Genomic DNA, 144,179 nt, shown 5'->3' on the forward strand with positions numbered 1-144,179 from the left:
ACCGTGTCAGACTTTATTTTTGGGGGCTCCAAAATCACTGCAGATGGTGACTGCAGCCATGATATTAAAAGATGCTTACTCCTTGAATGGAAAGTTATGACCAACCTAGGTAGCATATTGAAAAGCAGAGACATTACTTTGCCAACAAAGGTCCGTCTAGTCAAGGCTATGGTTTTTCTTGTGGTCATGTATGGATGTGAGAGTTGGACCGTGAAGAAAGCTGAGTGCCAAAGAATTGATGCTTTTGAACTGTGGTGTTGGAGAAGACTCTTGAGAATCCCTTGGACTGCAAGGAGATCCAACCAGTCCATTCTGAAGGAGATCAGCCCTGGGATTTCTTTGGAAGGAATGATGCTAAAGCTGAAACTCCAGTACTTTGGCCACCTGATGTGAAGAGTTGACACAATGCAAAAGACTCTGATGCTGGGAGGGATTGGGGGCAGGAGGAGAAGGGGACAACAGAGGATGAGATGGCTGGATGGCATCACTGACTCGATGGACGTGAGTCTCAGTGAACTCCAGGAATTGGTGATGGACAGGGAGGCCTGGCGTGCTGTAATTCATGGGGTCGCAAAGAGTCGGACACGACTGAGTGACTGAACTTAACTCTACTGAATGGTTAGTGAAGCTGAACATATTTTCATGTGCTTATTAGTCATATATGTATCTTTGGAGAAATATCTACTGGAGTTCTTTGCTTATTTTTGAATTGGGTTGTTTGTTTTTTATTGTGGAGTTTAGGAGTTCTCTGTTTATCCTGGACTTGACCTTTATCAGATATATGATGTAAAAATATCTTCTCTGATTTTCTGAGCTGCCTCTTTACTTTGTTGATGATGTCTTGTGATACACACAGTTAAAAAATTTTCATCGAGTTCAGTTTGTCTCTTTTTTTCTTTGTTTGCCTGTGCCTTTGGTGTCATATCCAGGAAAGTGAAAGTGAAAGTGAAGTCTCTCGGTCATGTCTGACTCTTTGCAACACTGAGGGCTGTAGGCCACCAGGCTCCTCCGTCCATGGGATTTCCCAGGCAAGAATACTGGAGTGGGTTTCCATTTCCTTCTCCAGGGGATCTTCCATGGGATCACCCAGGCAAGAATACTGGAGTGGGTTTCCATTAACATCTTCAGGGGATCTTCCCGACCCAGGGATCGAACCTGGATCTCCCACATTGCAGGCAGATGCTTTAACCTCTGAGCCACCGGGGAAGCCCACCAAATCCAGGAAATCACTGCCAAATCCAATGCTATGAATTTTTTGCCCTGGATTTACTTCTAAGAATTCTGTAGTTTGAAGTCTTAAGTTTAAGTAAGTATTCTGAGTTTTGTTTTGATTTGTGGTTTTAGGTGAAGGTTTTACTTCATTCTCTTGCTTGTGAATATCTAGTTCCTCTTCTACTTGTTGAAGATATCTACTGTCTTTTTCCCCTTGAATAGTCTTGGCTACTCTGGTTGAAAATCATTTGACTGTAGAGGCAAGGGTTTATTTCTGGGATTTCTGTTTTTCACTGGTCTATGCATCTGTCTTTATGCCAGTACCACACTCTTTTGATTATGATAGACTTTTCATAAGTTCTGAAATCAGGAAATGTGAATCCTCCAGCTTTATGTGTCTTACACATTTTTGTGACACCCTTTCCCATGGAAGCACTTAATAGATACTTCAAACACATGTACATTAAAGATGGAACTGCGACTATTATGTAATGTGGGACATGCTGAGAGACTTGCTCTCACCTTGCAAACCTAGAATACTTTTCACAGAACTATTTTCAACAGGAAGATATCAAACATATTTTTCATAATATAAAATTGCCAAATACTGCTTACTGGAAGTTACTATTCTGGTGAAGAATAAATTGATTTATTCTCACAATGTTTTGCCCTCTTTTATATTCATTAAAATTCAGGTGATTGTTATTACAAAAAGAAAATCTTTTTCAGTTTAGTCATGGATTCTGAGCATAAAGTTTTTCCAGTGCTGAAAAATTGATCTGACACAATTTTTTATCCATAGCAAAATAGCATGATCTCTTATTACAGTTTTGACCCAACATTATGGTATGGATTAAAAGTCTAAGGAAGTATTATAGAGGATGTTAACATTGTATTTGGCAATGCCATGATATAAAGATATGAAGACAAAATGATTAGAATCCAGGGAAGTTAATATCATAAGTGATTGTACATTATAAATCATCTTAGTAAAAGAAGTCTAGGCATTGTAGTTTTATTAAACAAAAAATTATGTTTGTTTTAAAATTTATGAGCATATCATTCATCATCTTTTCAATTTTTCTTAAAGTAAGAGTTTCAAAATTTAAGGCATCTGAAAATTCATTGTGTTAGTTAAGGTAAGGCTTATGTGCTGTTATTAATAGAACTAACAAAATAATTCAGTGGCTTAGAAAACAAGTTGCCTTTTTTCTTTGTACTATATAGTCTGTGGTGAGCATTCTAGGTTAGCCTATAGCTATGCTCTGGGCAATCTTTCAGAGTACCAGCTTCCTTCTCTTTTGTTTTTGATGATTCCCTGAGGTATTGTCTTCTCCAGCTTGAGTGAAGCTGGTTTCAGGCACTTCCTTATTCTAGTTTGTGAGAAGAGAACCGGAACACAGGAGCTTAGTGCCAGGTTTTATAGGTCAGGCTGGGAAGGGGTAAGTGTCATTTCTGCTGGTGTTCCTTCGGTGACAGCTCAGTCACTAATTTACATGTGGCTACAAGTTGTTGTTGTTCAGTCACTCAGTTGTTTTCAGTTCTTTGCAACCCCATGGACTGCGGCACTCCAGGCCTCCCTGTCCTTCACCATCTCCCAGAGGTTGCTCGAACTCATGTCCACTGACTTGGTGATACTATCCAACCATCTCATCCTATTATCCCCTTCTCCTCCTTCCTTCAATCTTTCCCATTGGAAATGGTCATTTCCAGTGAGTCGGCTCTTTGCATCAGGAGCCAAAGTATTGGACCTGTAGGACCTTCAGCTCAGTCCTTCCAATAAATATTTAGGGTTGATTTACTTTAAGATAGACTGGTTTGATCTTCTTGCTGTCCAAGGGACTCTGAAGAGATTTTTTCAGCACCACAGTTCAAAGGCATCAATTCTTCGGCACTCAGACTTTTTTTTTCTTGTCCAGCTCTCACATATGTATATGACTAATGGAAAAACCATAGCTTTGACTAGACGGACTTTTGTTGGCAAAGTAATGTCTCTGGTTTTTAATACAGTATCGTGGTTTGTCATTGGTTTCTTCCAAGGAGCAAGCATCTTTTAATTTCATGGCTACAGTTACAATCTGCAGTGATTTTGGAGCCCCCCAAAATAAAGTCTGTCACTGTTTCCACTGTTTCCCCATCTATTTGCCATGAAGTGATGGGACCAGATGCTATGATCTTCATTTTTGAATGTTGAGTTTTAAGCCAGTTTGTTCACTCTCCTCTATCATCTTCATCAAGGGACTCTTTAATTCCTCTTCATTTTCTGCCATACGGGTGGTGTCATCTGCAGATCCAAGATTTTTGATATTTCTCCCCACAATCTTGATTCCAGCTCATACTTCATCCAGTCTGGCATTTCTTATGATGTACTCTGCATATAAGTTAAATAAATGGGTGAAAATATACATCCTTGACATACTCCTTTCCTAATTTTGAACCAGTCCGTTGTTCCATGTCTGGTTCTAACTGTTGCTTCATGACCTGCATACAGGTTTCTCAGGAGGCAGATAAGGTGGTCTAGTATTCCCATCTCTTTAAGAATTTTCCACAGTTTATTGTGATCTACATAGTCAAAGGCTTTAGCATAGTCTTTGAAGCAGAAGTAGATGTTTTTCTGGAATTCTCTAGCTTTTTCTATGATCCAACAGATGTCGGCAATTTCATTTCTGGTTCTTCTGCCTTTTCTAAATCCAGCTTACACATCTGGAAGTTCTTGGTTTATGTACTGTTGAAATCTAGCTTGAAATATTTTAAGCATTACTTTGCTAGCATGTGAAATGAGTGCAATTGTGTGGTAGTTGGATATATTCAGATGGATATATCTTTCCTTTTCTCCTTTGTCTTTTGCTTCTCTTCTTTTCTCAGCTATTTGTAAGGCTTCCTCAAATAGCTGGGAACTGGGAAATAAGGTCCTAGGTAGGCAGTCATGTCAGCTCTAGCTCTCTTACTATGTACAAAAGGGAAAATCAACTTTGGATAACAGGCAGTGTCCTCCTCAGTCACTGAGACCAAAGCTTTCAGTTTCCTAATGGGAGAAAGGAGACTGGAAAGCCATTGTCACTTACCGCCTATGTGATCTTGGCCTTAAAGCCTTTACCACTCATTTGACCTTGAATACTTCACCTTTACCACTTACCATTATGCGAACTTGAGCACATAATTTCTGCTACTCATCACCCAACTGACCTTTAACAATTAAGCTCTGTCATTTATGTCCTATGGACTTTGGACACATAGTCTCTACCACTTACCATTTATGTGACTTGGACTTGTGACCTCTATGATCTAACACCTTTGTGACCATCTTCTTGTAATTTCTACCACTTTAGCACCTATGTGACCATGGCCTATAACCTTGATAAGCATCTTTTTCTCATCTTTACTTCATAGGATTGTGTTAGACAAGGTAATTAATATAAAGACATTAGAAAAATGATGAATACGTAGTGTTCGATAAATATATGCTACTGTTTGCTGCCATTACCACCACTGCTAACTCGTTACTACTATTTTGTATTATCTAGTTAACAGAAAGCTAATAAACATGATAATTCATTTTATACTGATCACATGGAAGAATGTTTTGGGACCTCTAGGTTATTAATGTGGATTTTGGTTATTGCGAAGCATAGAAATGCTTCTGAGTTAAAACGTTATAGTCAGTATAATGATACCTTTACAAGCATTTAATGTATACTCTTATGGTATATAGTATAGTCTCAGATGAAATGGGAGAGTAACACATTTGCATATTATGGTTTTATTTGGTAGTCATAAGATCCAGTGACTCATTTATTGGATATGGGCCTTGTAGGGGAAATTAAAACATCAAAAGTGGGATAATTTATTCAAATATAATAGAGTTAAATCAACTGTCAGTGTATTTTATTCATCCTTTCATTATGCTAACCTCCCAGGGAAACTAAGTGATCCTGATGATTATTAGCTCAAGGCATAAACCATTTAGTTGGAAACAGAAGTCCAAGAACTAAAAACTCAAATAGCAGTTTACCAGATTTTCCAAAATGAAATTCAGTTAATTTGTAAATAGGTCCTTAAATGCAAATGATTTATCCCTTTCCAAATGGAGTCAAATAACTTGGACAGTTGAAAAGTCCTTATGAACTAAAGAGAGAAAACAAATTAATGTCAAAGTCACAGTGCATTTTCCTGTATTTTACAGACGTCACAGAAAAAATGTCAAACATTCAGCTTCAAATGACACCATAGCTTTCTTTGTCCTTTCTTTATATTACCTATAGTTTCCTTAGAGAGTGTGCTGATACCTCAGTTACCCATACTTGTTGGTTGCATGTACGATGTGATTTTCAGAGAGACTGCTTGTAAATGTGCAAGTTTTGATGTATATTTTAAATCCGAGCAATAATTCAAAGAAATTATCATAGAATGCAGAAGATTTTTGATATTTGTAAATTATGCACACACACACAAATTTAATGAATTTATACTCTGTTGAAAATGGACCTGAGAACAAATGAAGTGTTATTGCTGGGGATGGAAATAATCAGAAAACACAAGGTGACTTCTTAGAAAATAGGAGCTTGGACTATATTAAGACTAAGCAGCCAGATCAATGGTGGCTTGGCAGATGTCAAGAACAAACCCACCACATGTTTTATATAGAAATGTGAAAATAAGAATGCTGAAGTCATTTCAGTAAGTACTCCTGGAAGATTTAAGCTTTATAGCTTTATTAGTGGAGACATTTAGAGCTGTTTTGCAAAATCAATAGAGGTGTGAAAAGAGACTGAATTTTTACATTTAGTTATGATATATTATGAAGTAAATTAAGTAATATGAAGTAATATTAAGCATTATAATATTTAAGAATTTGAGGAATCTTCATGGCCTCAGCTTATGTTCTCTGAGATGGCAATATTTATTTTGTCAAATAATAATTATTTCACTCACAACTGACCTCTTATTCACTAAACACATACTATCAATCTGTAAGCCTAGACATTGGATTCTGTTCTATATGGATTTTGCTGAAGTAGTACTAGCATGAAAATGTAGTTTAAGGTCAGTTATTTAAAAAAAAATTCTACCTTATGTTTATGTTTATGGCTTTAAATCAGTTTTCAAGTTAATTTTCAGAATATAGTGAAACTGAAAAAAGTCATTATAATTGAATTGAACAACAGTACTTAATAGTCCACAGTAACTTTCCACTTTTCATGAGGGATAGTTCGTGGAAATGCAGGAGAGAATCATGCAGTTTCTTTAATTTTATTTTAGTAAAGGTATGTTTCCTTGACACTAATATTGTACTGTTAGTCAAAACGTTGTCCTGAGCAGCATCTTATTTTATTTCTTCAGTTTGCAGATAATAAAAAGTTTTGCCACTGGGGGGCACTATTTATCAATATTTTGAAAAACCAATTTCCTTGATGATAAAGTGATGTCACTGGATAACTAGTGTGCAGCTTACAGTTTAAAGAAACATTGCTGCAGGAAAAGTCTAAATTTAGATGGAGTTTCCTAGGGACTAAAATAGCATCTTTCATAAATTAAGTGATTCCACAGAGCCAATGATTTCTCTAGAGATTTTATTCAGAGATAACTAAATAGTAATACGTTTGAACGTAATACGTTCAAAATAGCTATGTATGTATTTTAGGAGACTTAAAAATGCTTTATCAATTTGAGGCAGTTATGGGCTGTATGCTTTCACAGTCCCCAGGGAATGATAGAGGAAACACAGAGCAGGGAAATGGATGGAGTGTGCCCAAGGAATCAGGCAGGAGAGCTAGGTTCTTCTCTGGCTCCATTATTGTCTGGCCAAGGCCCTCATTCAGACTTTATGCCCAGCCTTTTCCCCCTTTGTAAAATGAAGATGGAAGGTGCTCCGTGATTTCAATACTCTCTCCTAGTCCTGTCTTTCTAAGAGTCCTTGTCAATATCTGTCAGGTTTTAAAGTTTTCAGATAAAAAGGAATGAACCTATTTTTACTCTTTCATCTCCATGGTAGAGAAATATCAAGACAACAAAACAAAAGTGCTATTTTTTTGTATATTGTGACAGCAGAATGAAGTGACTATCACTAGAAGATTTCCTTTTTCAGTGATATAAAGGGGAAACTGACACCCTGGAAAGTCTATAACATTTTAGCTCAGGTTAATGTGCTTTTCATCAGTTTTGCTTAAAGAATTATTATTTTTATGAATGCCTTTTTTTTTCAATTATTTATTTGCTGCTGACTGATCCAAAAGAGTAAAGATTCCTGTCCCAAGAGTGGCGGAATTCTTTTTCTTTCCCAACTTGCAGCTGAGAAAGCTGTACTCTCACTGAACGCTGTATCCTCCATTTTTAGGCTTGCAGCTGTTTCAATCTCCAGGACTAGCTCAGTGTCAGATGTCCCCTGATCCTGTGCCTCTCATCTATCAATGATAAAAAGTAACTAGTCTTACAGCACATTCTTAAAAAGAATTCTACACATTAAATTTTCTTTATTATAACAATCCTGCAAAATAAAGAAAGTTCTGTTACCTACCCCATTTTGGATTTCTGGAAATTAAGATCCAGAAGGAGTAAGTGATTTATCCAAGTGATTTGTACAGTTGAATCCAGATTTTCAGTCTCCAAATGTTTTCTTTCTGAAGACCCGGGTTCTCTTTTATACTGAGGTCAGTTCACAGAATTCTGCTCTGGCATATTTTCCTGTGTTTGAAGCTCTGGACTAGTAGATTGTCTTACTATGCCATCTACTGTGGACTGAATTGTGCCTCCACAAAATTCTTACGTTGAAATGTTACCCCCCAGTAACTCATAATGAAACTGTATTTAGACAGGGGCTTTAATGAGATGGGCTTCCTGGGTGGCGCTAGTGGTAAAGAACGCACCAGCCAATGCAGGAGACATAAGCAATGTGGGTTCATTCCCTGGGTCAGAAAAATCCCCTGGAGAAGTAAATGGCAGACTTCTCCAGTATCCCAGCCTGGAAAATCCCATGGACAGAGGAACCTAGTGGGTTACAGTCCATGGGGTCCAAAAGAGACAGTCATGACTGAAGTGGCTTAGCACACATGCACTCCTCTCCTTTAAAGGGATGATTAAGTTAAATGAGGCCATTAGTTTGGACTCTAACCCAATTTGACTGGTGTGTTTATAGGAAGAGAAATTTGGACACATGTAGAGATACCAGGGAAGTTCGTGCACGGAGGAAATACTGTGTTAAGACAAAGCAAAGAAGTTGACCATTTACAAACCAAGAAGAGAGGCCTAGGAAGAAAACAAACCTACTGACACCTTGATCTTTGACTTCTAGCCTCCATAACCATAAGAAGGTTAAGTTCTGTTGTTAAAGGTACCCAGTCTTCTGTGCTGTTATGTTTTTGGAGCCTTATCTGAATAAGACACTGTCCATTCATTCACTCATCCTTTTGAATATTATGACCTAGTAGCTTACATGCCAAGCACTGTGTTGCTCTCTGGGATACAGAGATAAAAGATATAGTCCATGTCTTCAAAGCCCTCATAATCTAGTGTAATGTGTACTTATAGGAGTGATCTGGAAGGAGGCGGAAGCAAACAGTTAATACTATAAAGTATTGCTGACAGAGACATCAAAGAGAATCATGGAAATTCAGAGGATACTTTGTCTCAGCCTGAGTTAAAGTGGGATAGACACAGAAGCAGGGAGCCCAGAGAAGGTATCTTGAAGAACAGTGAAAGTTAAATATCCCTTCCCCCTACAAGCCATTTCATAGGATCTAGTCATGGTCCTGAACTCCACGGGGCTGAGGGCCAGTTATCTGCTAAGATATTCTTGATTTCAAATATATGCATAGGTTTTCAGGATTGTTTGGCTCTGGATTTTCTTTTCTGCTACTCTGTCAACAAACCCAGTATAGGTCGGATACCTACCATTTGCTTGAAGTACCTACACCTTCCTTTCTGTCAAAATCTCTTTGGAAGCCATGTCTCAGCACATGTAACTGGTTCTTACTGTATCTTGTGAAAACTTGTAGTTCTGTGTTCTAGATATGTGACAGTTTCTCCTGTCCAGCAGAAGTTAACCAGGTCATTGTAGACTTTGTTCTAAGATCTAACAGTATCTGTATAGAATAATGCAGAAATTTTATATGTATATACATGCATTGTGGTTGAAGCCAGACTATAGGCTTCCTACCAAATAGCTATTTATGGAGTCATCATCTTTCTGTCTTTATAAAATTAGAGATAAATGTGACATCATTAGTGTGACTACCACTGGTGAATAATGAGAAAATATTGTCTATTGTGATATAAGTTTACAGTGTTTATAGTAATGTAAGGCTTGAGAGAGGATTTTATCATGGAACTTGTGGCTATTCATATGGAAAAAATTTTGATATTCATATGGAAAAAATTGAATATAACCCCTTCTTTACACCATATGCAAAATTAATTCTAGGTATCTTTTAGATTTAAGTTTGCATGGTAAAATAACAAAACTTTTAGCTCACTTGGAAGAATTCTGAGCATCTTTGAGACTAGACTTCACAATGTTATCCTATTTGTCTGCTTTCGTGACCATGCATTGAGTAATGGTGACAAGGTGTCCTGCAGAGATGCCTGAACACGTTAAGAGGAACGGAGGTTCTTTTCAGAAAGAGAAGAAAAGAGCTAGAGTTTCAGACTTCATCACAAGCTTCTGCTTAGTTACATCCACTGAATTTATTGACATGGCTGCCAAGTTCCAACAAAAGGCTAGTGACAGTATCTTAGGCATAGCTAGTATGACTATGGGCATTGAGAGTGATGGCATTTCTCTGGTCAGGCAGGAGGCCGAGGAAATGAGCCATATCACCACACATGATGCCCACCAGCAACACCTGCTTCGTGCTCAGGGAGTTCAGGGGAGTCACTTCCTTACAGACTTGGGTATTTTATCCTGCAGGGAGGTTGGCTCAATGAGGGCCTGGGAATCTATAGAGGAGGGACAGCAAATTCTTAGGGAGGTAGGAAGGAGACAGGTCATCCACACCGTCTTTGAAGGCCCTGATCGGAGCACATTCACTGTAGTCCTCCACAGCACCTGGTATGGGACCTGATAGCCATGCTGGCCAAGATATGGGACAAGACATTTATGATGTTGGACAGTCCATTGTTGATCTGGGGGAACAAATAAATCCTAGAAACAAGAATATACCCTGGGAAAGACTGAAGACAGGGAGCTTGAGAAAGCAAAAGCCTATCTCAGCTGGCTGTAAAGTGTCTGGTAAAGGTAACTGGAAGGAAATGTGGTTTGACCTCATTGCTGCAGGACCCCCGCCTGAAAAGACAGACCAGCAACACAATGCTGTGTTGTTGGCCTGTTGAATGCCTTAAAATGTGAACAGTAGTTCAGATCTGCCCCATTTACCCCTACTTCTCCACATGCTCCTTCAGAGGTGTCAGGGCACTGTTTTATTTGGGATGAATGACTGCCATGTACTGGTTATAGGATGCAGGCTGTAATTGCCTCCAGTGAGAGCTATTAGGAATGACTGGTCCCCATGTTGAGCTCACTCTTCAGTGTCCCCCAGAAACAAACAAAAGGCTCTAGTTGATAATGGAGCCAAATGTACTCTAATCCATATAATCCTCGGAACTTTCCAGGCCCGCCTCAGTGGTTCAGTTCAGTTCAGTTCAGCCTGTCAGTCGTGTCTGACTCTTTGTGACCCCATGGACTGCAGCACGCCAGGCCTCCTTGTCCATCATCAATTCTCGGAGTTTACTCAAACTCGTGTCCATTGAGTTGGTGATGCCATCCAACCATCTCATCCTCTGTCATCCCCATCTCATTCCCTGCCTTCAATCTTTCCCAACATCAGGGTCTTCTCAAATGAGTCAGCTCTTCGCATCAAGTGGCCAAAGATTTGGGAGTTTCAGCTTCAACGTCAATCCTTCCAATGAACACTCAGGACTGCTTTCCGTTAGGATGGACTGGTTGGATCTTGCAGTCCAGGGGACTCTCAAGAGTCTTCTCCATCACCACAGTTCAAAAGCATCAATTCTTTGGTGCTCAGCTTTCTTTATAGTCCAACTTTCACCTCCATACATAACTACTGGAAAAACCATAGCCTTGACTAGATGGACCTTTGTTGGCAAAGTAGTATCTCTGCTTTTTAATATGCTGTCTAGATTGGTCATAACTTTCCTGCCAAGGAGTAGGCATCTTTTAAGTTCATAGCAGCAGTCACCACCTGCAGTGATTTTGGAGCCCCCCACCCCCACCCCAAATAAAGTCTGCCACTGTTTTGACTGTTCCTCCATCTATTTGCCATGAAGTGATGGAACCAGATGCAATGATCCTATTTTTTTGAATGTTGAGCTTTAAGCCAACTTTTTCACTCTCCTCTTTCACTTTCATCAAGAGGTTCTTTACTTCTTCCTCACTTTTTGCCATAAGGGTGGTATCACCTGCATATCTGAGGTTATTGATATTTCTCCCGGGCAATCTTGATTCTAGTTGTGCTCCTTCCAGCCCAGCGTTTCTCATGATGTACTCTGCATATAGGTTAAATAAGCAGGGTGACAATATACAGCCTTGACGTACTCCTTTTCATATTTGGAAATAGTCTGTTGTTCCATGTCCAGTTCTAACTGTTGCTTCCTGACCTGAATACAGATTTCTCAAGAGGCAGCTCAGGTGGTCTGGTATTCCCATCTCTTTCAGAATTTTCCACAGTTTATTTTGATCCACACAGTCAAAGACTTTGGCATAGTCAATAAAACATAAATAGATGTTTTTTTGGAACTCTTGCTTTTTCAATGATCCAGAGGATGTTGGCAATTTGATCTCTGGTTCCTCTGCCTTTTCTAAAATCAGCTTGAACATCTGGAGGTTCATGGTTCACATACTGTTGAAGCCTGGTTTGGAGAATTTTGAGCATTACTTTGCTAGCATGTGAGATGAGTGCAATTGTGTGGTAGTCTGAGCATTCTTTGGCATTGCCTTTCTCAGGGATTGGAATGAAAACTGACCTTTTCCAGTCCTGTGGCCACTGCTGAGTTTTCCAGATTTTTGGCATATTGAGCACAGCACTTTCACAATATCATCTTTCAGAATTTGAAATAGCTCAACTGGAATTCCATCACCTCCACTAGCTTTGTTCATAGTGATGCTTTCTAAGGCCTACTTGACTTCACATTCCAGGATGTCTGGCTCTAGGTGAGTGATCACACCATCATGATTATCTGGGTCATGAAGATCTTTTTTGTACAGTTCTTCTGTGTATTCTTGCCACCTCTTCTTAGTATCTTCTGCTTCTGTTACTTCCATACCATTTCTGTCCTTTATTGTGCCTATCTTTGCATGACGTATTCCCTTGGTATCTCTAATTTTCTTGAAGAGATCTCTAGTCTTTTCCATTCTATTGTTTTCCTCTATTTCTTTGCATTGATCACTGAGGAAGGCTTTCTTATCTCTCCTTGCTAGTCTTTGGAACTCTTCATTCAAATGGGTAGATCTTCGTTTTCTCCTTTGCTTTTCACTTCCCTTCTTTTCACCGCTATTTGTAAGGCCTCCTCAGACAGCCATTTTGCTTTTTTGTATTTCTTTTTCTTGGGGATGGTCTAGATCCCTGTCTCCTGTACTATGTCACGAACCTCATTCCATAGTTCATCAGGCACTCTATCAGATCTAGTCTCTTAAATCTATTTCGCACTTCCACTGTATAATCATAATGATTTGATTTAGGTCATACCTGAATGGTCTAGTGGTTTTCCCTACTTCAATTTAAGTCTGAATTTGGCAATAAGACGTTCATGATCTGAGCCACAGTCATTTCCCAGCTATTTAGATAGATAGATAGTGAAGTCGCACAGTCATGTCTGACTCTTTTCAACCCCAAGGACTGTAGCCCAGCAGGCTCCTCTGTCCATGGGATTCTCCAGGCAAGAATACCCTTGGGTTGCCATTTCCTTCTCCAGGAGATCTTCCTGACCCAGGGTTTGAACCCGGGTCTCCGGCATTGTAGGCAGACGCTTTACCGTCTGAGCCACTAGGGAAGTCCCTGCTATTTACCTGGGGCCAAAGTATGGTGGAGGTAATGAAGATAACAGTGACCTCCCTCAAAAGATCCCATGCATGTACTACTATAGTCCATGCCCCCAACCCTGCACCAGGCCACTACTGACCCACACCTACACTGGAGACTCCCAGACACCCACAGGCAAGTCTCTTGTGGGGTCACTGTTCCTTTCTCCTTGGTCGTAGTGCAGAAGGTGCTGTTGTGCCCTCTGAGAGTCTATTTCCCAGTCCTGTGTAAGTTCTGGCAGATCTATAGTGAGGTTAATGGTGACCTTCTCCAGGAGGACTTATGCCATACCGACACCCAGAGCCCCTGTCCCTGCAGCAGACCACTGCCAACACGTACCTCCACAGGAGGTGCTCAAACACAGTTCTGTCTCAGTTTCTGTGGGGCCCTAGGTTCTGGTGCGCACAAGGTTTATTTGAGCCATCTGAGCATCTCTTTGGGAATGGGGTTTGATTCTAAACATGAATTCGCCCCTTCTACCATCTGCTGGTGCTTCTCCTTTGCCCTTGGGTATGGGATATCTCCTCACAGCTGCTCCAGTTCCTACTGTGTTACTGGGGTATCTCCTCATGGCCTCAGCTCCTGACCTTGGACATGGGGTATGGAAGACAAATGGTTAGGGTCAGTAAGGTCTCTTTGATATTGCAAGCTGGGTGTTTCCCCCCATGAGAATATAAGGTTTTTATCACTCCAGTATCAGGTAACATAGTAGGCACTGACATTCCTCAATGTCAAACTCTGCCAACCTCTATTGGTAAATTCTACCTCTGGATTAAAGTAATCAAACCAGTGCTGAGGGAAACACCAACTGGGAACCAGTAGGTCTACCACACCAAGGAAGAGTGTTAACTGTCAAACAATATAAATTTCCTGGAGGGGATAAGGTAATAGAAGATATCCTGTAACTGCACTGAACAGGTATTGTACACCCTGACCATATGTATGATGAACAATTTTAAAGACAACAGCATAAAGATGAATGTGTTTGTGTGTGAAAGTCAGTCATGTCCGACTCTTTGCAACCTCATGGACTGTAGCCTGCCAGGCTCCTCTGTCCATGAAATATTCTAGGCTAGAGTACTGGAGTGGGTAGCCATTCCCTTCTCCAGGGGATCTTCCCAACCAAGGGATCAAACACAGGTCTCCCACGTTGCAGGTGGATTCTTTACCATCTGAGCCACCAGGGAAGCCCATAAAGATGAATAGGGAAAGGGAAAGACAGAGTGACTGGTGGAGATGATGGGTTAGGTGGTGTTGTTTTGTTGATGGTTGTCAAAAAGTTGATATTTGATCAATATCTGAAGGTAACTAAGGAATGAGCCATGTAGATACCAGGAAAAAGAGTATTCTAAGAAGAATGTAGCAAGTGCAAGTGGCCTGAGATGGAATTTACTTGGTGTGTTAAAGCAACAGAGTCCAGTAAACCTGGAGGAGAGTGAGAACCAATAGTGGTGGCCATAAGGCCCATGAGTTGTCATGGATTATAGGTAAGAGAGTTGGAATTTACTCTAAACTTTTAAGTCAAAGGAAGATTTTATTATATGCAGAAAAATATTTAAGATAGATTTTTGCTAAACTATCTGAAATTCCTAAAATTGATTAACGGTTTGAGTTCTAATTCTGCTGGGCTTTATAGTCAAAAGTGGAGAGAATTAAACTTTTATGTAGGAAACAAATATAGATAAACAATATTCTGGGGAGAAATGTGTTTCCCAGAAGTCAATGATAATAGCATTCTAAATTGATGAATAATAATAATATAACTCTATTCCAGTTGTTCTCAACTGTGTGTGGAAGCATTTGAGCACTTTTAATTACTTCAAGGAGTTAGGGTAAACTTGAAAATTATTTCTTAATATTGCTTCTTATAATAAGCATTGTATATTTAAGCACTACTAAACATGGTCAAAATAAATGTATTTTCCATTCTGAACTTATACGACCAGGCTTAGTTTGAATCTTTGCTCTTTCACATACTTACTCTTTCACCTTGAGCAAATGCCCATAGCATCTTTGAGTCTCTGTTTTTTTATTCCAAAAATGGGCATCAGTCAGTTCAGTTCAGTCGCTCAGTCATGTCCGACTCTTTTCGACCCCATGAATCGCAGCATGCCAGGCCTCCCTGTCCATCACCAACTCCTGGAGTTCACTCAAACCCACATCCATAGAGTCAGTGATGCCATCCAGCCATCTCATCCTCTGTCGTCCTCTTCTCTTCCTGCCCCCAATCCCTCCCAGCATCAGAGTCTTGTCCAATGAGTCAGCTCTTCACATGAGGTGGCCAAAGTACTGGAGTTTCAGCTTTAACATCATTCCTTCCAAAGAAATTTCAGGGATGATCTACTTCAGAATGGACTGGTTGGATCTACTTGCAGTCCAAGGGACTCTCAAGAGTCTTCAACACCACAGTTCAAAAGCATCAATTCTTCGGTGCTCAGCTTTCTTCACAGTCCAACTCTCACATCCATACATGACCACTGGAAAAATCATAGCCTTGACTAGACTGACCTTTGTTGGCAAAGTAATGTCTCTGCTTTTGAATATGCTATCTAGGTTGGTCTTACCTTTCCTTCCAAGGAGTAAGCATCTTTTAATTTCATGGCTGCAGTCACCATCTGCAGCGATTTTGGAGCCCCAAAAATGGGCATAATAGTCTCTAATTTGTAGTTGATTTCTGATAAGCAATTACCCCAGTTTTTATCATATAGTAAGCATTTAAATGGTGACCGCAGCCATGAAATCAAAAGACTCCTACTCCTTGGAAGGAAAGTTATGACCAACCTCGATAGCATATTCAAAAGCAGAGACATTACTTTGCCAACAAAGGTCTGTCTAGTCAAGGCTATGGTTTTTCCTGTGGTCATGTATGGATGTGAGAGTTGGACTGTGAAGAAGGCTGAGCGCCGAAGAATTGATGCTTTTGAACTGTGGTGTTGGAGAAGACTCTTGAGAATCCTTTGGACTGCAAGAAGATCCAACCAGTCCATTCTGAAGGATATCAGCCCTGGGATTTCTTTGGAAGGAATGATGCTAAAGCTGAAACTCCAGTACTTTGGCCACCTCATGCGAAGAGTTGACTCATTGGACAAGACTCTGATGCTGGGAGGGATTGGGGGCAGGAGGAGAGGGGGACGACAGAGGATGAGATGGCTGGATGGCATCACTGACTCGATGGACGTGAGTCTGAGTGAACTCTGGGAGTTGGTGATGGACAGGGAGGCCTGGCATGCTGCGATTCATGGGGTCATGAAGAGTCGGACACGACTGAGCAACTGAACTGAACTGAGCATTTAAAAATAGTTGTAGTTATAATAACTATATTGGTTTTGTCTCTCCTAGTTTTGTTACATATTATAACTAAATAGGTTACAATATTTGTATTATGTTCACTAAAGCATACTTATTAATGTTTATTGATACTCTTTTCAATTTTAATAAATCATGAAGATCTGAAAATAATATGTACAAGAAAAAAACAAAGAAATCCTATAAATGCAAATAATTTATAAAAGAATATTCTTTTATACAAATCAATTAACATGAAATTTTAATTTCAGAATAACCAGCCTTTGCTTAGTATTATGAGGACGTTTTGTTGTTGTTCAAAGAATGTTTGACAGTGCCTATTTTTTCTTGACTCACCTGGCATTTGTAAATAATGTATGTTCAGTGAATGCTTGACAAAGAGATTGCATGTGTGTGTGTGTGTGTGTGTGTGCATGTGCAAGAGAGAAAGAGATTTTTTTTAATGAAGTACCAGTGGACTGGTGTGCGTTGCAGATAGGGTGGTAAACCAGTGCAGCCACTATGGGAAACAAAATGGCTGTTCCTCAAAAGAACTGTTACATGATTCAGCGATTCCACTTCTATGTATATACCCCCAAAATTGAAAGCAGGAACCAAAACAGATATATTTAGAGCAATGTTCATAGCAAGCATTCACAATAGCCAAAAAGTGAAAACAACCCAGATATCCATCATCAAATGAATGGATAAAGCAAATGTTGTATATATATACAATACAATATGATTTGGCCTAAAAAGAAATGGAATTCTGATACATGCTACAACATGGACAAACCTGGGAAACACTATGCAATTTGAAATTAGCCAGATTTTTAAAACCATTGTATTATTCTACTTATATAAAGTGCATAGCATAGGCAAATTCAGAGCAGAAAGTCTAACAAGGCTACCAGAGGCTGGGGGAAGGTGAAAATGGGAAGTCTCTGTTTCATGGGTACAAAACAAAGTTACGAAAATGGATAGTGGTGATGGTTGTAAAACATTGTGAATATACTGAATCCCAGGGAATTGTATGCTTGAAATACTTAAAATGGTAAATTTTTTGTTTATATATTTTACCTCAGTTAAAAAGAAAAAAATAGTTTAGAATTTTAAAGCATAAAGTGTCTTCAAAATAAATTGACTTTTAAATGCCCAGGTAAACACAGTTATTGATTTTAGTAATTCATGTTGGATTATGCATTCAATTATTGAAAATGTATGACATGTTAGGGTTGTTTTCCCAGCTTGTTTCCTAGAACGTTATGTACCAGCCATGCAGTTAGGGGAGAGGGGTACCAGGTGTTCATATTTTTACACTCTCCAGAGTTGTTTTACCTTATTATGGTAATATGGTTCTTCTAGTCACAGGCATTGCTTCAGAGATGGGTAGTTGCCCAGGCATCAGTTCAGTTCAGTCGCTCAGTCGTGTCCAACTCTTTGCGACCCCATGAATTGCAGCACGCCAGGCCTCCCTGTCCATCACCAACTCCCAGAGTTCACTTAAACCCACGTCCATAGAGTGAGTGATGCCATCCAGCCATCTCATCCTCCGTCGTCCCCTTCTCCTCCTGCCCCCAATCCCTCCCAGCATCAGAGTCTTTTCCAATGAGTCAACTCTTTGCACGAGGTGGCCAAAGTACTGGAGTTTCAGCTTTAGCATCATTCCTTCCAAAGAAATCTCAGGGCTGATCTCCTTCAGAATGGACTGGTTGGATCTCCTTGCAGTCCAAGGGACTCTCAAGAGTCTTCTCCAATACCACAGATCAAAAGCATCAATTCTTCAGCACTCAGCCTTCTTCACAGTCCAACTCTCACATCCATACATGACCACAGGAAAAACCATAGCCTTGACCAGACGGACCTTGGTTGGCAAAGTAATGTCTCTGCTTTTGAATATGCTATCGAGGTTGATTTTAACTTTCCTTCCAAGGAGTAAGCATCTTTTAATTTCATGGCATAATAAGAGTTACAGTATTAATATCTACAAAAGGAGCATATCTGTAAACTAACTACTACAACTACCAAAGACTTCCTTTCTCCAAGAAGTGGAGAGTTGACTGTGTCACGGACACTTTTTTACTTTTTAAAAAATTAAAGCATAATTGGCTTAAAATATTTTAGGTCTATAGCAAAATGATTCATTTATACATATATACATAAACATATGTGTATATGTGTATTTTTCTGATTATTTTCCTTTATGGATTATTGTAAGATATCACCGGATACTGAATATAGTTCCCTGTGCTGTACAGTAAGTTCTTGTTTATTTTATTATCTATTTTATTTTAATTTTATAATCCCAAATTCCTAATTTATGCCTTGTCCCTCCCCATTTTGGTAACCATATGTTTGTTTTCTGTCTATGAGTCTATTTCTGTTTTGTAAATAAATTCACTTGTACTATTATTTTAGATTCCACATATAATGGTATTATATGATACTTGTCTTTCTCTGTTTGACGTTCTTCCCTCAGTATGATAATCTCTAGGTTCATCCATGTTGCTGCAAATAGCATTATTTCATTCTTTTATATGGCTGAATAATATTCTATTGTGTATATATGTGTGTGTATAATATTTTCTTAAAATATATCACAACTTTATAATAACTGCAGTTATATAATTTTCTCTGGCTATTAAATACTACTGTCTTAAAAATTCTTATTGGGGTGCTGTTTCAAGATGATGTTACCCCATATTTTCCAGATATGAATAAACAATTTAACATAAAATCTGTCTAATTTTATTGGTGCACTTAATAAGTTGTTCAAGTTTGTCCAACAAAGATAAAGGTCTTTTTATTAATGATTCATAAAATTGTTTGAACTTTAAATTTTCTCTTTTAATAGATGGATGTGCACTCATCTGTTAGAATTTCAGTTTTTAAATTTTAGGTACTGTATAATTACTTTTGTAGGTTATTTTTTGTGTGTGTGTTTGTTTTCTTACTGAAGTATAGTTGATTTATAATGTTGTATAAGTTTCAGGTATACAGAAAAATGATTTAAATATATACATTTTTTTTTCAGGTTCTTTACCCTTATAGGTTAATTCAAAATACTTAGTATAGTTTCCTGTGCTACAGAGTAGTTGGTTCTTTTTTATTATCTATTTTATATATCGTAGTGTGTATATGTTAATCCCAAACTCCTAATTTATCCCTACCCTTCCTTTTATATTTGGTAGCCATAAGTTTGTTTTCTATGTCTGTGAGTCTATTTCTGTTTTGTATATGAGTTCAGTTGTGTCACTTTTTAAGATTCCACATCTGAGTGATATCATATATTTGTCTTTCTCTGGCTTCACTTAGTATAGTATACTTCACTTAGTATAGTATACTTCACTTAGTATAGTAATCTCTAGGTCCATCAGTGTTTCTGCAAATGGCATTATTTCATTCTTTTTTATGGGTGAGTAATATTCCACTGTGTGTGTGTATGTGTGTGCTTGTATGTATCTATATATATCTATATCTTATATATATATCCAAGTCATGGCTTTTGTAAATAATGCTGCTATGAATGTTGTGGTGCATGTATCTTTTTGATTATGGTTTTCTCTATATATATTCCCAGGAGTGGGATTGCTGGATTGTATGGTAGCTCTATATTTAATTTTTTTAAAAACCTCCTTATATTCTCTGAAATGGCTGTACCAATTTACATTCCCAATGGCATCGGGTGGTTCCCTTTTCTCTATACCCTCTCCATCATTTATTATTGGTAGACTTTTTGATGATGGCTCTTCTGATCAATGTGAAGGTGATAACCTCACAGTAGTTTTAATTTGCATTTTTCTACCACATATTCTTTATTCATTCATTTGATAGGCATTTGGGTTGCTTCCCGTCATGGCAATTGTAAGTATTGCTGCTGTGAACATTGGGATGGATGCATCTTTTTAAATTAGTTTTTCCATAGATATTTTTATGACCTAGCATCACAGAACAGAACCAGCCATTACTAAACACTATGTTCCAAGTAAATTCACTGGCATGGTATGAAAAATTAGAGGCTCACCTATCTTCTCAAAAGGTGTCAGATACTTTAGTATTTTTTTGGAGTATAAAAATAACTTGAGAGCTACTAGAAAAACCACTGGCGAACAGAAGGAGAAGCATGAGAAGCTATAAAACATTACCTGTGTTTTCATTTTCTTTGTTTAATATGCTAAATGCAAAATAGTGCTGGGTGTATACCTAGGTTCATTTAACCTAAACTCTGAATTTTGCCCAAGAACAATCAGAACAATGTCCACCTTCCCCCGCAGCACTCTTTACACACAGCAAGAGAATCTTCTAAAGCAAATGGAGACAAATTGTTCTCAGCCTGGAACTAAATCACCTTTGGTGGAGGTGGAAAAGGCCTCTGACTACAAAGAATACAATAGCTGAAGTTATTTTGGTTCTGTTTCTCTGCTCAGAAAGTGAAGGTTTGTATCCTTTCTCCTCCCTTCCTGTCTTTCCCCATTATGTTTCAAAAGAGGAACAGCAAATTCAAGATAAAGATAAAATAAAATAAAGATGATGGGGACAATTGAATCAGATATAAAGAGACAGTGTTTAAATTCTAGTTTTTATGTTTTAGTTTTCCAAGTTTATATAAAGTTCAGTTTAATTTAGCTTTTGTAAAGGTACAGTATAGGCTTTCATATACAAGGAGAGGTATTAAATGGAGTTTAGGAGGTGAAATTACTTTCTATAAATACATAGAAAGGAGATTATATTGTAAGTGCAAGAATCTTAATATTCTGTATCTGAAGATTTCAATCACTTGACCACTATCAGTCTAAATGTCTAATTATGGGGAATAAATTGCCAAAATTGTTATGTATTTTTCTAAATAGTGCTTTGGTAAGTCAGGGAAGGCATTCAAGGGGACACAAATGGTTGGAGGTTTTAAAATAATAAACACATAGAAGTAACTGGAAGCAAAATCTAGCCAAAATGTTGAGCAGATGTGGAAACGACCATTTGATAAGGATTTTGTGCTTTTTGTTTTACATCATGTACATGACTTCAAATTTCCTGTAGACAAGGAAAATCCAGGATTCTATGTTTAGAAACTTAATGGCATGTCTAGAGGAATTATTTCTCTAGAATTAGAGAGAAAAGGGAGATGTGTGGGCAATGAGGAGAAAAGTTTCATTTCCTTCAGAAAATGATCTAAATTTCTTAATGAAAAAACTCCTTGAAGCACTCCAGCAAAGGTGTGGGGTGTGTGTGGGAGGGGTCATGGTAGGAGACTTAATGCTTCACTGAGGATCTTCCAGTCCAAGCGATCCGGGGTGACTAAAAGCTCTGTGTACAAGACTTAGTCTACCTTGCTTGTAACTCCTTTTCCACCATTTTTTTTTTCATTTGACTGTATTTGTTATGTAAATAAAATGATAATAAGAGCAACAATTCTGAAAGAAATGTATTCACTCAAAAATCTATCTCTTAAATCATTTTTATTTGGCTTTTATTGTTTGTTTTTTCCTGTTCCTTCACAATATTTTTTGTTCATATGCACCTATGTCATTTAAAAGTAGTTGTAATCACTTCAAAGATACTGTTTTGAATTCACCACAGCATTTCACCCTAGAATCTGTTTAAAAGAATTATTTCATCTTCTTGTTAGCTTTAAAATCATCTCATTAATGGCCATGACTGCCTCGGTGTGCTAGTGCTAAGTTGCTTCAGTTGTGTCCAACTTTGTGCCAGGCTCATCTGTCCAGGGGATTCTCCAGGCAAAAATACTGGAGTGGGTTGCCATTTCCTCCTCCAGGGGATATCTGACAACTAAGTTTTATCAGTCTTTTGTAGCCACAAATAATATTAAGAACAATTAATAAAAATTCATTTTTTAGAGAGTAAATATTTTTGTAAAAATATATCAAAAGCCAGAGGTACAGGGTGGGACATTAGAGCTAAGACCAACACTTCTGAGAAAGGGCAGAAGTATGTAAAAGAGACATAGAGGAGAAATTATCGAGGCTCCTTGTGAAACAATGGAAAATGAGTGTGCAAAGGAGCCAATAATACTGATATGGTCAGCACAATTTAGCTTTTTTGCCCATTTATTATTTCTTATTTTAAACTTTTTCTATTTTTTTCTTATTTTCTTATTCTTTCATTTTCTTATTTTTTCTTTATAAAGATTTAAAGAGGAAGCATAATCCTGATAATAATTGTTCTTGATAAATTGTGCCAAATTATTTCTCAAAGAGTTTCTCATTGATTTTGCCATTAACATAAGAGTAATCAATTCTTCCAAATGTTATTAGCAGCTTCCATATATTACACAGCATTTAAATGAACTCAACAGAGTTTTTCATGGTGAGAACAGAGTGAGAAAAAAGGATTGCCTGAATTGTTTTGGAGGTAAAGAGAGTGGATATATCCGAGTATAATTATGCTTGCTAGTTTTATTGTATCCTTCATTACCGAACTATTGTGTTATTGGTTAAAAAAATCTCTTCTCTAGGAACCTCTTCCTGTCCATTCATGGTTGTAATGAAAGTTGCCATATTATTGCTACACAATTTTATTATTTTCCATTATCATCATTGGTTGGGCCAGAGATGAGACCGTGACCCATTTGGGCTATTGAGTCTTTCCTGGAGAATATAGGTGGACATTGGAATCAACTTATCCTTGGTTCCAAGACTGTAATATGGGAGGCCCATGGGCTGTTGGTTGTTTGTTTCATCATATGGATTGTGAAGGAGGAGAAGCTTGTGTAGGGGAATATCCTATAAGAGGAATATCTAGAGAAAGAAGCAGACACTGGTTGGAGAAATAAGCTGATGGCACTGGGTCTCATTCCAATTCTTTCATGCTGTTTAAATCTTGAATTCTGCCTTCTTATTTACTCTTTAGGCCTTCTGGATAGACACACAATACTCTTGTGCACTTTTCTACCTGTGGTGACCTGCTGTGGAATCTTACCTTAGAATTTCATGCTTCTCAGAGATGAACTTTGCTCTTGGTTAAGCCTCCATTAACTATCAGTTAATTCTATTATCCCTATATTTTTGAAAAAATAATTATCTTATAAACCAGTAAGTTGCAAATATAGGTTAATAGTTTAATACATGTTCCCAAATCTGGTAAATCAGAACTTTCCAGAAAGATACTATAGTTTTTTATTTCTTTGTTATGCCAGTAATTTCAGAGAACTTAGGGAGAATCACTCAGCAAAACTTGAGACACTGGAATAGTCTGATTGGCCTCTCTCTATTTTCTGACTTTCCTCTCTGCCTGCCTCTCTCTGTCTCTGGACTGACTACTTCTCTTTTCTGTGCTGCATATTTCTGCTTTTCCTCAGCTGCTGTATGTGGTCCATTTCAGATGCGGGGAGAGGGGAATCTATACAAAAGCTGACAAGTGATTTCCATATTTGGTCAGAACTAAACAATATAACTCCAGTTGGACTTCATGATCACTTGGTAAAAAGTGAAGTCCCATGACCTCCTGCTAATACCAGTCTTCACTCGTCATCTACTTACAGCTTGCTACATCTGGACACAGTCACGTGATATGTTTATTTCACTTTTAGATCTACTGCTAACCAACAAAGTCTCTCAATATTCCCTGTTCCACTGGATGAGGGAAATGTTTCCCCGACCCCTGGCCATGAGTCACGTACAAACAGACTGGCTAACATGGCATCAGGTGCTCACTCCTGATCCAGTTCCAATGACAGAAAGTGTGGATTTGCAAAGAGTGAGCTGTGGTCACATAGGCATAACAGAAATCCTCTTAGCAGAGGGACTGGGCAGACATGATATTAAATGATTCAGTTTCTTAAGTGAAATCTCAATTGATCTTTAAAAAAATTTTTTTTTTAAATTTTTGGTTTTTTAGCTTCACTGCACAGCTTGTGGGATTTTAGTTCCCAGATCAAGGATTGAATCTAGCCCCATGGCAGTGAAAACTGAGTCCTAACCACTGGACTGCCAGGGAATTCCCTGAAATCTCAATTCTCAGTTGATCTTAACCACAGAATGAGCTAAGAAGAGATAACTTTTTTTTTAATTTAAAAGATGACTTAATTCCTTTGTTTCTTCCTTCCTTGTTTTATACAAATGTTCACACACACACACACACACATGCAAGGACACACACATATGCACAATAGTTAGCTAATGATCCTAATTTTTCAGAATTAACCATGTAGTAACTCCAGTTGTGGTCTCGGGTGTTTACTCAGCTCTTTGGCGTCATTATTAGTCTTAATTTTCTTTCTTTTTTTGTCTTCCCCTTCTCCATCAGGAAATAATATAGGATAGAAGAATAGAAAGAGCACTTAGAGATCAGCAACTTAGATTCCCTGACAATAACCAACTAGATAAATGTCTTTGAGAACCCATCTAGGCTTATATAACTCCCTATCTCTCTCTCTCTCTCTCTATATATATATATGTGTGTGTGTGTGTGTATACATATATATATATACACACATATATACATATATATTTACAAATGTATATTTATAAATGCATTTTATGTATAAATATACATAAATATTTATAAATACATAATAATATAGTAGTTTATAAATATATTTAACATATGCAAAAGGAAAATGACTCTACTCAACACATGTATTTATAAAATTGTCAATTTCCCAAATATAAATTACTATGGGTCCAAAGTTTTAAGTAGCAATACCAAAATGAATAAATTATCATCTATAAAATTTACAATGTCTAGAAATTTTGGAAGGATGTCTGGACCCAAAGGAGAATAACATTTCTTTTTACTGAGATGAAGAAGCTATTTCTTCCATGAGTCCTCATCGAGAGGGCACCATATAAAAGTAATAAACAATATTTTTAATTATCTCCTGAAAACAATTACAGGAGTTTCTGTCATGATTAAGAGAATGGTCTCTGAAAATTTGGCTCAAGTTTTCATATCACCATTTTCAAACTGAGTGACCTTGAGCAAATTACTCACTCTCTCTGTGGCTCTGCTTCCTCATTGTTAAAACAGGGAAAATAATCATTAACTCAAATGTGTTGTGAGGATTAAATGAAATCTCATACGTGTGACTCTTAAAGTAGTGACTGACACATAGTCAACACTTATAATAAACTATCAGTATTTCTGAAATACAGTTCATTATATTTTTAAATCTCAAAATAGATAATAGTCTAACACCAAATTGCATTTCTGTCACAATAAGGTTTTGAACAAGCCAAAAGTTTCAGAGTTCTGTGACAATCAGACTCAATCCAGGGAGATGTTTTAAAATAGACAAATAAATGGACCACCTGTTCTTCAGACAAGCATCTGTAAATAGTTTTGTTCAACTTAGTTTTTTTTTTAACTTAGTTTTTGATAGCTATTGATCAGCAGTGATTGTGTGATTATACTCTTTGACAGGTATGTGGAGTGCAGCTTGTTTGAGTTGTTGATTAAGTGCAAAACTCATGTTTTGAAAGGGCTACAAGATTTAAAGTTGAGAAGCTCGATAAAAGCATGTCTTAATAGAAACCCTCTATCTCTCCAGGGAGATGGGCAGAGGTTACCTGTGGAAAATAGCAACATTCTAGTTAAAATATAACTTGGGATTTGACCCAGCATCTAGATGGAGGTGTGATTGAGGCTCACACATTTTAATCAGAAAGCAGAGGTACAATGATTTCACCTGAAAATGTTTTGAAAGCAGATATAAACAAATGCTCACCTCAGCTGTAAATAAAAACTCAGTGACATCCTCATTTAATGTTTAACCTTGAGCAATATCCCTTTCTTGTATGTGCATCAAATGTATGCCAAAGTAACTGAATGAATTTAACATACTGCATAAGTTTATTGATTAAGAGCCACTTAAGAGTTATAGGACATGAACTCAAAATAACCATTTTGTTTATAGAATGTGTCATGGTACAGTTTATATTTGAAATTGCTCTGGTGGCTAACTGTAGCCTCGGGTGTTGGAAGGCAGTTGTGAAATCAGGAAGGTGTATTAGGATACTAAAGCAGGAAAATAGGTGAGATGTTTATGGCTCATGATGAGTCAGTTCGGAGATATGTGAAAGCTCCTGCTAGGGAGCCCATGAGTTTCATCCCCAATCCCGATGTTCATATCCTCAGTTTCAGAAGACTCCTTCAAGGAATATGAGAAATAAAAGTTAAAATATCATAAAATGATCTTTTAAACATTTGAGGTGCTTTTTAAAGCAAGCCATACACAGCTTTGAATGGGGCAATGTACTTTTTAAAGCAAACCATACACAGCTTGCCAGGGATTTGAACTGGTATCAGAAATTAGAGTTTTCAGTAGTAGGAATTAAGTGACAGTCCCTTTGCAGAAGACATAGATAAGGATGACCAAAATACCCTTCTTTTTTTTTTTTTTTTTTTGCCACTTCTTTTCTCTGAATTCTGGAGACTTTAAAGTTCACAAAACTATCAAAGTGAACATATAGTTATACGGAACCTCCAAGTCTCTTACTGAAAAGTGATATCAGAGAAAAATTCTATCAGGGTTCTTATTTTTGGCTGTTTAACTAGCCATGTTTCAGAAAACAAGATCATAACCTTTGAAGCCTGCATTCCAGGGAATCTACTACACTAAGATTAGAAAACCTGTAAAGCAATATATTTATATTGCCCACCTGGCAATATTAAGAAGTATAACCAATATAGAGCACTTTTTAAAGGAAGATAAAGTCATATTGCCAAAATATTAGTATTAAATTCAGGACTTTATTGAGAACTTGGAAGAATCTGAAACTTTATCCTGTTTGGAAGCTAACATATCAGCCTGCTACAGTTTTATGTATACTGGTTTGTTGTTCAGTCTCTAAGTCATGTCTGACTCTCTGCGACCCCATGGACCACAGCACACAAAGCTTCCCTGTCATCCACTATCTCCAAGAGTTTGCTCAAATTCATATCCATTGAGTCGGTGATGCTACCCAACCTCATCCTCCGCCACCTTCTTCTCCTTCTGCCTTCAATCTTTCCCAGCATTAGGGTCTTTTCCAATGAATCAGCTCTTTGGATCAGGTGGCCAAAGTATTTGAGCTTCAGCTTTAGCATCAGCCCTTCCTATGTATATTCAGGGTTGACCTCCCTTAGGATTGACTGCTTTGATCTCCTTGCAGTTCAAGGGACTCTTTAGTCTTCTCTAGCACCACAATATGAAAGCATAAATTCTTCAGCTCTCAGCCTTCTTTATGGTCCAACTCTCATATACTTACATGACTACTGAAAAACCCATAACTTTGACTATATGGACCTTTGTGGCAAAGTGATTTCCTTGCTTTGTAATACACTGTCTTGTCGTAGCTTTTCTTCCAGGAAGCAAGTGTATTCTAATTTCATGATTGAACTCACCACCTAGTGATTTTGGAGCGCAAGAAAAGAATATCTGTTACTGCTTTCACATTTCCCCCTTCTATTTGCTAAGAAGTGATGGGACTGGATGTCATGATCTTAGTTTTTTGAATGTTGTGCTTAAGCCAGCTTTTTCACTCTCCTGTTTTACCCTCATCAAGAGGCTCTTTAGTTCCTTTTTGCTTTCTGTCATTAGAGTGGTATCATCTGCATGTCTGAGGTTGTTGATATTTCCCCTGGCAAGCTTGATTCCAGCTTGTGAATCACCCAGCCTGGAATTTTGCATGATGTACTCTGCATGTAAGTTAAATAAACAGGGTGACAATATACAGCCTTGATGTACTCCTTTCCCAATTTTGAACCAGTTCATTGTTCCATGTAAGGTTCTAACTCTTCTTGACCCACATATAGGCTTCTTAGGAAACAGGTAAGGTGATCTGGTATTCCCATCTCTTTAAGGATTTTCCATGCCATGTTGTGATTCTCATAGCCAATGAATTAGAAGTAGATGTATTTTTGGAATTTCCTTGCTTTCTCTTTGAGTCAATGACTCTTGGCAATTTGATCTCTTGTTCCTCTGACTTTTCTAAATCCAGCTTGAACATCTGGAATTTCTCAGTACACATACTGCTGAAGCCTAGATTGAAGGATTTTAAGCATAATATTACTAGCATGGGAAATTTGTGCAGTTGTCTGACAGTTTGAACATTCTTTGGCATTGCCCTTCTTTGGGACTAGAATGAAAACTGACCTTTTCCAGTCCTGTGGCCACTGAGTTTTCCAAATTTGTTGATATATTGCATGCAGCACTTTAACAGCATCATCTTTTAGGATTTTGAATAGCTCAGCTGGAATTTCATCATCACCACTAGCTTTGTTTGCATAATGCTTCCTAAGGCCCACTTGACTTCATACATCAGGATGTCTGGCTCTAGGTGAGTGATCACACTCTCATGGTTATCCCAGTCATTAAGACCTTTTTTTGTAGTTCCTCTGGGTAGTCTTGCCACATCTTCTTAATCTCTTCTGCTTCGTTAGGGCCATACCATTTCTGTCCTTTATCATGCCCATCCGGCATGAAATGTTCCCTTCATATCTCCAATTTTCTTGAGATTTCTAGTCTTTCTGTGTACTTTTTTCCTCTATATCTTTGCACTGTTCACTTAAGAAGGCCTTCTTCTCTTCTTGCTGTTCTCTGGAACTCTGCATTCAGTTGGGTATATCTCACCCCTTTTCCCTTGCTTTTTGCTTCTTCTTTCCTCAGCTATTTGTAATGCCTCCTGAGACAGCCACTTTGCCTTCTTGCATTTCTTTTCCTTTGGGATGGTTTTGGTAACTGCCTCCTGTACAATGTTATAAATCTCCATCCATATTTCTTCAGGCACTTTATCTACCAGACCTAATAGTTTGAATTTGTTTGTCATGTCCACTGTAGAGTCACAAGTGATTTGACTTAAGTCATGCCTGAATGGCCTAGTGGTTTTACCTACTTTCTTCAATTTAAGCCTGCATTTTGCAGTAAGGAGTTCATAATCTGAGTCACACTCAGCTCCAGTTCTTTCTTTCTTTTTTTTTCCCTGACTGTATATAGCTTTTCCATTTTCAACTACAAAGATTATAATCAATCTGATTTCAGTATTGACCATTTGATGATGTCCATGTGTAGAGTCATCTCCCATGTTATTGAAAAAGGGTATTTGCTAAGACCAGTGCATTGTCTTGGCAAAATTCTGTTAGCCTTTGCCCTGCTTCATTTTGTACTCCAATGCCAAAGTTGCCTGTTATTCCAGGTGTCTCTTGACTTCCTACTTTTACATTCCAATCTCCTATGATGAAAAGGCCATCTTTTTTTTTTTTTTTCAATGTTAGTTCTAGAAGGTCTTGTAAGTCTTTATAGATCCGTTCGACTTCAGCTTCTCTGACATTAGTTTTCTGGGCATAGACTTGAATTACTGTTATGTTGAATGATTTGCCCTGGAAACGAACTGAGATCATTCTGTAATTTTTGAGATTGCACCCAAGTATTGCATTTCAGACTCTTGTTGACTAGGAGGGCTACTCCATTCTTGCCCACAGTAGTAGATATAATGGTCATCTGAATTAAACTTACCCATTCCTATCCATTTTAGTTCACTGATTTCTAAGATGTTGATGTTCACTCTAGCCATCTCCTGCTTGACCATGTCCAATTTACCTTGATTTATGGGCCTAACATTACAGGTTCTTATGCAATATTGTTCTTAGCATCATCAGACTTTACTTTTACCACCAGACACATCCAGAACTGAGTGTCGTTTCCACTTTGGCCCAGCAGCTTCTTTCTGTCTGGAGCTATTAGTAATTGCCCTCCACTCTTCCCCAGTAGTATGTTAGATACCACCTGACTTGGGGAACTTATCTTTCAATTTCATATCTTTTGCCTTTTTGTACTGTTCCTGGGTTCTTATGGCAAGAATACTGGAGTGGTTTGCCATTCCCTTCCCCAGTGAACCACGTTTTGTTAGCTTGCTATCTGCCTGCTACATTTTCATGGATATTGGTAGGAGACATGAAAGTCTTGAGTCAGAGACAAAGGATTTTATTAACTGTAGGCAGGGCATACAGCATGAGTCTTAATTTGTAATGACCCCTTACCGCACCTTCCCCACCCCACCAAGTTCCACAGGAGCAATTTTGAAGTGAGCCCTGGTGGATGCTTTTCAGTTGGCACATTTGCACCACAGCTGAGGAAACTTGAGCTTAGTGAACCTCAATCTTTTGTAATATGGATTCAAGCAAACCTGCCCAATCCGTGCTCTGAAGGGAGATATTATCTTTATTATACTGGATATTTAATTCTGCCATCTGCTTCAGAGACCGTATATCTATCTCCTATAGCTCTTTGCTATCCAAAACATACTTCAAAAGATAGCTCAGACAGTTTTTGTATGTCTGCTCATAAGACATACACAAAAATGACAGACAGATGGAAAATTTTGTCCCAAGAATGGTTATGAAAAAAGCCACAAATAAATATTAAAATGCAGTTTTAAGTATAAATTTAGATGTATAGTTCATTTGCATGATGCATTGTAAATGATACAAGATACATTTATCTTCATTGTAAAAAAAATTATAAAAAAATTATAGCTGTGTCTGTCAGACTTTTATCTCATTTAAGCACCTAGTTTGAGAAGCTATTCTGTATATGATTCAGTTCAGTTCAGTCGCTCAGTTGTGTCCGACTCTTTGCAACCCCATGAATCGCAGCACGCCAGGCCTCCCTGTCCATCACCAACTCCCAGTATTCACCCAGACTCACGTCCATCGAGTCAGTGATGCCATCCAGCCATCTCATCCTCTGTCGTCCCCTTTTCCTCCTGCCCCCAATCCCTCCCAGCATCACAGTCTTTTCCAATGAGTCAACTTTTCCCATGAGGTGGCCAAAGTCGTGGACTTTCAGCTTTAGCATCATTCCTTCCAAAGAAATCCCAGGGCTGATCTCCTTCAGAATGGACTGGTTGGATCTCCTTGCAGTCCAAGGGACTCTCAAGAGTCTTCTCCAACACCACAGTTCAGAAGCATCAATTCTTCAGTGTTCAGCCTTCTTCACAGGTCAACTCTCACATCCATACATGACCACAGGAAAAACCATAGCCTTGACTAGCCGGACCTTTGTTGGCAACATAATGTCTCTGCTTTTCAATATGCTATCTAGGTTGGTCATAACTTTCCTTCCAAAGAGTAAGCTTCTTTTAATTTCATGGCTGCAGTCACCATCTGCAGTGATTTTGGAGCCCCCCAAAATAAAGTCTGACACTGTTTCCACTGTGTCCCCATCCATTTCCCATAAAGTGATGGGACCAGATGCCATGATCTTCATTTTCTGAATGTTGAGCTTTAAGCCAACTTTTTCACTGTCCACTTTCACTTTCATCAAGAGGCCTTTGAGTTCCTCTTCACTTTCTGCCATAATGGTGGTGTCATCTGCATATCTGAGGTTATTGATATTTCTCCTGGCAATCTTGATTCCAGCTTGTGCTTCTTCCAGTCCAGCGTTTCTCATGATGTACTCTGCATAGAAGTTAAATAAGCAGGGTGACAATATACAGCCTTGACGTACTCCTTTTCCTAATTGGAACCAGTCTGTTGTTCCATGTCCAGTTCTAACTGCTGCTTCCTGACCTGCATACAGATTTCTCAAGAGGCAGATCAGATGGTCTGGTATTCCCATCTCTTTCAGAATTTTCCACAGTTTATTGTGATCCACACTGTCAAAGGCTTTGGCATGGTCAATAAAGCAGAAATAGATGTTTTTCTGGAACTCTCTTGCTTTTTCGATGATCCAGCAGATGTTGGCAATTTGATCTCTGGTTCCTCTGCCTTTTCTAAAACCAGCTTGATTATCTGGAAGTTCACAGTTCACGTATTTCTGAAGCCTGGCTTGGAGAATTTTGAGCATTACTTTACTAGCATGTGAGATGAGTGCAATTGTGCGGTAGTCTGAGCAGTCTTTGGCATTGCCTTTCTTTGGGATTGGAATGAAAACTGACCTTTTCCAGTCCTGTGGCCACTGCTGAGTTTTCCAGATTTGCTGGCATATTGAGTGCAACACTTTCACAGAATCATCTTTCAGGATTTGAAATAGCTCACCTGGAATCCATCACCTCCACTAGCTTTGTTCGCAATGATGCTTTCAAAGGCCCACTTGACTTCACATTCCAGGATGTCTGGCTCTAGGTCAGTGATCACATCATCATGATTATCTGGGTTGTGAAGATCTTTTTTGTACAGTTCTTCCGTGTATTCTTGCCATCTCTTCTTAATATCTTCTGCTTCTGTTAGGTCCATACCATTTCTGTCCTTTATCGAGCCCATCTTTGCATGAAATGTTCCCTTGGTATCTCTAATTTTCTTGAAGAGATCTCTAGTCTTTCCCATTCTGTTGTTTTCCTCTATTTCTTTGCATTGATCACTGAGGAAGGCTTTCTTATCTCTTCTTGCTATTCTTTAGAACTCTGCATTCAGATGCTTATATCTTTCCTTTTCTCCTTGCTTTTCGCTTCTCTTCTTTTCACAGCTATTTGTAAGGCCTCCCCAGACAGCCATTTTGCTTTTTTGCATTTCTTTTCCATGGGAATGGTCTTGATCCCTGTCTTCTGTACAATTCACGAACCTCAGTCCATAGTTCATCAGGCACTCTTATCTATCAGATCTAGGCCCTTAAATCTATTTCTTACTTCCACTGTATAATCATAAGGGATTTGATTTAGGTCATACCTGAATGGTCTAGTGGTTTTCCCTACTTTCTTCAATTTAAGTCTGAATTTGACAATAAGGAGTTAATGATCTGAGCCACAGTCAGCTCCCGGTCTTGTTTTTGTTGACTGTATAGAGCTTCTCCATCTTTGGCTGCAAAGAATATAATCAATCTGATTTCGGTGTTGACCATCTGGTGATGTCCATGTGTAGAGTCTTCTCTTGTGTTATTGGAAGAGGGTGTTTGCTATGACCAGTGCATTTTCTTGGCAAAACCCTATTAGCCTTTGCCCTGCTTCATTCCGTATTCCAAGGCCAAATTTGCCTGTTACTCTAGGTGTTTCTTGACTTCCTACTTTTGCATTTCAGTCCCCTATAATGAAAAGGACATCTTTTTTGGCTGTTAGTTCCAAAAGGTCTCGTCAGTCTTCATAGACCCGTTCAACTTCAGCTTCTTCAGTTTAATTGGGCTCTTCCATTTTGATACCAAGAACAGATAAGTGTTCTTTTGGGGGCCTTCAAAGCAGTAGACAAAGTTCAACCAGACTTCTTTCTGACAGTTCTATTTTGTCCCCTCCACCTGCTTCTGTTCTCCTCTACTTGGCTTTTCATTACATGGTATACAGCTAGTTTAAAGGTCCTGTAGCCTGTAGGGAACAGAAAGGGTGTGTTTTGTTTTGTTTTGTTTTTGCCATGCTGTTCTATGAGGTCTTATTGCCACATGGGGGATTTTAGTTTCTTGGCCAGGAATCGAACCTGCATCCCCCTCCATTGGAAGTGTGGATTCTTAACTACTAGACCACCAGAGAAGTCCTAGAACTTGGTGTTTTTTAAATTCCCTCTGCATATGATATTGAGAAAAATTATGACCATATTGGAAATTATATGCAGAACCCAAAACAGCATATTCTAAAAAGTAGCAATTTCCCTGAATTATATCCCTTATGTTGTCTTGCTGTTCTTTCTCCCAACTGTTTAAAACTGTATTAAATGAATTGTAATTATACTTTCCTCTTATTTCATTTTCCTATCCATTGACCTGACCATTAAGCTCAAACCACACATTTTAGATTTTTTGGTATATAATAACTCACATTAAAATTAAATTTCTTTAAATAAATGGAACATAAATAAAATGTTAATTACTATATTTTTAAAAGCTAAAAATACATGTTACATGACAATGGAAATCATTAAAAAGAAACTGCTATCAAATTAGGGTTGGATGAGGCAAATGTAAATTTTTAGAAAACAAAGGGATGGGAAACACTTAAAAAGTTGTTGTATGTAATACAACTTACAACTGACTCTAAGTTGTCTTCTAGTTTTAAAGAAACCTGTAGCTGGAAACCATAGGGCTTTTATTTTTTATGTGGTTTATTCATAAAGAAGGCATCAAATTGCAATTTGCAGGCTTCTATATAAAGATGAGGTTTTGGTCATATATCGAAAGATTGGTGAAAGCTGTCTGTCAGTCTGTTCCTCTATCTGTCTCCTCTTCTGAATTCTCCATTTTAACCAGCATATTCAACTAAGTGACAAATCATGGTGATAGAAGTTATAGGGGTTCCTTCTCCCCTGATGGCTATGGTGGCATGGGCACACTTCTGCTCCTCCAGTGGCTTTTGCATTTGAATATTCTGATCCAGTTTGTGCTAATGTAAAACATAATCTTTTGAGGGCAATTTCTTTCTACCTGTATTACTCAGGAAAGAAAGAGACTTCTTACACGAAACTAGTCAAAACTATGTATGTAGCTTTGTGTTTTGTTTTGTTTTGTTCTTTGCTTTTTTCACTTAAAATTGAACTATGAGCATTCACTCATATCAAAATGTGATTTTTGGATTGCATGGCATTGTGTCCAATACAGTGGATACTGTATATTTAAATTTACTTAACTATATTTAAATTTGCTTAAGTACTGAAATTTTGGCCATTTAGGTTGCTACAAATTTTAAATTTTAACAGTTTACAACTGTCAGATATCTTCTGTGATTACTCTTGTGCTTATGGGCCAATTATTCCTTTGGATAAATTATAGAGTTTGAATTGCCCATCAAATGGTATGAAAAATTCAAAGGTTCTTGATAAATATAGCCAAAGTCCTCTAAAGAGCTTGTTCTAATTTAAATTTCTTCTAGGCAGCTTATTGCATCCTATTGAACAATAAATATTAACATTTTATAATCTTTGTCAAATTGTTAGGCCAAAATGGTGTTATTCTATTTTATGTTACATTTGGATATAAGAGGAACATTCCCCAACATGTTTATTGATCATTTGTCATTATTCTCCTGTGAATTGCATGAATTCTACATTTTTCAAGAATATATGATTGTAATTTATCATGTTTACTGCAAATATTTTCCATACTTTATGCTTTTTAATTTTATCATGTTTGAAAATGCACAACACTCTAACAAAGCTAGAAATATAGAAATTTCAATGTTACTATTTAAGCACCAGACTTTTTTAAAAAATCAGGAAAGATTTAAATTATTAAAGGGCTTGCTTGTAATTCAGCTCAGTTCAGTTCGGTTCAGTCGCGCAGTCATGTCCAACTCTTTGCTTGTTATTAACTAAATCAAGCAATCCTTAAATTACTTGATTGAACTTTATGAGTTTTAAGGACCATCATAAAAAGTTGAAGAAAATGATGACTGATTATGACTTTGTTGTAGGAAGATACTACTTTTATAATATGGAATATGATTACTCTCTTGAAAAAGAAAATCAGAGTAGTAAGTTTATTTTTCTTTGTCATTTAGCCATCCAAGCAGAGAAGGCAGTGGCACCCCACTCCAGTACTCTTGCCTGGAGAATCCCATGGATGGAGGAGCCTGGTGGGCTGCAGTCCATGGGGTCGCTAAGAGTCAAACACGACTGAGCGACTTCACTTTCACTTTTCCCTTTCATGCATTGGAGAAGGCAATGGCAACCCACTCCAGTGTTCTTGCCTGGAGAATCCCAGGGAAGGGGGAGCCTGTTGGGCTGCCGTCTATGGGGTTGCACAGAGTCGGACACGACTGAAGCGACTTAGCAGCAGCAGCAGCAGCCATCCAAGAAAACTTCAAACATCCACAGTGCAGTTATATTATTGACATTGGGTTGTTATGTTTTTTAGTTGTCTGTGTGATTTTATGAAAGATAAGGTCTCTTTAAGTCTGGGCATACTGCAGACAATTCTCCAAATAAAAGTAAAAGAAAGCAAACAAGCAAAAAAGGCCTGTTACATTTCATAAAAGAAGCATGATACATATTTTCCAACTAGATGTACACACTGCTGTATTTAAAATGGATAACCAGCAAGGACCTAAGGTATAGCACAAGGAACTCTGCTCAATATTATATAACAACCTAAATGGCAAACAAATTTGAAAAAAGGTTAAATACATGTATATGTATAACTAAATCGCTTTGCTGTACACCTGAAACTATCAAGCATTGTTAATCAGCCATATTCCAATATAAAATACAAAGTTTTAAAAAAAAGTAAATCTCAGCAGAAATGTAATCACTTTCATCACAAGAAAAAGAAGTGAGGCATAAATAGATATATGGCCTGTGTTGCACAGAGTAAATCATACATATTACATTATGCAATCAAGGTTTGGGATGTTTTGGAAGCACCAGCCATGCAAATTTACCTGGTTAAAAAAAAAAGAGGAATCTAGGAAAGGAACTTTGAAAAATCACTGTGAGTTACTGAAATTTTAATATAGTAGAAAGATTTTGGGGGAAGATTTTTTTTTTTTATTGACATGGAGGTACAGAAACTTTTCTAACACTCTGTGGAAGGTTTGCTTTGCTTCTTATGGGGTCTGGGCCCATCCTCTGCTGCCACACTGCCCTTGTGCAGATGTTTTCTATGCAAATGCATGAGCTTTCACTTAAGGCAGGTTTACTGTCATCTCTTATCTCATGTCCTTGTGTCTTGCTCTGCCTTTACTCCTTTTCCTGTAGTTTGGAATGAAACAGCTGCCACAAACTTGTTTGAAACCTGCTTTAAGGTTTCAGAGCTTCTGAGGCCAGTACAGAACATACGAGTGAAAAAAGAGGGGCAGCTACTTGTTTCCAATGGAAGTTCACTCATTTGAATTTGAAATAGCAAAGTCAGATTCAGGCAAGGAGGAAAGAAAAAAGCTATCTGACAAGTAAAGAATTGGCATTCAGAAAATCCATCATTGGATGAACTGGATTTGTAACACTTTTAAAAAATTGAGGTAGAATTGACATAAGGTGAAATTCCCAGATCTTAAATAGACAGATTGATAAGTTTTGATAAATATTAACACACAGCAGAATCCTTAACATAAAATTGGATAAAGAAGAATTTATGGATTTGAGTGGGGATGATGAGAACTTGCCATTAGCATTGTTCCTAGAAGTATAGAAAAAGTGGTGGTCTGTGCTAAATGAAGTTGAAATGCTGAAATTGCCATGCAAATGTGGAGAAAGAGACTAAAGGCTCAGAGGAGTAAGAATAGTGGAATGGATATACCATGTGTGGCCAAAAAACCTTCCAGATGATTATGTTCCATAGGCAAGCTCAGAAGACATGCCATTCCCTAAGGCCATGAGGAATGTCCTGGTGAGTGCATTAGCTTCCCTAAAAATGTTCACTGGTAACTCCCCTGTAGCCAGGACTTGGTGTAGGTTAAGACTTTAACAACTAAGCTCCCTCAGGACCGTGGTGAGAGGATTCTGAAACAATGAAAGGTAGATGGTGGTGCTTAACCATTAGAAGTTAGAGTATCAGTTATTGTAGTCACTACAGTGACAGCCTAGAGAGCTTGACACAAAGAATTGGGAAAAGGTTACTTGAATACAGCATCACAAAGGGAAAAACATGTGGGCATCCAGTAAGAGTACTGGTAAAACATATATAAAGAAAATGAGAATGGACAAGCAGGAGGCTGAGACAGTCACCTAACACAAATTCTCTATTTTCAGACCAGGAATCCACTGAAGAAGGCATCAAGCCTCTAGGGGGAAGTATGCTGAAACACAATTCAAATACTTACTATACTTACTCTTCTAGTCCTTCAATATTACCTATGGTCATCTACTCACACAGTGACACACAAGGTAAAGGCATACGCAGGCACTTGAGAACTCTCGGATATTATAGGGTCTCAGTTGACCTTGATACTCTGTCACCATGGCCCCCTGTTAGAGACATGTAAGACCAGGTGAAAAATGAAATGCTGACCAAGGTCCAGCTTATGATGGGACCAAACTCACCTCATGGTCACTCCCTGGATATATATTGGAATTGACATATGTGGCAGTTGACATCGTCATATACTGGGTCTATGGTATGTGAGTTAATAGCCAAATGAAATGCCCCCTCCCCAGCCACAATAGTAAATCAAAAACAATAGAATATCATAGGAGATGGAGTATGGATGGAGGAGGTTAGAAGTTCTATTTAGGACTAAAAAATGAAGGGGTGGCAATACTCCTGTTAATCAGTTTGTCTGCATGCTAAGTTGCTTCAGTCATGTCTGACTCTTTTTGACACTATGGACTGTAGCCCTCCAGGCTCCTCTGTCCAAACAATAATACTGCAGTAGGTTGCCATGCTCTACTCCAGGGGATCTTCCTGACCCAGGGATCGAACCCATGTCTCTTATGTCTCCTGCATTGGCAGGTGAGTTTTAGCCACTGCAGAAACTAGATGAATACTGTGCATCACTAAAAGTTCAAGTAAATTGTGGTTTCCATATGTATGACACACTACTGCCCACTTAGTGCTGCAGAAAATTCATTCTGGATTTCTAGAAATGAGAAGTCTTATTTAATAAAAAAATTTACAAATAAAGGTATGGTCCTGATTGTGTTAATGACTTGTTTTGATGGTTGACAAATTCCTTTTGTATGCTCAAAAAGATGCCATTCACCTCGTTCCTACTTTCTAAAACACCTTACACTACTTTCTTGGCAGGTATTTAGAACACGTGCACATAAACCATATGTGAAAAATGGAATAGTGTGCTCTGTATTAATTTTCTAGGCAGCAATTAATTGAGGTTGTATTTGTTCTCATAAAACTGTTGAACTACTGCTCAGGGTTGGCTCAGTTTGATGGAACTGATTGATTTCCTGGCAATATTTTCCGTTTTTCTACCCCATGGTGATAGCACCTGAGTCAGAAATATGCTCAGCCTTGCTTTCGTTCTTGACATTTAGTAGTTGTGACCATGTTAATTACTATGCTGTCGAATTGCGCAATGGGGACACTCTAGTACTGAGAGTGATTACAGCCTTGCCTTCTTCAGGAAGACTTTATTGGAAACTATGTGCAATTTGTAATTAAAGTTCTAGTCATCCTTGATAAATGTATCTTTTTCTAAGTATAAAAGTCTATTGCACTTTCATCTTGGTTAAATATTTTGCAAGTTAGGTGTATCTGGGGATAGGATCCTAAGAATCTCATGTTCTATGGTTTGTGACAGGAATTAAAAATAACAACATTGAAACTGTTCCTTATCCTTATAAAACCTTTAAATACATGAAATAAAATGCATTCAATATAAAAATAATTTGTATCTTTGTATTTAAAATATATTTTGTTCAAGACTACACAAAACAAAGGGCTTCACCAGTGACTCAGATGGTAAAGAGTATGCCTGCAATACAGGAGACCCGGGTTCAATCCCTGGGTCAGGAAGATCCCTTGGAGAAGGAAATGGCAACCCACTCCAGTATTCTTGCCTGGAGAATTCCGTGGATGGAGGAGCCTGGCGGGCTACAGTCCATGATGTCACAAAGAGTCTGACATGACAAAACAAAATTATACAGTTAAGTGGATTATTATAAAATGCAAAATGAACCACCAGGAAATCATGTCCATCATCAGTGACTAAACCCTGCATCACCATCACTGCCCCCAAAGTAAGGCCTCTTTGACTTTCATGACATAGACTTTCTTTTCTTTGTATTTTTTTTTTCATTGAAGCACAAATCTGTAAACATTATATTATAGTTTTACCTGTTGTGGAACTTCATGTAAATCAAACCATACAATAAATCTTTAATTTTTTATGACTTTTCTTGCTCAGTGTTCTGTTTGTGAGACTCACCTCTGCTTGTTGATATATTTAGATTTAGTTAGTTCATTTTTATTGATGTACTCAATAGTACTCAAGTACTATTGCTTGAGTACTCCACAATTTGCTATCCACTCTATGTTGATAGATATTTGGGCTTTTCCCAGTGTGAGGTGTTTGTAAACAGTATGTATATTTGTTGATGTCTTTTGCTGCATATGTGTACACATTTTTTAAGTATATACTTTGCAGTGGAATTCTTATTATAGTGTGTACATGTATACAAGTTAGCACCTGACTCCAAACTGTTTTCAGAGTGGTTGTCCCATTTTATTGTCTCATCAGCAATGTATGGCAGTTCCCGTTGGTTTGCACTCTTGCTAACATGTGGCTGTAAACCTTAATTTTAGCCATTTGTGTGTTTTTAATATCTCTTTGTGATTTTAATTTGCATTTTCCTGATTCTTCTAAGAGAACATATTTTCATATATTTATTAGTGACTAATATGTCTTTGTGAGGCACCTTTTGCACTCTTATTTTCTCTTTGGATTAACTAGCTTTCCCTTTCTGATTTATTGTAAGAGTTCTTTGGTATTCAGATGTGTGTTTGTGCGTGTGTCACATCTTCTGTACATTGGTTTGCCTTTCAGTCTCTTGATGGTATCTTTTGAGGAATATGAGTTCTTAATTTTTATGTAGTTCAATTTTTAAATCTTTTTCTTTATGTTTACTACTTTTTGTGTTCTATTTAAAAAACTTTTTCTTACAGTAAGGTAAGGAAGATATTCTTTTATATTATTGGTATATTCTGAAAATTTATAATTCCTTTATGTTTGTATCTACATAGCCCTAAGTTTTCATATTTATATATGATGTGAGATAAAGGTATATTTTACTTTTTTTCTCAAATTGTATCCAGTTGTTTTAAGGTTGTTTATTGAAAAGTCTGCCTTTCCCACATTGTTCTACTTGGCTATCATTATTTTGAATTAAATGTTCATATGTGTATGAATTCCTTACTGGGCTCTTTTAAAATCATTAAAGTTATCTGTTTGTATGTGTGTGTGTGAAAGTCACTCAGTCATGTCCGACTCTTTGCAACCCCATGGACTGTAGCCTGCCAGGATCCTCTGTCCATGGAATTCTTCAGGCCAGAATACTGGAGTCGGGAGCCTTTTCATTCTCCAGGGATTTTCCTGACCCAGGGATTCGAACTGGGTCTCCTGCATTGCAGGTGGATTCTTTACCAACTGAACTATGATATCCTGACATTAATATCACACTTTTAATTAAATGTTGTTTTAAAGTAAGTGTTCACATCATGTATTAAAGCAAATCTTTCCCCATTTTGAATAGTATCTTGACCTTTCTAAATTTATTGCAGCAAATTTAAATTTTAGAATAATTTATAAAGTTACACTCACAAATACCTACTCCATTGTAATTGTATTGATTCTGTGGAAGTTTGAGGAGAGTTGAAATTCTCATAATATCAGGTCTTCCCATAAATAAGCATGCTAATCCCTACATTTATCTAGGTCTTCTTTAATTTTTCTCAATAATGTTTTATTGTTTTATATGTAGAGGTCTTACACACCTACCATTAGATTTGCTACATTTTATGATTTTGATGTTCTGTGTTGTGCTCATTAACATTTTTATTTTCTAATTAATTGTTGTAGGAATCTATGAAATTACAGTAGATCATTCCATGTTGAATTTATAATCATTAACTTTTCTAAAAATAAAAATGTTTATGTGTGGATTGTTTTATATTTTCTCTGTATACTGTCACATTATAGAATAGTATGGACTAATGGTTAAGGTGATAAATTCTAAAAGTTGACTGAGTTCCGATTCCAGCTCTGCCACTTTGTGGGCAGGTCTTTGGTAAGCTATTTAAACTTTTCCAGTTTTGTTATCTTATCTGTTAAAAATGTTATAATGATAGAATCTAGTTCATGAGGATTTTGTGAGGTTTATTTAGGTGCTGACCTGGGAGATCTTCCTGAGGAAGCTGCTGCTGCTGCTAAGTTGCATCAGTCATGTCCGACTCTGTGCGACCCCATAGACAGCAACCCACCAGGCTCCCCCGTCCCTGGGATTCTCCAGGCAAGAACACTGGAGTGGGTTGCCATTTCCTTCTTCAATGCATGAAAGTGAAAAGTGAAAGTGAGGTCGCTTAGTAGTGCCCGACTCTTAGGGACCCCATGGACTGTAGCCCACCAGGCTCCTCCATCCATGGGATTTTCCAGGCAAGAGTACTGGAGTGGGGTGCCATTGCCTTCTCCGCCTGAGGAAGCTAGTTAGTAATAATTAGGAGACTAGGAATGGAAACTAAGAATTTATCTGTAAATATTTAAATAAAAAAATTTAGAGTAGTTTTCAATTTATAAAAAAATTGCAGAAGTAATACATAAAGTTCCCATATACCACACATCTCGTTTTCTCTGTTACTTGTATCTTAATGTTAATATGTATTTCTGTGCCAGGATTCCATGTAAGATACACATAATATTTTGTTGTTATGTCTCTTTAGGCTTCTCTAGACTGTGACAGCTTCTCAGATTCTTTTTGCTTTTGATGACCTTGACAGTTTTGAAGGTACTGGTCAGGTATTTTGTAGGATGTCCCTCGATTAGAGTTAGGCTGATCTTTTCCCCATGCTTAGACTAGAATTATGCATTTTGGGGAGGAAAACCACAGAGGTAAAATATCACTCTCATCATATCATATCTAGGGTGAAAATGTTGGTTGCTAAGTCATGCCTGACACTTTGCGACCCCATGGACTGTGGCCCGCCAGGCTCCTCTGTCCATGGAATTCTCCAGACAAGAATATTTGCTATAGTTAGTGTTAACTTTGTCTAGATACTGTTTGTCAGGTTTCTTCACTACTAAGTTACTTTTCTTCCTCTTTTCATACTGTGTTTGTTGAAAGGAAGTCACAATTGCTGTCTATACTCCGGGAGTGGGGAGTTATACTCCACCCTCATGAAGACACGGGATCTACATAAATTATTTGAAATTCTTCCACATGGAAGATTTGTCTTTTCTTCCCCATTTATTTATTCAATCATTTCTTTATATATATATATGAACTCAGAAGTATTTATTTTATATTTTGGGCTATCAGATCAGATCAGATCAGTCGCTCAGTCCTGTCTGACTCCTTGCGACCCCATGAATCGCAGCATGCCAGGCCTCCCTGTCCATCACCAACTCCCAGAGTTCACTCAGACTCACGTCCATCGAGTCAGTGATGCCATCCAGCCATCTCATCCTCTGTCATCCCCTTCTCCTCCTGCCCCCAATCCCTCCCAGCATCAGGGTCTTTTCCAATGAATCAACTCTTCGCATAAGGTGGCCAAAGTACTGGAGTTTCAGCTTTAGCATCATTCCTTCCAAAGAAATCCCAGGGCTGATCTCCTTCAGAATGGACTGGTTGGATCTCCTTGCAGTCCAAGGGACTCTCTAGAGTCTTCTCCAACACCACAGTTCAAAAGCATCAATTCTTTGGCGCTCAGCCTTCTTCACAGTCCAACTCTCACATCCATACATGACCACAGGAAAAACCATAGCCTTGACTAGACGAATCCAATACTATTTTATTTATTTTGTTCAAATTGTTCTAGCTTTGGCCATTGGGAGGTCCTTTAATCCAGTCTTGTGTCTCTTTGATTGATATACCATCAGTGAAGGTTTCCTTTTTCTTTTTGAAACTTTTAATGTGAAAATTTTTAAATGCCTCTAGTAGAGAATAAGAACAACAATAAAACAATAAGCCCTGAAGGAATTCTAAAGGGGTGAGGCTTTATTTTCTGCAGAAAGGTAAAGTGAGGGAACATTTAATTGCCTTATAATAGATGATGTACTATATCTTAATTGTTAGAATTAGTGCCACTAATCACAATTCAAAGGGAAATGGACAAGAGCTTAGGAATTTTTTTTGAATATGTAGTTGTGAGAGTTTAGAATTTGCCTAGGCAATCTTCCTCTGTTACACTAAAAAAAAAAAAAAGTTTTAAGGTAACTGTAGGAGGAACTAATTTTTAGCGCATACTTACACAATGTTTCTGGCATTTCAATTGTGTTATATCATTCGCACAATAGCCATCATCCTAGATTTTTTCTGCTCAAAAGCTGGGAATAAACTCAACAGTCTGTTGTCCTCATACTACACTGAGATTCTATGAATCATCAAAAGCCAACTGAAGAATTTCAGGAAGCAAGAAACATTAGTTATTGTTATAGAAAGAAGTCAAGTCATATCCAAATTCTATAGTAATGACTTTCTTGCTACTTTGCTACTCCTGTTTGTAAATTTCTAATAATAAACAGTGAATTACAAAGAATATGGTATAGAACACAGCTTGTTCCAAGTATATCGATTGTGAAGTGTCCTTTTCTGTCTAGTTACCAGGAGCACACCTCTAACTTCTGTAGTCTAACCCACTGCTGCTGATAAACATGATTCACCAGTGAAAAGAGTGGTTCTGTGGACCTTTGACCCATGTGATGCATGATGCTCGGTGACTCTGACTGGGGTCAACCTGTTCTTTCTGCTATGCTTCTGACCTTAGATTATCACCTGTATTTGGTTCAAGTAATGAGATTCTCAGGTAGAATCATACAGTTATTTTCCCCTAGAATTTAAGATATCTCATGGACTAGTTATATTATTATCAGTCAAGGCAGGGAACCTCGGTTTCCAAGTCTCCTTTCTGTCCTGACAATAATGCCAGTCTCTCGCTTCTGACTTGGATCTCAGAATAACAGAGGTTCTGGAGCTCCTGAAATATTTTCAAACCCCCCCAAACATGCATATTTTCCCTAGGAAAGGTTTTTTTGACCCACATTTAGAGACGTGTGTACCCACCTGCATTTTAATGAGTGTTTTTAACACAATTTCTATAATGTTGGTATATTCATTTCCTATGACAGCCTTCATAAATTACCACTTGATTTGACGACTTAAAACAGCAGACATTTATCCTCTCAGTCTGGAGTCTGAAAGTCTGAAATCATGGTGTTGGTGGCGCTGTGCTTCAGGGAAGAATCCTCTCTTGCCTCTGTCTAGTGTCTGGCGGCTCCTGGGGTCTCTGGCACTCTTTGGTTTATAGCTGTGCTCCTCCTGTCTTTGCCTCTGTCTTTGCATGGCCTTCTTCTCTGTGTGTCTCTTCATGTATCTCTGTGTTTTCTCTTCTTGTAAGGTCCTCAATCCAACGTGACCTCATTTTATACCTTAACTGCGAAGAGTTTATTTCCAAATAAGCATACATTCCAAAGTTCTGGGAAGACATGAATTTTTGAGTACGCTATTCAACCTTTTGTGCTTGATTTTTTCTTTTCTTAGTGGAAAGCAAATTAGGAGAACAGTCAGGAGTTGGTTAAAGAAACTTATGAGAGTGTACATGGAAAACAATGAGAAATGCTGCTGACAACCTAACGGTGAGGGAAAGGTTGAAACTGTAAAGTACACTGAGGATATTGTGTGTGCATTACATCCGAGTCCCACGATGTATGTACATAAAGAATATGTTTATGTGGAGCATTGTCCCATTACTAGTTCTTAGAGAACACTTTATAAATACTAACTTAACTTTCCTTAATGAAACACTTTACTTTTCTGTAAAGCAAAATATTCCTAACAAAGTTTTGATTTTCTGTTAATCTCATTTACTCATCTAAAATATACCTCCTTAGGAAAAAAATATGATGCATATATTATTTCCAACATCAACTAGCATGATTTATCAATAACATCAAGTATTTATGAAACATATCCTAATTAATTAGAGGATTCTATATTGTGATAGTTAAGAGGGCAAGCTCTGGTAACAAACTGTCTGGATTTAAAGAGTGGCTTTACAGTATTAGCTGTGCTGTAGTTTCTTCATCTGTAAAATGACAAATATAATAGTACCTATTTTATAAAGTTGTTCTCAGGTGTAAAATATATAGATATATACCAGTGCCTGTATAGGTATGTGTGTGTATATATAAATACATATATATATGTGTGTGTATGTATTTTATAATAAATACATATTATACAAGTAATTATATGCTTGCTACTCAAAGTTCTAAGTGTTTTGTTGAATCGTGTCATATAATATTCACAACTAACCCTTGAGTTAGTATCATTTTTATATCTCTGTTCTGTAAATGAGAGAAAATGGTATTATCTCCCAAAGAGGTAAATAATTCACCGAAACTCTCACAGTAGAGTAGTTAAAATACTAATCTCAGCAGTCTAGTTTGAAAGCCCATGCCATTAATTATTACAGAATATTGCCTTACTATTTAATAGATAATTTTAAAAAAATTTCTAGGTAATTAAAGATCATTCATGATTTAGTAATTCTTTGCTCTGATTCCTAATAGTTTGACTTGTTCATACAACTGTCAAATTTGTGTTGTTCCTTAATATAGGTTGGGCTTCCCTTGTGGCTCAGCTGGTAAAAAATCCACCTGCAATGCAGGAGACCTGCATTTGATCCCTGGATTGGGAAGATCCCCTGGAGAAGGCAAAGGCTACCCATTCCAGTATTCTGGCCTGGAGAATTCCATGGACAGAGGATCCTGGCAGGCTACAGTCCATGGGGTCACAAAGAGTTGGACACAACTGAATGACTTTCACTTTCACTTTCACTTTGATATAGGTCACTGTATTAGTTATCTTGTTGTTTAGTCTAAGTCATGTCTGACTCTTTACTGCTGAGCCACCAGGGAAGCCTCATTCTATTGCTGCCTAACAAATTACCCCAAATCCCAGTGGCTTAAAAGAACAATAATTGTTGACTATTGCTGACCATTTACATGAATCAGGAATTTGGAACAATTTGGCTCAGCAGGTTCTGGTTTAGGCCCTCTTATTAGATAGCAGTCAGATGTGAACTGGGGTGAAGGTCGTCTGAAACCTGGACTAGACCTGGAGGGTCTGTTTCCATGGTGGTTCAGTCTGGTGGCTGGCAAGTCAGTACTCACTGTTGAAGGGAGAAGGGCTCAGTCCCTCTTCATGTTGGGCTCTGCACAGGGCTACTCGAGTGTCCTCAGCATGGAGCTGGATTATTCCAGAGTAAATAATCAAAGAGGCCAGTGAAAAAGTTCCAATGACTTTTATGGCCATGGCTTGGAAGTCAAAAGTCTTCTTTAGTTTTGCTGTATTCTTCTGATCTCAGAGATCACCTCTGATCAACATGGAGTGACTGTACAAAGGCATGAGGTTTAAGGGGGGCCCTTTTGGAGGCTGGATACCACAGTCACTTATGCGTAGCATGTTTCCTCCTCCAGCCTCTCTGTTTTAGTAAGTCTCCTCCTTTCCTCTGGGACAATGGCTGTTCTGGATTCCATAGTAACCTGCCTCCCCTTAGGTTTACCAAAGTGAGAAGGCAGCTTACCCAAGAATTACCAGCTATCACTTCCAGCTATTTTATTCTTGCATGGGAATACATGGTTTCAAAAGATCATCTGTGTAAGTCATCTAGTGAATCCATGGGAAGATTGTTTAGAAATTTCTATTGCTTCCCTGATTTCTGCTCCTTTCACAGCCTGGGTGTTCAGTTCTTTGAAAACTTTATTCTTAGGTAAATCAGGGTTGATGTTTTAGAGGGATGGTATGGAGAGGGAGGTGGGAGGGGGGTTCAGGATGGGGAACACGTGTACACCTGTGGCAGATGCATGTTGATGTATGGCAAAACCAATACAATATTGTAAAGTAAAAATAAATAAAAGAAAAAAAAAGAAATTTCTAATTGATATAGCTACTTTCAACAAGTATCCACCCCCAAGAAAAAAGTACATAGTGTGTGTTATGCAGATAACCCAATCAGGAAGCTTTTGTTGTTGTAGTTTCTTGGTCTCCCAGACAAGTAGATCTTGTTCCTCTGGAGACCTGCACTAGAAGCACCTTCTACCTCTCTTGTCAGGTCCTGCCATCACAGACTCAATACTGAAAGACTTCATTCCTTCCAAATCTGGGCTTATTGTTCATAGGAGTCCTGTTCATAGAGAATTTGTTACTTTAAATCACATTTTAAACTTGATTTAGTCCTGTCGGTATAAAAGTCGAAATATGCCTCAATCTTATATACTATTAATATTTCATTAAGTATCCCCCCAAAACCAAAGTGTTTGGTAAATGTATGACTGTTTCATATGCTGAAAGATTCCTACATACTAATATGTACAAGAATTTTCCTTTGTAAAAAAGAATTTCTTTCATGTATATAGATTTCAAATGATTCAGTCTCCTCGATTTCATTATTATAAACAATGAACACTAGCTTCTAAAATACACTTTCTTAGCTGGAAGTATACCTTATTAGTTTAGTCTTCAAAGCTAATCGAAATAGACATTGTGTTCTAATATCTTTACAACCTGAAAAAAAAAACAAGCTTAGGGTAAGAAGGGATACAATTATGTGTGGGAAGGTAAAAATAAGGATAATAGTTTCTGGCACATTGTTAACTAAAAGGTGGGTGTTCAAGAAACCATCAGCTGAGATGCAAGGATATGAATATTCACATAAGGTGAATAATATTACCATAAGGTGAATATCACATAATATTCACATAAGGTGCTTCCTAAATACTTTCCCACTACATTAATGTGTTGAGGTCTTCCCTGAAATGATTAATTGATATCTAAACCTGATATTCCATGTAAATGAGTCACATGTAACACGATGAATCAGGGACTAACAAGACAAAGGCTATTGGACCATATTTGATTTGGATATGGGATTTTAGTATATTCTAAGTAGACAAAACACTGAAGATGTCTCCTGTCATTTGCTCATGTTCTGAGTTTGGCTGTGGGTATTGAAAGTTGCCTGAAACACCCTTGCACACACAGATCCACATGTGAACATTTGAATACCAGCTTTCTTTTGCATCCAGCTAGGTTCTTGGCTGTTTCATGTGTGTGATGAGTGTGTTCAGACTGTTGTAGATTCAGTATATGTGCGGATTTGTGTAAATATCTGTGGCCATACATACATGTGCATACTTGTTGACATGTTTTATTGTCTGTATGAGCCTTACATCTATTTTTGTGTATCTTCTTACATGTCCTTCTTAACTTTGTTTTCTATTTCAGTCCATGCTCACTAGTTATTACTTCCTCATGCCTCTAGTATTTTATTTCTTTTTCCCACCTCTTCACTCTAATACAAGAGTTTATGGAACCGTTTTCAATTACATAATCCCTTCGTAGATTAACTATTTGAGATTTGAGTCCCTTTGTTCTCCTTCCTTTCTTCCTGAATCCTTCCTGTTTATTTTACAGAAATCTCTTTGCTATTGTTGGTTGATAATATCCAAGACACATTTTCCCTATTTGGGAGAGGAGGGGAGCAAAGAGAAATTACTGATAGTTCATGGAAGGCAAATATACATCAAAGAGATATATGTTTTTGTTTAGTTGCTAAGTCATACCTGACTTTTTGTGACCCAGTGGGCTATAGCACATGACACTCCTCTCTCCTCCACTGTCTCCCAGAGTTTGCTCAAATTCATGTCCATTGAGTCCATGATGCTATCTAAACATCTCATCCTCTGCTACCCCTTCTCCATGTGCCCTCCATTTTTCCTAGCATCAGAGTCTTTTCCACTGGGTTGGCATTCCTCATTAGGTGGCCAAGGTATTGGGACTTTAGGTTCAGCATCAGTCCTTCCAATGAATATTCAGGGTTGATTTCCTTTAGGATTGACTGGTTTGACCTCCTTGCCATCCAAGGGACTCTCACGTGTCTTTTCCAGCACCACAACTCAAAAGCATCAATTCTTTGGCACTCAGCCTTTTTTATGTCCAACTCTCACATCCATACATGACTACTGGAAAAACCATAGTTTGATTATATGGACCTTTGTTGGCAAAGTGACGTCTCTGCTTTTTAATATGCTGTCTAGTTTTGCCATAGCTTTCCTTCCAAGTAGCAAGCATCTTTAACTTCATGACTGCAGTCATTATTCACAGTGAATTTGAGGCCAAGAAAAGAAAATCTGTCACTGTTTCCACATTTTCACCTTGTATTTGCCAAGAAGTGAGGGGACTGGATGCTGTGATCTTTATTTTTTTAATGTTAAGTTTCAAACCAGCTTTTTCACTCTCATCTTTTACCTCATCAAGAGGCTCTTTAGTTTCTCTTCAATTTCTTCCATTAGAGCGATATCATCTACATATTTGAGGTTGTTGATATTTCTCCCAGCAGTCTTGATTGCAGCTTGCGAGTCACTCAGCCCTGCATTTCACATCATATACTCTTGTTGAACCTCTTTCCCAATTTTGAACCAGTCTGTTATTCCATGTCTGGTTCTAGACCTGCATATAGATTTCTCAGGAGGCAGGTAAGTTGGTCTGGTATTCCCATCTAAGAATTTTCCATTTTGTTTTGATCCACAAAATCAGAGGCTTTAGCGTGGTCAATGAAGCAGAAGTAGATGTTTTCCTGAAACTCCTTTGCCTTCTCCATGATCCATTGAATATTGGCAATTTGATCCCTAATTCCTCTACCTCTTCAGAACCCAGATTGTACATCTGGAAGTTCTCAGTTCACGTACTGCTGAAGCGTAGCTTGAAGGATTTTGAAAGTAACTTTGCTAACATGTGAAATGAACAAAATTGTATGGTAATTTGAACATTCTTTGACATCATCCTTCTTTGTGATTGTAATGAAAGCTGACCTTTTCCAGTCCTGTGGCCACTGCTTCAGTCAGTTCAGTTCAGTTCAGTTGCTCAGTCATGTCCTACTCTTTGTGACCCTGTGGAGACTGAAGAATGCCAGGCCTCCCTGTCCATCACCAACTCCCAGAGTCCACTCAAACTCATGTCCACTGAGTCAGTGATGCCATCCAACCTTCTCATCCTCTGTCATCCCCTTCTCCTCCTACCTTCAATCTTTTCCAGCATCAGGGTCTTTTCAAATGAGTCAGCTCTTTGCAGTGGCCAAAGTATTGAAGTTTCAGCTTCAACATCAGTCCTTCCAATGAATATTCAGGACTGATTTCCTTTAGGTTGGATTGGTTACTTTTCCAAATTTGCTGGCATACTGAGTGCAGCACTTTAACAGCAGCATCTTTTAGGAGGCCCTGCAAGGCATGGCTCATGATGTTATTGAGTTATGCAAGCCCCTTCACCACCACAAGTCTGTGGTGGGGCAAAGAGATAAATGGGGGTGCATCTTTTGGCATAGTGATTTTAAAAGTTACATAGAAGCAATATATTCCTTTTTTTTCACCCAGCATTTATTGATTTTCTTCTGTGTTCAAGGTAATATTATGGACAATATTTACCAATGATAATGGTATTCAGTTCTTCAAATTTTTCTGATAGTTGTACTAAAAGAAAAATATTCCAATAAGAGATTTATTTGTTCAGTAGGAAGATATCTCTTAAAAGATCATTCTAGTGGAAAGAGCAGTGGACTTGGAGACTGTATCTGCACAGAAACCACAGCCCTCCAGATACTGACTTCTCTACACTGTAGCCAGAATCTTTATTTTAGGATGCAAATCTGATTCTATTATATCTCCTTATTCTTTAATGGCTTCTTATTTTTCTGAGCATAATGTCAGTCTTTAGTGTGGTGTACAGATCCTGCAGAGTCTGGTTCCACCTACCTCGAAACTCATCTGCCAGTCTTTCAACACCACCCCCCACCCCACCCGTCCCGGCCCCATGCTGTTTGCTCCAGCCATTGCTGCTGTTTAGTTACTAACTCTTTGCCATCCCATGGACTGTTAGCCTGCTAGGCTCTTCTGTTGATGGGATTTCACACAAGAATATTGGAGTGGTTTGCCATTTCCTTCTCTAGGGGATCTTCCCAATCCAGGGATTGAACCTACATCTTCTGCTTGGCAGGCAGATTCTTTAATACCAGTGAGTCACCTGGGAACCTCCAACTACTGCAGCAGTAGTTTATTTAGTAGACAGCACTCATCTCTCAGAACCATTGCCCAAGCTATTTTTTCTGTTAGACACCTCTCCTTTCTTGTCCTTTTAAACTTCCACTTATCCCACTTAAAGCAGATTAAGTGGAGTAATGGAACATATTCATGAGACCATGTTGCTTTCCTTTGGATCACTTATCTGTATTCTTAATTGTATATTTATTTGTGTGATTAATGTTGGCCACTCCAGCTTGGCTATTTGTATTTGTGACAGTTGCAACCCTTGTGCCTATCAGGTTCTGACACAGGAATTTTTTTGAAAAGTTGAATAATTGGGGGAAATTATTTGAAAGATATGAAACAAAGTTTCACCAATTATAGGATAAGGATAATAGTTAAGAATAGAAAGGGCATGTTAATGGAGAGAATGCATAAAAGATTTTCAGGATATAATTAGATAAAGACTAGGATAATATAATAACAGCCAAGAGGAATTGCTATTCTAACTAATTTGGACTGTAGAGAAGTGGTGATGTGGGTGTGAAGGTAAGTTTAAGAGAAACATTGTCTTCTTGCAGAAAGAAAACAGAACTTCTATGTCTATATTCCTCCATCTCTCTATCTCTGTCTGTATCTCTATGCTGCTGCTGCTGCTAAGTCGCTTCAGTCGTGTCCGACTCTGTGCAGTCCCATAGACGGCAGCCCACCAGGCTCCCCTGTCCCTGGGATTCTCCAGGCAAGAACACTGGAGGGGATTGCCATTTCCTTCTCCAATGCATGAAAGTGAAAAGTGAAAGTGAAGTCGCTCAGTCGTGTCCGACTCTTTGCAACCCCATGGACTGCAGCGTACCAGGCTCCTCTATCCATGGGATTTTCCAGGCAAGAGTACTGGACTGGGGTGCCATTGCCTTCTCCATCTCTATATCTAAAGATAATTTAAAAGGAAGTTTTCAAAATATAAGTTTCTTTCTTCCTCTGTCCTCACTTCTAGCTGCAATCTGCAGTTGTAACCAACTTAAAGAATTTTTGTTTTCAGCTTGTCTGTGGTTATTGCTGGCTCTATAACTATATGTTATTTCTGTTTCTCCAATTACCAACTTTTGATAGTATCTATTGAATTTAGACCATCATACTAACTCCCACTTTTCCCCTTTCTGCTCCCCAGTTATTGTTTATATTACTCTAGTATTAGATTTATGACCTGAAATAATATTCCTCAACAAAATTTCCTTCATTCGTGTAATTTCTGAGCACATATTGGCCTCACTTTATAGAAGATTAAAAAATAGTACACTTACACTTTTCTTTAATTGTCCTTGCCCTTTCCATTTCTGAATTCTGTCAAGTGAAAGTGAAAGTCTCCCAGTTGTGTCTGACTCTTTGTGACCCCGTGGACTATATAACCTGCCAGGCTCCTCTGTCCATGGAATTCTCCAGGCCAGAATAGTGGAATGGGTAGCTGTTTCCTTCTCCAGGGGATCTTCCCAACCGAGGGACTGAACCCAGGTCTCCTGCATTGCAGGTGGATTCTTTACGATCTGAGCCACCAGAAAGCTGAAGAGTACTGGAGTGCCTAGCTTATCCCTTTTCCAGAGGATTTTCTTGACCCAGGAATTGAGCTGGGGTCTTCTGCACTGCAGGAAGATTCTTTACCAACTGAGCTACCAGGGAAGCCCAAATTCTGTCAACAGTTATTTGATTTTTGCCAACTTATATTCTATTTCATTTTTAAAATTTTTATGTTATTGCCTGTGTTTTGTGTGTGTTTTCACTAATGGTTCATTAAAAAATTGAATACAAATCAACCTCATAAAACAGTAACATTATGTAAATGTGATGAGTATTATGCATAAACAATATTAAAAACAAATAAATTCTATTTCAGTCAAAGTACTATAATGGGACCCATTGAAAAGCAGATGTAATCCTATATAATTGAAACTGCCACACAAAAGACAATATTCCAAGTTCTTAGCACTCAAAATCATATTATATTTTAGTGTTCAATATATAGCCTATGAGGTTCTTATTCAGCTTTTTGTTCTCTGAAGAGTTTCTAATTGTGTTTCTTATTACAGGCAGCAAAACATCCCCGTAAGTTCAATCACATTGATAAAATCTTTCAAGATCTTAATACAGATTATTGCATGGAATCTATCTTCTTAAGGAAATTTTTTACAGAATCCTCTTCCTGTTTTCATTTGAACTGATTACATAGAGATTGTGTTGTGTGTGTGTGTGTTCATTTGCTAAATTGGGTCTGACTCTTTGCGACCCCATGGACTACAGTAAGCCAGGCTTCACTATCCTTTACTATCTCTCAGAGTTTGCTCAAATTCATGTCCATTGAGTTGGTGATGTTATCTAACCATCTCATATTGTGCCACCTCTTTCTCCTTTTGCCTTCAGTCTTTCCCAGTATCAGGGTCTTTTCCAATGAGTCAGGTCTTTGCATCAGGTGGCCAAAGTATTGGAGCTTCAGCTTCAGTGCAAATCTTCATCTCTGTTTATATTATACTTTTCCTCTGTTAAAAATTTAAATGTCAGTTATATTTCTAACATATAATATTTTTTCTTTATCTACTTGAATATATCCAATATTGCTAATCTTCCATCTCTCTATTTATCTATGTATCCATTTCTATTACAAAGGCACCATATCATTTCCAGGGTGTTATGCATGATGAAGATGGAGTTATAAGAACATGAAATTGGGTTACAGCTATAGGGTCTAGGAAAATGGAGAATATGAATTTGGACTTCTTGCCTTATTGAACCGACTTTCTCTAAGTAGGAGGTAAACCCAGAATGTTTCTCCAACATAGACATGGAAAACCAAGATTTGTTTTTGAAGAATTCTGAAGTTACTGGCCAACTTGTGAATTCTGTCCAAGATTTAAGTCAGTGATTTCCCTGCCAATGGTGCAGTGCCCTTGAGCATAGTTACTGGCAGAATTTTCCTTGCTAGGTATGTGCCACACAGGGTGGAAGAGCCATTGGTATAAATGTCATTGCAAACGTGGTTTCAGCTCTACAGACACTACAGTTGACCCCCCTCCAAGAAAAACTACAGATTTGTTTTTGTGGTTTCAGTTACCAATGGTCAACTGTGATCTGAAAATATTATATGGAAAATTCCAGAAATAACAATTTGTAAGTGTGCCATTCTTGGTAGTGTGATGAAATCTCATGCTGTCCTGCACCATCCTACCTGGGATGTGAATTATCCCTTTTTCCCATATATCCTGCCTGTTGGCATCAGTTACTTACCCATCTTGGTTATCAAATTGTCTGTCATGACATTGCAGTGCTTGTGTTCAAATAACCCTTACTTTGCTTAGTAATATCCCCAAAGCAGGAGAGTACTGATGCTGGTACTCTCCTACTCTCCATACTGAAATTCAAGTATGCCAAAAATAAGGTGTAGGGTGCTTCCTTTAAGTGAAAACGTTCTTGAATTAATGAGGAAAGAAAAAATTCCTATGCTGAGTTTGCTATGATGTACAGTAAGAACGAATCTTCTACTTGTTAAATTGTGAAGAAAGAGAAAGAAATTTTTGCTGGTTTTGCTGTTGTAACTCAAACCCTCAAACTACAAAAGTTATAGCCACAGTGCCTGTCAGAAAGAGAGAGAGAGAGAGAAAGATTCACGTAACTTTTATTAAAGTGGACTTGGTCCTTGAACAACACTGGGGTTGGGCACCAAACCCCTTGCACTTGAAAATCTGCATATAACTTTACAGTCAGCCCTCCATATCTGTGGTTCTGCATCTGAGGATTCAGCCAACCTTGGAATATTAGTACCGTGGTGCGTATCACTGAAAAAGCTCCATGTGTAAGTGGCCCCGCACAGTACAAACTGTTGTTGTTCAAGGGACCACTGCATAGTGTTATAAGTATTGTATTATTATTGTTTTTCATCTCTTACTGTGCCCAATTTATAAACTTTATCCTAAGTATGTATGCCTAGGGGAAATACAGTATATATAGGTGTACTAAGTCACTTCAGTCATGTTTGACTCTTTGGAACCCCATGGACTGTAGCCCACCAGGCTCCTCTGTCCATGGGATCCTCCAGGCTAGAATGCTGTAGTGGGTTGCCATTTCCTTCTCCAAGAATATATAGGGCTTGGTATAACAAGCCTTGTTACTTGGCTCCATGATTTGTTCCAGGCAGTAGAGTGCCCAGCAGTAATTTCCTGTCTAGGCACAATAGGTTGCTATTGTGGTGGAGATGAAAATATACATGTAGCTATGGGTTAGGAGATGAAGCTAGCTGGAATAGTCACAGTGTCCTGGTTACCATACCAACCAGCTAAGGTTTGAGGTAAGTTATTCATTCAGAATATTTTTGGAAGTTTGTTTTATCCTCCAGATGATTTCTTTTAATTTAGAGTGTGTTACTGTGTTTGCTCACATTGGGATTTCTTTTTCCATATAAAGAGGTCCCTGAATCATCTCTATTGATACTTAGTTCTTTGCTTGTGTTTACTGAATGGTGATTAGATTGATCAGCATACATAGCTAGTATACGGTTTTCTTTTCACTTAATTTAAATAGGTTCAGGAAGAAAATGGGGGAGTTGTTGTTGTTGTTCAGTCGCTCAGTTGTGTCCGACTCTTTGTGCCCTCATGACCTACAGCATACCAGGCCTCCCTGTCCTTCACTATCTCCCTGAGTTTGTTCAAACTTATGCCCACTGAGTCAATGACATCATCCAAATATCTCTTCCTGTGTTGCCCCCTTCTCCTCCTGCCCTCAATCTTTCCCAGCATCAGAGTCTTTTGCAATGAACAGGCTCTTCACATCAGATAGCCAAAGTATTGGAACTTCAGCTTCAGCATTAGTTCCTCCAATGAATATCCAGGGTTGATTTCCTTTAGGATTGACTGGTTTGATCTTCTTGCTATCCATGAGTTTCTCAAGAGTCTTCTTCAGTACCACAGTTTAAAAGCATCAGTTCTTCAGCACTCAGCTTTATTATGGTCTAACCTCACATCTGTACATGACTACTGGGAAAACCATAGGTTTGACAATATGAACCTTTGTCAGCAAAGTGATGTCTCTGCTTTTTAATATGCTGTCTAGGTTTGTCATAACTTTTCTTCCAAAGAGCAAATATCTTTTAATTTCATGGCTACAGTCACTGTCCTTAGTGATTTTGGAGCCCAAGAAAATAAAGTCTGTCACTGTTTCCATGGTTTCCCCATCTATTTGCCATGAAGTGATTGAGCCAGATGACATGATCTTAGTTTTTTGAATGTTGAGTTTTAAGCCAGCTTTTTCACTCTCCTTTTCACCTTCATCAAGAGGTTCTTTGGTTTCTCTTCACATTCTGCTGTTAGGAAGGTGTCATCTGCATATCTGAGGTTATTGATATTTCTCCCAATAATCTTGATTCCAGCTTGTGCTTCATCCAGCCCAAGCTTTTGCATGATGTACTCTGCATATAAATAAGCAAGGTGACAATCTACAACCTTGATGTACTCCTTTCTCAATTTTGAAATAGTTCATTGTTCCATGTTTGGTTCTAACTGTTGCTTCTTGACCTGCACACAAATTTCTCAGGAGGCTGGTGAGGTGGATTGATAGTCCCTTCTCTTTAAGAATTGTCCACAGTTTGTTGTGATCCACACAGTCAAAGGCTTTAGCATAGTCAGTGAAGCAGAAGTTTTTCTGCAATTCCCTTGCTTTTTCCATAATCCAGTGGATGTTGGCAATTTGATCTCTGGTTCCTCTGCCTTTTCTAAATCCAGCTTATATATCTGGAAGTTCTTGGATCATGTACTGTTGAAGCCTTGCTTAAAGGATTTTGAGCATTACCTTGCTAGCATGTGAAATGAATGCAATTGTGTGGTAGTTTGAACATTCTTTGGTATTGCCCTTCTTTAGACAATACACCAAATGACATAGAATATCTTAAATATATAGCCTTAATTAGAAAAGTAGCTAAATATAAATAAAAGTGCCTACTATTTCTGAGTAACACTGTTGTCACTATCATTATGACTGACCCCAAATTCCTTCTCTATAAACATTTGAGTTCACTATATGTTGATAAACTCTAATAGAAAGAAGGATATATTGGTTTAAATATTGGTTGAGATTAGGTAGAATCTCCGTCATAGGAAGATTTACAGCATAGTGGATCTAATTGTCTTTCAGTAAGTTTAGAAAATGTATCAACTTGTCACACCTATCATCAACTTAGCACCAAGAGCAAATATTAAATAATGAAGATGGTTTATTAACAAAAATCCTAGGGCTAATCATTTTAATTTCATTTACAAAAATTTTTGGACCTACTTAGGACAGAAAAGCAGCAAAGTAAATGTGAACCATTTTATGGCAATTCTTTCCCTTTTGCCACAAGAGATATGCTGCATTTGTAGCCCTTTAAGTGCTGGCTTTAAAATAATGTGTTACCATATTTTATTTTCTCCTTCATATGCTCAGAGATAAAATTGCAGAATCAAAGCAGTAAATACTACACAAGATATTGATGGAAACAGTAGCATAATAGAAAATATAACTCACTTTTTCTATTTATATGGGAATATTGGAAAACAAATCAAACAAAAGGGGAGGTCTGTGAGAAGGGATACATTCTTAAATATTGCCAATTAAATTTTCTCTTTTAGTTCCTCTTTTAAAAGACTATATTTTCTTTGTATTTCTTCACTCATCTCTATCAAGATGACTCCTGTGGACTCTGGAACTAGTCCTTAGAGGTCACAAAAGGCGATTGTCCAGTCACTGTTCCTCATTTTGTTCAATATGCAAATAGCTCCCATGATTTTGTTCTCTCTTAACTTCTCTTCAGTGCTTTCCAGAATTCTTTTGAGGCACACATCATTATCAAAGAACAGTACAAAAAAAAAAAAAAAGGTTTCAGTTGTTCTTGCTAGAGGATTTAATTACATATCTATTTTATACTGTAGCCTGTTAATGTCTTTTTTTCTCAGTTGTTAAATTGATATTTTATATTTTTGTCTTCCAACCTGATTTAAAGTTAAAGAATATGCTTTGTGTAATTTATCTTAAACATTTTCTTTCCATTTGATATTGATAGGTAAATATAACTGATTTTGATAAGTTATCTATTTTGTTATTGTAGAATTCTCAAAGTGAAAGTGAATATCACTCAGTCGTGTCCTACTCTTTGCAATCCCATGGACTGTACACAGTCCATTCAATTCTCCCGGCAAGAATACTGGAGTGGGTAGCTTATCCCTTCTCCAGCAGATCTTCCCAACCCGGGAATCGAACTGGGGTCTCCTGCATTGCAGGTGGATTCTTTACCAGCTGAGCAATTAGGGTAGAATTCTGGGCCTTCATTAAATTTCCAGAAGTTCAAATCATCTTTGCCTAAATACACACTGTTGTTGTTTAGTTGCTAAGTTGTGTCTGGCTCTTTTGCTACCCCATAGGCTGTAGCCCTTCAGACTCCTCTTTCTATGGGATTTCCCAGGCAAGAATACTGGAGTGGCTTGCCATTTCCTCCTACAAGGGATCTTCCTGACTCAGGGATCGAGTCTGTGTCTTCTACTTGGCAAGCTGATTCTTTGCCACTGAGCCACCAGGAAAGCTTAGATGTATAGTCATTGCTTAAATGACTCCAAATAATCAGATATGGAGAAATTATGTGACTCTTGGTGCTACTCGTGGTATATATGATAAAAATGTTTATTTTTTTTTATGTTTGTTCATGGTTATAAACTATGGAATGACTCAGTAACATTGCAAACACTGCTGTATCTTCTTACATGTACACTTCATGATAGAACATGATTGTCAGAATTCATATGCCAAGGACACCGTAGTTCTGTCTCAGAGAACAACTTACTCACTTGTGATGTGGGCGCTGGTAGGAAGGAGACAGAGCCTCATTCTTGGAAGCTAGAACTATTGCTTTTCCAGAGTCCAGTCCAACGTCCATCAGATATTTTGATTCACGAAAGAAATCCAAAATAGACATGTGGATTTCTCTATAAGTAAGTAAGTGAGTAAGTGAAGTCACTCAGTCATGTCCGACTCTGCGGCCCCATGGACTGTAGCCTACCGGGCTCCTCCATCCATGGGATTTTCCAGGCAAGAGTACTGGAAGTTGCCAATACTTCTCCAGGATTTCTCTATAGACCTATGCCAAATACTCCAGGTGGGAGAAGAGGAGTATTTCTATTTACTAGGAGTGGAATGTTTTACTTAAAGTAATTAAAATGTATTCAAAAAGTAATTATAATGCATTCAAAGTGCATTCAAAATGTTTTTTTTTTATGGATGCATTAAATATCTAGTATGAGAATCCATCTGTCTGTCTCACTTTTTCTGCTTGTTCTTAAGAAGGTGAGTTGATATTTCTATAAAAGCAGTAACTTCTTTGAAGCTCTCCTTAATACTAAAAACCAATCCTCATTTCCTGAAAACTTTGGACATTTAAATGTTCAGCTCTATGTCTTGTCTCTCTGTACTCTATTGTTGTGGCTAAAATCAATATAGTCACTTCATTTTTTACTAATAACCCCAAAGTCGGCTTAGTGTTGTCTTGTTTTGTGAATTTGTGTAACTGGATTCTACTGAAATTTTTATTGCTCTCATAATTGGCTATGGTGATTGGTATATCTGCTCATTTCAGGGCCACTCTTAGTTTGTTCTATCCCTGCCAGAGTTTGCTATATGTAGCAGTAAATCAAAGATTGTATATATAAAACTTCTTGTAACAAGTTCATTAATTAAAATCTATTGAGAAAAAAATGATTCTCAGGGGCAGCAAGTGTTTCATAACACAACATATCATCAGTTTTTCACATATTAAGATCTCTGAAATTGGTTTTCATGTTATAGTCAAGGCAGATTTGATTAAAAATGGTTTCTTCTTATGTCCTTAAGCACTCTATCAAATGTGCAGAGACTGAATTGGGCTAGATATTTTAGGAAATGAATTATATGAAGAGTGTTCATTTCTGAAATGAAGCATCACATCTCTATGGGAATACCACAGATGTTGTGGAAATCCCAAGATCAGTCATACTCTAATCAGTAGGATATAAATCAGACCCTGGGTTATAACAATGTCTATTTTTTAAGATCCTACCAGGCAGAGATAATTGGAATGGAATTGACAAAATTAAAATAAAACACACAAAATCACACCTGGCACAGTATTACAATGCACTGACAGATGTTTAGAAAAGTAGAAACTCTCATTCAAATGGGAAAAATTCAAAGTAGAGTGTTCTGAACAAAAATAAATAAATAATAAAGAAAGGGAAATAATAACCAAAACAATCTAACTTTTCGACCCATATAAACCCTTAATACAGGAAGAGATCTAACCATTCTGTTAAACTGACATACAAACCCATTTTATGTTGAAACCACTCGATCAAAAATCTTAGTTTAAAAGGCCACTAAAAAGATACTATTCAAGCCCTCTGGCTCTTTTCAGTGGGTGACCTTCCAGTCTGCTGTTGGTTGCACAGTTACTGAAGCCAGTGAGCACAGATTCTTTGCATTCTGCCAGCTTTTGAAGTGGATAAGCTCCACCGAGGAACTCTCAGTACACAGTGTCCTTCAGTGTCAGCATCAACAATGACCACAGCTGATGACGTTTCCCCATAAACTGTGCTCTACACATCATTCCAGACAGAGCCATTTTTGAAAAGAGAAATACATCTTTGACTTGACAGGCCTGATAAATCAAATCTAGGTTTCAAAGCCAAGAGTAGATCCAGTGAAACCCAAGAGCTGATATTAGAGAAGCTATCTAGTAAAATTAAACTTATTTTTAAATGTCAAAGTTATGCTTGGAAGTCCCATTTGATTGGACAGTTATTTTAATTAATTTGTGTACTCAAATTATAAGGGTAATAACAGAAAATTGAAACAGTTCATAGTCATTGAGATTAGATGTCCTTTTTTATTACTTGAGATCAAACTAGATAAATGATTCTGAAGTTGAAGGTAGAAAATACCTAGAAGTGTCTCTCGCTGAATTCTCATATCTGTTGAACAACATCAGTGATTAATACATGCAAAAGACTGTGGTGACATGGAAATGCACTGGCCAGATCTCCCTCAAGGTGGGACTTGTTCTCAGTCATCAGACAGTCTCCAGCTGTTAGCCCCCTCAGTGTTTGCCTCAAATGGGGAGTGGTGCCCCCCTCAAGGATCAGACTGTTTGAGGTGGTCCACGGTGGGTTCTAAAGGCCTGGCCATCTTATTCACCAAGGGATGGGAGGTCTGTGCTTCCGAGCTCTGCAGGGGGTTAGCTGAGGCTTTTCCAGGGACTGTGTTGCTATTCAACTGCTCTCTCTGCTCCGTCCTGCATCCTTTCCCTCCACATACTGTCACAGTCATCCTGCACACCAAGTTCCTCCTCTGTATCTGCTTCTGGAAAACCAGCCTGCGACAAAGAGCATACAGAAATGATCTGCAAGTGATAATGTCAAGCCCTAGCTTTTCTCTGAATACATCACAACAAATAGTTCAGCCTGCAGAGAGCTCTGGTGGAGTAAACAATGGCAAGCATGATATCTATCTATCCCCCTGCTTGCTTCCAGGATCCACTTTCTCACTACGCTGTCGGAAAGGATTGTGTGTTTTTTCCTTCTTTACCAGTTACTTATGAAATGATGATTATTGCAGATTTTCTTTATTTTGTGTACTATTTTAAAAACCTGGATAAAAAGAAATTTACCTTTTTAGGGGAGACAACTCCAGAGGAGAGAAATGTAATGTTACAGAGTGACTCCTGGGCTGATTTGCTTTTAACAGCTATTTAACAGTTCAGTACTCTCAGATCCACGTACTTATTTCCACTGAATTAAGCAATCCTAAAATCAAGCACCAGAAAAGTAAGAGAGTCCCATTTATTTAAACAAAAATGGAAGCATGAGGGTACTATTACTCCAACCCTGTATCTCCTGCTCTTGGCTTTAAGGGAGGTGATTCTCACTATGGGAAGCTTCTCCATCAGGGCACATGCTGGTGGCAATGAATGGCATGTGACTTGTTTGCATAGGGCCCTGCTTTGTTCACACTCTTTTGAGGAAGGTTAAAAGAGGGTTGGAGAAGGAAATGGCACCCCACTCCAGTACTCTTGCCTGGAGAATCCCATGGATGGAGGAGCCTGGTGGGCTACAGTCCATGGAGTTGCAAAGAGTCGGACATGACTGAGCGACTTCCCTTCCCTTTAAGAGGGTTGAAGGTGTGTCTCAAGGCATTATCCAAATGTGCATCATAGCAACCTAATCTCTGATACAGACTTTTTCAACTAAAAGCATTTTCCCTTTCCCTTGTGTTTCCATCCCCCAACACCTGTCTATGAAATACAAAACTTCTTGTAAATAGCTCCTCTTCTCCAAGGCTAATTATCAGAAATGGAAATCAAGACTCATCTCTGATAGCTTCAATTACCTGTAAGTCCCAATCAGAGGGACTGGAAATCTAATTTGTTCAGTGCCTTCAGTTTTTTAGTTATATAAAGCATCAATTACTAGGAATATAATACATTCCTCCTGCCAGATATATTTGAATGAGAAAATATATTTATTACTGAACCCTGAATACATCAATAGAATTTCTCTATTTTCCTTGGAAAAAAAAAAAAAAAAAAAAAACACCACAAAGAAGTTACTATAGTTGCTCTACTATTTTCTCCTAAACCTGAAGAATATCTATATAGTCATAAAAGGAAATTTAATGGAGTAGCCAGTGAGACACACCTTCCTACCCTACATCATACACAGCTTCTCAACTATCCATCTGTGCTTTCCAAAAAGCATTAGAAAGAGACCACTGAGATGAACAGCCATGAAATTCTAAGGAGAAAGTTGACTTTGATTTTGATGAAAGCAAATGACCCATACTTGAACCAGAGCAAGAGTAGTCCTCAGTTCAGTTCAGTTCAGTTCAGTCGCTTAGTCATGTCCAACTCTTTGTGACCCCATGGACTACACCACACCAGGCCTCCCTGTCCATCACCAACTCCTGGACTTTACCCAAACTGAAGTCCATTGAGTTGGTGATGCCATCCAACCATCTCATCCTCTGGCATCTCCTTCTTTTCCCACCTTCAATCTTTCCCAGCATCAGGGTCTTTTCCAATGAGTCAGCTCTTCACATCAAGTGGCCAAAGTATTGGAGTTTCAGCTTCAGCATCAGTCCTTCCAATGAATATTCAGGACTGATTTCCTTTAGGATGGACTGTTTGGATCTCCTTGCAGTCCCAGGGACTCTCAAGAGTCTTCTCCAACACCACAGTTCAAAAGCACCAGTTCTTCGGTGCTCAGCTTTCTTTATAGTCCAACTCTCAAATCTGTACATGACTACTGAAAAAACCATAGCCTTGACTAGATGGACCTTTGTTGGCAAAGTAATGTCTGTGCTTTTTAACATGCTGCCTAGGTTGGTCATAACTTTCCTTCCAAGGAGTAAGTGTCTTTTAATTTCATGGCTGCAGTCACCATCTGCAGTGATCTCCAGTAGCATATTGGGCACCTACCAACCTGGGGAGTTCATCTTTCAGTTTCCTATCTTTTTGCCTTTTCATACTGTTCATAGGGTTCTCAAGGCAAGAATATTGAAGTGGTTTGCCATTCCCTTCTCCAATGAACCACATTTTGTCAGAACTCTCCACCATGACCATCCGTCTTGGGTGGCCCTACGTGGTATGGCTCATAGTTTCATTGAGTTAGACAGGGCTGTGGTCCATGTGATCAGATTGGTTAGTTTTCTGTGATTGTGGTTTTCAGTCTGTCTGCCCTCTGATGGAGAAGGATAAGAGGCTTATGGAAGCTTCCTGATGGGAGAGACTGACTGAGGGGGAAACTGGGTCTTGTTCTGATGGGCAAGGCCATGCTCAGTAAATCATTAATTCAATTTTCTGTTGATGGGTGGAGCTGTGTTCCCTCCCTGCTATTTACCTGGCACCAAACTATGATGGAGGTAATGAAGATAATGGTGAACTCCTTCAAAAGATCCCATGCATGTACTGCTATAGTCCATGCCCCCAACCCTGCAGCAGGCCACCACCAACCCACACCTCCGCTGGAGACTCCTGGACACACAGGCGAGTCTGTATCAGTGCACAAGGTTCTGTTTGTGCTCTCTAAGAGTCTATTTCCCAGTCCTGTGTAAGTTCTGGAAGCTCTATGGTGGGGTTAATGGTGGCCTCTTCCAAGAGGGCTTATGCCATACCCAAGTCTGCTGCACCCGGAGCCCCTGCCCCTGTGGCAGTCCACTGCTGACCTGTACCTCCACAGAAGACACTCAAACACAGTTCTGTCTCAGTCTCTGTGGGGTCCCTGGGCCCTGGTGTGCACAAGGTTTGTTTGAGCCCTCTTAGCATCTCTGGTGGGAATGGAGTTTGATTTTAAACATGAATTCACCCCTCCTACCATCTTGCTAAGGCTTCTCCTTTGCCCATGGGTGTGGGGTATCTCCCCACAGCTGCTCCAGCACCTGCTCTCTCTGACCATGGATGTGGGATATCTTCTTAAAGCTGGTCCAGCAAAACACAGCCACCACCCCTGACGTTGGAGTGGGGTTATCTCCTCATGGCCACTCACTGCTCCAGTGCTGCACAGCCGCCCAAAGAGTAGTTCTAGAGAACAAATTTCTCTTGGCCAGCGATTGCTTTTGTAGTCTTTTTGAGATCTCTCTGTTTCAATTTTGCCTGAGAATTAATGATTTTTGCATTCTCTTCTTCACTATTAATCTTTGATGGTCAATCTACTTGTAGGGAGTGTGTGGCAGTTAACTGCTCTTTCTTCTTTGTTCCACTTTTCCTCTGAATCAGTCCTTTTCACTCCTACCATGTTATGGGACAGAGGTATACTGTTTTAGTACATAGAACTTATACTATATACATAAATATATATAGTGTATAGTATTATATATACCTTTAGTATATGAAAATGTTAGTCGCTCAGTCATCTCCTGCTCTTTGTGACCTCATGGACTGTTGCCTGCCAGGCTCCTCTGTCTATGGGGTTCTCCAGGCAAGAATACTGGAGTGGGCTGCAATTTCCTTCTCCAGGGGATCTTCCCAACTCAGGGATGGAATCTGGGTCTCCTAAATTGCAGGCAGATTCTTTACCGTCTGAGCCACCAGGCAAAGGACCTTTAGTATATAGTATTAGTAATTATGTTTTATAGAATAAGAGTTTGACTAGCTGTGTGATGAGAGGAAAGATATCTCATCCCTCTCAAAATTTTGGTCAGAAAAATAAACTATGTATTTGGAAAAGGAGGATTTGAATACCGGGAGGAACTACTTTAAAATTATTGGAAAACTGGAGGAGTAAATGTCAGGGAGACCCATCATTCTAACATTCTCTGTAGTTTCTGTGAATACACATGTTACTCTTGTTATCTGACTCAGGAAATCCAGAAAACCAATCCATGAAGGGCACAGCAGTATTTAATACCAAGATGGGTGATTTAAGGGAGAACATCGGGCGTTTTAGGAAAACTTCCTATGGCAAAGCCCCCATGTCTGACCATGCAGAAGAAGGACATTGGCATATTTCTTTCTAACAAGTACCTCTCTTTGCTGAAATCTAAATAGGAACCACACTAAAAGGTTTCTAGTACACATAGCTTTCAGGGTTCTTTGGTTCCTAAAGCTTTTGTCTCTCAATAAATGCAGTGACTTGTGTATTCCTGCCTGGTGTTAGCTAAGAAAAATAAACTTACTTCATATTACTAATATGATGACCAGATCACAGCCAGTGGGAGTAACCTCAACTAATGACAGTGACTTGTGATGAAATCCCCAAATGCTAGGGATACAAGTGCCTTTGTTCAAAGACATCCTTGGATCAATAAAGGGGATGGTTTCCATGGAACTGCTCATGGTTTGACTACTGTAATTTGAGAGGGAATAGTTTTACTCTAGTTCCTCAAACATAATATTTTAGTAAGATTTTTATGCTCTTTTTTGGAAAAAGTTAAATTTAGTGTCTCTCACCATCTTTAACTCTTTTTTTCTTGAATCTTCTATGATTTATAAGCTATTTGAAGAATAAAAATATGATCTGGAGTTAGAAGTTGATGCCAGATTCTGAATAATCCCTCCAGGCTCTATCTGCATCTCCTTCTCTCTTCCTACTATTTTTTTTTTTTTCCTTTTTCACTATCAAATCCCACCTAAGTGATTAGCAAGGCCTCCTGCTCTAGGAGGTTCCTGACCACAAGCAGTTGATATTTAAGCAGCTAAAGCTCGATATTTAGGAGCTTAATATTGTTTTTTCTGCTGGACTATCTATGATATTGCTCACTATTTTCATAAATGGGGTTCAGGAGGGTTCCCTGTGCCTGATTTTGTTGGTTTGAGTTTTATTCTGAGAGAGACAGGGAGAAGGGTATCCTGCCTCTTCCTTTAATCTCCTCAGGACTCCAACCCAGTGAATCCAGACAGACTTGTCTCTTTACTTTGAGTTACTAATCTGCTTGAATGTGTGACTTTGGCCCTCTGTGTTCAACCACTAGGATAACAATTAAAAATAAGAATATTATTGGCATGATGAAGTTTAGAGAAATTGCTAAATGGGCACAGCCAGGAAGACTAGGATGGTTAGATGGTGATACAGAGATTGAAGTAATGAATTCTCAAATTGGATTTGGAAGGAAGTATAGCTAATAGGATTTATAGATTTGGAAAAGATGTGTGTTGTGGTCAGATTCTAGTAAAAAATAGAAAATAATATTTCTAAAAGAGGTAAGTGTTTATATCTGAATATTTGAAGAATTACTAGAGCATGGTAAAGCTCCCAATGTCTATTAACAGCAGGGACATGTTTTGTACCCTATGTGTGAAAGGCAACAGAAGAAGGGAGTGGAGAGAGAGAGAGGATGAAACACACAAAGGTGTGGACGAGAGGGCAGAGGCAGAGAGAAAGAGAGGCTAATGAGAGAGTTTAATTACTAGAGAATGTGGCCTTTGATAGTGGAAAGAGACAGGAAAATAAATTCCTCATCTTATTCTCCTCCTACCCTCTGATATCATGTCTGAGACTCATTGATTGAATTCATCCAAAAACCAGAGTTGCAAGAGACGCTGACTGGTTGTGACAGTGCATCAGTGATTCCTGCTACAGAGTCCAGGTGGCAGAAAAGCAGACTACAGATTTGTGTGGGGTACAGAAAAGTACCTGGTAAAAGGAAGGAGTAAATAGATATGAGATTTTTTTAGAATAAAGAAGTGTGAAAGTTATGATATTTTTTAAAATGCTGGTGGAGACAAGGATTTTTAAGCATTCAGTGCTGTAGCAGTTTTGGAGAGTAATATGTTCTAGTCTGCATTCAAGTGAGTGGGTGATGAAATATGGAAGGTATGAGGATCATTAGGTTTGGTCTTGAAGGTAGAGTCAACTATACTAGTTTGCTTGCGATGAAGAGTTTTCTAGGGATTTAGGACTTTCAGTGCTAAAACCAGGAGAGTCCTGGACAAACTGGGACAGTTGCAGGCAAATTGTAACAGTTGGTCAAATTTCTTGAAGGTTAAGTGAATATTGACAGAATTTACATGCAGTGGGAAAATGTTAGCCAAGGTACAGAAATAGTAGTAGGGAATATTTGCAAGAACAATGACATGCATTTTGGTTGGAATCTAGGGTAGATTTAATAGGAAAGGTAAACAAAGTGAAAAGCAGCATCACTAATTTACGCAAGAACAAGAAACTTGAACTTTCTGCTATGTAATCAGTATTCGGGTTTTCTAGGATTGGTGTTGAATCTAGTGGACCAGTTTATGCATGACAGAAACAATATACATGACAGAGATAATCCATATAGCAGTATATAATTTTTTCCTCTCCTTTTGATTGTCTGATTTTTGTCATTCTTGTCGATCATTCAAACTACCTGAAGTCTTTAGATAAAATCTGTTAGTCTATGTTTTTATATTTCTATGGGTATAATTATCTGAGAAGCTTGAGTTTTCAAATCTAGCTTTCATTTCAATCAGATGCTCTAGTAAACAGTCAGAGAAGGCAATGGCAACCCACTCCTGTACTCTTGCCAGGAAGAGCCTATGGACAGAGGAGCCTGGTAGGCTGCAGTCCATGGGGTCCCTAAGAGTTGGACATGACTGAGCGACTTCACTTTCACTTTTCACTTTCATGCATTGGAGAAGGAAATGGCAACCCACTCCAGTGTTCTTGCCTGGAGAATCCCAGGGACGGCGGAGCCTGGTAGGCTGCCATCTATGGGGTTGCACAGAGTCGGACATGACTAAAGCAACTTAGCAGTAGCAGCAGCAGTAATCAGTAGGATTGAAAGAAATAAAATTCAATTTCTCTCCTAATACAGTATTCAAGTTTTAAAATCCCAATTAGGAAATTAGTGCCCGATAATGCCAGATGTTTTCTTAAATTTGGATAAAACATAACAATTGAAAAAATCTGTCATTTGAAACAATCAAAGCAAGTTAAAAATGGAAATGGCTGTTACAGTTAAAATAAGTTTGTTTTCCTATTTTAAATATGATTTAAAATTATAAACTGTGATTTCACATCATCTAAGATGCTTCATTATGAACCACTTATTAAAATGTCTATATCATATTAATATTGATATTGAATAATAGTTTTGTTCTTGAGATTAGTCTGTTAGCTAAAGTGTTTCTTTAAATACTTCCCAGTCACAGCAGAAATAACTAGTTTTGTGAAGGCAGTGTTGAAAGAGGAGATAATTTTGGGAAGTAGATGAGGGTGTTCTGCAGTTATGATGAGAAGTCCATATGACTTTAAAGTCCTTACACATCAGCAAGCATAACTCTGTTAAAATGGCGGCTTATGCCTAGGAATGTAACCAAAGTTGCCTTGCTGAAAGCAACTCTGAGGCTACTTTTCAGACTTAGTTGTCTTTGAAACTCAAAAAAGGAGAAGATGTCATGTCTAATTAAATAAAACATCATCGAATTCCAATGTTACTATGAAATTGATATAATTTGGTTTGTTGGAAAGGTGTACATTAAATAAATTCTATCTGGAATTTTTTTCTAAAATGTAGTCTGGAGGAGAATGCTTGTTAATCATATAATACCTTGTACATCATGAGCTCTTAATCAATGTATTTTTAAAATGCTATCTTTGTCTGTTTGCTGTCTTTATGTTCCACACTTCAGCCAATTCGTCACTGTGGCAGAATTACCTGAGCAACATAATGCAATATTGATCAGTCCTAGATTTAAATTACACAGGATCTATCCTGTTTTCAGAGGTGATTTTAAAACACTTTTTTGATTAAAATAGTATAATAGGTCATTAGGAAATCATCTATGTTTTAAAATACTTGAAAATTTAGTGATAAGTTCAAAAAATGGTGCTATAGTGTTGATTTATCAGTTGTTTCTTATGTTAATATTTTCTTCATGTGTTACTATAGGCACATTAAACTTTAGTGGCTCAGATGGTGAAGAATCTGCCTGCAACGTGGGACACCTGGGTTTGATCCCTGGGTCAGGACTGGAGAAGGAAATGACTACCCACTCCGGTATTCTTGCCTGGAAAACCCCAGGAACAGAGGAGCCTGGCAGGCTACAGTCCATGGGGCCGCATAGAGTCAGACATGACAGAGCAACTTTGACAAACATTATAGAATAGAAGAACTAGAGAATGTTTCTATATTTATTGTTGGGGGTAATTTCCTAGGTTTTTGTGACCACTGTACAATAAAGAACTCTGAGCACTAAATAAGAATCAATGAGCAAGAGCTACAGGGAGTTCTCATTCTGGTGGAATCCTTATAAAACCATTATACCATGTATATTCCTGTCGAAGTATCTAAACCACTTCCAAGTATATATTAATAATTTTTTGTAGGATTAAATGTCCTGTCGACCAAAAAGGGCATACAACTGGACAGTTGTGAGTTAAGTTTTATTTGGACAAAATGAGGACTGCAGCCCAGGAGGCAGCATCTCAGATAGCTTTGAGAGACTGCTCCAAAGCAGCAGTGGTGGAAAGTCAATATAAGGTTTTGTTGAAGGGGGAGTTCAATACCATTAAGCATTCATTTTACAAAAATTTGTTGCTAGTCAGAGGACCTGATGTCAACATGAAGAGATTTAGTGCTTTTCTAGATATGAGGAGATACAAGGATTCAGTTCAGTTCAGTTCAGTCGCTCAGTCGTGTCCGACTCTTTGCAACCCCATGAATCACAGCGTGCCAGGCCTCCCTGTCCATCACCAACTCCCGGAGTTCACTCAGACTCATGTCCATAGAGTCGGTGATGCCATTCAGCCATCTCATCCTCTGTCGTCCCCTTCTCCTCTGGCCCCCAATCCCTCCCAGCATCAGAGTCTTGTCCAATGAGTCAACTCTTTGCATGAGGTGGCCAAAGTACTGGAGTTTCAGCTTTAGCATCATTCCTTCCAAAGAAATCCCAGGGCTGATCTCCTTCAGAATGGACTGGTTGGATCTCCTTGCAGTCCAAGGGATTCTCAAGAGTCTTCTCTAACACCACAGTTCAAAAGCATCAATTCTTTGGCGCTCAGCTTTCTTCACGGTCCAACTCTCACATCCATACATGACCACTGGGAAAACAATAGCTTTGACTAGACGGACTTTGTTGGCAAAGTAATGTCTCTGCTTTTGAATATGCTATCTAGGTTGGTCATAACTTTCCTTCCAAGGAGTAAGTGTCTTTTAATTTCATGGCTGCAGTCACCATCTGCAGTGATTTTGGAGCCCAAAAAATAAAGTCTGACACTGTTTCCACTGTTTCCCCATCTATTTCCCATAAAGTTATGGGACCAGATGCCATGATCTTTGTTTTCTGAATGTTGAGCTTTAAGCCAACGTTTTCACTTTCCTCTTTCACTTTCATCAGGAGGCTTGTTAGTTCCTCTTCACTTTTTGCCATAAAGGTGGTGTCATCTGCATATCTGAGGTTATTGATATTTCTCCCAGCAGTCTTGATTCCTACTTGTGCTTCTTCCAGACCAGTGTTTCTCATAATGTACTCTGCATATAAGTTAAATAAGCAGGGTGACAATATAAAGCCTTGACGTACTCCTTTTCCTATTTGGAACCAATCTGGTGTTCCATGTCCAGTTCTAACTGTTGCTTCCTGACCTGCATACAGGTTTCTCAAGTGGCAGGTCAGGTGGTCTGGTTTTCCCATCTCTTTCAGAATTTTCCACAGTTTATTATGAGAGTTGGACTGTGAAGAAGGCTGAGCACCAAAGAATTGATGCTTTTGAACTGTGGTGTTGGAGAAGATTCTTGAGAGTCCCTTGGACTGCAAGGAGATCCAACCAGTCCATTCTGAAGGAGATCAGCCCTGGGATTTCTTTGGAGGGAATGATGCTGAAGCTGAAACTCCAGTACTTTGGCCACCTCATATGAAGAGTTGACTCATTGGACAAGACTCTGATGCTGGGAGGGATTGGGGGCCAGAGGAGAAGGGGACGACAGAGGATGAGATGGCTGGATGACATCACTGACTCGATGGACGTGAGTCTGAGTGAACTCCGGGAGTTGGTGATGGACAGTGGGGACTGGCTGCTGCGATTCATGGGGTCGCAAAGAGTCGGACATGACTGAGCGACTGAACTGAACTGAACACAGTCAAAGGCTTTGGAATAGTCAGTAAAGCAGAAATAGATGTTTTTCTGGAACTCTCTTGCTTTTTTGATGATCCAGTGGATGTTGGCAATTTGATCTCTAGTTCATCTGCTTTTTCTAAAACCAGCTTGAACATCTGGAAGTTTACGGTTCACGTATTGCTGAAGCCTGGCTTGGAGAATTTTGAGCATTACTTTACTAGCATGTGAGATGAGTGCAATTGTGCAGTAGTTTGAGTATTCTTTGACATTGCCTTTCTTTGGGATTGGAATGAAAACTGACCTTTTCCAGTCCTGTGGCCACTGCTGAGGTTTCCAAATTTGCTGGCATATTGAGTGCAGCACTTTCACAACATCATCTTTCAGGATTTGAAATAGCTCAACTGGAATTCCATCACCTCCACTAGCTTTGTTCGTAGTGATGCTTTCTAAGGCTCACTTGAATTCACATTCCAGGATGTCTGGCTGTAGGTGAGTAATCATACCATCATTATTATCTTGGTCGTGAAGATCTTTTTTGTACAGTTCTTCTGTATTCTTGCCACCTCTTCTTAATATCTTCTGCTTCTGTTAGGTCCATACCATTTCTGTCCTTTATCGAGCCCATCTTTGCATGAAATGTTCCCTTGGTATCTCTAATTTTCTTGAAGAGATCTCTAGTCTTTCCCATTCTGTTGTTTTCCTCTATTTCTTTGCATTGGTTGCTGAGGAAGGCTTTCTTATCTCTCCTTGCTATTCTTTGGAACTCTGCATTCAGATGCTTATATCTTTCCTTTTCTCCTTAGCTTTTCACTTCTCCTCTTTTCACAGCTATTTGTAAGGCCTCCTCCGACAGCCATTTTGCTTTTTGCGTTTCTTTTCCATGGGGATGGTCTTGATCCCTGTCTCCTGTACTATGTCACGAACCTCATTCCATAGTTCATCAGACACTCTATCTATTAGATTTAGTCCCTTAACTCTATTTCTCACTTCCATTGTATAATGATAAGGGATTTGATTTAGGTCATACCTGAATGGTCTAGTGGTTTTCCCTACTTTCTTCAATTTCAGTCTGAATTTGGCAGTAAGGAGTTCATGATCTGAAGCACAGTCAACTCCTGGTCTTGTTTTTGTTCACTGTCTAGAGCTTCTGTATCTTTGGCTGCAAAGAATATAATCAACCTGATTTTGGTGTTGACTTTCTGGTGATGTCCATGTGTAGAGTCTTCTCTTGTGTTGTTGGAAGAGGGTGTTTGCTGTGACCAGTGCATTTTCTTGGCAAAACTCTATTAGCCTTTGCCCTGCTGCATTCTGTATTCCTAGGCCAAATTTGCCTGTTACTCCAGGTGTTTCTTGACTTCCTCATTTAGCATTCCAGTCCCCTATAATGAAAAGGAAATCTTTTTTGGTTGTTAGTTCTAAAAGGTCTTGTAGGTCTTCATAGAACCGTTCAACTTCAGCTTCTTCAGCATTACTGGTTGGGGCATAGACTTGGATTAGTGTGATGTTGAATGGTTTGCCTTGGAAACGAACAGAGATCATTCTGTCGTTTTTGGACTTTTTTGTTGACCATGATGGCTACTCCATTTCTTCTAAGGGATTCCTGCCCGCAGTAGTAGATATAATGGTCGTCTGAGTTAAATTCACCCATTCCAGTACATTTTAGTTCCCTGATTCCTAGAATGTCGACATTCACTCTGGCCATCTCCTGCTTGACCACTTCCAATTTGCCTTGATTCATGGACCTGACATTCCAGGTTCCTATGCAATATTGCTCTTTACAGCATCGGACCTTGCTACTATCACCAGTCACATCCACAACTGGATATTGTTTTTGCTTTGGCTCCATCCCTTCATTCTTTCTGGAGTTATTTATCCACTGATCTCCAGTAGTGTATTGGGCACCTACTCACCTGGGGAGTTCCTCTTTCAGTATCCTATAATTTTGCCTTTTCATACTGTTCATGGGGTTCTCAAGGCAAGAATACTGAAGTGGTTTGCCATTCTCTTCTCCAGTGGACCACATTCTGTCAGATCTCTTCACCGTGATCTGCCCATCTTGGGTGGCCCCACAGGGCATGGCTTAGTTTCATACAAGCATTGGGATCATAAAATCTGTTCCTAAAACATCTATTTAACGATCTGTCCCACCAGATTGCCTGGAGCGCAGAGTGCCTTACTCCACCCTGAACTCCCTCAGGGGGTGTTGAAGGTCAACAGCTTCCACAGTGTAGGGTTTAGTCTCCGCAGAGGCAGATGGAGAATTCCCTTGTTGTTCAGTCGTTGGCAACCATCTTGGCACGTGCCAATTTGTAGTTGACAGTTCTTTAAGTTCTATAGTGCTTTATATTTTTCAGAAGTTTCACACACATAATTTCATATGATCCCAAAACATTCCCCCCTTCTCCCATAGTGCTTAAGAATGCACTGACAAAAGCACACCCAGGCCAACCTGGACTAAGAGAGACTGTACTGAGATCCCAGGATGGAGGAGACAGTTGGGGAAGCTGCTCAGCATGCAAGGAGAACATAATTTCCAAGGCCCGCCTCTAATGTGGCTAAGATGAATATATATATATAAAAGAGTAACCCAGAGGGTATCTAGGAGCTTTTGGCAAATAGAGTCCATCCCCTTGTTCCAGCCCATCTCTGCACTTGAAAGGACTATGCAAGGTCAACGTTTGCTGAGCTGTAGGAGGAAAGTGTTCTGTTATATACTCTGCTCTGGGCATTGATTATATTGCTCCTCCTCCTACTTTGATTATATTGACATTTTCATAACTAAGAGAGATTTACATTTTTTTTCCATAGTAACAAAAATCTGCTCACAAAAGACTTGCCTTTTTACCTATTATTACAGAGGTACTTCAGCTGGCAACTCTCCCTGTGGCAAGGTCAAGGTGGAAATCAAATTCTTCTTTGCTCGGTTGGAAAATAAAAATCTTTTCCTTTCTTCTTTTTTTTTTGGTTAGAATTTCTCCAACACTAGCAGTTTCACATTGCATCTAATATTACACAAGACATGTCTCTTATTAATAGGTGTGAACCAGTGTTTACTTAGAATTTTCCAACTCCTTGATCCTTTTTATCTCTCACAGAATGTAGCAAATTCTTAAAGTTATAGAATTGAATGAGTTGGAGAGTTGAATCTCACTCCCTAAAATCATCTTTCTGCATTGTTTTGAACATTATACCATAGCTATCAGAAATATTCTTTACTGATTTCTTTCCCTAGGAAATTTAAAGGATTTGTCAAGATTGGCTTCAGATAAAGGAGTTTTTGTTATTTTGCTCAAAAATATTCTGAAGCTTATATATCCAAATGTATGAAAAGTGAAAGTGTTAGTTGCTCAGTCCTGTCTGACCCTTTGCGAACCCATGAACTGTAGCCCAGTTTGCTAGGCTCCTCTGTTCATGGAATTCTCCAGGCAAGAATACTGGAGTGTGTGACCATTCCCTTCTTCATGGGTCAGGGGACCATGAAGGGGATCTTCCTGACCCATGGATCTAATCCAGGTTTCCTCTATTGCAGGCAGATTCTTCACTGTCTGAGCCACCAGAGAAGCCCATCCAAATGTATAGGGGAGTTAACTGCAAAGAGTGTAGTGGTACTGCACAATTGCACTCACCTCACACACTAGCAAAGTAATGCTCAAAGTTCTCCAAGCAAGTCATAAACAGTATGTGAACCAAGAACTTCCAGATGTTCAAGCTGGATTTAAAAAAGGCAGAGGAACCAGGGATCAAATTGCCAACATTCACTGGATCATGGAAAAAGCAAGAGAGTTCCAGAAAAACATCTACTGCTTTATTGACTACACCAAAGCCTTTGACTGTGTGGATGACAACAAATTGTGGAAAATTCTTAGAGATTGGAATACCAGACCATCTGACCTGCCTCCTGAGAAATATGTATGCAGGTCAAGAAGCAACAGTTACAACTGGACATGGAACAACAGACTGGTTCCAAATTGGGAAAGGAGTACATCAAAGCCTGTATATTGTCACCCTGCTTATTTAACATGCAAATGCTGGGCTGATTAAAGCACAAGCTGGAATCAAGATTGCCGGGAGAAATATCCATAACTCAGATATGCAGATGACACCACCCTTATGGCAGAAAGCGAAGAAGAACTAAAGAACCTCTTGATGAAAGTGATGGAGGAGAGTGAAAAAGTTGGCTTAAAACTCAACACTCAAAACATGAAGATCATGGCATCCGGTCCCATCAGTTCATGGCAAATAAATGGGGAAACAGTAACAGACTTTATTTTCTTGGGTTCCAAAATTCCTGCAATGGTGACTGAAGCCATTAAATTAAAAGACACTTGCTCCTTGGAAGGAAAGCTATGACAAGCCTAGACAGCATGTTAAAAAGCAGAGACATTACTTCGCTAACAAAGGCCATCTAGTTAAAGCTATGGTTTTTCCAGTAGTCATTTATGGATGTAAGAGTTGGACCATAAAGAAAGCTGATTGTTGAAGAATTGATGCTTTTGAACTGTGGTGTTGGAGAAGACTCTTGAGAGTCCCTTGGACTGCAAGGAGATCCAGCCAGTCCATCCTAAAGGAAATTGGTCCTGAATATTCATTGGAAGGACCGATGCTGAAGCTGAAACTTCAGTACTTTGGCCACCTGATTCGAAGATCTGACTCAATGGAAAAGACCTGGATGCTAGGAAAGATTGAGGGCTGGAGGAGAAGGGGACCATAGAGGATGAGGTGGTTGGATGGCATCACCAACTCAATGGACATGGGTTTGTGCAAGCTTTGGAAGTTGGTGATGGACAGGGAAGCCTGGCGTGCTGCAGTCCATGGGATTGAAAAGAGTTGGACACAACTGAGTGACTGAACTAACTAGTAAAAAAATTATGATTGCCTCAAATCATTTGAACTGACAATATATGGAGGAGGAATTAGGTTTATTCTTTTAGCTTCAGATGTCAGAACTAAGGAAAACTTGTGGATATCTTTGAGAAGCAAATCCAATAGAATCAACCACAGACTTAAGTAGACTCTGAATGACCATAGGTTGCAAATGTTACAGATTCTTGCACTGAATGGGAGAGTGGACAATATGTATATTCAGATATTCTCCAACTTAAGAACTCTAAATTCTTTACACATTTCATAATTTAGGGATGATAAAAGCTTTAATCCAGAAACATGGACATTAATCAGATCTTTCTGGAAAATCTCTTTTTATTGAAATAGACTTCAGAGCCCATTTCTTTCTACCATGCTAAAAATGTTGTTATAAAATTTTCTGTCTTGATTTTCATTCTTTTCTTCCTCTATGAAAAAAGTGAAAGTGTTAGTGACTCAGTCGTGTCCCACTCTTTGCGACCCCATGGACTGTAGCCCACCAAGCTCCTCTCTCCATGGATTCTCCAGAAAAGAATACTGGAGTTGGTAGCCATCACCTGCTCCAGGGGATCCTCCAGACCCAGGGATCCAACCTTTGTTTCCTGCATTGCAGGCAGGTTCTTTATTGTCTAAGCCACCAAGGAAGTCTGCTTCTTCCTCTATGCATACCTTTAAACTTCTTTTCATCTTACTTACCTCTCCATCTCTGATGCACATGAATTCATAGTACTCAGCAGGTTTTTGAGCCAACAATTTGGATGATCAGACAGTCTGTATGCTGTCTTTCTTTAGAAAGAATCTTTGGGGAGCAGAGGCTGTGATATAGACCCAGACTAGAATGGAGAGCTTTCAAGATATGCATTAGAATATATCCAAGGTTGGATGGCATCACTGACTCAAAGGCATGAGTTTGAGTAAACTTCAGGAATTGATGATGGACAGGGAAGCCTGGCATGCTGCAGTCCACAGAGTCACAAAGAGTCAAACACGACTGAGCAACTGAACTGAAACCCACCTAAAATCCTGCTCCTCTCACGCACTCCAAGGGAATCCTCTACTTCCCCTCATAGAAGGGATCATGAATGTGAAAGTGAAAGTCGCTCAGTCATGTCTGACTCTTTGTGACCCCATGGTACAGCCTGCCAGGCTTCTCTGTCCATGGAATTCTCTAGGCCAGAAATGAGTGGGTAGCCCAACCCTTCCCAACCAAGGGATCGAACCCATGTCTCCTGCATTGCAGGCGAAATCTTTACTGTCTGGGCCACCTCCTGATTCAAATGCCCTAATTTCTAGCAAAACCATGTGTCCAAAATAATAGTCTCTAGTCTTACACTTGATTCTTCTATAACTTCTAAACGTGCTTGCTTCTATGAGTGTTGTGCATGTGCTCAGGCACTCAGTTGTGGCCGATTCTTTGTGATCCCATGGACTGTAGCCCGCCAGGCTCCTATGTCCATGGAATGTTCCAGGCAAGAATACTGGAGTGGGTTGCCATTTTCTACTCCAAGGGATCTTCCCCATCCAGGGATCAAACCAGCATCTTTTTCATCTCCTGTATTTGCAGGCACATTCTTTACCACTGTGCCACCTGGGAAGCCCCTGTGAGTGTCAGAACTACAAAAAATGGCAGTGCTATTTGGGCTTCCCTGGTGGCTCAGATGGGAAAGTAGTATCCTTTTGTCTTTGTATCCATTTCAATGACTGAAAAAGTCAAACAACAACAACAACAACAAAAAACCCATCAGGAAGTCCATGTTCTACAAAGCTCTTTTCTTGTCAAGACATGTTGTCTTATGTATTGATACTAATAATATTAAATTACAAAGTGCATTTTTTCCATCTTAAACTAGAGAGCTTTCCTCTTGCATTTCTGTAAAAATTATAAGACACTCTTAAAAAGTAGATTTATGTGTGGGTTGAAAATTGCTTAGTTGTTTGGAAGTGCATGTTATTTTCAATACATGAATAGTAGTTTTCAAAAAAATTGCTGAGAATCAATCGCCTCTCCTGTGTCCTCGCTATATGTGACACTTTGAAATATCTACCTAATTAGAGAAATTCTTATCTTCAAGAGACAAACTGACCTGCCCTGTTATCTGCAGGATAATTTTCCCCATCATTGATGTTTTCATTTCCAGTGCATGTTTAAGAGCTAGGGCTCTGAATCAGGAGTGCATGGGTTTGAGTCCAACTCTGCTGTTTACTGAGTCAGTGCTCAGAGGTGACACATTAGGATGATTCTCTGTTCTGATGATAATGTCCATGTTGCCATTATATACTCCGAATATTACCTCTGACCAGCTGTATGACCTTGGGTAAATTACTTAATTCATCTGTGCTTCAGTTTCCTCAGTGGATAAAATTAATCTCTATCTCACTGAAATGTTATGAGGATTAAATACATAAATATCTGTCCCATGTTCACAAAGTTCCTGTCACAGAGTAAATACTTAATATATGCTATGCATCATCTTTTGTTTCCCTCTGGCATCTTCTGATCTGTGTCTCTCTCACTTTTTTTGTGTTCTTCCTGAACTTATGCTCTTATAGGATGTAAATGTGAAGGAAAAAAGGGAAGGGGGAGAAAAATTTAAGGTAAGGATATTTCAGGTTATTTCAACTGTCTGTTTATGAGGTACCAAAGAAGAGCTTATCAAAGGGAGTAGCTGTGGAATGGAAATCAAGAACTAATGATAATAGTTGACGTATATTGAGCATTTATAATGGATGGGGCACTGTGATTTCTTAAATTTATTCTGCCACAGATTTGGTTCTAGGTACACCAATCAACAATTTAAAGACACTAGAATTTGCCGAGGTTAAACAATTTGACGTTCAATCAGTGACAGACTCAAAATTGCAATTTAGATGTTTGAGAATTCCAAGCATATATCTTAACTACTGCATGTCACTTCATCTTGGGGAAAATATGTATCCAGGCATTGGACCTAAAGGACTCAAGGAAGTCTGGTTGATATGGCTGGAGTTATTTGAAACGCTGTCAGAAGATGATATTTTAATTTTTTGGCTTCTTGTTTCAGTAGCCAAAATGAAGACTTTCATCAGAAGCAGCTTCCTTTTTGATCTCTAAAAGCTGTAGGAGTCTTATCACCAACAAAACACCCGACATAATAAAGGTGGATTCATTAGCCTTATCTCTGTAGACAGGCTTGAACACTAGCTACCTAGAGTTGACCCATACTATTTTACCTGGGCACAAGATGATAAATGGCAAAACTGCCCTTTAAAAATAACCTTCCCTCACCCTCCCCATAATTCTTCATCTTTTCTGTTTCCTGGTCACTAGTATCTGAAAAAATTAAATAAAGCCTGCCAGCTTTTCCTCTGAAGGAGACCCAAAGACAGATCCCTTTTATAAATAATCCCCTTCTTTGCACAAAAGAAATGTCACTTCTTAATATAATTTGTACCAACTCTTACTATTTGATGGATTCACACATTAGTTAAATCAGTCATGGAATCCACACACAAGAAGCAAAACATAAACTTGAATTTTGGTTGATCTAATTTTTCTTGATTATAAATATTGAAAAGGGAAATTTTGGGAAATAAATACCTCTAAATATAGATTTTTGTTTTATATGCACCATATAACACACTATACTCAAAGATTTAAGATGAAAACCAAAGACATACTTTCATCATAGACATTATACATGTGTTAGAATACAGATGCTCATGTATATAGTTTTGTTAAATTGTATTATTGAGTTTTGGTTAAATTCAATGATCTGTAACATTACATAAGATGTCAAGATCTTATAAGGGAATTTTCTTTTTCATTATCAACTCCTGTGAACACAGTGCATGTTTTGTCTTTTTCTTATAGATTTGGTAAATTTCACCCCCCCCCCAAGCTAAATATAAAAGACTTACTTTTAAGAATGTCCATAGTTCAGTAATATCTGATAAAGAAATAATGTTTTATAACTTTTATTTCATAGATATGTATCAAGGGCTGATTATGTTCACTCTCCTAGTCACTGTAAAGAAAGCAATGAGAAAAACAGTGTTTTTGTCTATGAATGTTACAGTCAAGCAAAGAAAGACAGTAAACAAACAAGTCGTATGTCACAGTAATAAGGGCTATGACAAACAGTGGAGTTGGGCAAGTGTGATGCTCTCAATGTGCTAGTTATATATCAGGGATCTGTGGTTAAGCCTTCCCTGAGAAAATCCTTTGCTTACACATGGATGAACAAGACTCATTATTTAAGACATTGCTCTTCTCAAAAGAAGACATTTCTGAAAGGAGGCAGCAGAAAGGAAACCAACACCTAAATACTGGAGCTTGAACACAAATCTCATGTTTACCTAGATCACTTAGAGGTATATATATATATATATATATATATATATTCATAAGTGGACTTGCTACAGTTTAAAAGAAAATATATAGACTCTGAGATGGGCCTGTGGCATGCAAAACAATACAACAAAATAAGCAAACACAGTCATAACAAAATGTTTTCAGGAAGCATTCAAATATAAGAAGATTTTATTATTAGAATATGGAAGTATTTATATAATATTTTCTGCACCAGTGCCTTATAGTTTAGAGAAACAAGAGGATCTCATGATTACAACAGGCAATTTTGAAAAGTGCATGTTGGAGTAGAATAAATGTCCTTAATTCACATGCATCTGGTTATTAGCAAACAGAAACAAATAGCTGAAGTATGAAAGAATGTATATTAGAGATGACCTAAATTGTCCTTTAGGCATTCTGCCAACACTAACAAGATAAAGAACTTGTCTAGTAGGGCAATCAGCATGGTCCATAGAGCACTTTGGTGCACAGAAAGACAGAAATGAAGCATTAGTACCATGAGGCAAGAAGATCAATTAAGACAAAGTAATTATATTGATATGTTTATGTTTCAGTTTATTCTGAATTGATACCCCTGGTTGCTTTTACAAGCCTGAATGAGTTTAGTATTGATAATTGATAATTGTAAATATCTTTTTTTCAATAATAGCTTTATTGACTTATTCACATACCATAAAATTCACTTTCGTAAATTGTGCTATTTATTGCTTTCTAGTGTACTCACAGAGTTGTGAGACATTTCCAGTTCTCTAATTTTTAAATCATCAACTAAAATCATACATCCAAATGAAAACTCATGCCCGTTAGCAGTGACTCCCCACTCCAACTCATCCTACCCCTACTCCTCCAGCCTGACAGCCAATAGTCTATTCTCTGTCTCTACAAGTTTGCCTGTGCAGTATATTTTATATAATAAGTGGTCTTTTGTAACTGGCTTCTTTCACTTAGCATAATGTTTTCAAAGTTAATCTGGGTTGCACATGTATCAGTATTCCATTACTTTTAATTGCCTAATAATATTACATTGTATAGATAAACCACATTATGTGTATCCAGTCTTCAAATGATGGACATTTGGTTTGCGTTCACATTTTGGTTAATAGGAATAATTCTGCTCTGAACATTCACATACAAATTTTGTATGGGCATATGTTTTCAATTTTCTTGGAGAGATAGATAGACAAATATAGGCACATTAGATATAAATATTGAAATTGCTATGAAGTGAAGTGAAGTGAAGTGAAGTCATTCAGTCGTGTCTGACTCTTTGCGACCCTGTGGACTGTAGCCTGCCAGGCTCCTCTGTCCATGGGATTCTCCAGGCAAGAATACTGGAGTGGGTTGCCATTTCCTTCTCCAGGGGATCTTCCCAACCCAAGTATCGAACTTGGGTCTCCTGCATTGTAGGCAGACACTTTATCCTCTAAGCCCCCAGAACTATAAATTGCTATATTACAAGATAATTGTGTGTTTGAGTAACTGACGAACTTTCCAAATAGCTGAAACAGAATGAATCTCACCAGCAGTGAATGAGGGTACCAATTTCTCCATATCCTTGCCAATACTTGTTTTCATTTGTCTTTCAATCACTCTAGAGAATGTGAAGAAAAATTTGGATTTGATGTGCATTTATCTAAGAACTAATGATATTGAGCTTCTTTTCATTTCCTTATTAGCCATCTGTATGTTTTATTTGGGTACATGACTATTCAAAACCCACTGTCCATATGTTAATTGAGTTGTCTTTTTATTGCTGAGTTTTAAAAAATATTATCTAGATACATGTCCTTATCAGTATATAGTTTGAAAGTATTTCCCCCATTCTGTGAGTTGTCTTTTCAATTTTTGATGGTGCTCTTTGAAAGACATTTTTTTTTTTTTACTTTGATGAAGCCCATTTTATCTATATTTTCTTTAAGTGCTTGTATTTTTGGTCTCATAGCTAAAAAAACAATTGCCAAACCAAAATCATAAAGATTTACTCCTATTTTTCTTCCAAGATTTTTAGTTTTGCTTTTACATTTAATTATATGATTGATTTTTAGTTAATATTTGTATATACTGTGAGATAGAGGTCACATTTATTCTTTTGCATGTGGATATCTCAATATTCTTTCAAAATTCTCGCTTTAGTTTTGACTTTCTACAGTTTGGTTACAATTTAGTGTGTTTCTCTTTGAGTCTGTTCTACTTAGAATTCAGTGAGCTTCTTGGGTATATAGATAAATATTTTTCATCACGTTTAGGAAACTTCAACCATTACGTCTTCAAATATTTCTTCTATCTCCTTTTCTCTCTCCTCTCCTTCTAGAACAACAGTAATGTATATATTGATGTGCCAGATGTTGTCTCAGAGGTCACCAAAACTCTTCTCAATTTTCTTCATTCTCCTTTTTTTCATGTTGATTCTCAGCCTAAATAATCTCAATTGACCTCATATTGGATGATTCTTTCTTATACCTAATGACTTATTTTGATTCCTCTAGAGAAATTTTTACTTCTATTGTTATACTTTTCAGGATTGCTGTTTTGTTCTTTTAAAATTTCTTTCATTATTTGATATCTCTTTTTAATGATATTATGTTCATGCTTTAATTTTTAGACATGATTCCCTTTCTCCTTTTTAAATAAATATTATTGCTGATTTAAAGTCTTTGTCTAGTAAGTCTAACATCTGGGTTACCTCTGGGAAACTTGGCATTTACTGCTTTCATTTTTCCCCCCTGTGTATTGACCATACTTTCCTTTTTTTCTGTGCACCTCTATAAATTTTGTTGAAAACTGGACCTTTTAAGTAGTACAATGTGGGATCTTAGGAAATTTGACTTCCCCTCCTGCCCAGGTTTTTTTTGTTACTGCTCTTTGTTGTTATTGTTGTAGTTGTTGCTACTGCTGTCTCTTTGTTTGTATGGTGACTTCCCTGTACTAATTTTGTCCAGTCTGTATTCTTTGTTGTATGTGGCCACTGAAGTTGCTGCTTAGTTTGCTTAATGGTCTGCTAATGATTGAGAGGGATTTCTTTAAATGCCTCAAATCAACAAGTCTCTCAGTCTTTGCTCTCCGGCTCTGTATTTTAGGTTATGCTTTTAACCTTCCAGTATTTTACAACTCCACCTTAATCTTTACTTCCTGCTTGCACAGAGTTTCAAGGTGAGCTAGAGATATGAGATTTAAGCCAAATCAAATATTTCGTAGGCCTCCACACAGCCTTGTATATGAAGACAGTGTACTGTATCTCTCAGAATTATGTCAAAGCTTTTTAAAGCCTCAAGTTAGTGTGTTAAATCATTTCAGTTGTGTCCGACTCTTTGCGACCCTATGGACTATAGCTTGCCAGGCTCCTCTGTCTGTGGGATTTTCCAGGCAAGAATACTGGAGTGGGTTGCTATTTCCTTCTCCAGGGGATCTTCCTGACCCAAGGATCAAACCCACGTGTCTTATGTCTCCTGCATTGGCAGGTGAGTTTTCACTACTAGTGCCACCTGGGAAGCCCTCTGAAATCAGAGCTGTTGTACTTAGTCACTCAGTCGTGTCTGACTCTTTGCGACCCCATGGACTGTAGTCCACCAAGCTCCTCTGTCCATAGGGATTCTCCAAGCAAGAATACTGGAGTGGGTTACCAGGCCCTCTTCAGGGTGTCTTCCCAACCCAGGAATTGGACCCAGGTCTCCCACATTGCAGGTGGATTCTTTACTGTCTGAGCCACCCAGGGGTGCCCAAGAATACTGGAGGGGGCCAGTATTCTTTTAATACTGGCACCAGGGGCACTTTTAAAGCCTCATATGGACATACATGTAATTTCCCAGATTTGTCTTTTGAGATTTTTTTCTGTTTTTCAGTCAATCTCTTGTTATATCTAACTAGTCTCAGAGCTCAGGCAGTTGCCATGTTAAATATTACCACTGACTGTTTTTAACAAACCCTTTTTAGGACAGAATTTTTATAGTAAATGTTTGTTGCTGCTGCTGCTAAGTCGCTTCAGTCGTGTCCGACTCTGTGCGACCCCATAGATGGCAGCCCACCAGGCTCCCTCATCCCTGGGCTTCTCCAGGCAAGAACACTGGAGTGGGTTGCTATATTGGGTCAAATAAAGGCAAGCCCTGTGAATGATGTTTTCCCAGGGTGCTGCCAGATAAACCAAATAATACATCTCTGGTAATGGGACTTTGGGAGCTCCAAAATGTCTGCCTTCTCCTGTCTGCCCCCTCCTGGAGGCTGCTAGGCTCCTAGCATTCACAGTTACTGTGGTTGTGAGATTGCTGTTTTCAAGGTCTCTGTGGATCTGGTAGAAAAGAATGTGAATAGAGCAAATTAAAATGCTACAAAGCTCACCATTAACCAAGATTTATTTAGTCATTTTTCTTAATGCTTCCTCAGATTGTTACAAGTCTTTGCTTAATTGCCAAAGAGAATTGTGAAATACTTGATATATATGGAGATTTGTTATAACAATTGGCTCACACAGTTATGAAGGCTAAGGAGTCCCACAGTCTGCCTTCTGCAAGCTGGAGAACCAGGAAACCCAGCATACAGTTCAGTCTGAGTCTGAAGGGCCACTAGTGTAAGTCTTAGAGTCCAAAAACCAGAGAACAGGAGCTCTGATATCTGAGGGCAGGAGAACATGAACATCCCAGCTCAAGAAGATAAGAAGAGAGAGGGAATTCTCCCTTTCTCTGTCTTTTTGTTCAATTCAAGCCCTCAGCAGATTGGATAATTGCCCACTTTGGTGAGAATGAATCTTCTTTACTCAGTCTACTGATTCAAATGCTAATTTCATCTAGAAATACTTTCCTGGGTGCACCCAGAAATAACAGTTTAACAGCTATCTGGATATCTGTTAGCCTAGTCAAGTTGACATGTAATAGTAACCATCATAATAGGTAATTGTTCCGTAAAATGGACAAAATACACTATATCCCTAATGTAGAACTGAAGCAGAGAATTTGCTCCTGGGAATGCCCTGGAGTCATACTCTTTGTACAAGTGGCTAGGTAGGCAAGAAGATGTATGTTCTCTACTTTGTATCTCATAGTATGTCATTATTAGAATTTTTTTCCCCTTCTTAGTTATTTTCTATTGAATTAGAGGGCATGGGCCAACATTGTAAATGACACAAGGTTTGCTCAAAGAAACATATAGATGTAGGACTGATAACACACATTTCTCTCTTGGGCAAAGTGGGGCTATATGCTCGTAGGTTTTGCTCCAGAAGAAAACCTGTTTTCCTTGCTGCTCTCATATTAGAGATTTGAATGAGGGCAGGATCATCCTAATTGGAACATTTTGAGTTAATAACCTGGGGTTCAGTCTTGCTGGCCTGAAAATTTACTTTCTCCGGTTCCTCTCTACATATTAGCATTTGGTGTAACTAGAGGTCTTATTGTTCACAAACTCCCAGGTTGGAGACCTGACTACTGGGCTACCTGAGGAATTGCTGCAATGGTTATCCAGAGAACCAACTATTTTGTTTTGTTTCTTCATTATCTTCCATACTATGTTGAAACTTATCTAAAGTCTTCTCCCCAAATTCATCAGTATTTTGTGTAAATGTAGTCTCCAAATTATTTCTCAAATATTTTATCCCATTAGTGAAGTTACTAATGAAATGAGTGTTGAAATACGTGAGTTATATAAAACTGGCTCTTCCTGAATTCCAGAGCTTGAGAGTAAAGCAATTTCTATAGATTCATTTCATCACTCTCATGATGAGGAAGCAACAGAAGATGATCTCTCATCTCTTACAAATCTATGATTCTGTAATGATATACAGTATGGATAAATTTACTAAAGGAAATAACTCAATTTCTATATGTCTACACAGATTACCACTTTTTCATTGAGAATGTCTCTTTTTACTCCAGATTTCACTTTACCTTGTTATCCCTGTTTCTTAGAAACTGTACAGTAGCCAAGCAAGAGATTGGTATATCTTGCTTGGAAGATAATGTGTTAAATTTATCTTGCTATATTTTAAATTCACTGAATCCAAACAACTTTACCATAATTGCATCTCAAACGTTCACAACACTCCTGTCACATAGACTTTTCTCTCTTAATAGTTATAAAATTGGCTAAAAGAAAAGAAACTTTATAATACTTTAGAATACAAAGGTCAAGTCAGATGTCATTTGTGTAGCTATCGCTAGTAAAATAATCATGTACTGTAATTAGCACTGTATTGTGTTAATTCTGCCCATTCTTAGAAACACAGACTTCTTTTTGTTGCTAATGAACAGCTAGAAAATGAACTCATTTTAGATGACAACAGTAAAATGGTCATGTCTACTTTTTTCTTTTCCCATTCAGTTCAGTTCAGTTGCTCAGTCGTGTCTGACTCTTTGGGACCCCATGGACTGCAGCATGCCAGGCCTCCCTGTCCATCACCAACTCCCAGAGTTTACTCAAGTTCATGTCCATTGAGTCAGTGATGCCATCCAGCAATCTCATCCTCTGTTGTCCCCTTCTCCTCCCTCCTTCAGTCTTTCCCAGCATCAGGGTCTTTTCAAATGAGTCAGTAATTTGCATCAGGGGGCCAAAGTTTATTGAGCTTGAGTGAATGACTGAGTAGCATAATATGATATTTATTATTTATCAATAAACTTATAGTAAGATGAACTGGACAGTAGAAGTGTGTCCTAAATAGGAATTAGTTTATACCACGGAAACAATTCTTTTCAGAATGAGTATAAAGTACTGATTTGTTATTGTTTAGTTGCTGAGTCGTGTCCAATTCTCGTGACCCATGAACTGTATATAGCCTTTCAGGCTCCTCTGTCCACAAGATTTCCCAAGCAAGAGTACTGCAGTGGGTTGCCATTTCCTTCTCCAGGGAATCTTCCAGATCCAGGGATCAAACATGCATCTCCTTCATTGGAAGGCAGATTCTTTAGTACTGAGACACCAGGGAAGTCCAGGAAATGCTGATTTCAGTAAAAACTTCTCAAGATATTTTTTCAATCATAATATGCTTTTAAATGTACATAATGAATTGTATTTATTTCAAAGGCTTTACCATTATTTTGACTTAAGAAAAATACAAATCGTTGTAAAACAGATTTCTGAATCTGAGTTTGACTGTATGTGAAATTCTACTTAGAAAGAAGTGGTGTTTGACAGCACCCTTGTAAAGTGGCTTACAGTGGGGCCCTTAGAACTGAAGTTTTCTTTTTATCAGACAAGTAAGAGTAGAAATGTCTTTATACAGGGTTTCTGTTGGGAAATATCTATAAAGTGTTACAAATATATTACATGAAAAATTTTCAAAATAAGCTATAATTCTAAATGGATAACCATAGATTTTTCTGGGCCAAGGTCTCTCAACTTTGGCACTACTGACATTTCATCCCTGTAATTCTTTGTTGTAGGGGGCTGTCATGTGCACTGTAGAATGTTTAGGAGCATCTTTGCCCTCTGCCCATTAGATGGCTGCCCTCTTTTAGTTGTGACAATCAAAAGTGTCTCCAGACAAGATCAAACGTGTCCTAAGGGGGCAAAACCACCCTTACCTCCCCTACTTCATTTAAAGCCACTGTTCTAGACAATGCAACGATGTAACGTGTTTTCTCTGATTCGGATGCTGACGCGTGGTTCTGATAGGAGATCCATTGTGGTAGGAAATACTTGGGATGAGTTGTATGAATTCTTTATATATTTTGGATATTAACTCCTTTTCAGGTATATGATTTGCAAGTATTGTCTCCTGGGGATGACCAACAGTCTCGTGTGTATGGCAAAATGTTCAGGTTCATTGTTATTTCTGTACAGGTACCAAGGAGCTGGGATTGCTCCCTGATAGCTATATGGCATTCTGCAGGCTCTTTGTTCAGGTTTCTGAAGAACACAGTATCGTTTATAGAAAGCTGTATTGTAGTTTTCCCCAATTAAAAGTTTCTGAAAATACCATTAGATTTCTATTATCTACCTCTTGAAAGCTCTATAGACATTGCTAACACTCCCCTTAAAGTCCTTTCAACTTCTCACTTCCTATTTTTTCATTTTTATCATGGGTGGACTGTACTACAAAACACCAAAATCTGTTTTTCATTGCTACCTAGTAAGTTACTCCAAAACTTAATGGTTTGAGAAAATAATACATTTTTAATGTTGCACACAGTAATATTGGTCAGGAATTCAGGAGCTGCTTAGCTGACAGAGTCTCATTTGATATCTGTTGTGAGTTTGCAGTCAAGATAACATCTGGGTCTAAAGTCAACGAAAGCTTTAACTGGAACTAGAGGATCCATTTCCAAGGTGGCTCTCTCACATAGCAGTAAGTAGGACTCTTTAGTCTCTTGCTGGCTGTCAGCAAGAGGCTTTGTATGGCTTCCCACAGGGCCGCTTCAGAATCCTCATGACATGGCAGCGGGCTTCCCACAGAGCAAATGACCCAAGAGGTAGCAAGTTAGAAGGTAGAAAGTGTTTTGTGACTTAATCTTGGAAGTCACACTTGTTGTTTCTGTCATATTCTTTTGATTGCAAAGTCAGCCCTATTCAGTGTAGGAGGGAACCACGCAAGGGAGAAATACCAGGAGGCAGGTGTCACAGGGAACCAAGCATCTTGGTGGCTGACTGCCAAATCTCTTGAGTTCATTTCTGTTGTTTGGTTTTCTTTGGACAATCAGTCACATTTTCTGTCTCTCTGCATGTCAAGTTTCAGTTGTATGGTGGACTTTGTGCTGATGCTCCAAATGACACTATCTTTTGTTGTTGTTGTTTTTAACCTGGAGGTTTACCTTTCCTCTATTAAGCAGGTAGGAGTAAGGGGCTCATTACCTCAATTTAGCTGGGCTGGATCAGTACTGGATTGCAGGCCGGCTGAGATTCTCTCTAATTTTGATTTTCTTTCCTCTGATGTGTCCTGTCTAGGCTTTTTACCAAGAGCCTGGTGAGTCACTGTCTCATTTCTGAAAGATAATACATGTATCATGGAGAAAATTGAGTTGCATATTTAGGATTCATGGAATTTCCAAATTATTACACCAGTGCTTTGATTTTCAAAACCTTTTCCAGTAGCATACCTCTTTATGGGCTAAGCCATCCTCAGCTCGCACCCAGAATTGGCAAATATCCCCAAAGGGATAGGTTTCTGGCAACCCTGCAGAAAAGAATATGACTAGTAACAGATTGCTCACTCACAGAAGCTCTCCCTGTTTAAGTATTCTTATGTTGCAGTTCATTGTTCCTCTTTCCTATAGCTCTCTCTAATGCTTTGAGATATATATATATATATAGTTGCTAAGTTGTGTCTGACTCTTTTGCAACCCCATGGACTGGACAGGCTCCTCCGTCCATGGGGTTTCTCAAGCAAGAATACTGGAGTGGGTTGCCATTTCCTTCACCAGGGGATCTTCCCAACCCAGGGATCGAGTCTGCATCTCCTGTATTGACAGATGGGTTCTTTACCACTGAGCCACCTGGAAAGCTCATATATAGATACATATCACTGAGAGTATGATATCTATAGCATCCAGAGTATAGTCTGCCATAGAACCTATTATTTTTATATCCTTAAATCCTCCTTGGAACTAAAAGTGTCTCCAGTTCATTGTCTGAGAAAAGAAGTGAAAGTGGGCTGTAGCCTTTATAATTCTATAGAACAGTTTCTGGTTTTCAATATGAATAGTCTGAGGAGCAGAGGTTTTGAGCATGTGTGTTGTGCTGGGGTTGTGTACGCATATTTGTTTTGTTCATCGTTTCCCACTTTGGGGAACAAAACCTTAGATTTCTATGCTGATGTTGATTACAACCCTTATCAGGAACTTTAAGGCCTGACATTCTGTAATGGAGCAGGACTCTATGGGGCCTTCCCCCATATCCTCCACTTTATCTTGGTAGCTTATGGTGAACGATGCCACTGGATTTGTGGTCTCCAAAGGAGAAGATTTAACTCCAGGACCAAAGATGGGTCCCAGTCACTCAGGGCTTTGTGTGCAAAATTTCATTTAAAGTAACAGGACAGAGAAAGCTTCTGACATAGACATCAGAAGCGGGTAGAAAGAGTACCTGCCTCACTAGTTTCAGTGGACCCTTATAAACTTCTTAACTGGTTGCTGAGAATAGATTAAAAAAAAAAAAAAATACCTCAAGGTTGTAAGAGTTCCACCAGATCCTTTCCCAAGCTATAAATCCTGAGATAACTTTGGCACAAGATTAGTCAGGGAGAACATGTTCGGGGCAAGGTCTCTGGGCAAGATATACTGCTGCTGTGTAACCAGGGGTACAAGTCTGGAGAAAGGGGTCCCCAGGCAAAATTTGTTACAATTATAATCATTAAGGTAGAGCCTAAGAAAAGCATTTCTATGAGTAGACATTGTGCTGTGTGATCATTAGTTCTTGACCTAAAGAAAGGCCAGTTCTTGCACAAGATACATTGTTGCGCAAGGCTTAAGGAAAGCATGTTCACATCCTCAAGGGGCCTTGGACTGCCTGCCTCAGCTTTAACTCTTGCATTCCCTACCTTTTCTTTTAGGAGAATATGGTTGACAGGGAAAGGGGTGGAGAAATCATTCTGTAACTTCTTCCTGATGGTAAGGGGCACAGACCCTAAATTGTTGAGGTAACATATTCTCCTTATCCTCATATTGAGGGTCTCTTATCCAGGGCCTCTGGGTAATAGCTAGAGGAGGCAGTAGAAACTGTAGGAGCATGAATAATCATTTGTAACTTAAATGCCTCAAGCCACTTAGATACAAAGTTCATTATACAGTTTTAGATAAAAGAATCAAACAGCAGGAATAAGATGATTACAATTATTACAGTCAAGATAGTTTTCCACCAAGGAGGGCTTGTAAACCAGGGTTGTATCTGTGACCAGAACAGATATCTGTATCTGGAACATCAGGGGAGTCCATGTAAAGAGTGACCAGAATCTTTGCGTCACCACTACTTTGTACGGGAAGCCATTGTATCCTTTAGAAAGAACAAACTGCTGCTGCTGCTGCTGCTAAGTCGCTTCAGTCATGTCCAACTCTGTGTGACCCCATAGACAGTAGCCCACCAGGCTCCCCCGTCCCTGGGATTCTCCAGGCAAGAACACTGGAATGGGTTGCTATTTCCTTCTCCAATGCATGAAAGTGAAAAGTGAAAGGGAAGTCTCTCAGTCATGTCCGACTCTTAGTGACCCCATGGACTGTAGCCCACCAGACTTCTCCATCCATGGGATTTTCCAGGCAAGCGTACTGGAGTGTGGTGCCATTGCCTTCTTAAAAGACAGAGACCAAAAATCAGTAAATGAATTATTGTAATCAGCAGTTCTAGCAAGAGTTAGAATCAGGTTACATTTGGTAGTAACTTTGATACTGGTCTAGATAAGGTCAGTATTTGGGTTGCCCTGTTTATAGGAATGGAGCCATTCGGTGTGTTCTTAAACATTTTGAATGTAGGTATAACAAATCCAGTTAGAAGGCATTGAAAGAATGACAACTTGAAGCTTAATATATGAAATAAATATTACCATTTCTTTTTAGAAGAATGAGTCTGAACCCCAATGTAGACAGCTGTTTTAGGACTTATAGCTAGGTAGCCAGTTGTCTAAGTTTGTCCAAGTAGGCTTTAGTCTCTTATTGTGGTATTAACATGTAAGCCAAAATAGTTTTCACCATTAGCAATTTTAGTGTTTTTCTAGGTATGAGAAGAAGCAAGAATTTGGGCTTAAGAAAATCTTTACCTGAAAATATCTAACTATCCGAAGGCCTGTTTTGTCCATTTTTCAGAGCACAGAGTGAGTGCCTAATTTCAGATATCCACCCTGAATTCTATTCAGGGGATGTTGAAGGTCAGCAGCTGTAGTGTCCGTGATTTAATCTTTGTAGAGGCAGATGGCAAGTGCCGGTTTCCAGTCACAGGGCCCCTTAATGGTCATGATTTGACCTTGGTTTGGGGGCATTTCATGACCATCCTGTCCCACGGTGCTGGGAAGTCTCATTCCCACGTCTGTCGAAGATTTCACTGATAGGCCACTCAATGTGCTGTTATTGGACAGGCCTTGTGAGTAGCAAGTCTCTGGACCACACCTGTCTCACTAGTCTCTTGGTCCAGGAAAATATTCCCTGTTGTTGCTTCTTCTTATATACAGAGTCATACCATTATAACTATGAATTTCATATGAAACTGTATACCATCATCATATCAGTGGCTCAGTCACACACTTGATAATGTAAGGGACAACACTTCTTGAAACAGAAAACAATATAGTTAACAGTAGTACTAAAATCACAAGTAAGAACTTAAGTCAAGAACTTCCATTAGGTATAGCCCAGTGACATCTCCAGGTCATCTGATTTAATTTGTTAAGTGACTGTAGCCTGTTGTTCATCTCCAGGATCTTTATTCAAAGACTGGTTACTGAGATAAGCTTTAAAAACAAACTCAGAGTGTCCTTTTTAAAAACTTAATTAAACCTCTTAGCAATGTAACATAACCACAAGGAACTATCTCAGAAGTAAGTCTTAGTAAATACAAACTTTAATTAACAAAACTAGAACTTAATATTTGGTGAAACATAATAGATGCCATAGACCTGACATCAGTTGGGTGGATTTTTCTTTTAGAGACACCAGTATACTTTTGAGATTTCTGTATATGTTGGGACACAGTCTTTTTTACCTTAATGGGGCTGTTCAGATCCCAAGTATCTCCAATTTCTGTAGGGATGAGGCAGAGAGAAAAGAAAAATATTTTTAATTTACCCATAGGTGTAAATCACTAAATTGTTTTAAACCATCAGTAACTTGAGGAGAAGAGCTTCTTTATATCTGAAAACAAAGATTAGAGGCCAGTAATATGTCAGACAAAAAGTCTTGAAACTTGTAATCATATTTAGCAGTGTATTTAATCTCATGCAACCAATCCCTTTGTTCTGCCCGACAACCAAGTAATCCAATGAAAGTGATTAGTCTCCAAGAACTCACAAAGTTCTTTGCCAATGTCTGTACCACCTATCCTGCAAAATGGGTGCCCCAATCACTAGAGATTGTAGAAAACAAATTTTAACCATTTTTTCTCCATTGTGAGATATTAACCCTGCAGCCAGGAAAAGCTTTATCTTATCAAATAAAAATGAGGTTTGTCAGGGAGCTGGGGAAAGCCAAGTGGCCATCTTGGATTTCCCATAGCCCAAACTGTTTGGTTTATAGCCATTGTTTATCCATTTTAAATTCCTTGATAAGCAGTTAGTTTTCGTAGAAGCAGAATGAGCTTTGTCTATATGCGCCATAGACACATAGCCACATTCCAAGAAAATTTTGTTCTTTTAACAGGAAGAGAGAGAAAACCAAATTCCAGATTGGTACCAGCTTATATTCACTGTGAATCTATAATTATTCACTGAGTCAAAATAACAATAAAAGATTTCAAAGGCAGTTTAATGTTTTAAGAAACTTGTATCATGCACAAAACTCTCTTCCACTTGCTGCAAACCTTTTTGGACTTTCGGTGTTTATCACTTCATTTGCCCATTTAGAGAACAGCCACCTGTAAGTTTAGACTTACTTTCTTTTTCTTTAATAGAATGTAATTCCATTCCTTATACCTTTTTATTAAAAACACACATCTTACTTTCTGTTAGCAACCATGAACTGTACTTTATATCATCATTTTGTAGATTGGTAAGCATAAATCACCCAAAGCTGTGTCATTTGTAAAAGTATCTTCAAAATGTCTATGTTAATTAGATCAATAAACAAACATCAATACCAGGCATCAATTCAATAGTGAATATTTCTCAGTTCACATCAGCCTGAAATTCAGTTTTAATTTTCTTGAATTTAGAATTGTTTGATTCATAAGCACTTACTTCTCTTTGCTCCTGCTGCTGCTGCTGCTGCGTTGCTTCAGTCATGTCTGACTCTGTGCGACCCCATAGATGGCAGCCCACCAGGGTCCCCGGTCCCTGGGATTCTCCAGGCAAGAGTACTGGAGTGGGTTGCCATTTCCTTCTCCAATGCATGAAAGTGAAAAGTGAAAGTGAAGTCGTTCAGTCGTGTCTGACTCTTCGTGACCCCATGGACTGCAGCCCACCAGGCTCCTCCATCCATGGGATATTCTAGGCCAGAGTACTGGAGTGGGGTGCCATCACCTTCTCTGTACTTCTCTTTAGGCCAATTAAATAGAGTTCATTGACCAGTTAACCTTCAGCAATGTTGTCCAAGGACAGAGACACACATAAATCTGGACAGACAGAAACCTCACAGCTTTCCACTTGAAATTTAAAATATCTCTTTGCCTTTTTTTCCCTTGGCCTGAAGTTCTACCAGTTTGGTCACAGCTGGAGTTCCAGATAGAGTAGGATATGTATTTCAAGGATATGATACACTTAAATTCAGGTTTTTTTCCCAGGTCTGTTTTTGTTTCTCAGGCAGGATCAGAGCTCCAAAATAGTATTTCAACAAGCCAACTTTTTCCTAATTGCACGTGCAAAAAGAACCAGTTTTGTAATTTCAAAAAGATTTCATTTTAACAGGTTTTCTCTAGAGTCTAAAGGATATCATGGCCATTCAGTATCAAAAATGTCATCTTTCCTTTTTGTAGTCATAGTTCCATAGCTAGAATTTTTAAACCAGAGAGTGTTCAAGTTGGCTCTGATGAAAGGGGTAGACTGATTGATAAGATGTTGTCCCAGCAGTGATTGTCTCTCTGGGGAGGTGAGGTCTTCTCTTACAGCAGAGAAAGCCAGTATACAAGGGGTTTTTAGGCTCTGAGGATCAAATTTATGCCAGTTTTTCAAGATACAATTTAAAGGGGGTGGTTCTGGAACTGCTAGCTCCCATCTATAAGAGAGAAAAAAGCAGGGCCCAGTGATGTGGCTTTTTTCTACTGAAGGCATCCCTCCCTGCTCTAGATGGGGGTGGAGACAGGTCTTCCACCTAAGCTTCCTTCCCTGGCCAGAGTTAACCTGTCTGTTACTGACACAGATGTCTCACTATTGTCCCTCCTGATTCTACCACCAAGATGGGGTGGAGATGCACCAGGGGTAGACATGATGGCATCCCAGATTGATGTCCAGTTACATACCATTAAAACCTTGGCTTGAGTTCCCCTTTTTCTCTGGTGCCACCCGGGGTGGAGCAGAGTAGCCTTCTGGATTGTCTCCCAACCTAAGACCTGTAGGGGAAACATTCATATTTTGTATGCCTGTGCACATTCTTGAGCATATTACTGACCACAGTAGAAGCAATAAGTCATAAAGGGGTGATCAGAAATCCCAAGATGTCCCTTCTGAGAGTTGCCACCTGAGTCTATGTGATAACAAAGGAGGTTATGGAGGGCCAGCCTGTGAGGATAAAATCTTTCATGGAGTATCAAGTTCAACCTTTCTATTCTTGTCCAGCAGATTGTACAAAAAGAGTATCTAAGGAGTTGAAACAAGAGCTACTGGAGGGCTTTCTCTGGTCCACTAAGAGCTAGCGCTACCAAGGGAAGAAGCCTGCTGCATTTCCAGTCTGCGCAAATCTGGAATTCCATGATCTGTGTCCTCAGGAATCTCATGCTCACCAGCAATGCCTCCATCCATATAGTCTGGAGGCATAGCCGTGACAAGAACTTGCCTCTGGGTCTCTGGGGATTTCCAGTCTGAGAGATGTCCCTAAAACTAGAGCTCCAGCTAACTCCCTAACGTGTTCTTGCATGCAGTGTCCTGTAAAATTTGGAATGGGGGGGGCGTCTTGCTAGAAAAATACAATACCATCATGCATTGCAAGTCCCCTGAAAGTCTACAATCTGGCACACTAGGTTAGTAGTTTTAATTCCCCAAGCAGTTGTGAAATGGTTAGAGAGACCAGGAAAAGCTGACCGGGAAAAGAAGTTTGGTCCATATACTTCAGAGTTAGTAGAGACTTTACAGTAAAAGAGCAAGAGTCCCAGCTCAGAGTATTCTTACCTTGTCTTGAAGATCCCGGATGAGCCCCCAAGATGAAAGTTTATGGTGAATGGTGCCACCAGATTCTGAAGGTGAAGGTTTAACTCCAGGACCAAAGACAGGTCCCAGTCACTCAGGGCTTTGTGTGCAAAATTTTATTTAAAGTGACAGGACAGAGAAAGCTTCTGACATAGACATCAGAAGCGGGTAGAAAGAGTACCCCCCTCACTAGTTTAGGCAGGACCTTATATACTTCTCAACTAGCTGCTGAGAATAGATAAAAAGAATACCTCAAGGTTGTAAGAGTTCCACCAGATCCTTTCCCAAGGCATACAACCCGAGATAACTTTGGCACAAAATTAGCCAGGGGGAGCTGGTTCTGGCAAAGTATCTGAGCAATATATACTGTGGTTGTGTAATCAGGGGCACAGGTCTTGAGAAACAAGTTCCCAGGCAAGATCTGTTACAATTATAATCATTATAATCATTGAGGTAGAGTCTAAGAAAAGCATTTCCATGAGTAAGACCTTGTGCTGTGTGTGATTATTAGTGCCAGACCTAAACAAAGGCCAGTTCTTGGGCTAGATACATTTTTGCACAAGACTTAAAGAAACCATGAGGGAGAATGTTCACCTCCTCCTTAAAGGGCCTTGGACTGCCTGCCTAAGTAAGCTTTAACTCTTTCATCCTCCTCTCTCAAGTACCTTGTTATTCAGTAGCTCAGTCATGTCTGACACTTTGCGACCCCATGGACTGCAGCAACCCTGTCCTTCACCATCTCCCAGAGCTTGCTCAAACTCATGATCTCTGAAGTATCTAGATAAAAGTATTGGATTTCCTCAGTAATTTTAGAAATGTATTATTGGAAGGACTAATGCTGAAGCTGAAGCTCCAATACTTTGTCCACCTGATGCAAAGAGCTGACTCATTAGAAAAGACCCTGATGCTGGGAAAGATAGAAGGCAGGAGAAGTGGATGAGATGGTTGGATAGCATCATTGACTCAATGGACCTGAGTTTGAGCAAGCTGCGGGAGATGGTGAAGGACAGGGAAGCCTGGTGTGCTGTAGTCCATGGGGTTGCAAAGAGTCAGACAGGACTGAGCAATTGAAAAACAAAATATCTCCTTCCCCCCATCACCCCAAACGGAAGGTGTTAACTACTTGATGGCCGTGAGCACATAGCCCCAGGCCCTTGGAGCCTAAAGACTGATAATGTTAACTCCTATGACACCACCCTATAACCTCACCATCAGTCAATCAGAGAATTGTGCACCGGCTGATCACATACCCTGGGGTCTCCCCCTTTTACTTGGTTTTTAAAAATTTTGCTGAAACCCTTTGGAGACCTTGGAATTTTAGGGGCATGAGCCCTGCAGTGAATGTTTCTTTGCTCCAAACTCCATTTCAGTTTGTTTGGCCTCACTGTGCTTGGGCACAGGAACTTGCATTAACATGTACGCATCTTCTTCAGTCCTTGAAGAATTTCCCTTCATGGAGCTTGTACATCATAAGGAACATATGGCCCTGTGACATGAGATTGATTTGCTCTGCTCCTAGTGTAGTTCTGATGATGGCAAGTGCAAAATTATGATGCCTGATCATAACGAGACCAACTTGACTGGGAATGCAGCAAATGTTGAACAGCTTTTCCGATATGGAGATGCTGGGAGCTATGCAGCATCACAAACAATATATTTTATTATTGTCCTGTCTACATAAGTTTTTAGGACGTATTTATAAACATTTGATTGTCTTACTAAATTTATTCTTCAAAACTAAATTTACTTGCCAGGGCTCAAATTATGATATTAGACTTGGAAATTAGTGGCATATTCTTGTCATAACTTCCAACAATTCCCAGCAGTTATGCTAATTAGAAGTTTCCTGAGGCTCTTGGTTTGACAACTGAGATCAAGCAACTGTGTTTAATTACAGAAAACAGAAACTTACGAATGCAAATGGGTCACGAAGGCCACACCTTAAGAATAGAATGTTGCTCATTAATCACACACATCGAAACACAAGGTGTCCATTCTAAGATATGCAATTGCTATTATTCTTTTGAGAGAATCTCAGAATCAAAAAGCTGGAACAGATTTCAAGTATTATCTAAGAGAATTCTATTGGGTTGTAGCCATTCACTTGTCTGCCATCTCTACACACATTCTTCAGAATTCTTTCTACTGCTATAGCATCAGGAAAGTACAGGCTATTAGTTTTATCATTAATAAACTTTACTTGATGTGAACTTATTGACAAATCTTTTATGTGTTAGAGTTCAATACACCTTTCTTTTTCAATTTTAATTTTAATTCTGTGTCTCTCAGTTAAGATTTGGTTTCTTGTTGCAGCTCTGTCACTAATCAGTTGAGTGACTGAATAAGCCTATACCTTTCTAAATTTAATGTAAGTGTGCAAACTAGATTAAAATAAAATTTGAATTTATTCCAGCTGAAATTCTTATTATTTTTTAAATTCTGCAGTCATAGCAACATAACATTGATTCCTTAATGGAATCATTCATTTAATGAACATTTAATGCCTATTATGTGCAAGAGATTGTAGGCCATCTCCAAAGATGGGAAGAGAGAGAAGAAAATTAACATATGCTTTTGTATTATCAGGCTGCATGCTTTTCATGGAATATCCCTTGAAAAAAAAATAAAGCTGATTGGCTTTTCTGAAGCCCCATGGGCTTTAGATATTTACAACTTTATTTTTCCAAATAGATTCATCCCTTTGTACAATTCAACTATTTTCTCTGATAAGAATCATTTCAGTTTTTGTTCTATACACAGTTGTCTTAATAACATATCTCATTTGGTGAGTAATCTAGATAATTATATAGCTTTATATTTTAAAATGAGCTTCAGGTATTATAGGGAAAGGAGCCCAGTTGTAAGGAGTGGGCCCAAAGCCTGTTGTCTGCAGAGCTGGGGCATCTGGAGTGCCACAAGCTCCAGTCATTGCCCTTACAGTGCTGGCTCTTCTCTCTGTTCTGTTTCCACAGATGGGCATGCTAGGTGACTCAGCCATGTTTCAGAGCAACAACTTTATAATTTGCCGACTCTTGAAATCTAATTTCAACACATTGCATTCTTAATTTAGGCCTTACTATTACTATTGCATAGGAATATTAACTGCTGTTTATTAAATATATAACTGTATGCCAGATGGTGTTCTAAGTACTTCATAAATATTACTGCATTTATTTCTGACAAATCTGTGAGGTGGATTTTATTATCATTCTGGTTTTTCTTATGAAGAATGTTAAGCAGCTTGCCTAAGTTCATACAGTTTGTAGCAGAAAAGAATTTCTATCCCAGTCTAACTAGTTTTGATCTGTTATTAGTCTTTATTTTAACTACCAAGTATCATTTTAACTTTTAAATATGTACCACTCCCTTGTTTTCTCCATATACATCATGTTTTCTGTCACTGACTAATGTTAAGTCTCTATTTAAACCAGTTTATGAATCTCCATTCCACTTATTTTTTTAAAGTTAAATGAAGTCGCTCAGTCGTGTCCGACTCTTTGCAACCCCATGGACTGTAGCCTGCCAGGCTCCTCCTCCGTCCATGGGATTTTCCAGGCAAGAATACTGGAGTGGGTTGCCATTTCCTTCTCCAGGAGATCTTCCTGACCCAGGGATTGAACCCAGGTCTCCTGCATTGTAGGCAGACGTTTTGCCATCTGAGCCATAAAGATATGTATAATTTTGTACAAGAAATCTAAAAGTTTTAAAAGATATGAAAATATAGATTTCAAAATCAATGTTATTTCATTCCAAATTTTAACTTGGATGTCTCAGTATGTATATATTGGAAATGCTGCCATTTTGCAAAATCGTTTTGAAACTAATTTTCCTGTGGGAACACTTTTTCAGTATGCATTTTCCTGTTTAGGCATAGAAAGAGAAAATGCTCTCATTTATGCACAGATAATTACAGTATTCACATAACCTTTAAAAGTCTTTATTATTATTTTCTTTCCCTTCAAAGTTTCTGTATTTACTGAATTTTATATCAGCCTAAGCACAGGGAATTCTTCCAGCTTGCACTTGAACTAATTTTTGAGAAAAGCAGCATAATTTATACCTTATATTGCATAGTATTTATGAAACTGCATTTATTAAGGCTTTGCAGACAAATGTGTTTAGGACTTGCTGGCATTTTTTTCCCGGCTTGGTTTGATTATTCAGTGCTGATTTATGGCCATCGTCCCCCTGCACATCTTTGAATGTTTCTGTACTAGTAACAGGGAAAATCCTATAACTACAACTTTTGCTGTAGAAATATGATTTCTTGGCCTCTCTTTGTTATAACAAGTTTAGGGGTCTGTTACTCTCTTTTTACATAGTGTCTTTTAGAATAATTTGTAGCTTCTTATTTATCTTCTCTCTGTGTACTGTCAATTAACATGCAAAACAGAACAATTTTTCTTCATTACCTAGTTCAGGCCATTCAAAGAGAGACAGTATGGAACAGGGCATAGATATGAGTGATGAAGTCAAAGTCAGTTCAGTTCAGTTCAGTTCAGTCGCTCAGTTGTGTCTGACTCTGCGACACCATGAATCGCAGCACGCCAGGCCTCCCTGTCCATCACCAACTCCTGAAGTTTACCCAAATTCGTGTCCATCAAGTCAGTGATGCCATCCAGCCATCTCATCCTCTGTGGTCCCCTTCTCCTCCTGCCCACAATCCCTCCCAGCATCAGGGTCTTTTCCATTGAGTCAACTCTTCGCATGAGGTGGCCAAAGTATTGGAGTTTCAGCTTCAGCGTCAGTCCTTCCAATGAACAATACTTGGGTTCAAATTCTACTTCTACTATTTTCACACTGTATGACCTCAGTGTGTGTGCTGTGTGCTTGGTCACTCAGTCAGGTCCGACTCTGCAACTCCATGGACTGTAGTCTGCCAGGCTCTTCTGTCCATGGGGATTCTTCAAGCAAGAATACTGGAGTGGGTAGACTTTCCCTTCTCAGGGGTTCTTCTCAACCCAGGGATCCAACCGAGGTCTCCCACATTGCAGGTGGATTCTTCACCATCTGAGCCACCAGGAAAGCCCCTGGTGGTGTATGACCTTCGGGCATGTTAATTCATATACCTCAGTTTTCTCATCTTAAAATGGGGTTAACACAAATCAACTGATATTAATTAAACACAGTATATGTGAAGCATTACTTTTAAAACTTTTGTGTTCATGAATACATTCAATCCTCACAATAACCCCATGTGGAGGTGTAAATATCACCTCCATTTTACTGGTAAATAAGCTAAGGCACGGGCTTCCCTGGTTGCTCAGCTGGTAGTGTTTTGCATGCAGCTAGAAAAGAGCTCTTGGTTACATACTTGTGTACCTTTAATAACAAATGAAAGGAGTGGGGGCTGTTCTTTTTTCTCTACAGAAGTATTTGGGTTAAAGTTTCTGGAAACTTGATAGAGATCAGTCACCTTCTTTTATATATGAAGAAATAGACACCTTGCCGGGTTATATGACTTGGCTAAGATTTGGATAGTTCAAAGATTAGAACCCAGATCTTCTATCCCAAGCAACCCTGAGTTTTTCTCTCTCCCATAAGTCCAATGTGAAAGCTCTTCACCTTGCTATCAACTTAGTGTTGGAAATTCATTTTTTAGTTAGAAAGAAATAGAGGAAACAATAGAATGGGAAAGATTAGAGATGGCTTCAAGAAAATTAAAGATACCAAGGGAACATTCATGAAAGGATGGGCATGATAAAGGACAGAATTGGTAAAGACCTAACAGAAGCAGAAGAGATTAAGAAGAAGTGGCAAGAATATTCAGAACTATACAAAAAAAAGGTCTTAATGACCCAGATAAACACAATGGTTTGGTCACTCATCTAGAGCCAGACATCCTGGAGTGTGAAGTCAAGTGGGCCTTAGGGAGCATTACTATGAACAAACCTAATGGAGGTGATGGAATTCCAGCTGAGCTATTTCAAATCCTAAAAGATGATGCTGTTAAAATGCTGCACTCAAATATGTCAGCAAATTTAGAAAACTCAGCAGTGGTCACAGGACCAGAAAATGTCAGTTTTCATTCCAATCCCAAAGAAGGACAATGGCAAAGAATGTTCAGACAACGATACGATTACACTTAAGTCATATGCTAGCAAGGATAGGCTGCAAATGTTCAAGCTAGGCTTCAGCAGTACATGAACCAAGAATTTCCATATGTCTAAGCTGGATTTCAGATAGGCAGAGGAGCCAGGGAGCAAATTGCCAACATTCACTGGATTGAGGAGAAAACAAGGGATTCCAGAAAAATATCTACTTTTGTTTCACAGACTGAACTAAACCCTTTGACTGAGTGGATTACAACAAACTGTGGAAAGTTCTTAAAGAGATGCAAGTACCAGACCACCAAACCCATCTTCTGAGAAATCTGTATGCAGGTAAAGAAGCAACAGTTAGAACTGGGCATGGAAAAAATGACTGGTTCAAAATTGAGAAAGAAGTATGATATGGCTGTATATTGTCACCCTGCTTCTTTAACATATATGCAGAGTACATCATGCGAAATGCCAGGCTGGATGAATAAGAAACTGGAATCAGAATTGCAGGGAGAAATATCAACAATATCAGATATTCAGAGGACACCACCCTAATGGCAGAAAGTGAAGAGGAACTAAAGAGCCTCTTGAGGGTGAAAAAGGAGAGTGAAAAAGCTGGCTTGAAACTCAACCTGCCTGACTTCAGGCTCTACTACAAAGCCGCAGTCATCAAGACAGTATGGTACTGGCACAAAGACAGAAATATAGATCAATGGAACAAAATAGAAAGCCCAGAGATAAATCCATGCACCTATGGATACCTTACCTTTGACAAAGGAGGCAAGAATATACAATGGATTAAAGACAATCTCTTTAACAAGTGGTGCTGGGAAAACTGGTCAACCACTTGTAAAAGAATGAAACTAGAACACTTTCTAACACCATACACAAAAATAAACTCAAAATGGATTAAAGACCTAAAAGTAAGACCAGAAACTATAAAACTCCTCCTAGAGGAGAACATAGGCAAAACACTCTCCGACATAAATCACAGCAGGATCCTCTATGACCCATCTCCCAGAATATTGGAAATAAAAGCAAAAATAAACAAATGGGACCTAATTAAACTTAAAAGCTTCTGCACAACAAAGGAAACTATAAGCAAGGTGAAAAGACATCCTTCAGAATGGGATAAAATAATAGCAAGTGAAGCAGCTGACAAACAGTTAATCTCAAAAGTATACAAGCAACTTCTACAGCTCAATTCCAGAAAAATAAATGACCCAATCAAAAAATGGGCCAAAGAACTAAATAGACATTTCTCCAAAGAAGACATATAGATGGCTAACAAACACATGAAAAGATGCTCAACATCACTCATTATCAGAGAAATGCAAATCAAAACCACTATGAGGTACCATTTCACACCAGTTAGAATGGCTGCGATCCAAAAGTCTACAAGCAGTAAATGCTGGAGAGGGTGTGGATAAAAAGGAACCCTCTTACACTGTTGGTGGGGATGCCAACTAGTACAGCCACTTTGGAGAACAGTGTGGAGATTCCTTAAAAAACTGGAAATAGAACTGCCTTATGACCCAGCAATCCCACTGCTGGGCATGCACACTGAGGAATCCAGAAGGGAAAGAGACACGTGTACCCCAATATTCATCGCAGCACTGTTTATAATAGCCAGGACATGGAAGCAACCTAGATGTCCATCAGCAGATGAATGGATAAGAAAGCAGTGGTACATATACACAATGGAGTATTACTCAGCCATTAAAAAGAATACATTTGAATCAGTTCTAATGAGGTGGAAGAAACTGGAACCTATTATACAGAGTGAACTAAGCCAAAAAGAAAAACACCAGTACAGTATACTAATGCATATGTATGGAATTTAGGAAGATGGTAACAATAACCTTGTATGCGAGACAGCAAAAGAGACACTGATGTATAGAACAGTCTTTTGGACTCTGTGGGAGAGGGAGAGGGTGGGATGATTTGGGAGAATGACATTGAAACATATATAATATCATATATGAAATGAGTCGCCAGTTCAGGTTTGATGCACGATACTGGATGCTTGGGGCTGGTGCACTGGGACGACCCAGAGGGATGGTATGGGGAGGGAGGAGGGAGGAGGGTTCAGGATGGGGAACACATGTATACCTGTGGCGGATTCATTTTGATATATGGCAAAACCAATACAATATTGTAAAGTGAAAAAATAAAATAAAATATTTATATATATAAAAAGAAACTCAACATTAAAAAAACTAAGATTGTGGCATTGGTTATACCACTTCATATCAGTAGGAGGGGAAAAGGTAGAATCACTGACAGATTTTATTTTCTTGAGCTCAATGACTGCAGCCATGAAATTAAAAGACGGTTGTTCTTTGGAAGAAAAACTAAGACAAACTTAGACAGCGCATTAAAAAGCAGAGACATCACTTTGCCAACAAAAATCTATATAGTCAAAACTATGGTTTTTTCCAGTAGTCATGTATGGATGTGAGAGTTGGACTATAAAGAAGGCTGAGCACCAAAGAATTGATGCCTTCGAATTGTGGGGCTGAAGATGACTCTTGAGAGTCTCTTGGATAACAAGGAGATCAAACCAGTCAGGCCTAAAGGAAATCAACCCTGAATATTCATTGGAAGGACTGATGCTGAAGCTGCAGCTCCAACACTTTGGCTACCTGATATGAAGTGCTGACACATTGGGAAAGATCCTGATGCTGGAAAAAATTGAGGACAGATGGAGAAGGGGGCGACAGAGGATGAGATAATTGGATGGCATCACTGACTCAACGGTTATGAGTTTGAGCAAACTCTGGGAAAGAGTGGAGGTCAGAGGAGCCTGGCATGCTGCAGTCCATGGGGTTGCAAAGAGTTGAACACAATTTAGTGATTGAACAACAATAATTTTATCAAATATTAAAAACATGAATTTATTTTTCTCTGCATATCATAATTGATTAGATATCAAATATGTGGTTGTTGTTTAGTCGCTAAGTCATGTCCAACTATTTTGCAACCCCATGGACTGTAGTCCTCCAAGTTCCTCTGTCCGTAGGATTTTCTAGGCAAGAATATTGCAGTGGGTTGCCATTTACTTCTTCAGGAGATCTTCTCGAACCAGGTCCGAGTGAACCTGAGTCCCGTGCTTGTCTCCTGCACTACAGACAGATTCTCTACCACTAAACCACTGGGGAAACACTCAAATATGTGGGGAAAATAGCATAATATTGGTTGTCAAGTCTTTGTGTATTTGGTGTCTTGCTCTGGAGGAAGACTACCTAGTTTAACATGCCAGCTTTGTCTTCTATCACAAGATGTTGTGCAAATTACTTGTCTTTTCTTCATCACAGTTCCCTCATCCATAAAAAGAGAGTAGTATGCGTGCACTGCAAAAATTCATTGTGATAATTCGATGAGTCCATATGTATTAAGCACTTCGTATTAGTACCTGGCATAGGCTTCCCCGATGGCTTGGTGAGTAAATAATCCACCTGCAATGCCAGAGACACAGGAGATGTGGGTTCAATCCCTGGGTTGGGAAGATACTCTGGAGGAAGAATTGGCAACCCACTCCAGTATTTTTGCCAGAAAAAAACCCATGGACAGAGGAGCCTGGTGGGCTATAGTCCACAGGGTTGCAAAGAGTTAGACAAGACTAAGCACACGATTTGACATTTTGATATACTGGGGGAGGTTTGCTATTATTATTGCTTTAAATGAATTACCATTGAGGTTTAAAATTTTTTTTAACCATTTATATTTATTCTATAATTTTTCATTCATATCCCTTGTTTATTTTTATTGCCATGTTCACCTTTTTTCTTACTGATTTTCAAAATGTGTATCATTTTTGGCATACTGCTTTGAATATCATTAAATGTCATAAGTATGCATAATAATTAATAAGGAAGTACTAACTGGGCATGTAAATATCTGAGACACTGTGCTAGGTGCTGTTCAGAACAGAAAAAAATGAATGATAAGGTCCCTTTCCTCTATGTGACTTTTAACATAGTAGGGTGAAAAGGAAACATCCAAAATAATGCAGTGTGTCATAATAGAGCTTTCTGGATCTGTACTTTTGGTACACTGATGTGGAAGACATTAATTCAGATTTAAATCTTCTCACAAGGTTTTTGGAAGATATAACATTTAAGGTTGAGTTGAATAATGGGCAAAATTTTGAGAAGTATGGATGGCTGGACAAAGACATTCTAGTGAGTTAAAATAATGAGAGAGAAGACCGAGTGGCAAGATATACTTATTTAAAGAACTTATTTAAAATTTTTTTTACTATGAACTTTCCCCTTAGCACTGCTTTTACAGTGTCCCATAGGTTTTGGGTTGTTGTGTTTTCATTTTCATTCGTTTCTATGCATATTTTGATTTCTTCTGTGATTTGTTGGTTATTCAGCAGCGTGTTGTTCAGCCTCCGTATGTTGGAATTTTTAATAGTTTTTCTCCTGTAATTAAGATCTAATCTTACTGCATTGTGGTCAGAAAAGATGCTTGGAATGATTTCAATGTTTTTGAATTTACCAAGGCTAGATTTATGGCCCAGGATGTGATCTATCCTGGAGAAGGTTCTGTGTGCGCTTGAGAAAAATGTGAAATTCATTGTTTTGGGGTGAAATGTCCTATAGATATCAATTAGGTCTAATTGGTCTATTGTATCATTTAAAGGGAGCGGGGGATGATTTGGGAGAATGGCGTTGAAACATGTATAATATCATATAAGAAACGAATCGCCAGTCCAGGTTCGATGCAGGACACAGGAAGCTTGGGGCTGGTGCACTTGGATGACCCAGAGGGATGGTATGGGGAGGGAGGTGGGAGGGGGGTTCAGGATTGGGAACACGTGTACACCCGTGGCAGATTCATGTTGATGTATGGCAAAAACAATACAATATTGCAAAGTAATTAGCCTCTAATTAAAATAAATAAATTTAAATTAAAAAAATAAAAATAAAATTTTTTTATCTTTATGTGACATGTTTTCAACAAAGCAAGGTAAATATGATCACTGATACCTTAGAGACTAGAATAATAAGTAAAGATATGAACTATAGTTAACCTAACATTAATTCAGGAACTCAAACTAGTGTGTATATGAGCCATTCAGTACTGCAATTTATATTAAAAGGCTGAACTAAATGCAAAGGACTGACAACACACACAAAAAATGACAATTTCTTTTTGACAGCATTGGATAGAAAGGACAGATTATGGCAGTTCCAAGGCTGTAAAAATATAGAAGGATAACAACCAAAAATTTGTAGCAAATTCACAAGGGCAGATTTGGAAGACACCAGTCAGGATCCTTGATATACTTAGCTGCAGGATTTTTCAGCCTGGCACTCTGACATTTTAAGTCAGATGAATTTTTGCTGTGGGAGTGTCCTATGCATTCTAGGTGTTTGGCAGCATCCCTGACTTCAGTCCACTCTGTGCCAGTGGTACCTCTTCCAGCAGCAGGGTTATGACAAATAAAAATGCCTCTAAACCTTGTGAATGTCCCTCTGAGGACAAAAATGTCCCCTGGTTGAGAACCACTGTGGTACAATATAAAATAATTCCTTTATTTCTAATCTCTTTTAACTGTTCATTATATTCTGGAGCAATATGTTCAATTTTTTATAGTTACAAAACCAAAGACACCATTTATTGAACATATGCATGAAACAAGTTTTAAAAATATATGTTTCATACAAAGTGCACCTCAAATGTTAAAGCTTGGATACATACTTTGGCTTGTCCCTACCTGTTTTAAACCAAGTTGAGCTCATTTTCTGAATTTATCTGAATATTAGAAAATCCATATTTATAGCAACTTAATATTCCTGCTATGAAAAATCAAGCAGGTTACTCTAACTTGGGAAACTTATGGATTTCCCAAACCTTATGTTTTGAAATAATTTCAGAGTTAAAGCTGCAAAGATGTACAAAGTAGTTCATATACCTTCAAACCAGAGTTCTCAAATGTTAACATTTCACTGCTTTGTGCTCTCTCACACTCCCTCTCCTCTGTGTGTGTGTGTGTGTATGTATGTATATAATGTGTGCGTGTGCTAAGTCACTAGAGTTGTGTCCGATTCTTTATGACCCTGTGGACTGTAGCTCATCACGCTCCTCTGTCCATGGGATTCTCGAGGCAAGAATACTGGAGTGGGTTGCTATGCCCTCCTCCAGGGGATCTTCCTGACCCAGGGATCGAACTCATGTCTCATTATGCCTCCTGCATTGACAGGCAGGTTCTTTACCACTAGTGTCGCCTGAGAAGCCCATTTATATATATACATTATATATGTATATAATTTTTAAGAACCATTTGAGAATAAGTTAAATATATAATGCCCCTTTAAAACGAAATTCTTCCATGTTTATTTCCAAAAACAAAGGCACTCATTTTTGTAACTGCAATGCAATTATCAAAACCAGGAAATTAATATTGATTCAGTACTAATAGCTAATCTTATTAAAATAATGACAATAGCTTCAATAATATCCCATCTAAGGTCACAGTTTACATTTAGTGGTCATGTCTCTTTAGACTCTTTTAATGTCGAATAGTTCTTCTTGTTTTTTTTCTTTGGTCTGAACTGAATATTTGCTTCCCCTCCAAATCTAAATTCGAATGTTGAAGCTCCTCCTCCTAGTGCAGCTATATTTGGAGGTGGGTGCTCTAAGGAAGTAATTAAAGTTAAATGAAGTCATAAGCGTGAGGCCCTGATTCAGTATAGAATTAGCGTCCTGACAACAGAGAGTTTGACTCTTTTCCTTTTTTTCTCTCTCTCTGTTCCTCTTTTTCTTTCCTCTGTGCACATATGAGGAAAAACTGTGTAAAGATATAGAGAGATGGTGTTAATTTATAACACAGGACACCAACCTCATTAGAAACCAATGCTTCATCATAGACTTTCAGCCTTCAGAACTATGAGAAAATAAATTTCCACTGTTTGAGCCACCCATTCTGCGGTAATTTGTTTTGGCAACCTGAAGCTGACATACAATGACATTTTTGAAGTATACAGACCAGTTACATTGCTTAACACTTAGACCTAATATCCGTAAAATCTCTATCAGCTAAAGGGCTACTTCTATTGTACAGGGAATACATGGTTGTAGATTGGTCCAAGATGATGACGAGGGTATGGTAAGATGGTTTGTCTTCAGGGTGTGTTTGATATTAAAGCCAACAAGCTTCTTAAAGCATTGGGTATGAGGCATGAGAAAAAAGGAAGAGACCTAGGTGTAGCAAACACAGCAGAGATTATACCTCCAAATAGGTGCAAAATCTATGACAGCTTAAATATGTTACCACAGAGAAATTTCTATTTTGAAATAATTTTTAGTTCTAGTGGCAAAATCTTTTTATATATTTCTAATGTAAGCTTATTGCACAAAAGATGGTTGGTAGGGTAAATAGCTTCATTCATAGCAAATCTTTATTTCAAGGTAAATTTGACTTTAGGAATAATCCAAAAGCCATATGTAAATAAATTAGATAATCACACTAAGCAATAACATTTTTAGCCATAACTAAGTAATAATTCTAGTGTCTTTGCACTGTTCTTAATATGATTCTGAAAGCAAATCCAAGAGAGAGTTTTCAAAAAAGCTTTTAAGCAATAATAGCATCATTAGCTGGAGAAGGCAATGGCACCTCACTCCAGTACTCTTGCCTGGAAAATCCCATGGATGGAGGAGCCTGGTGGGCTATAGTCCATGGGGTCTCGAAGAGTCAGACACGACTGAGCGACTTCACTTTCACTTTTCACTTTCATGCATTGGAGAAGGAAATGGCACCCCACTCCAGTACTCTTGCCTGGAGAATCCCAGGGATGGCGGAGCCTGGTGGGCTGCCGTCTATGGGGTCGCACAGAGTCGATGCAACTTAGCAGCAGCAGTAGTATCATTAGCAGAAGTAGCTGTAACTTAAGATTACTTTTCTTTGAAAGAAACAAAATTCAATAGTATCTATAGATAATGTAATAGTTATTTACATTTATAAATATAAATATCTATAAGTTATGTCATTTTCATTATTTTCATGCCTTCTCTCTCCTTGTAGAAAGTAAATTCTTTTTCTTCATTTTCTAGGCGTGACTATCTTTAAGGTACCCTGGTGCAGTACTTAGAGAAATGTCTATACCTATACCTATATCTGTATTATCTCTCTCTATATATATATTTGTATCTATCTGTCTATATATTATCTATATTTATATGCATATGCCTAGAAATGGCTTCCCTGGTGGCTCAGCAGCAGAAAATCTGCCTGCAATGCAGGAGACACAGCTTCTATTCCTGGGTCAGGAAGACTCCTTGGAGGAGGAAACAGTAACCCATTACAGTATTCTTGCCTGAAAAATCTCACGGACAGAGGTGCCTGGCAGGCTACAGTCCATGGGCTAGCAAAGAGTTGGACATGACTGAGTGATTGAACACATGCATCAGATCAGATCAGTTGCTCAGTCGTGTTCGACTCTTTGTGACCCCATGAATCGCAGCACTCCAGGCCTCCCTGTCCATCACCAACTCCCGGAGTTCACTCAGACTCACGCCCATCGAGTCAGTGATCACCCAGCCATCTCATCCTCTGTCGTCCCTTCTCCTCTTGCCCCCAGTCCCTCTCAGCATCAGAGTCTTTTCCAATGAGTCAACTCTTTGCATGAGGTGGCCAAAGTACTGGAGTTTCAGCTTTAGCATCATTCCTTCCAAAGAAATCCCAGGGCTGATCTCCTTCAGAATGGACTGGTTGGATCTCCTTGCAGTCCAAGGAACTCTCAAGAGTCTTCTCCAACACCACAGTTCAAAAGCATCAATTCTTCGGCGCTCAGCCTTCTTCACAGTCCAACTCTCACATCCATACATGACCTCAGGAAAAACCATAGCCTTGACTAGACTGACCTTTGTTGGCAAAGTAATGTCTCTGCTTTTGAATATGCTATCTAGGTTGGTCTTGAATGCAATCTCAAAAAAGACGGAATGATCTCTGTTCGTTTCCAAGGCAAACCATTCAATATCACAGTAATCCAAGTCTATGCCCCAACCAGTAACGCTGAAGAAGCTGAAGTTGAACGGTTCTATGAAGACCTACAAGACCTTTTAGAACTAACACCCCAAAAAGATGTCCTTTTCATTATAGGGGACTGGAATGCAAAAGTAGGAAGTCAAGAAACACCTGGAGTAACAGGCAAATTTGGCCTTGGAATACACAATGAAGCAGGGCAAAGACTAATAGAGTTTTGCCAAGAAAATGCACTGCTCATAACAAACACCCTCTTCCAACAACACGAGAAGACTCTACACATGGACATCACCAGATGGTCAACACCGAAATCAGGTTGATTACATTCTTTGCAGCCAAAGATGGAGAAGCTCTATACAGCCAGCAAAAACAAGACCAGGAGCTGACTGTGGCTCAGACCATGAACTCCTTATTGCCAAATTCAGACTTAAATTGAAGAAAGTAGGGAAAACCACTAGATCATTCAGGTATGACCTAAATCAAATCCCTTATGATTATACAGTGGAAGTGAGAAATAGATTTAAGGGCCTAGATCTGATAGATAGCATGCCTGATGAACTATGGAATGAGGTTTGTGACATTGTACAGGAGACAGGGATCAAGACCATCCCCATGGAAAAGAAATGCAAAAAAGCAAAATGGCTGTCTGGGGAGGCCTTACAAATAGCTGTGAAAAGAAGAGAAGCGAAAAGCAAAGGAGAAAAGGAAAGATACAAACATCTGAATGCAGAGTTCCAAAGAATAGCAAGAAGAGATAAGAAAGCCTTCTTTAGCAATCAATGCAAAGAAATAGAGGAAAACAACAGAATGGGAAAGACTAGAGATCTCTTCAAGAAAATCAGAGATACCAAAGGAACATTTCATGCAAAGATGGGCTCGATAAAGGACAGAAATGGTATGGACTTAACAGAAGCGGAAGATATTAAGAAGAGATGGCAAGAACACACAGAAGAACTGTACAAAAAGATCTTCATGACCCAGATAATCACGATGGTGTGATCCCTGACCTAGAGCCAGACATCCTGGAATGTGAAGTCAAGTGGGCCTTGGAAAGCATCACTACGAACAAAGCTAGTGGAGGTGATAGAATTCCAGTTGAGCTATTCCAAATCCTGAAAGATGATGCTGTGAAAGTGCTGCACTCAATATGCCAGGAAATTTGGAAAACTCAGCAGTGGCCACAGGACTGGAAAAGGTCAGTTTTCCTTCCAATCTCAAAGAAAGGCAATGCCAAAGAATGCTCAAACTACCGCACAATTGCACTCATCTCAAACACTAGTAAAGTAATGCTCAAAATTCTCCAAGCCAGGTTTCAGCAATACGTGAACCATGAACTTCCTGATGTTCAAGCTGGTTTTAGAAAAGGCAGAGGAACCAGAGATCAAATTGCCAATATCCGCTGGATCATGGAAAAAGCAAGAGAGTTCCAGCAAAACATCTATTTCTGCTTATTGACTATGCCAAAGCCTTTGACTGTGTGGATCACAATAAACTGTGGAAACACATGCATACATGCCTAAATATTTATTACAATTATAAAGAGGCCTTTTTTTTTCATCTGATAATTGTTGTTGCATTGCTTAATAATTTCTCTTAGATTTCCAAATCTGGAAATAGCTCAGAAGTCATCTACTCAAACTCTCTAATTTCATGAAGAAACTGATTTTCTTTTCCCCAAAGACCTTTAACCAACATTAAATTTAGGATAGGAACCCAGGCTTGCTGTCTCCCAGTGGAGTGCTCTTTCTAATCTATTAGAATGAAGGTTACAATGGTAGTCAGAGAAGGAAAATTATTACTAGTATTGTAACTTAGTTTGGAGGTTTGAGATACACTAATTTCTACTGTGTCTTTGTCTGTGTGTGTGCTCAGTTGTGTCCGACTCTTTGTGCCCCCGTGGACTGTAGCCTGCCTGGGAAATCCATGCGATTTCCCAGGCAAGAATACTGGAGTAGGTTGCTGTTTCCTCCTCCATGGGTTCTTCCTGACTCAGGGATCAAACTGTCTCCTGCATCTCCTGATTGGCTGGATCAGGATCTCCTGGGGATTCTTTACCACTGTGCCATGTGGGTAGCCCCAATTTCTACCATAGATATTTTGAAACAAAACAAAACAGGTCAGTATCTCAGTTTCAGAGGTTCCAGAAAATGGTTAGAGTTACAATCCACTGCCCTTAAAACCTGCTAACTCAGAGTCAACAAGACATAGTAGATAGTATTAAAGACAGGTGCATTGCAATAAATTATGAGCTAAAAACGGGCTTTTCTTACTGAAAATAATTACAACTATAATTGGGAGGAACTGGATATTCTTAATCTGTAGATGGGTAGAGAGAATGTGTAGGAAAAAGCGTTTCTTGAATATTGTTTGGCAGTCACTTTTCATGCATTATTATTGAACACAATTTTAAATTTACTGAAATTCTGGTTCCTAGAGAATTTTTAAATAAGAATTCTGAGTTGAATATTATCATTTTAAAGTCATTAATTAATACTTTTACATCACATATTGAAGTATGTTAAATGACTGGGTAAGTTACTTAAAATATAAGCTAAACGTTAATATATTGATTTTTTATTAGAAATAAATTATGATGAGTTAAAGTATTATGTCTTTTACTTTTTGTTAACCACCTGTATTGCTTAATTTTCAACAAATATTTATTAAGTATTTGCTCTGAGCCCATCAGTGGCACATGAACTGTTTCGACCAGGATACATTTGTCTTATCTTGGGCTTCTATCAGTTCAGTTCAGTTCAGTTCGGTCGCTCAGTCGTGTCGGACTCTTTGCGACCCCATGAATCACAGCACGCCAGGCCTCCCTGTCCATCACCAACTCCTGGAGTTCACCCAGACTCACGTCCATCGAGTTGGTGATGCCATCCAGCCATCTCATCCTCTGTCGTCCCCTTCTCCTCCTGCCCCCAATCTCTCCCAGCATCAGATTCTTTTCCAATGAGTCAACTCTTCACATGAGGTGGCCAAAGTACTGGAGCTTCAGCTTTAGCATCATTCCCTCCAAAGAACACCTAGGGCTGATCTCCTTCAGAATGGACTGGTTGGATCTCTTTGCAGTCCAAGGGACTCTCAAGAGTCTTTTCCAACACCACAGTTCAAAAGCATCAATTCTTCAGCACTCAGCTTTCTTCACAGTCCAACTCTCACATCCATACATGACCACTGGAAAAACCATAGCCTTGACCAGACGGACATTTGTTGGCAAAGTATTCTATAGATATTCTTAAACAACAGACTTTTTTTTTTTTCTCATTTTTTCAGTTCTGGAGGCAAGGAAGTCCAAAGCCAACTAGCTGGCCTACTTGGTTCTGGTGATAGGAACCTTTCTGACTTGCACATGGCCGTTTTCTTGCCATGTCCTCACATGGCTGAGAGAGTGAGCAAGCTCTGGCATTCTTTATCTTTTTATAAAGAGACTAATCCCATCAGTGACTCCTCTGTCATGTATTCTTGTAAATCTAATTACATTCTATAAACCCTACCTCTAGTTAAAATCACATTGAGGATTAGAACTTCAACAGATGAATTTTGGGGGGACATAAGCATTCAGGCCGTAACACATATCAATGTGTTTTCTTCCTTGATGGAGATGACAGTCTTCCAGAGAAAAGCATAAATAAAAACTTGTGACCAGTGTTATAAAAGTGGCAGAATAAGGTCTGTAAGAAGGAAGAATGGTAAATTGACTTTAGGTACATATTTTCAGGAAAGCTCATAGGGAAATGTTTGAGATATGATGGCTCCTGTAGAGCCACCTTTGCAGAGGGCAGAGTTGTTCAGGTAGCAGGAACTGAACTTCACTTGCTAAGAAGGGAGAGATTGCCATGTGTTTGCAGAATGAGAAGGAAGATTTTTCTCTAAGGCACAAAGAGATGGCAAGAAACTGGAGCCACAGCCCAGATTGTGTAGGCTGTCTCAGGCTGTGCCAAATGCAATCAGATACTATCAATTTTGAATTTCAGACTTCACTCTGCTTGCTTTGATAGACACTAGAAAGCTTAAACAACAAACATGATCAAAATGTTGGCTGAGGAAAGGCAAGAAATACAGTTTTCTAATTTATCTTGTTTTATTTAAGAACAGGCTTTTCTTGTTTTATTTGAGAAACATGGAAAATATTTTAATCATAGACAAATCTTTTTGGAACACATGTTTGTCAATAAGTCACCTAAAAGGCGACATGATCCTACATGGAGTTTAAGCCCCCAACTTCTAATCTGCTTTCCTTTTTACTACATTGTTATCTTCAGAGTCAAGAAGGGAAAATAAAGAAAAACCTCAAGTGAAAACTGGGCCCATTAAATCATGGACCCTCTGGGCACAGTTTCCTACTTTTTTTGGAAAGGATTTCAATCTAAAATGGAAATTGGAGGATATAAAATGAAAAAATCTCATGTATGTGCCCTCAGGAAAATAAAACTTAAAGACTGAGAGACTGATTTCCCATAAAAACATGATTTACAGAAAATTGATACCATTGGAATTTTCTTAAATTATAGGGAGTTGGTCAAGGGCTGCCTCATATCAGCCATGGGAAATTTTCTTAATGGTTTCCAAAGGCATGAGCAAGAAATGATCCATGTTGGGTTGATCTCACAAAATAAACCAAATTTAGCTTTTGTTTGTATAACTGGACTGGTTTTGTCTGATTGAGGAATCTTTAAGGGCTAGTCTCCAATTTTTTTTTTTTTTAACAGATTCTCACTGAATCCCTGTTTACCTTCTCTGCCCATAAATATGGCCCTCTGAACCCTCAGTGGACTCACCTGTAGCAGGCTATATAGTTTGTATGTCCCAAATTGCAGTTCTTGTGCTATTCCTGGATAAAGTCATCTTTTTGACAGCTCCCGAGCTTGCCTTATTTTACCTTTTTATTTAGGTCAACAGTCTGTCATAGACCCTGTTGATGGTATTCTTCTGAGCCTCAGCAAGCTACTCTAGAGTAGTAGGAGGAAGTGCTAGTTTACTTACATTGTTAAGTACTGGTTTAAATCTTTGGTAAATGGCAAGCTGGACTCTGCTCTGAGATACTATCTATTCTTTTGATTTTGGAAATGATCTAAGGAATTTGAAATACTCCATTTCATCATATGCACAAAGCCAAGTTTGTTATCAAATGCAAGCTCATGTGCCCAATGCACAATAAGACCCAACAAATCAAAACATTGGAGTTTGGAGCAGAGAAAGACTTATTGCAGGGCCATGAAAGGAGGAGTGGCTCATGCCCTCAGAAATCCCAAACACCCTAAAGGATTTCAGCAAAACATTTTAAAAGGCAAAGTGAGTTGAGGGGTGGGGTGGGGCATCACAGGTATGTGATTAGCTGGTGCATGATTCTCTGATTGGTTGATATTAAGGCAACAGGGTATTAACATAGGGCTAGGTGCTTATGGTTTTTCCTGTGGTCATGTATGGATGTGAGAGTTGGACTGTGAAGAAGGCTGAGCACGGAAGAATTGATGCTTTTGAACTGTGGTGTTTGAGAATCTCTTGAGAGTCCCTTGGACTGCAAGGAGATCCAACCAGTCCATTCTGAAGGAGATCAGCCCTGGGATTTCTTTGGAGGGAATGATGCTAAAGCTGAAACTCCAGTACTTTGGCCACCTCATGCGAAGAGTTGACTCACTGGAAAAGACTCTGATGCTGGGAGGGATTGGGGGCAGGAGGAGAAGGGGACGACAGAGGATGAGATGGCTGGATGGCATCACCGACTCGATGCACATGAGTCTAAGTGAACTCCAGGAGTTGGTGATGGACAGGGAGGCCTGGCGTGCTGCGATTCAAGGGGTTGCAAAGAGTCGGACACGACTGAGTGACTGAACTGAACTGAAGTGAGGTGCTTATGATCATTAAGTAATTAATTTCTTCCATTTGGTGGTGATTTTTAGCATCTGAAAATCTCAGGAAATAAGCATGAGATACTAATCTTTAGGTACTTTGGAGAGGAGCTACAGAAGAAGATATGGGGGAAGTGTCTGATGGCTTAGATAGTAGACAATTTGCAATGTGGGAGACCCAGGTTCCATCCCTGGGTTGGGAAGATCCCCTGGAAAAAGGAATAACTACCCACTCTTGCCTATAATAACTCAGTACTCTTGCCTAGAGAATTCCATGGACAGAGGAGCTGGGTAGGCTATATATTTCATGGGGTTGCAAAGAGTCAGACATGACTGAGTGACTAACACTTTCTTTCCTAGGAAGGCATGATGGATTCCTGCTTGGTTGCAAGTTGATTATTCTTTTTTAACTCATGACCAATATATGCTTTGAAGTTTCAGTTTAAAGAATTCTGCACAGTTTCAGTTTAAAGTCAAAACAGAGAGACAGCTCAATAAAGTTAATTCTGTCAAGCAAGAAAATTATTTATTCTCTTTCATAATAGAAACCACCAGCAAAAATGTTACCATACTTTTCCTTCTCCTTTGTTAAATATATTTGCCTAATTGAAGAAAGGGATTTTTTTTCCTGAAAAAAATTTAAATGTTTTTAAATTTTTTCCTGAAAATTTAAATGTTCATCATATCTGAATAGAAGATAGGATTGCTTCAAATGCAGTATTCTGCATTGTACAAATGTTTGTACACAAAACATTTCTTCTGAAAGGTTAATAAAGGCATGTTTTGGATCCATAAACATGATAGATGTATATGTTTTCTACAATGAAAACAGTCTATAAAGAATTATATCTTAAGTTAGCTATGTTATAAATTGGATTATGGGAAATTTGCAATGAATTTAAAAAATGCAAACCTAACCATTTAGTTTTATCTTTTCCCTAACTTATCTGGCAAACTGCAGCAATATAAAAGAAATATACTTACATTTAAAAATAACTATATCTGAATTTAATTTATATAATTTGAGATTTAAAATGTTCAAATCTTGGCTCCAATGAATTAATTCTTATTAATTTTTAATCACTTTCCTTTTTCTGCAAAATATGAAAATAATAAGCATTTTAATTCACATTGTATTCCTTAGACACAAAATTCTTTAAACCAATAATGCACAGAGAGACAGATGTTTATTTCTTCTAAGGGCCCAGAAGTGAGACAGCTTGAATATAGTGTTTATAGTCACTGTCTAGTCACTTTCAGTGCTTCCTTCCACAGCATTCTTTCTGCTGTAAATGAAATGGTAAACATATTTGGTCTATGAATATTTATTAAGCAATACTGTGTACCACATGTGGTGCTTGATACTACATATATGACTATGATATAGCACTTGCTTCATGGAGTTTTTAATAAATTCCATTTGGAATAAAAATACTTAGAATTTCAAGACAGTACAGTAACTATCCCTAATTTTTTTAAAAAACCAGGTTTCTTATAATTCTAAATTAACCTGTTGTATACTATATTTCTTCCTTTTTATAGCTTTATTGAAGTATAATGGAAACATAATAAGCTATATATAAATTACATAAATTTGATAAGTTTTGATAAGTGTATATACTTTGAAACTACCACAACAATCATGATAATGAACATATCTTCTGTCCCCAAAAGTCTCCTCTTGGCCTTTTGTGATCACTTCCTCTTGCTAATTCCTTCCCACCCCCACCTGTCCATAGGCATCTACTGATATTTCTGTCACTATATTCTAGTTTATACTTCTCAGAATGTAATTAAGTTCCAGTGTGAGTTTTTTGGGTATGGTTTCTTTTATTGAACATAGTTATTTTGAGACTTCTTCATTTTGTTTTGTAAATCAGTCATTCATTTGGCTTCATTGCTGTGTAGTGTTCCAGTGTATGGATAAGCAATGTGTTCATTCATTCACCTGTGTCTGGACATTTGTGCTGTCTCCAGTTTTGGATGATCACCAACAAAGCCGCATGAACACCAGTATACAGTGCTTATGTTTGTGAGTGCATGCTCAGTCATGTCCTACTCTTTTTCAACCCCATGGACTGTACTCCACCAGGCTCCTCTGTCCATGGGATTCTACAGGCAAGAATACTGGAGTGGGTAGCCAGTCCCTTCTCCAGGGGATCTTCCCAACCCAGGCATCAAATCTGGGTTTCTTGTATTGCAGGCAGATTCTTTACCATCTGAGCCTATGTTTATGTGCACAAATCTTTTTGTGAACATATGACCCGATTTTCTGGGAAATGCCTGCTTGATATGGCTGCTGCTGCTAAGTTGCTTCAGTCGTGTTCGACTCTGGACAACCCCAGAGACGGCAGCCCACCAGGCTCCCCCGTCCCTGGGATTCTCCAGGCAAGAACACTGGAGTGGGTTTCCATTTCCTTCTCCAATGCATGAAAGTAAAAAGTGAAAGTGAAGTCGCTCAGTCGTGTCCAACTCTTCGTGACCCCATGGACTGCAGCCTACCAGGCTCCTCCTTCCATGGGATTTTCCAGGCAAGAGTACTGGAGTGGGGTGCCATTGCCTTTTCCGGCTTGATATAGCAGGCATATATAAAAATTTTTTTTAAATTTGCCACATTTTCCTAGATTTGTTGACTATCTGGAGTTTGAGTGGTATCTCACTGAAGTTTTTAAATTTACATATCCTTTATAACTGATGATGTTGGGCATTTTCCATGTGCTTTTTTCCATGTTGCTATTTGTATATCTTAAGCATCTAATTCAAATATTTTGCTTAATTAAAAAAATTTTGTTGTTTTCATGTTATTATGGGTTTTGAAAATTGTTTATATATTATGGATATAAATCCTTTATCAGATACATGATTTATAAATAATTTCTTCTAGTTATTGGCCTTTTTATTTATTCTTCTTGTGTCTTTCAAAAACCAGTATTTATTCATTCTGATGACCAATTTATTATTTTTTCACCATATGAAAAGTCTTTGCCTAACCCATTGTCAAAAACAGTTCTCCTGTGTTTTCTTCTGAGAGTTTTATAGTTCTAATTTTTATTGTTAGGCCTATGATCTGCTTGAGTTAATGTTTGCATATGGTGTAAGCTATAAATTTAAATAATTTATTTTTTTGTTTTGTTTTGTTTTGGCCATGCTGTGGTATGTGGGATATTAGTTCCCCAACCAGTGATCAAAGCTGTGCCCTCTGCATTGGAAGTGCAGAGTTTTAACCACTAGAGTGCCAAGGAATTCCTATGATTCTTCTTTTTAAATATAGACATGTGCCATTTGTTGAGAAGACTATTTTTCTCCACAAAATTGGCTTTTCATGTCTTTCAAAAGTACGTCTATTCTGGACCCTATATTCTTTGCCTATATTGATATCAATACTGTAGATCTTTTAGTACTTGATACAACCTAGTATAATACGTCAAATTTTTAAAAGGACTTCTTTAATGTTATTTTCTTAGATACGTTTTAAGTTCACAAAAAAGTGAGGGGAAGGTACAGAGTTTCCATATATGCTCTGCACCTACACATGCACAGCCTCCCACATTATCAACATCTCCCACTAGAGTGGTGCATTGTTACAATTGATGAGCCTACATTGACACATCATAATTATGCAAAGTTATAGTTTTACATTAAGCTTCACTTTTGGTGTTATATATTCTCTGGGTTTGAATAAATGTATAATGACATGTATAATGTCATTATGGTATCACACAGGGTATCACTGCCCTACAAATTCTCTTTGTTCAACCTATTTCTCTCTCCTCCATCCTAACCAGTGGTAGCCATTGATCATTTTACTGTGTCCATGGTTTTGTCTTTTCCAGATTGTGATACAACTGGACTCATATAGTATGTATCAGATTGGCTTCTTTCACTTGCTGCTGCTGCTGCTAAGTTGCTTCAGTCGTGTCTGACTGTGTGACCCCATAGACAGCAGCCCCCCACGCTCCCCCATCCCTGGGATTCTCTAGGCAAGAATACTGGAGTGGGTTGCCATTTCCTTCTCCAATGCATGAAAGTGAAAAGTGAAATTGAAGTTGCTCAGTTGTGTCCGACTCTTAGTGACCCCATGGACTGCAGCCCACCAGGCTCCTCTGTCCGTGGGACTTTTCAGGCAAGAGTGAGTGGGGTGCCATTGCCTTCTTTCACTTAGCAATATGCATTTAAGTTTCCTACATGTCTATTTGGGCTTCCCAGGTGGCTCTAGTGGTAAAGCACCTGCCTGCCAATGTAGGAGACATAGAGATGCAGTTTCAATCCTTGGGTGGGGAAGATCCCTTGGAGGAGGGCCTGGCAATCCACTCCGGTATTCTTGCTTGGAGAAGCCCCTGGACAGGGGAGCCTGGCAGGCTACAGTCCACAGGGTCACAAAGAATCAGACACAACTGAAGCAACTTAGCACACATGCACATATCTTTTTATGGTTTAATAGCTCATTTCTTTTTAGTGCTTAAAATATTCCATATTTCTGTATCCACTACACTACTGAAAAACATTTTGGTTGCCTCCAATTGCAAATAAAGCTGCTGTGTGGACATATGGTTTCAACTCCTTTGGGTAAATACCAAGGAGTGCTATAGCTAGATTGTATGTTTAGTTTTGTAAGAAACCCTCAGACTGTTTTCCAAACTGGCTGTAGCATCAGTGTTCCCATGAGCAAGAATGACTGTTCCTGTTGTGCCACATCCCTATCAGCATTTGGTGTTGCCAGTGTTGCAAATTTTGGTGATTCTAGTAAATACGTAGCCGTGTCTTATTTTAATTTGCATTTCCCCAGATGACATATGATGTGGAGCATCTTTTCATGTGATTACTTGTCATCTGTCTTCTTTGGTGAATTGTCTGTTAAGGTCTTTGATCGATGTTTAAATAAAGTTATTTGTTTTCTTGCTGTTGAGTTTTAAGAATTCTTTGTGTATTTTTGATAACAGTCCTTTATCAAATGTGTCTTTGTAAATATTTTCTCCCAGTGTATGACTTGTCTTTCCATTTTCTTGACTTCATCTTTTGCAGAGCGTAAGTTTTTAATTTTTATAAAATTAAGTTTTCGGTGTTTTATTTTATGAATTGTGCCTTTGTTTTTATATCTAAAAAATCATCACCATACTCAAGGTCATCTAGATTTTCTCCTATGTTTTCATCTAGGAGTTTTACAGCTTTTAAGAGTTTTAAAGTATTTTACATTTAGTTCTGTGATCCATTTTGAGTGAAATTTTATGAAGGATTTATGGTCTCTATTTAGATGATGATGATTTTTCTTCTTTTTGCATGTGTATGCCTAATTATTCCAGAACCATTTGTTGAAAAGACCATCTTTGCTCCGTTGTATTCCCTTTGCTTCTTTGTCAAAGATCAGTTGACTATATTGATGTGGGTCAATTTCTGGGCTCTCTATTCTGTTTCATTGAACTATTTGTCTATTCTTTTCTTTTCTTCACTGATACTACACATTGTCTTAATTACTGTAGCTTTATGGAGAATCCCAGGGACAGTGGAGCCTGATGGGCTGCCGTCTATGGGGTCGCACAGAGTCGGACATGACTGAAGTGACTTAGCAGCAGCAGCAGCATAGTGAATCTTGAAGTCAGTTAGTATCAGTCCTCCAAATTTGTTTTTAGTTTTTTCATACTACTACTACTACTAAGTCGCTTCAGTCATGTCGGACTCTGTGCGACCCCATGGACCGCAGCCCACCAGGCTTCCCCGTCCATGGGATTCTCCAGGCAAGAACACTGGAGTGGGTTGCCATTTCCTTCTCCAATGCATGAAAGTGGAAAGTGAAAGTGAAGTCGCTCAGTTATGTCCGACTCTTAGCGACCCCATAGATACTCCTTATTAGGATGAGAATCACTTTTTATTCATAGTCTTCTAAGAGGTTTTTCTTTTGGTCTGTTTTTAAGAAGGAATAAATGTTGCATTTTGTCGAGTGTTTTTCATGCATCCGTCGAGATGATCATATAGTTTTCCTTTTTCTTTCATTTTTCAATCAATTACATTGATTGGTTTTCAAATATTAAACCAATCTTACATTATTAGTCATGACGTATACTTTTTATATATTTCAGATTTGAGAAAATTTGTTAATAATTTTTGCATCAATTTTTATGAGTTATTGGACTATAGTTTTTTATTTCCTGAAATGCCTTTGTCGGACACGACTGAAGTGACTTAGTAGTAGTAGTAGTTTTCATATTGCAGTAATGTTGGCTTCATAGAATTAATTACTTTGTGTTCTCTCTTCTATTTTCTGAAAGAGATTGTATGAATTGGAATTCCCTCTTCTTTAAATATTTTCTAAAATGGTGAAGCTTTGTGAAGCTTCACAATGGGGAAGCATGAATTTTCTTTGTGGGATGGTCTGTAATTGTAAATTTAATTTTAAAAATAAATATAAGATTGTCAATATTTACCCATGCACTAACTCCCAGTGTTTTCATTCCTCTGTGTTGATCTAGATTTTTTTCTTATATGATTGTCCTTCAGAACTCCTTTAATATTTCTTGTTACTAGGCATGCTCCAGAGAAGGCAATGGCACCCCACTCCAGTACTTTGCCTGGAAAATCCCATGGATGGAGGAGCTTGGTAGGTTGCAGTCCATGGGGTCGCTAAGAGTTGGACATGACTGAGCAACTTCACATTCACTTTTCACTTTCCTGCATTGGAGAAGGAAATGGCAACCCACTCCAGTGTTCTTGCCTGGAGAATCCCAGGGACAGGGAAGCCTGGTGGCTGCCATCTATGGGGTCACACAGAGTCGGACACAACTGAAGTGACTTAGCAGCAGCAGCAGCAGTAGCAGGCATGCTGGCAATTAACTTTTATGGGCTTTAATGTCTGAAAAAGCCTTTATTTTACCTTTGTTTTAAAATATTGGGGTGGCTAAAAAGTTCCTTCAGAATTTTCATAACATTGTGGAAAAACTTGAACAAACTTTTTGGCTATCATGATAATATAGAATTCTAAGATGGTAAGTTTTTATTCATTAATTTAAAGGTGTTGCTCCTCTGTTTTCTGGCTTACTTGGATTTAAACAAGAAATCTGTTCTTAATCATGTATTATTCCTTTTTTCCCCCTCTATCTTCTTTTAAGATACTATCTTTATCACTGAGTTCAAACAACTTGATTATAATATGCCTTGGTGTAGTCTTTCTCATATCTCTTGTACTTGGGGTTGGTGAAATGTCCTGAAAAGTTGTGGTTCTGTGGTTTTTCTTCAAGTTTGGAAAAGTTTTGGCATTAGTGTCTTCAAATACTTTTTGTTCCCCCCTACCACCCAGCTTTCTTTCAATAACTCCTATAACATGTGTATTTGGTCACTTGAAGTGGTCCCACAGTTCTTTGAATTTTTAGTGAGCTTATGGTTCCAGACTATGAACTTCCTAAGGGTTTCTCAGTTTTTTCCTTCACACTTAGGACAAATGGCTACACCTGAGTATTTCTCTTCCCTCAGGTCAGTTAAGCTCTAATGATATCTAGCAGGTTAGGTTCTTTTGACTGTTTCTCCTGAGGGTGGGCCTAGTTAAGAAGAGAGCTCTCGGGTATTTCAAAATGTTTCCTTTTCTTCTCTCCCTGCCGGAAGCACAAGGGAGTTTTGCCTTAGATATTTACTGTGAGAACCTGGTTGAGCTCCTGGAAGACTCAACAAAAGTGAGTAAATGTTTTACACGATTAAAATTACTGGCTATTTTTGTGTTGTGTATTCTTGAGCTTTGTTCTGGGTTAGTCAATTTACTGGAAATAATTCCTGTTGATTCTTGCTTTAAAATGTAGTTAGGTGGGATGTGTTTCATTACACTGCGCCACTTTCGCCAAACCATTAAGACAGACTTTTCTTAGTAGACTACTTGATATTGCTAAATTCTGAGATTTTCCATTTAATTAGTGACTACTGGACATTATTCCTTCTAAGGCCTTTTCTGGGCCTCAGATAGTTTCTACACATGCATGAGCTGATACTTTACCTGGCTAGTCTCTAGGAAGAACCTCCATAAATATCTGAAGCAACTATGTAACTCTCTTGGAGAAGGAAATGCAACCCACTCCAGTATTCTTGCCTGGAGAATTCCATGGACAGAGAAGCCTGGTGGGCTACAGTCCATGGGGTCACTAAGAGTCAGACATGACTGAGTGATAACACACACGCACGCACGTAACTCTCTAGCTATCACGGTCTTTTCTTCCAGCTTTATCTACTCAGTTCAGGCAGTCTGTAGGGCTCTCCATGATTTCCCATTTCCTTGCCACATAGTGTAAACTTTTTTCTTTATCACCTAGTGTATAATATTTTAGAGCTGTTAACTTAAAAATGTTTAGTAAGTTGAAACTGTTGTTTTATATATTCTCTGCCCCACCCTGTGTGGTTTTTTGGTTTTGTTTTCAGTAGTTTAAGAGGGGAAATCTTCCCCCTGTTACTCAATCTCAGTAAGAGGGAAAATACTGTTACTTTTAAATTTTGTTTTTAAGGGTTTTTGATTGGATGGTTATGATTTGTGTGTATGCAGATTTTGTAACTCACTGGCAATATGGATTATACAAATTTAAGGTAGGATAATTTAAGAATTTGAATTAACTCTCTTTGTGCTTAAATTTTACATGACACAAACAAATTCTCCCCAAAAGAACCAAGAAACGTTAGGAATTGTTTATTTTCACAACTTGACAGGCTAAATGGATTGAGTTATGTTCATGCAGTTGACACATTTTGGCAGCATCTTTTGTTGACATATGTTGGGTTTGAATTTTGCAAAAGTATTCAGTTATCTTCTTGTTTACATAAGTTAATCCCTTGAAAGGGAGGCATTATGTTTACCATATACTTGCTTGTTTTCTCTGCCTTCTGCTCGCCATTTCTCACTCTTACTCTGATCTGCTCCTTCTTCTGCAGGAAACCTGGCAGCACACTCTTTAGGACCTTTCAGGGTCTGTCAAACTCTTGTTCTCTTTCTTCTGCCTCTTCTCTGAGTTTCCTGGGTTCTTTGCATTTAATGTGTTGAGAGGGAGGTCAGGCTCCTGGTAAGACTTCGTCTGGAAATCTTAGGGAATGATTTTCACTTAAGTTCCTAGTCACATAGTCCATCCAGCTTTACCAGCAATAAAGTCTCATATTTTAACGTTTAAGTCTAATGGTGAGAGAGATATGATTGCTCATCGACCTCACAAGCACCATAGGTGTCTTCAAATCATATACTTACCTCCTAAGGGTAAGAAAGAAACTTCTTGAGGTAACCAGGGCCATCCTGACCACCCCTCCCCCCAGCCATGTAACAACTAAAAGGTGAGCAGCTGGCATAGCAGAATGCTGCCAAGACTCGATTCTGGCATCCACTGATTGTCAGACGCATGGCAAGTTGGCTGTTGAGAAATATTGACTATTACCCTTGCCTAATGCAGTAAAAAAGGGAAACTTTAAAAATAGAACATACTATAAAATGTAATAGGCAAAATAAAAACAATTTTTGTTTAATAAAATTGATATATTAAAATCTTTAAACATTTTAATATGAAAACTTCATTAAATGAATTATTTTTCTTTATTGGTTCCTATGAAAACAATATGAGATTTAATCTAAAAGATGGGGGAAAAAGCTATTTACTCATAACCTGACTTTTTGACAAAAAGTTTGAAGTGGCTTACAGAAATATAATAGAAAAATAAAATGTAAATTTGCATAGCTGCTAAGTGGAATGAAGCTCAAAGTCTGGATTTATAGACTTACTGGACCATACAGTAAGATGGGCAATAAATTTTGCTATGAGACCCAGGAGCCAAAGTTCAAGGAAATCCAACAGAAGAAATAAGAAAACGTTAAGGATTTTTATTTCTCTGGATGAATGATGCCTTTTTTTTAGCTTAAATAAAATCAGTAAATGAAGTCTACATGATTTACTACATGTAATTTAAATTTTTTATTTTATCAAAGATAATAAAATATGAACTGACATTCAAGAAATAATGTACTCAAGAAAATATTTCTAGAAAATATATTAATGTGTGATTCTTCTTTTTGATTTGCAAAAGGTGTTTAAGAACTCAGAAGGATTATTCTTGGTAGGGTTTTACATCTTTCCTTTCAAATATTTCAAATGTTTGACAGAACAGACTTACAAAGCTACTTTATTTTGCCAGTTCCAATTGCCATTCTGAAGCTTTGTCCTAGAATGTTTGAATGCTTTGTCCTACAAAGGTTCTACTTTGTACAGAAATGTGGGAATCACAGGTTATTTGTTTGACATCTCATTGCTCAGATAATCCCTGTTCCCCCTCTTGCAGTTGATTTAAGCCAATGAGCCTTTTCCAGAAGGACTTTGAAACAATCCAGGTGGTTCTGATCATTCAGACCACTCTCAAAAGGAGAAAATGTGTTGGGGGCTATTAGTGATATCACTTTCCATCAGAAATATTATTAAGCAGAAAAATGTCATTTTCGGAGTGGGAGAAGAGTAAAGCAGATCAGTAGCAGTTGCGGGAGAGTGAAGGAGATGATGGTGATTTTTTTTCTGGGGGTTTTCAACTATTGGCTCTATGCTTTTATTGGCCTCTGATGAAGTTCTGTCCTCTGCTTCCCTGAGAAACGTTTGTCTTTATAATAAGTCTCTCTCTGCTTAACTTAGCTACTAAACAGTATCCATGAAAACATGGGTCCATAGTAACTTTTGATGTGCCCCCTTATCTTATATTATGCCTGAGAGATTGCAACAACTTCCAGGTTCCCAGCCTTGACTTCTGTGTGTCCCTCAAGAGTTTGCCTGTGAGACCATGTCATCCACCCAGCACCTCACTCAGGTGTGTAAGTCTTAGTCCAAATGACCCTCCTTCCCTCATCTCCATGTTACTTTTAGATCTCCTGACTTCCATGGTTATCCATACTTCCATCTGACCGCTACACAATGAAGTGAATTAATTTTGAGAATCCTAATAGATAGCTTTAGAAACTTTTTTACAAATATTTTTATAGGACAGTATGACTTAAAATTCAGACTTCAGCATCCATTATTTTATTGCATCTGTATGCCATTTTGCTGTATTTGAATTCTGACAATACTAGATTTTATACTAGTGGCAGAGGATGAGATGGTTGGATAGCATGCCCGACTCAATGGACATGAACTTGTGCAAACTCCAGGAGATGGTGAGGGACAGGGGGACCAGGTATGCTGCAGTCCATGGGGTCACAAAGAGTTGGACACAGCTTAGCTACTGAACAACAGCTATACCAGATTGTTATAGTTCACTAATTTAAAATTAATCATAATATGAAAATACATTAGTTAAAAGTCCCTTTATATAGTAAGAATTACAATTTATTCTTATAGAGTTACAGCGTGTACTGGGCTCGTTAGAACATAAAGTGAGAAATGAGCATTTTGAAGAATGATTAATTTGTAATCCCTTAAAAAGATCATGCATAGAAATAATGCTTTGCTTTTATAATATGAATTTGTGTTTATATATAGTACTAGGGTTTATAAGGAAAAATTCAGCCATTCTGCATGATACAGTAATGTGTTATCTTGTTGGAAGTGTCCTGTGCACATTGTTTTAGAGATTTAATGATCATGAGGAATTTTCTTATTAAGGCTTACATCACTAGTGGAATGAAAATGCAATTTGTCTTTAATCTTGAGTCCTTCAAGAGTACCTTGTTCAACAATTTGATTTCTATTACTGTAGTTAAGATGATTAAGAACCTTTCAAATGCTGCATATAATTGAAAAGTTTTTGGTGTCTTAATTTTTTAGGCAAACATAAATTAATGTAACATCATTACTATTTGTTACAATCATTATAAAACCTAGTACTCAAAAAGAATCAATGAAAAAATAAGTACTTTTGTCATTAACATGCATTAACATTCTTTGTCCTTAAGATAAATCTACTGTGACTACCCCTTCCTACCTACTGCTCCTTGGAAACACTAGTGCAGTAAATTGATGAGACCACCCCTGTACTCCATAAGCATCTGTCCTGTAGGGCATTTGGGCACTTTGAAAAACCAAACAATATTCTGTCATGAAACTTAACACTTTGGACTTATTAAAAGCCAAAGGTATCTTGGCAAAATGACACCACATTAAGGAAAAAAAAAAAAAAACTTCTTGTGGAGCTGGAATAATGTCTGATTGCTTTCAGCTGTTTGTTCTCTAATCCAAAGCCAGAGAGCAGCTTACTCCCTCAGGGTAAAACAACTCCACAGCAGCTATTTACACCAAAACGATTAACTGAGCTTAATTGGGCATAACATTTAATAAAAAAAAAAAAAATGAGCTTCCTTTGGGAAAAACAATTTTTTATGTGTCTGCAACTGCACAGCATAAAATTGCTATGATTTGTGTATGTCTGTGTTTTAGAAACAACTTTATAAAAGACTCTAGAAACCAATATAACTTCTACATGGTGTTTGTCAATTTGTTGACTGTTAGAAAAATGGTGTCAATTTCTCCTTGTAGACTTTTATGTGAGACTTCATCTTCTCCTGACCAATGATTTCTCAAATTCCACAGAAATTGAATAAAAGTGATTTTTTATTTGAAAAGTCTTCCTCTTTGAAGTATCTCATGTAAACTTTTCTACAGAGACATTTATTTCATGATTTATTTTCTGTGATACATGAGGATCGTTCCTTTCCCAAATCTGCAAAATGATTAAAAAGTAAATTAAAATAAGATGCTGTTACAGATTGTGACACAATTTACTATTTCTGTTTCTGAATATTGTCCATTCAACTTTAAAATATAACATTCTAACCCAGGGTTATGATATTCATCTTTTTTGACATAGATGAACATGTTGTTACCTCTGTTAAACAGAAATTTCAATTTATGCATTTATATAGTATTATACTTTAATGATACAATTGAAATACTTTGGAATTTTTAAATGCCCTAAAGAAACTATAAATTCTGAGGGAAAAATGAAACTTAAAAAGATAAAATTAGTATTTTTTAGTGTCAGTGATAATGTGCATACATGGGAAGATATGAAAAATATGCTTATTTGTAATTATTTATTGGTTTTAAAACTCAGTTTAAATAGACTGGAGAGAAGAAGGCTTTATTCTGATTCCCATTTTGTGATAAATTTAATAGCTCATAAAATTTTGGAGATGCTATTTCAGACATATTGGCATAAATATTTGTAAGATTCTGCCTTAAAGAACTAAAACATTTCTCAGAAGAAATATATTTCAGTCATAGATAAGAGCATTCTAAAAAAATCTATTTTAAAATAAATATAAAATATAGAGTATTTGGTGCTCTGCTGCTTTGTATTCAAGTATAAATCTGAGTGCCCTGAAATTATTGAGACTTTCCAACTTTAGCAGTTAGAAATCTCCCACTTGGGCGAAGTATTCTTTTAACCACAGTCAACACTAAAGCATGAGCTCTGTAAGAAAGCATATATATGCATATATAAAATAAAATAGATTTCCATTACTTTATCTTTAAATATATGAGTTTCCGTGGTAGCTCAGATGGTAGAGTCTGCCTGCAGTGTGGGAGACCAGGATTCAATCCCTGGGTTGGGAAGATTCCCTGGAGAAGGAAATGGCAACCCACTCCAGTATTGCCTGGAAAATCTCATGGATGGAGGAGCCTGGCAGGCTACAGTCCATGGGGTTGCAAAGAGTTGGAAAGGACCGAGTGAACATGTCCAAATCTTTAAATATGTTTAGATTTAGTGAGGTCCAATGACATGGCCATGATCAAATTCATAAAAGCCAGGAAATATTTGTAAACAGTTAAAAAATAATTACTTTTCCATGGGTTCTTTTGCTTCTTCTGACTTTGTATTGAAATGTGATTATCATAACTATCTGTGGGGTGACTGCCTGGGTTCAAATTCCAACTTCTTACACATTATGTGACCTTGAGAAAACTAATCACTCTGTTTCAGACTTTTCACTCATGAAATAGGGATCCAACAGTATTTAATTCCGAGGATTTTTGTGAAGGTTAAATAATTAAAAACCTTTTTGAGCAAGGCCTAGAATATAAATAGTACATTCAGTTGGGTAAGCCCTGTATATACGAATAATGTTCTTTTACCTTTCCTGTGATGACAGAGCTCCGTTAAAGGCTTCATTTGTGCTTCTGTTATTTTTTTGCACAAATATTCAAAAAAGTTTTACTTTTAATAGCTAGAATATGGTATCAATCCAGATGTTCTTCAGTGGAAGAATGGAGAACAATCTATGACATATTCATATTATGGAATACTATTCAACAATAAAAAGGAACAAACTGATAAAGAAACTTGGGTGACTTAAGGAATATTCTAGGTGAAATAAAGCAACCCCAAAAGTTAAATTCTGTATTCCATTTATATAACATTTTGAGATGAAAACTGTTAGGGGTTAGGAATCAGGGCTGAAGTTAGGGAGTGTGATAGGGAGGTAGATATGGTTATAAAAAGTGAACTCAAGGGATTCTTGTAGTGATGGAACTGTTTCAGTTCTTGACTATGGGTGGGAGATACAGGAACATACAATTGTGATAGTATTGTATAGAACTACACACTGCCCCCTACCCAATGCACATACATATTAACATGTACAAGTGAGTGCAGGTAAAACTAGGGAAATCAGAATAAATTGTGTGGATTGTATCCATTCAATATTTTTATATTTTGAAAAATGTTGTTATAGTTCAGGGAAATACATGGGGAAAGTAAACATAGGATTTGTATATTTTTATAACTAAATGTGAACTGTATTACAACTGCATTTGACTATCCATAAGAATTTCAATTAGTAAAATAGTAGGGAGCCTGTTTGATGTTTGAAAATATCAATAATCCATGTGTAGGAGATAGAAAATTTTAAATTTAAAGCATACTATTATATAAAATATATTTACATTTAGAAGTGTGTGTGTGTGTGTGTATGTATAATAGAATTTGAATAAGATTGTATAATCCAAAAAACACCTGAGAGATCATCTCATCTAGTAACCAGTCCAGGGTAAAGGTTTTGTTACTTAGGAGAGACGAAAGAAGAAATATAAGGACAATGGTGAACAAAAGTTTTTGAAACTGTCTTGTCTTGAAACTGTTCTTCATTCTGAGATTATATCCTTCTTTTTTTGATATCATAATTTTCTTTCTTGTACAAAATATGTTATAGTATCTTTTTGTAATATCTTTCATTGACAAAATAAAAGGTTGATAAATACAAAGAAAAAAAGCCACTGAATGGGTATGAAGACTCTCCCCCACAAAAAAAGAGGATAGGAAAAGCAAGTGAAAATAACACCAGAAGAAAATCAATATGCACCATTGATCACATGCACAGAGTTTCTCTGTAGAAGGAGTTCTCCTGTTTTCAGACTGACTTGTGCTCTGGAATGTTGTATTGCATGTTTATTGATTCTCTTAACAGGAACTTTCTGATATTCATTAAGAGTTATTCCATGATTTTAAAGTTTCCTATATTCTTTATACTCAAATGTTTTCTTCCCTTGCAAATTTCCATAGTCTATTTAGGATTGAACTCTAGCTAAAAGATGAAACTGTGTTCATAAATATGTAGGATTTATCTTTTGCTCAAGTCTTTTTGAATAAGGATAATGTGCTGGGAAGTTTTGCGCATTCATTATTTTTACATCATTTCTCAACATTACTGCTTTTCAAATGTTGTTTGAACCTAAATTATTATGTACAATTTTAATACACCAGGCATGCTTATGAAGAAAGCTGACTGAAATATTCAGCACTGCTTTCCACAAACTCATTCTTCACCCAGACTCTCTCATGAGGAAGAACTTTCTCTGCGGGTGAATGCCAATGCCACTGCCACTGAAGGTTGCTCTTGGTTTCCCGGTGTTTTTTCATCTGAAACTTATAACTCTGAACCAATTCACAGTATCATGACCAGGACTCTTCCCTTGTTTCCTTCATCTTTTCAAATGATATGATGAGTCATCATTAAAATTGAACTATTTGAGGTTGATTCTTCTGAGTACATTTACAAAATCTCTACACCGCCTATCAGGCTAGAGTTCCTCATCCAATGCCTTTATTCTTCCCAGAGTAGAGCCTGAGGACTCAAGGCAGCTGGGGGATCTCAAACCAGAAAATGCTGCAGAGAAGTCAGTCTTGTGATGGCAGATACAGACACATACACACTAGTTTGTGTCCAGCCTCCATTCATGCATAACAGCTTACATTTTGCATGGAAATATTAGTAGTTCAAGTATTATCAAAATTAACAGAGCTCAGTTTTTCTCTTGGTATAGTGTCATGAATTTAGTACAAATATGCATTTAGAATACAGTAGATGTTTTAGAAGTAACTTTTACACTCAAAATAGATGCATTATCAATGATGATGGATAGCCAGGAATAAATATTTAGATGGATGTTTATAGTATCAAAATTCTCAAATTGGGTAGCTTCATTTAGGAAAAATGATTTCCAAATGAGTATATTGAGAGAATTTATACTCTGGTAATTTCATAACAAACAGATATTCTGTCTATGAACTTTTATGCCAAAGTGACTTGGTTTGTTCCCCTGTATAGTATAAACTTTCTCATGAAGTTAATCCCAAAATGATTTCATTGACATTTTGCAGGTGAAGAAGTAGTTAGTTTTATACTTAAGTAAACTTTAAATATTTTTGTAAAGGTTCTATATATTGTGAGTTACTATACTCGTCCATTAAGTTGACATCTGATTTAGTAGAATGAATATCATGGTTATTCTTCTTCATTACCAGAGGCCATATTTTTTATCCATGTATTTCTTGGTCTCTTTTTTGCTTGCATGCGTTTGTCCATGATCATGCATGTGTAGTTGAATAATTAGAGGTTATTGCTCTTGTAAGGAGAGATACTATGCCATGGGGTACTGAGTATCATCTCAGTAACAGGTTGTTAGAATTTATTGTAGAATTTGGGCTCATGGTCCATAGTTTAGGGAAGAGTTTAAAGAAGCTAGACTTTGCTTTGTATTAGATGCTATCATGAAGTATGGGTAGTTCCATGATTCAATATTTTAAGAGATCCTATCTAGAAGGAGGGAATAAAAGAGCAAGATTAAAGCTACAATTCATAAAGAAGCAGCAGTTGCTCATGAGCCAGGGTAGGGGGGTATTGGGTTATTTTTGTGGTTTAGACAATGTTCACATTTAGACATGTTTAGAGGTTGATCTTTTTATCTTGGTCCATCACAACCACAGGGGGCCTTGTCTGTTGATCTGTAAAATTATTTATGTTCATAAAAGAACACCAAGACCTAGCTGTACCAGGTAACTTTCTAGCAACATCAAGGTCCAGCTAATAGTATTGATATTAGGCCAGCATCTAGTGTTTAAGGCAGCTTTTCTTTTTCTTGAATCTATTTCCTGTATCTCTCTTCCATTTCTAAAAGATAGGATGCCTACTTTTAAGACAATATTGTTGTCATTTGCTTAGTTATTGTTTTTGCCATGCCATGAGGAGGACGTCAAAAGAAATAATGAAGCTATTTTGCACTTGCTGCTTAAATGGCAGAGTCCTCTGCTCAGTGGTTCTCTGCTGCTGCTACTGTTACTGCTGCTAAGTCGCTTCAGTAGCGTCCGACTCTGTGTGACCCCATAGATGGCAGCCCACCAGGCTCCTCTGTCCCTGGGATTCTCCAGGCAAGAACATTGGAGTGGGTTGCCATTTCCTTCTCCAATGCATGAAAGTGAAAAGTGAAAGTGAAGTCGCTCAGTCGTGTCCGACTCTTAGCGACCTCATGGACTGCAGCCTACCAGGCCCCTCCGTCCATGGGATTTTCCAGGCAAGAGTACTGGAGTGGGGTGCCATTGCCTTCTCCAATGGTTCTCTGATCAGATCAGAGATCAGTCGCTCAGTCGTGTCCGACTCTTTGTTGGTACTAATTCTTTCTCATCGTGATACAAGGTTCATCACTTTTCAGGCCTTCTTTTGTCATCCTGCAGGATGAGAGGATTTGTATATGATTAAAATTCAATGAAGAGATGCAATATCAAATACTATATCTCTGAAATAGTTACTTGGAGTGTGCATTACCTTGAATTGCCATGATAGTTATGGGTAAGTTACGGTCAACTTAGCTAGGCTATGGTACTCAGTTGTTTGGTCAAACTAGACACTAGTCCAGATGTTGCTGTCAGGTTATTTGGTACAGTATATAATTAGTAAACTTTAAGGAGAATACCCTTGATAATCTGAGTGGGCCTCATCCAATCACTTGAAGGTCCTAAGAGCAAAGATAGTTTTCCCAAAAAATAAATGAATAGACTGTAAAATAAAACCCCTGCCTGAACTCTTCTAAACTGCTGGCCTCCCCTAAAGATTGCAGACTTGCAGGATTCCTACAGTTAAAATAAATCTTTTTAATATATGTTTACACATATCCTATTGGTTCTATTTCTCTGGAGAACCCTGGCTAATACAACTGCTATTTATCATTTTGTAATTATAGTTTTTATATAGTTACATACATAATAGGAATATTGAGTGCAGGGTGTTTTATATTCTTCATGCCCTATGAATACTTATTGAATGAATCAATGAAAATTTGGTGATACTGTCCCCATAACTTACAATGCTATTTATTTCCTTAGTCTTCACTGATGGTTAAAGGACCTGAGGGTCAGCTTAGTTTTTCTAAATCAACACAAAGTCATTTATATGTTAATTTAAAATTCAAACTTTATCTGTATTTTGAGTAAGATGATATTGGAGCTAGGTTAAAAATGACTGAGTTTGCTCCGAAAACTGAAATTGAAATATTTGAAAATGCAGGCAGGCTTCTCATTGTATGCCCTAATCTGCCCTATTTATTAACACAGGCTATGGAGGAGACTACTTCTAATTTATATTCTGGCCAGGACCAGAAACTTAGAGTGGTATTTAGATGTTGCACAGTAGATATTTTGAACTGGCCACTGCCTTAAAATGGGTTCTAGTTATCACTATATTGACTAGATTCTTATTTATTTATTTTCATCTTCCCAAGTTCAATCTTTTTGACTATTTCATGCATTCAATCTTAATTTAAAAGTGATAGTTGTTTGAGGGCAAGTAATCTAAAATTTTAAGTTCAGAATATGAGATGGCAGAAATGTAGTTTGATTGTGTTTAATTTTATTAATATTGGCGTATGTAATTGCTATGTGGCAATATGTATTAATATGTGGCATATGTAGACAAATCATGATATACACTTCCCTTATACCTTTTTTTTTTAAAAACTCTCAACATCTATGGTAGAGCATTCACTGTATCTTTTGCCCATATATCTTAACTGTCTTAGTAAAATTTCCTTATGTCATAACAACTATTTTCTTCAGAATTTTAAAACAAAAGTAAATTGAAAGCTGAGTTTTTAGGATTCTGGTTTTTAAGGATAAATGGAATTCTTATATTTTCTATTATAATGACTCCTGGATTTTCCAGATTCTATCATTTCTGAACCACATCCACTTTACTTCCTGTATCTACTCCTTAAATTTTAACAAGATAAAAGTTGCACCTCTCCATGGTCAAAATGGATTCTCTCCCTATGACCAGACAGCATTGTGCCTGATCTGTGCTCTCTGCCTAAGCCACCTTTTGTCTGGCTTCTGTTATTTCACCTAATCACTTCATAAAACGACACTGGTTTTACGTACATACACATCCCTAGGCTGGGTTCAGTGTCCTCACTCTGTGGTTCTATGGCGTTTGGTCCTTCCATTGTCTTAGCTGTCAGTACACTGCACAGCTGCAGTGCACACCTATCTCCTCCCCATTCTGCAAGCTCCAAGTCCCAGTATTCAGCAAGTCACCACTGGCTAGGAAAGAGCCTAAGACATTGTAGACACTAAGGCTGAGCGCCGAAGAATTGATGCTTTTGAACTGTGGTGTTGGAGAAGACTCTTGAGAGTCCCTCGGACTGCAAGGAGATCCAACTAGTCCATTCTGAAGGAGATCAGTCCTGGGTGTTCTTTGGAAGGAATGATGCTAAAGCTGAAACTCCAGTACTTTGGCCACCTCATGTGAAGAGTTGACTCATTGGAAAAGACTCTGATGCTGGGAGGGATTGGGGGCAGGAGGAGAAGGGGACGACAGAGGATGAGATGGCTGGATGGCATCACTGACTCGATGGACGTGAGTCTGAGTGAAATCTGGGAGTTGGTGATGGACAGGGAGGCCTGGCGTGCTGTGATTCATGGGGTCGAAAAGAGTCGGACACGGCTGAGTGGCTGAACTGAACTAAACTGAAGCAGAGATTTGACAAACATTTTTCATTTAGGGTGAAGAAAAAGAAAACAAGAATGTTTAATGACCAAAAGGTAGTGAAATTATAGTTGCGGTTCTGCAAAGCTTAATGAGATATTTGACCAATTCTGATTCTTCCTATGCTTTGTCAAGCCTCACTTCTGGTTATAACCTCAATGGATTTCCTATTTTGACAAAAATAGAATTTTAACTCTATACAGTACATTTTATCAAGAAAACTGTAAAAATGAAGAGTCTATGTCATTTTTATACTATGAAATGTGGCACTGAAGTTCATGTGTTTGCTTTCATTGCAAAATATCTGCTCTGGTGTTTGAGTGAAAATAAAATATTTAAAGGTATAAACCAAATATAAAATTGTATACATATATGTATATTTTGTAATTATATATGTATGTTTGTGTATTAGGTATTTATAGGTATATACAAAATGGTACATCTTTCACAGGGACATTAGGGAATTGAATATAAAGTATTGAGTAGTGCCTGGAACATAAATTGAGTAGTGCCTGGAACATAAAAACACTACATATAAATTTTGTTAATATTGTGATTATGAATGATTTATAAATATTTTTGGATAGAGAAAGATTTTTTTCTTTTCATTGCTAGAGAAAATAAGAGATAAAATATTCTTTGCTCAAAGCTATTAGGGTGTTGTAAAAGTCATTTGGTCAGTGTCCATCTCTTTGGGACTCCATAGACTATATAGTCCATGGAATTCTCCAGGCCAGAATACTGGAGTGAGTAGCCTTTCCCTTCTCCAGGGGCTCTTCCCAACCCAGGAATCAAACCCAGGTCTCCTGCATTGTGAGCGGATTCTTTACCAACTGAGCTCTCAGGGAAACCTAGAATGTCGTAACAATCTGTGTTTTCTGAGTCAGTAGACTGCAAGTGGCATCTGTGTCAAGTCAAGCTGAAAAGATCATGTATCAGTGCTTCAGTCATTACCCTTCCATCCTTTCTTTGTCCAGACAGAGAAAAGCGCTCTCTGGGGTCACACTCAAACAGGCGTCTTACCTCCAGTGGCAATCTTTTCTCATTCCTTTTAAGTTTCAGAATCACTGCCCTTCATCTCCTGGAATTTGAAAGCTTTTTGAGATTTTCATCTAAAATTAGTTTTCTAGAAAACTCACTCCAGTTTCATTTCTCTTGCTTTCCCTCTCAAACTTTTGGAATTGCAAAAATTGCTTCCACAGGTGTCTCTATCCACATTCTACACCTCATTTCTATATAAAAAAATCAGCATGCTTTTTATACTATCGTTAATTTAGTAGGGTGTTTGCTCAAAAGACTAAAGAGAATGAGTGAAAGTGAAGTCACTAGTCATATCCGAATTTTTGCGACCGCATGGACTGTAGCCTACCAGGCTTCTCCGTCCATGGGATTTTCCAGGCAAGAGTACTGGAGTGGGTTGCCGTATCCTTCTCCAGGGGATCTTTGCAACCAGGGATCGAACCTGGGTCTCCCACATTGTGGGCAGATGCTCTACACTCTGAGCCACCGGGGAAGATTCCTCTTAGTTCAAGCGAAATGTGTTTGAATTCTTGATATTTTTATTTTATAAACTTAAAAGTGTATTTTGCAAGATTTGATCTTCCTCCCTCTTACTCTTCATGGGAAAAAATTTTTATTCAGGGTCTCTCCTTCCTATATTTTATTACTCTTTCTATTTCTAGCTTTTACACTTGTAAAACACAGTTGGACTTAACCTACTGTTAATTATAAAATTGTACATTGATTTGCATTTTTTAAAGCACTTTTGTACATTCATCCTTACGTAGACCATAAGAGATCATCAGTTTAGATCAGTTGCTCAGTCGTGTCCGAGTCTTTGTGACTCCATAGACTGAAGCACGGCAGGCCTCCCTGTTCACCACCAACTCCCTGAGTTTACCCAAACTCGTGTCCATTGAGTCAGTGATGCCATCCAACCATCTCATCCTCGGTCTTGACTTCTCCTCATGCCTTTAATCTTTTCCGGCATCAGGGTCTTTTCCAGTGAGTCAGCTCTTTGTATCAAGTGGCCAAAGTATTGGAGTTTCAGCTTCAACATCAGTCCTTCCAATGAACATTCAGGACTAATCTCCTTTAGGATGGACTGGTTGGATCTCCTTGCAGTCCAAGGGACTCTCAAGAGTCTTCTCCAACACCATAGTTCAAAAGCATCAATTCTTTGCGCTCAGCTTTCTTTATAGTCCAACTCTCACATCCATACATGACCACTGGAAAAACCATAGCCTTGACTGGATGGACCTTTGTTGAGAAAGTAATGTTTGCTTTTTAGTATGCTGTCTAGGTTGGTCAAAACTTTCCTTCCAAGCAGTTAAGTGTCTTTTAATTTCATGGCAGCAATCACCATCTGCAGTGATTTTGGAGCCAAAAAAGAATAAAATCTGTCGATTTTCCACTGTTTCCCCACCTATTTGCCATGAAGTGATGGGACCGGATGCCATGATCTTTGTCTTCTGAATGTTGAGCTTTAAGCCAACTTTTTCACTCTCCTCTTTCACTTTCATCAAGAGGCTTTTTAGTTCCTCTTCACTTTCTGCCATATGGGTGGTGTCATCAGTATATCTGAGGTTATTGATATTTCTCCCGGCAATCTTGATTCCAGCTTATGCTTCATCCAGCCCAGCATTTCTCATGATATACTCTGCATAGAAGTTAAATAAGCAGGGTGACAATATACAGCCTTGATGTACTCCTTTTCCTATTGGGAACCAGTCTGTTGTTCCATTTCTAGTTCTAACTGTTACTTCCTGACCTGCATACTAGTTTTCAGGAGGCGGGTCATGTGGTCTGGTATTCCCATCTCTTTAAGAATTTTCCAGTTTATTATGATGCACACAATCAAAGGCTTTGTCATAGTCAATAAAGCAGAAATAGATGTTGTTCTGGAACTCTCTTGCTTTTTCAATGATCCAGTGGATGTTGGCAATTTTATCTCTGGTTCCCTTGCCTTTTCTAAATCCAGCTTGAACATCTGGAAGTTCAGGGTTCATGTGTTGGTGAAGTCTAGCTTGGAGAATTTTGAGCATTACTTTACTAGCATGTGAGATGAGTACAATTGTGTGCTAGTTTGAGCATTCTTTGGCATTGCCTTTCTTTGGGATTGGAAGGAAAACTGACCTTTTCCAGTCCTGTGGCCACTGCTGAGTTTTCCAAATTTGCGGCCTATTGAATGCAGCACTTTCACAGCATCATCTTTCAGGATTTGAAATAGCTCAACTGGCATTCCATCACCTCCACTAGCTTTGTTCGTAGTGATGCTTCCTAAGGCCCACTTGACTTCACATTCCAGGATGTGTGGCTCTAGGTGAGTGATCACACCATCGTGGTTATCTGCATCATGAAGATCTTTTTTGTATAGTTCTTCTATGTATTCTTGCCACCTCTTCTTAATATCTTTTGCTTCTGTTAGGTCCATACCATTTCTGTCTTTTATTAAGCCCATCTTTGCATGAAAATATTCCCTTGGTATCTCTAATTTTCTTGTAGAGATCTCCAGTCTTTCCCATTCTATTGTTTTCCTCTATTTCTTTGCACTGATCACTGAGGAAGGCTATTCTTTGGAATATTCAAATGGGTATATCTTTCCTTTTCTCCTTTGCTTTTGGCTTCTCTTCTTTAAACAGCTATTTGTAAGGCCTCCTCAGACAGCCATTTTGCTTTTTTGCAATTTTTTTCTTGGGGTTGGTCTTGATCCCTGTCTCCTGTACAGTGTCACGAACCTCCATTCCTAGTTCATCAGGCTTTCTGTCTATCAGATCTCATCCCTTAAATCTATTTCTCACTTCCAGTGTATAATCATAAGGGATTTGATTTAGGTCATACCTGAATGGTCTAGTGCTTTTCCCTACTTTCTTCAATTTACATCTGAATTTGGCAATAAGGAGTTCATGATCTGAGCCACAGTCAGCTCCCAGACTTGTTTTTGCTGACTGTATAGAACTTCTCCATCTTTGGCTGCAAAGAATATAATCAATCTGATTTCGGTATTTATCATCTGGTGATGTTCATGTATAGAGTCTTCTCTTGTGTTGTTGGAAGAGGGTGTTTGCTATGACCAGTGTGTTCTCTTGGCAAAACTCTATTAGCCTTTGCCCTGCTCAGTTTGTACTCCAAGGTCAAATTTGCCTGTTACTCCAGGTGTTTCTTGACTTCCTACTTTTGCATTCCAGTCCTCTATAATGAGAAGGACATCTTTTTTGGGTGTTAGTTCTAAAAGGTCTTGTAGGTCTTCATAGAACCGTTCAATTTCAGCTTCTTCAGCATTACTGGTTGGGGCATAGACTTGGATTACTGTGATACTGAATGGTTTGCTTTGGAAACAAACAGAGATCATTCTGTTATTTTTGAGATTGCATCCAAGTACTGCATTTCGGATTCTTTTGTTGACCATGATGGCTACTCCATTTCTTCTGAAGGATTCCTGCCAGCAGTAGTAGATATAATGGTCATCTGAGTTAAATTCACCCATTCCAGTCCATTTTAGTTCACTGATTCCTAGAATGTCAACATTCACTCTTGCCATCTCTTGTTTGACCACTTCCAATTTGCCTTGATTCCTGTCCATTCTGAAGGAGATCAGCCCTGGGATTTCTTTGGAAGGAATGATGCTAAAGTTGAAACTCCAGTACTTTGGCCACCTCATGCGAAGAGTTGACTCATTGGAAAAGACTCTGATGCTGGGAGGGATTGGGGGCAGGAGGAGAAGGCGACAACAGATGATGAGATGGCTGGATGGCATCACTGACTCGATGGATGTGAGTCTGAGTGAACTCCGGGAGTTGGTGATGGACAGAGAGGCCTGGCGTGCTGTGATTCATGGGGTCGCAAAGAGTCGGACATGACTGAGTGACTGGACTGAAGTGGACTGGTTCATCCAATTTTTTCATTCTGGAATCCAGCCAGGAAACTGTGCAGAAAAGATATTCCTTCAGGATGTGTATGGTTAGAGGTGACCATGGTCCTTTTGTCCACTGACTTGTTTGGTTGCTCTGTCCCCACCCACACCATCTTCTCCTGTGCAGAAGAATCAGTTTATCCTCGCTGGTCCCCCAGGATTAACATTCTAGATGATGATTTTTCTTATTTTCTTCCAGAATCTACTCAGAGAAACAGAATTCTATTATAAAATTGGTTGTTTTAGATTTCTTCAGAAAACAAATTTTAGGAAAAGAACTGTGTCATTTTTGAGATCAGCTACTGATGAGCAGCGCAAAATTTTCTTTGAGACATTTATTCAAAGTGATATATTCAAAGTCAAAGTATTTTTAGGATAAATTCTGTTGTGTTAGTTTTAAATATATAAACAACACATTAATTGCA

This window comes from Bos mutus, chromosome 6 (assembly GCF_027580195.1).
Source record: "Bos mutus isolate GX-2022 chromosome 6, NWIPB_WYAK_1.1, whole genome shotgun sequence".
Lineage (NCBI taxonomy): Eukaryota > Metazoa > Chordata > Mammalia > Artiodactyla > Bovidae > Bos > Bos mutus.